Below are 119,520 nucleotides of genomic sequence, written 5' to 3'. Positions count from 1 at the left end.
TACTGCTACTACTACTACTACTGCTACTACTACTATCACTACTTCTACTACTACCATCACCACCACCGCTACTACTACAACTACCACTACTACAACCACCATCATTACAAATACCCGTGTAGATCCGGGGTAGAATAGGTATTCAGCAACCCATGCCGTAAAAGGCGACAAACGGGATCGTTTGGTCAGGCTCGCTGCTCATGATGTCAATCACTGGATTGTCTGGTCCAGACTCGATTATTTACAGACCGCCGTCATATAGCTGGAATATTGCTGAGTGCGGCGTTAAACGACAAACAGACAAACAAATACCACTACTACCACCATCACTACAACTACCACTACGACTGATGCTACACAACTAACACAAATTATAACACGTGTAACTCGATCACGTACAACCAGCAGAAATACTGCATTCAAAGCGCGCGTAAAATATTCATTACATTGTCCTGCAAGGCTGACACTGGCACCTGAGAGGCGCCATAATTTAGAATAATTTTACACAGTAAATGGCCAACCAAGGGAGGTGGCCCACATCAGTGTTGTATTTTATCGTCATGAAAGATACATGACCTAACATTATGAACAGCCGGGGTAGAATAGGTCTTCAGTAACCCATGCTTGCCGTTAAAGGCGACTATGCCTGTCCAATGTTCACACTAATAATTTGTACGTAACGTAATTATATTGTCCATCAATTTTTCTCTGTAAATGTGACAATACCCATGAGTGCACCTGTACCCTCAAAAAGAAATAGACCCGTGAAGATCCGGGGTACAATAGGTCTTCAGCAACCCACGCTTGCCGTAAATGGCGACTATGCCTGTCGTTAGAGGCGACTAACGGGATCGGGTGGTCAGGCTCGCTGACTTGCTTGATGCATGTCATCGATCCCAATTGCGTGGATCGATGCACATGATGTTAATCACTGATCCAGACTCGATCATTAATTTTACAGACCGCCGTCATAACGCTGAGTGCGGCGTTAAACAGTGTAAATCAACTGTGCACGTTTCTGTTGTTTTCACAAAAAAACAACAGAAAATATTCTCCACTGATACGCCACGGAAACTGTAATCAAATGTGAGTTGAATAACTGAAAATGAGCACAACTGTGACGACATTGACTACATGACTTTGCTGGTGGATTAATCTTCTAACTGTGTAAGAGGTGAGGTGAAATTGGGTTTAACGTCGCGTCCAAGATTATTGCACTTATATAGCGACGTGCATGCACGTGTTTGCGTGGCTGCTTGTACTAGTCCGGACTGATGCCGATTTATAGTGCTAGCTCACTGAGATACCATGCCGCAGTTTAACATGAATACCCCACTCAGACACAGTATACTGACTCCGTGCCGACCAGTCCTTGTTTTAGCCCCTTAATGCCGGGCGCCAGACAGGGTAACAACAAATACCATCTTTTAACGTCTTTTGGTATGTCGCGGCCGGGGATCGAACCCCGGACCTTCCGCTCTCCGGGCGGACGCCCTACCGCTAGACTAGAGGCGGTCCCTACACGTAAGGATTTACGTTACAGCATAACTGCATAATCTGCGACATATATCAGCCACGGGTTCGTTTTTATATCTATACAAATCCACATCTTATATTGCCATTTAAAACTCCGGGCGGACGCTCTACCACAAGACCACGGAGGCGGCCTAACTGTTTAAGAATTGACTTTGGTATGTTTTTGAATTTATGGAGTTATAAACGTTAGCCGATGTGCACACATGTGTAACTCACAAACACAAAACAAACATATCAAAGTCAATTCTTATAAGTAAATTTGTCAACAATTTCAACTACACAGTCGCCTCATGTGATCATTGCACAATTGAACACCTCTCGATCGACGTGTACGTCAACGTCAGAACGCGCCGCAAACACTCCGACAACTGGCCAACGCTTTACAAGGAGAATGGCGCAGAATTCCGCAGGATAGAATTCAGTGCCGAGGAGATGCAGAGCCGTGATTGCTGCCCGGGGCGGTCACACGAGACACTGAGCTCAGCGCTGCCTTGTGGCCTTATGTGACATGACAATGAACAGTTTTCAATGCCTTTGTACAACGGCAACATGTGACTATCGAGCTCCACAAATTTCATATTGGTATCTATGATATAAAATAAAATATATCAACTTTATTAGAAAGAATACATTTACTAAAAGTCTACATGTGCGTTTCTTTTTTTGAAGAGTGTAGGTGTCTCATTCGAGGGCTGTTTGATGATATTGGTGGACATTATATTGATATTCAATATCCTCTTTAACGACAAGGGCTCTCTGTGATAGTGTCAAGGCGACATGTCATCGCTGGGGAACTGAGCCCGCCAGACGTGAGGGTCAAAGTGGCGCGAGACGAACGTGACTGAAATGAATAGTTTGAACATGTGGGTTGGGGGTGGGATGGTAGGGTTTGTGTGGGGTGATGAGGGAGTGTTAGGGATGATGAGGGATGGTAGGGATGATGAGGGGATGGTAGGGGTGATGACGGGGTGTTTGAGGTGACGAGAGGTGACGAGGGATGGTTGGGGTGATGAGGGATGGCAGGGTTGACGTGGGGTGGCAAGGTTGACGAGGAATGGCAGGGGTGACGAGGGGTGGTAGGGGTGACCAGGGGATGGCAGGGTTGACGAGGGGTGTTAGGGGTGACGAGGGGATGGCAGGGGTGACGAGGGGATGGCAGGGGTGACGAGGGGATGTAGGGGTGACGAGGGGATGGCAGGGGTGACGAGGGGATGGCAGGGGTGACGAGGGGATGGTAGGGGTGGTCGGGTTTGTAGGGGTGTGGAGCGTTGGTAGGGGTGAGGAGGTGTGGTGGGGTGTGGAGAAGTGGGGTGAAGACAAGGAGAGGATGCTTGTGTAAGAAGGAGTGGTGTTGTTGAGGTTGAGAAGGGTTTCACCACAACACACACACACACACACACACACACACACACACACACACACACACACACACACACACAAACACAAGGGGTCAACGCCAAAGGGATTAAAAAGTATCCTGGAACAACATATAATGAAATACATAAATAAAACATACCAAGGAATCGAACGAGATACAAGGCTGAGGACGGGGAATACTTCTCAGAGGCACACTAAATGATGCCTTGCCGAGAAACCACCTATTAAAATTCCCATTACAATTATTGCTTTAACAACCTATGTTTTTGGAAAGAAGCCAGACGTAACACTTGGAACGAAAATGTGATGGTTTTTATCTCCTCAGAGGCAGATTGTCTTCAGAGAAACTGTCAATTATGGGTTCAGTAATGTATCTAGGAGTCCGGATTTCTGGAGCACTACAGTCTACATGGTAACAGTGACATATCGGGTATGCTCAGATTTCACTGTCTCGGCTCAATTGGCCTTTGATCCGGGTTCACACAGGACGTTGTATGTCAACTAATTTTTGAACACTGGTTTAGCAGGGTCTCAGCCCGACCCAATCTTTATCGTTATTCTGGTAAGACCAATGTTCTCAACTCGACCTAGTCGTTATTCTGGTAAGACCAATGTTCTCAACTCGACTTTGTCGTTATTCTGTAAGACCAATGTTCTCAACTCGACCTAGTCGTTATTCTGGTAAGACCAATGTTCTCAACTCGACTTTGTCGTTATTCTGTAAGACCAAGGTTCTCAACTCGACCTAGTCGTTGTTCTGGTTAGACCAAGGTTCTCAACTCGACCTAGTCGTTGTTCTGGTTAGACCAATGTTCTCAACTCGACCTAGTCGTTATTCTGTAAGACCAATGTTCTCAACTCGACTTTGTCGTTATTCTGTAAGACCAAGGTTCTCAACTCGACCTAGTCGTTGTTCTGGTTAGACCAAGGTTCTCGACTCGACCTAGTCGTTATTCTGGTTAGACCAAGGTTCTCAACTCGACCTGGTCGTTGTTCTGGTTAGACCAATGTTCTCAACTCGACCTAGTCGTTATTCTGTAAGACCAATGTTCTCAACTCGACTTTGTCGTTATTCTGTAAGACCAAGGTTCTCAACTCGACCTAGTCGTTGTTCTGGTTAGACCAAGGTTCTCAACTCGACCTAGTCGTTGTTCTGGTAAGACCAAGGTTCTCAACTCGACCTAGTCGTTATTCTGTAAGACCAAGGTTCTCAACTCGACCTAGTCGTTGTTCTGGTTAGACCAAGGTTCTCAACTCGACCTAGTCGTTGTTCTGGTTAGACCAAGGCTCTCGACTCGACTCAGTGCTCAATATCATTTGCTATATCCCATATATGATCGCTTTCTCCTAAGTGAACGGGAACTTCAGAGCTTGCCTTCTTGCCTTATATTTACATTGTCGTAATGTGTTTAAAAAAAAAAATTTGCACACAGCTTTAATTAAAAACATATCTGGTTTTGCTGTTTCAGTAGCTAAAAGAAATATCTGGTCTCAACACAAAATCCCAGCCCCACCCCAGTCGACCCCCACCCCAGGCGACCCCACCCAAGCCGACCCCAACCCCAGCCGACCCCACCCCAGCCGACACCCACCCCAGCCGACCCCCACCCCCGCCCCAGCCTAATATACCACTTAAATTCTGACTTGCCATCGCTATCTAAATGGATTTTCCAGCAACGAAAATATACCGATTAGGTTGTTTGGAACAAATATTTTATTTTCTACTCAGATGTAGCTTCTTGGCGTCACATTCCTGGTTGTATGGGTTCGGTGTTATCTTCCTATTATAGACTCCAGTTTAACCAGTGCTGTGCAGGGTTGAAGAGCATTATCACTGTCATCTCGCCAGACAAATACCCCAAGCATCGGTTCAACTAAAGTCTTTGGAGTAGTAGAGTTTGGTACCTGCAGCCATACAGAGGATTGGTTAGATTACGCATTGAGAAATTGAGTTATTGGTTTTGTGCAGGTTTAAAGATACTGTGCTGTTTTGACGACTATGCACAAAATGTGAATAAAACGTAAATTGGTTGATGTCTACCTGTAGAACAAAGAAGCAGGTGATGCTGGTTGATTGGCTGATGCTTCAGCACCTAAGTCTGGTGGTCATGACGGGGTATCCTTGCCTGCCGCTGTATCAAGCATTCATTTGGTACCCATCACAACTTTCCGGTCTCTACAGCTGGCCCGGTTTGGTTGGTTTGTTGATTAACGCCGCATTCGGCAATATTCCAGCTATATGACGGCGGTCTGTAAGACAGACAATCCAGTGATTCACATCATGAGCATCGATATGCAATTGGGATCGATGACATCCATCACCCAAGTCAGCGACCCTGACCACCCGATCCCGTTAGTCGCCTCTTGCGACAAGCAAAGTCGCTTTTACGGCAAGCATGGGTTGCTGAAGAGCTATTCTACCCCGGATCTTCACGGGTCCTACAGCTCAGTAATGTCCAAGTTCAAGTTCAAGTTCTTCTTAACTCAAACCGCCGACCGGTGGTATATGAGCAACATAATAGCATACATTTATACAAAAATACAATGTGATCAAATGGCAACAGTGCTTTACTTTAGTGCAGAAAGTAATATTTTTACAAATTTAGACAGTTTTTTAAGATTGTAAGTTCTCATATTTGACATCAAATGCCAAAAGGAAATTTTAGATATCTATCATCAATTAATGTTTTTCTTTGCTGGTCAAAATATTCACATCTAAGGCTGTAGTGGAACTCGTCGGCTATGGCAGGGGAGGTACAAAGCTTACATGTGCGATATTCGCGTGGGATGCCCTCCCAGCGGCCAGTCTAAATCGGTGAATTATTATTTAGGGTTCTGAATTTTAAAATTGGAGTAAAGATTTCTGGTGATAAGAGAAGATATTGTTCAAGTTTGACATTTGTTTTGTTAATTCTACAGTTGCAAGCTTTGGAGCTTGTAGTTAAATCGATATTCCATTTTTGAATAAATTGATCTTTTAAAATGTTTTCAATTTTTTGGACTAACCAGCCGTGACAGAATCCGGTTGATTAAAATCTACAGAAAGACCACACCTGTTTAATAAGCACTTAATGGACTCAATCCAGTTGATTCTATTGTTATTAATATTATTTATATAATTTATGTATTTCAATATTAGGGTTGAAAAAATTATAACAGGTCGATTATTACTTATATGGTTGTGCCAAAACGAGACCATTCTCTTATATATGAGTATACTTATTGGAAATATTGTCAATGACTAGTTGTGTGGTCTGCATCATTGTTGACCCCAACGGCGTCGCCAGTCGCCGATGCAGTCCTGACGCAATTAGTTACTAGGTAGGCCATCAATATTTCCTTGATGTGTTTTTTTAAATCTCCAACCTCAACCAGCAAGTGATCAGACGGACGAAAGGAAACAAGAAACTTATTTTTTAAAACTTATTTTGTAATCATTTTATGACATTTTAAAGTTAAATACGTTTGGTACCAGGTTTTAAATGAATTCATGACGAAGGTCGAATCGCTTTGCTTCGAAATCATTTTTTAATAAACAAAGAACAAAGATCAAGCTGACCTGTTTTTTGTGTGTGCAATGGTAGTAGTATTTTCTTTATTACATGGGGGTATAATTTTCCACAGCGGCTGGGAAAATTAAGATACGTAAATGTTTAATTATTTAACGTCGGAATGAAAATTCATAAATGTGGAATACAACAATATCCGTTCATTTAGTCATATTCTCAGCCTTTCACTGATTCAGTGTTGCTCATTTCGAGTCCGTTTGACGACAGCATACAAGGATATCTACGACGAACTATCAGCACATCAACAACGTACGGCGCATCCGCGGTCTGACATGGTCGTTAGTACTATCGTTGAGCGTTGTGGCCATGGTCGTTAGTATTATCGTAATGCTATTATTGATAATTGACTGTGCATCGTCAAAGCCGGGAAAATGAGTTGACTGGAATGTCAGCAAGATTGTTATCATAACCATTAATCATTCCCTTATTCTGAATAATTCCAACTGTATTTCAGACCTTGGGTATTTCTCACCAATTTGTACCTCATGACAAACGGGCACCGACTAACGAGAACCAACGAAACAGGTTGTTTACATTGCGACTCTGAAACCAATCTAAAGCACAGCATGGAATTAAAAAGCAACTCATTTTATACCAGATAATATTTGCCAAATGACTACTATTCCCTGATTTGCTATATTCAATACACTTCCCCTGATGACTAGGTTTCTCCTTAATCACGGTCACTTAAAGTGGCATGCCCATTTTGTCGCCAACTCCGGCAACGTCGTTATCATGATTTACGTATTTGGTTGAATGTGATTTGTCAAACTTATACACTGCGATTAATTGATTGTTTAGAGTATCCTACTGATAATCTGATTTGAAACCGGTTCGGTGATTTCAATAATAAGACCCCTGTGTATAAAATAGTTACGAGCAATCAGAAGCGATGTGTATCAAGTAACTATTTCTATGAAATACGTTTTGTTGATGTCATGTAATCCTTAATCGTTAAAAAAGTGTGTAATTTCGATTAAGCAATAACCATAGGCGTATGCAAATTATAGCTCTATGAAGTTCAGCAACTTAACATCCTCTCTCCCATGATTTTCGTTCAAGTGATACACGTTATTATTATTTTTTATGTTGTTGTTTAACGCCGCATTCAATAATATTCCAGCTATATGACGAAGGTCTGTAAATAATCGAGTCTGGACTAGACAATCCAGTGATTGATATCTTGAACATCGATCCCAACAATTGGGATCGATGACATGCATCAGCCAAGTCAGAGAATCTGACCACCCGATCCCGTGAGTCGCCTCTTATGACAAGGATAGTCGCCTTTTACGGCAAACATGGGTTGCTGAATACCTATTCTACCACGGATCCTCTCGGGTCGACATTTTAACATTAACGAGATGGGTACGGTTGGTGGTTGGGCATTTTTTTGCATGTTTAATTTGATCTGATCAGCAACTCATCACTGAATACTTCCTCCTTGTTGCTGTTCGTGACTTTGTAATGTTTTGGTGCTAAAAGACTCATGGTAAAAAATATAAGAGACTCGCCATCGGCATTGCCTTACTTCAGCAGTCACGTGCAGTCTAATTGGTGGCACTGAGTGAGTGTATATGGTTTTACGCCGCTTTTAGCGATACTCCAGCAATATCACGGCGGGGGACACCAGAAATTGGCTTCACACATTGTACCCATGTCGGGAATCGAACCTGGGTTTTGGGCGTGACGAGGGAACGCTTTAACCACAAGGCTACCCGACCGGGGTGGCACTGAGACTTTGGCCTGCCATGAATGATGGATGGGTTCTGGGCAATCCAGATCACAAGGGGGCGCACCAGAAGCTGACTTCACGTGAACGGGGGATTGGAACCTGGATCTGTTAACTTCCGGCTTGTATTGTGTTCCTGTACGTTTCCCTTTGCGTCAACATTAATCAATTCCATTCACATGTATTTAGTGATAGGTTCCAACTTGTATCATATTTGAAAAAATTACCGACAGTAAGTAAACTACAAGTTGTGAGTGAGTGAGTGAGTGAGTGAGTGAGTGAGTGAGTTGTGTTTAACGCCGCTTTTAACAGTACTTCAGTTATATCACGTCGTGTCAGCTTAATGTGGGAGGAAAGCCCGAGGTGATGCAGGTCTTAGACGTTTACCACTTCGGTGAAACCCACGAGAACGGGTATGGTGCTGACAAACCTAGAAACATAATCGGGGCGAACCGGGATTCGAACCCACAATCAATTGTTTCTGGCGTGCCCAAGGGACGCAACTCTGCACAGCGACTGGGCTACCCGTGCCCCCAAAGTAAGGGCTCCTGGCTGTTATATTTCCTGAATGAGCTCAACGACCCTGTTTGCTGCCATGTAATAGTCATGAAGTTTACAGTCTAATAAAATAAGATATATGACAATAGAGGCAATAGTAGAATCAAGCTATAATATGTCTAGATGTCCTCGGTTGTCTGTTAGGCGATGACTCACTCACTCACTCATGCCTGTTTCTGTGTTTGTGTGTGTGTGTGTGTGTGCTCTTGTGCGTGTGTGCGTGTGTGCGTGTATGTGTGTTAGATCAAGTCGAACTTCAGCATTAGAATTGGTAAACTGTGAATTGTGATCTTGTCTTATTTCATCGGAGGTTCTGATAATTGCGTGTGTGTTCAGGGGCTGTTAGCATGTCTGTCAAACGCCATCTACGTGTTGTCAGTATGTCATGCTGTGTACCGAAATCTGTGATCCTGTTTAGATTAACGGTAGGAATTACCTACCGCTATCTGTGACCCTATTGAGATTAACAGGAGGGATTATCTACCGTTGTCTGTGATCATGTCGAGATCAACCGCAGGAATAGTCTTCCCTAATCTGTGATAAGACATTGCTTAACTGTAAGTATTGTATACCGTTATCTGTGGCCCTGTTAAGCACAACAGTGGGAGTTGTGTACCGTTATCTGTGACCCTATTAAGCTCAACAGTAGTTGTCTACCGTTATTTATGACCCTGTTAAGCACAACAGTAGGAGTTGTCTACCGTTATCCGTGACCCTGTTAAGCACAACAGAAGGTATTGTCTACCGTTATCTGTGACCCTATTGAGCTATACAGTATAATCTGTCTACCGCCATCAGTGTTCCTATCGACCTCAACATTAGGAACTCCCTACAGCTGTCTTAAGATTTATCAATAGTTTAACCATTCAGTTTTATATGAACCATTGTCTATATCATCAGAATGGTATCTGTTTTCGTTACCTAGGCCGTTGCATGGCGAAACCGCCCTTGTGAAATGTATCTTGAGACGATCAATCTGTGGACCTTTATAACCGAAGCTAAAGCGAAAGACACAAAAACACATGGAAATTTGTTCACATAAAATATATCCCCGGAGGATAAATCCAACTAACACAGCAATTGTAGCTTAGCTAAAAACACACGTAGAAGATTTACAGGACTCTTGGTTCAATATTTCAAGATTGCAACACTTTTTGTAAAGATGTTTTTAGTTTATGTCGGAATGTTATGAAGAAGTAACGTGATGTTGATATAAACTGATTCAAAGCACGAATTTTATATAAAAAGCACATATTAGGTTCGTGAAGATTATTCCGGGTTAGAATGGCCTTCCACAACCCCTGCTTGGCGTAAGAGGCGACTAACGGGAGCAGGTGGTCAGTCTCGCTGGTCGTGCGTTGATCGATGCTCATGATATCAATCTCTGCATTATCTGTTTCAGACTCGATTGCTTACAGGCGGCCGTCATATAGCTGGAATACTGCTGAATGCGGCGTTAAACAACAGATAAACGTTCGCATTAACCCTTTGGTTTGACATTTGTACAGCTATTTTATTTGACATTGTTATGGCTTGCCTTTATACAAAGTATTTATCGTAACTATCACAGCCTGAGAATATAGTACTTCCGTACTCTTATGAGTTATAGTTGAACAAGAGTGAATGAGTGAAGGAGTTAAACATTGGTAATGTCTCAGTTAAATGAAGATTGATGTGAGTTGCGACTTTTCGGGAGAAAAAGATGCATGATCGCTACTCTTTCATATGTTCCACAGCGGATGAATAAGAATCCCAAATAAAACGACTGTATGACACTATGTGGCCTCCAGCCCTACCCTCGAGTATCTAGTCTCTACCCTCCAGTCTCTACCGTCGAGTATCTAGTCTCTACCCTCGACTATCTAGTTTCTACCCTCTACCCTCCAACTTCTAGTCTCTACCCTTCAATTTCTACCCTCGAGTATCTAGTCTCTACCCTCCAGTTTCTACCGTGGAGTATCTAGTCTCTACCGTGGAGTATCTAGTCTCTACCCTCCAGTCTCTACCGTCGAGTATCAAGTCTCTACCCTCCAGTTTCTACCGTGGAGTATCTAGTCTCTACCGTGGAGTATCTAGTCTCTACCCTCCAGTCTCTACCGTGGAGTATCTAGTCTCTACCTTCGAGTATCTAGTCTCTACCCTCCAGTCTCTACCGTCGAGTATCAAGTCTCTACCCTCCAGTCTCTACCGTCGAGTATCTAGTCTCTACCTTCGAGTTTCTAGTCTCTACCCTCCAGTCTCTACCGTCGAGTATCAAGTCTCTACCCTCAATCTCTACCGTGGAGTATCTAGTCTCTACCTTCGAGTTTCTAGTCTCTACCCTCCAGTCTCTACCGTCGAGTATCAAGTCTCTACACTCCAGTCTCTACCGTGGAGTATCTAGTCTCTACCGTCGAGTATCAAGTCTCTACCCTCCAGTCTCTACCGTGGAGTATCTAGTATCTACCTTCGAGTATCTAGTCTCTACTTTTCAGTCTCTACCGTCGAGTATCAAGTCTCTTCCCCCCAGTCTCTACCTTCCAATATCTAGTCTCTACCCTCCAGTCTCTACCGTCGAGTATCAAGTGTCTACCCTCCAGTCTCTACCGTCGAGTATCTAGTCTCTACCGTCGAGTATCTAGTCTCTACCCTCCAGTTTCTACCGTGGAGTATCTAGTCTCTACCGTGGAGTATCTAGTCTCTACCCTCCAGTCTCTACCGTCGAGTATCTAGTCTCTACCTTCGAGTATCTAGTCTCTACCCTCCAGTCTCTACCGTCGAGTATCAAGTCTCTACCCCCCAGTCTCTACCGTCGAGTATCTGGTCTCTACCCTCCAGTCTCTACCGTCGAGTATCAAGTCTCTACCCTCCAGTCTCCCAAATGGGCTTCACACATTGTACCCATGTCGGGAATCGAACCCGGGCCTTCCGCTTGACGAGCGAACGCTTTAACAACTAGGCTACCCGACCTAACGAGGCTAACTCACTAAGTTACACTGCAATTGTAGCTTAACTGCCGTCGAGTATCTAGTCTCTACCCTCTACCCTCCAACTTCTAGTCTCTACCCTTCAATTTCTACCCTCGAGTATCTAGTCTCTACCCTCGAGTATCTAGTCTCTACCCTCGAATATCTAGTCTCTACCCTCCAGCCTCTATCCTCGAACGTCTAGTCTCTATCCTAAAGCCTCTACCTTCGAATATCTAGCCTCTACCTCGAGCATCTAGCCTCTACCCTCCAGCCTCTATCCTCGAACGTCTAGTCTCTATCCTACAGCCTCTACCTTCGAATATCTAGCCTCTACCTCGAGCATCTAGCCTCTACCCTCCAGCCTCTATCCTCGAACGTCTAGTCTCTATCCTACAGCCTCTACCTTCGAATATCTAGCCTCTACCTCGAGCATCTAGTCTCTATCCTACAGCCTCTACCTTCGAATATCTAGCCTCTACCTCGAGCATCTAGTCTCTATCCTACAGCCTCTACCTTCGAATATCTAGCCTCTATCCTCGAGCATCTAGTCTCTATCCTACAGCCTCTACCTTCGAATATCTAGCCTCTACCTCGAGCATCTAGTCTCTATCCTACAGCCTCTACCTTCGAATATCTAGCCTCTACCTCGAGCATCTAGTCTCTATCCTACAGCCTCTACCTTCGAATATCTAGCCTCTACCTCGAGTATCTAGTCTCTACCCTCCAGCCTCTATCCTCGAACGTCTAGTCTCTATCCTAAAGCCTCTACCTTCGAATATCTAGCCTCTACCTCGAGCATCTAGTCTCTATCCTACAGCCTCTACCTTCGAATATCTAGCCTCTACCTCGAGCATCTAGTCTCTACCCTCCAGCCTCTATCCTCGAACGTCTAGTCTCTATCCTACAGCCTCTACCTTCGAATATCTAGCCTCTACCTCGAGCATCTAGTCTCTACCCTCCAGCCTCTATCCTCGAACGTCTAGTCTCTATCCTACAGCCTCTACCTTCGAATATCTAGCCTCTACCTCGAGCATCTAGTCTCTATCCTACAGCCTCTACCTTCGAATATCTAGCCTCTACCTCGAGCATCTAGTCTCTACCCTCAAGCCTCTCCCAGCCTGTGCCGACCAGCCTCTATTCAACCTTCACCTTCCAACCTTTACTTCAGTCCCCAAGCTTTAATTCACCCCTGTCTTCTAAACTCTATCCTCTAGCCTCCAGTCTTCAGAGTTTAGACTCCAAATTCTACACACCACCCTGTGAAGACTTCTCACAACAAAACCAAAGACCCACGTGAGCCGTGCAATCCATCATAACCAGAGTAAGAGCTAGCAACCATCCAACTGTGTCACTTTGAGACCTCCTCTCACATTTGCCCAACAGGCCGTGAGATAAGCGAAATCCCGTAACACCATGATCAATCACCCACACTATTGAAAACAACAATGCTATACAGAGGCGATGTACATCAATTGCTTCCAACTATTATCTAAATTTCAGATGGAGGTCAAATCCTGCTCGTAATGAATCCTCCAGGATAAAAGCAACAGAAGTGTATCATCTCCGGGAGTGCACAGGCGTCAAGGGTCTCCTGTATAATGCATCTTATCACTTCAGTTATTCACGCCACAACAAGTAGTATGATTTGGCCTTCAGAACATACGCATTCCCAGCCCCCCGGAGCTAAGGACTGATTCAAATTTCCCACAGGTGCTGACAGACGGAATGCATAATTTACCGAGTCTTGCAAGTTGGGTACAGAAATTCTTGAACCCGATTGTCAGTTGATATTATGTGACGTCACATGTATGCAAATACGATAGTGGGTAAGGTAATGAATGACCTGCACGGACTTTGGAATTTCTGGTTTTATGCCACTTTTGGGTTAACCTGTCAACGCCATTATCCGGGGAAAATATTCCAATGAACTAATGAACTATTTCTCAGATGAGACTGGTAGTAATGGTCAGCACCATACTGTGCAAGATATGTGGGGGCACGGGTGGCCCAGTCGGCCAAGGCGCCGCGATTCGCTGTGCAGAGTTGCGTCCCCTGGGCGCGCCAGAATCCTATGATTGTGGGTTCGAATCCCGGTTCGCCCCGATGAAGTTTTTAGGTTTGTCAGCACCATACCCGTGCTCGTGGGTTTCACCGAAGTTGTGAACGTCTGAGACCTGCATCACTTTGAGCTTTCCTCCCACATTAAGCTGACACACCGTGATATAACTGGAATACTGCTAAAAGCGGCGTTAAACCAAACTCACTCACTCACTCACAAGTTACGTATATTTATTGATACTGAGCATTTATTTATGATAATGATGTAATTTGACGATGTGGTTTTACGGATTGATGATTTCTTCTTGTTGATCCTCCAACTTATATGCGTCTAGATGTCGTCAACAACCACTGTGTCCAACTGTGCCCAGCGCAGCTTTCTCTACAAGGATGTTCTAAACATCCTACAGCATCCAAAGATGCAGGACGTGATGTGGTATATGTGTCAAGGCTACGATCAGTGTCGGTTCAAGGTTGCAGCGAGCGACCACAGGCGCTTGTAAGGCAAAAGGACCGCCTCCGTGGTCTAGTGGTAGAGCGTTCGCCCGGAGAGCGGAAGGTCCGGGGTTCGATCCCCGGCCGCGTCATACCAAAAGCCGTTAAAAGATGGTACTTGTTGTTACCCTGTCTGGCGCTCGGCATTAAGCGTCTAAAACAAGGACTGGTCGGCTCGGAGTCAGTATACTGTGTCTGAGTGGGGTATTCATGTTAAACTGCAGCATGGTATCTCAGTGGGCGTGCACTATAAATCGGCATCAGTCCGATCTAGTACAAGCAGCCACACACACACACGTGCATGCACGTCGCTATAAAAGTGCAATAATCTTGGACGCGACGTTAAACCCCATTTCACCTGATACCCTGTAAGGCAAAAGATAGTAGCTACAAGATATATGGTTACACACAGTGTCAGTATAAAAGGAAAGAGATGTGACGAGGCTAACTCACTAAGTTCGTCCGAGCACGAATTCCACAATGTCTATTGTAAATACCCCAATAAAACTTACACTCATGTAAAGCCAATACGTTTAGCTACACCATGAGACAAAAATGAAAGAAATCAAAGCCGTACTTTTCGAGCTAGCATCTTCAAAAGCTCAAAATATCGTGATCTTTCGATTCAGAGGCAAAATACTCAGAATTTGTTTAGCTACACCATGAGACAAAAATGAAAGAAATCAAAGCCGTACTTTTCGAGCTAGCATCTTCAGATGCTCAAAATATCGTGATCTTTCGATTCCGAGGCAAAATACTCAGAATTTGTACCACTAACTTACTGATTGTTTTGTTTATTGGATTGTGTACACAAATACCACGAACAAAAACATGTTGCATGGATGTTGCCCGCCAATCGCCATTCTTTCCGCGTCTCAATAAGTCCTTTGCCGTGTCCCGTCCGTCATAGCTGACCTTGTTCTTGACATACCCCGCAATGAAAAACGTCGCGCCATTCATTTAGCAGACGATGTGGAGGAAATCTTGTTTTATTCACTGCCAATCAGATCGCTGGCGTTTTTCAGTGCGGGGTTTTTCTACGTCAATGCTCAGTGGGAAGTGAAGTCACGTGTCACAATTGCGAAACGTAATAGCGCGGTTCTTTCCACCTTCTTGTTTTGTGAGTGAACGCCGCTTTGAACTGTGTGAGTCTTGTCCTTAACTAAATAACCGTATGCCGTCTCATCAAAGCGCACGGCGAGACAGCGTTGGGATTCCGGTTTAGAACTGGGTACCCTTGTACAAAGCTATCTTAGAGCTAGGGTGATCGTACTTTAACACACACTTACGACAGTCGTAGCGCTTAGGTTGTTTTGTACAACGGCGACCAGGTCTCTCGCAAGCCATGCTTGTCTTAAGAAGCGACCAGACAGATCGGAGGGTCAGGCTCGAGGGCTTGGTTGATTACTTGACATCGTACACAGATCGCGCGGATCGTTGTCCACAGTATCCAATCTCTGAATTGTCTGGTCCAGAGTATTTACGGGCCGCAAGTAATACAGCTAGAATATTGCTAGAGTGCGGCGTTAAAACTTAATGGAGAGAACGGTGCTGTCACGTCAAGGATCACCATAGCGACGGTGTTGTGGCATAGCACGAAGGACCGTTATTCGGGAAGCAGGCAGATTCTTGGACCCCAGTGCCTGTTCACAAAATACAATAACTTGCCACATATGTGCAACGCATCCGACCTGATTGTCTATCTAACACACCAGATTGCATCACTTTTGGTGCTAATGTCTCCCCAAGGATCTACTTAAGCTATCTGGAACGACCTGTCGTGACCCATTAAAGCCATTCAGTGTTCACTGAACCCGTGAATGACTTGAACCTAGGCCCTGGGCGCCGTTCCACTAAGCGATCATTGCATATGTCTATGGTACGGACGGACGTTACGATCACCTTAGCGCTACGATCGCTTTGTGGAACGGGGCCCTGATCTCTCCTTGCGTAAATTGAGCTCTAGTTTCTAGGCTGTTATAGCTGTCAGTGTGATGTTTTGTACGGTGGCCCATAAGGGACATGGAGTCTGTTACTTTTATCGTTACCTTTTGCAAATTAACACAATTTGTCATACAAATATGTGATAAATCATGTATAAAAACAACCGAAACATGGAAAATGTACTTTCAAGTAGCTATTGAGTCGCCGAAATGTGAAGCGAAAATGTCAAAAACTAAAATGGAAATCTCAAAAACCAAAACGAAAATGTCAAAAAATAAAATGAAACCGCGGTGGAAACATTATCACCGCGGTGGAAATAGTTTCCTGTATTTTCATTTTAGTTTTTGACATTTTCGCTTTTGTTTTTGACATTTTCATTTTAGTTTTTGACATTTTCGTTTTTGTTTTTGATATTTTCATTTAAGTTTTGGACATTTTCGTTTCACTTTTCAGCGATTCAATATCTTCTTTACACATGATTTATCACATATTTGCAAGACAAATCGTGTTAATTTGCAAAAGGTTACGATAAAAGTAAGTGAAATATCAAAATATGGAAAAACAGACTCCATGTCCCTTATGGGCCACACTGAAAGAACAAAAAAAAAACCCCAATAAAAGCGGAGTAAGTACATCTTGATACCGGTATTTTATTTCCAACGTCCATCTTTTTTACATATAACAACTATAGACACAACTATTGTATTGCCATTAGTCACATGACACATGTGAACAAGGAAGATATATCGGCTGAGGGATTTATTTTCCCCTTAAACATACCTGTCATTCTGCCAGTACAAGGGGTCTTTAACACATGTTAAGAAATATGCGTGAAGTTTTGAAATAACAACTTCAGGTATGTTTTGAGGAAAAAACGCTCCACAAATTTATCTCATGTATCTCTGATACGACTTATTATAGGTTTCTTGTTACAATCAACACTAATACCAATTGTATTATTAAAAAGACATTGAATATTGCTTCGTATTTAAATGGCGACTTAATAAAATGACATGTCAATTTCTTGGATGAATGATACGAAGAAATTTATGACAGTCCTGACGAATTTTATGACAGAAATGCGATTTAGTTTATCATTTCAAATATCGTCACCTTGATTCAAATAAGAACGCTATTCGCCTCACTCAAAGACGTCATCCAGAAATGTTTCAGAATGTTATAGTTTGGTTTGATGATAATTTGGATATTTTACGAGCGCTTCCACTACAGCCGATTTCGCACTCTTGAATTTCTGTTCCTTAGCGTGTGGAAGAACTGAGATGTTCAATCTCATACAGGAACATTAGTATCCTGATACACATAGATATATCTGTGGAATCTCGGTATATCAGCCCTGATATATCTTCCATGATGACACGAATGACGTATGACATATATGTACTGTAATAACAATGATCACATTCCAACTAATGACTATTTTTTTGTAAAACATTGTGACTTTCAATAGTGAACAATATATACAAATAGGACGATATGAGTACATAACATGAAACGTATACCCTAGCTATACATGACTTACATGTATACATGTATGTGACATAGTTGACATAATACAGTATTAGTTGTGTATATGCATTATTCACATGGTATGTGGGAGTATTGATGTATATATGCAGTATCATATGGTATGTGGGAGTATTGATGTGTATATGCAGTATCATATGGTATGTGGGAGTATTGATGTGTATATGCAGTATCATATGGTATGTGGGAGTATTGATGTGTATATGCAGTATCATATGATATGTGGGAGTATTGGTTGTGAAATGCAGTATCATATGGTATGTGTGAGTATTGGTTGTGTATATGCAGTATCATATGGCATGTGTGAGTATTGATGTGTATATGCAGTATCATATGGCATGTGGGAGTATTGGTTGTGTGTATGCAGTATCATATGGTATGTGGGAGTATTGGTTGTGTATATGCAGTATCATATGGCATGTGTGAGTATTGGTTGTGTATATGCAGTATCATATGGCATGTGGGAGTATTGATGTGTATATGCAGTATCATATGGCATGTGGGAGTATTGGTTGTGTATATGCAGTATCATATGGCATGTGGGAGTATTGGTTGTGTGTATGCAGTATCATATGGTATGTGGGAGTATTGGTTGTGTATATGCAGTATCATATGGTATGTGGGAGTATTGGTTGTGTATATGCAGTATCATATGGCATGTAGGAGTATTGGTTGTGTATATGCAGTACACACATAGCATGTTGGAGGACATTCAACTCTTCGTCTACATGTAGGTCAGCACATCCGTTGATGGAGAAAAATGGGTTTTCCCAACGTTTATTTTTAACGAATGTGAAGAAGCGATTCTCAAGCCACAAATAGGAACACACTGTGTAGGACATACCACTGGACCACTAGCCTCAGCTTGGCGATCTACTGTTTGAAATAGGTACTACACTTTGGTTAGTACGGTACACGTGCAATATCGACCCTTCCTCTGCAAAAAAGAATAATTTCCTTCATTAAAACACGAGACGTGCATTCCTTTCGGTATTTTTCGGCAACGGCAGCTTGTGGGTCATTAAGTACAACGTCGACGGGCATGAAGTTCACTTGCACCGACTCACTGAAACTGTCACCAACTCCTGACAGGGTTATGTGATCATTGCGGCAGCGATGCCTCCCGGGAGATGTTGAGATAATTATTGGAGGGCGTGAGCGAAATGTTCCCGGAAAGCGGGGATTACATAAAGTAGGATGCCTATGGAGCAAGAAATTATAATAGGATATATCATATGAAGATGTAACGATGCGACAAAATGTCCGAATTTAATTTAATAATGTTCCCCTTGGTATCATTAGTTTTAAATGGTAATATAAGATGTGGAATTGTATAAATATAAAAGCGAACCCGTGGTTGATATATGTCGCAGATTATGCAGTTATGTTGTAACGTAAATCCTTACGTGTAGGGACCGCCTCTAGTCTAGTGGTAGAGCGTCCTCCCGGAGAGCGGAAGTTCCGGGGTTTGATCCCCGGCCGCGTCATACCAAAAGACGTTAAAAGATGATACTTGTTGTTACCCTGTCTGGCGCTCGGCATTAAGGGGCTAAAACAAGGACTGGTCGGCTCGGAGTCAGTGTACTGTGTCTGAGTGGGGATTTCATGTACAACTGCGGCATGGTATCTCAGTGAGCTTGCACTATAAATCGGCATCAGTCCGATCTAGTACAAGCAGCCACACACACGTGCATGCACGTCGCTAAATAAGTGCAATAATCTTGGACGCGACGTTAAACCCCATTTCACCTCACCGATAGTTAAAAAACATCATTGATAACCAAGTGCACTGAAACTAGTGGGGTATCTTTAAAGAGGAATATAATTTATCAGATATGATTTTACAATATTCAGCCCATCGTTGATACATATAGATTCGAAATTAATTGAGGGGCAAAGGAAACTATACCTCTCGGTTGATTTTATCAGATGTTTATTTTCAATTATCTTAAGTAGGTGATATTATATCTCAAAACTTAACTGCGCTGGCTCTCAATAAGCACTCAAAAATTCTTTTATATGGTTGTTATTTATATTAGCTTTTAAATTTTTAAAATTAATTTTCTACTGATGGGTGTCTTAGACATCTTACTTTGAAAATCAATAAATTTGCTTTTTTCGGCACAATTTACACCATTTTAAACAAGACAGGAATAATGTAAGAAATTTATGTATGATTATAGAAAGTTTATTGTCGCTATTTACCCCACTCTGCATTGAACCAATTTATTTTTGCAAAATATTATCTAGCCACAGATTAGTGTTTACAAACCGTTGCAGGAGTGAGCGATGGTTAAACAGACATAATCAAGTTTAACAATAATTCTTTTAGTTTTCAATTACGTAAAACAACACCTAAAATTCTGTCTTCAGTTAATACTATTCAGACATTTATATCTGAAATTAATATGGATAGGATCGATAAATACTACTCAAAAGAAGTTAAGGAACACCCGATTGTTTCATATGGCTAGAGTTAATCTGTCATGTCAAGTTAAAACATGTTCTTTAACTTCTTTTAAATAGTACATTGACTAGTGTTTTTTCGCGGTTGAAGACATGGCATTGTAATTAGACTAGAAATGTCATGTAACTAGAGGCGAATGTGTTTCTACACAGGATTTCTCAGGATGACCAGTGCAGAACCATGCGACCAGTTTATCACTTCGGTGAAACCCACGAGCACGGGTATGGTGCTGACAAACCTAGAAACATAATCGGGGCGAACCGGGATTCGAACCCACAATCATAGGTTTCTGGCGTGCCCAAGGGACGCAACTCTGCACAACGAATTGTGGTGCCTTAATCGACTGGGCTACCCGTGCCCTCTGGAATGTTTGAGCTCGCAATGGAATATACAAGGGAAGATGGCCCTTCGCGTAGCATTTTGTCATGTATGATATTTAATTTAATACCTTCCAACAGTATATATGAATATATTTACATGAATATATTAATGAATTCAAACAGGCAATTTCGAAGCAGTGAATTCGACATCAATTTGTGAATAAATGTATTTAAGTGATATGATCCATCATGTGGGTGAAATATAATTGTGGAACTGTATGATGCAAATCGCATTTGTGTATTTGTAGCATATGCGTATGTCTTCCATATCTTGTGTGTGAACAGATCACGTGAGTACATATGACATATATATGCGTATGTTCATTTGTAACTATACATAACGCATGCGTTTACACATCCCGTCTAAATCTCACTCATGTGCGTCACACGACTCTAACACACCACGTGTGACAGATGACACCCATACACTCACGTGTGACAGATGGCACCCTACACCACGTGTGTGACAGATGGCATCAGACACCACGTGAGTGACAGATGACACCAGACACCACGTGTGTGACAGATGACACCAGACACCATATGTGTGACAGATGACACCAGACACCACGTGTGACAGGTGACACCAGACACCACGTGTGACAGATGACACCCATACACCACGTGTGTGTCAGATGACACCAGACACCACGTGTGACAGATGACACCCATACACCACGTATGTGACAGATGGCACCCATACACCACGTGTGTGACAGATGACACCCATACACCATGCGTGTGACAGATGGCACCATACACCACGTGTATGACAGATGGCACCATACACCACGTGTGTGACAGATGGCACCAGACACCACGTGTGTGACAGATGACACCAGACACTCCGTGTATGACAGATGACACCAGACACCACATGTGTGACAGATGACACCAGACACTCCGTGTATGACAGATGCCACCAGACACCACGTGTCTGATAGATGCCACCCATACACCACGTGTAAACAGACGTTAATTGCACACAAGGGGTGTGAGATTATGCAGAACCGGCTTTTCACCCTGGCATAGAATACTGACATTTAAAATAGACTGACAAGAGAACGAAACGCTATGTACCAGCCCCGGGTACTAAAGGGTATATAATAGATTGAAAAAGGGGAAACAACAGATGCTAGTGATGCGTGCGTGCGTGCGTGCGTGCGTGCGTGCGTGCGTGCATATGTGTGTGTGTTTTGCTGGAATACTGAAACAAAGCACACATGCAATTACTAAATAGTCATAATAACGATGTTTACATCTCGATAACTCACACAATGTATCTTTGGTTGCTATGTATATTACCAACAACACACGTATATCTATCACAGTGTTATCAACTATATATACAACACAATACGACCCATGGTCGTGTTACTGGTGATATTTACACTGGACTAGCGCCGCATCTGATGTAGGCACATGCACTGCAACACCTGTCGGAACCCCGTGGACAACAGTCTTCGTGCACACGGTGTCGTTATTGATTAAGAGGTCCTGAGGTATCCGGCGGAGCCTTCATACGAACGTTGCCTCCGAGGTTTCCTTGTTCGGCCAAGCCACTTTGCTCTTCTCTCGAATAAACTGAAGCCAGTGGTGTATCATTTCCATGAGGCAACGCCTGAACTGGGTACTCATGGTACAATACATGACGAAGTTCACGGCACTGTTAATCAGCGCGACAGAGTCTATCAGGTCACTGAGGGGTCCGTATACCTTGATAAAGAATCCATCCACGCAAGCGCTCAGAATAACGAGAATAGCCTGTGGCACCTCCGACAAAATATACATCACGATGACCGCTAGAAGCATCATCGTTGTACGTCTATGGGCCTTGTGTTGCGAACCGTAGTTGCCCCCCTTGAGTCGTCGGCCTCTCTTGTCCGTCTCCCGAAGCGTGTGGAGTAAAAGACCTCCAAATATGGATATCAAGACTATTGGAATCATCTTACCCGCAACAGGGTAAAGCCAGAAATTCACCAGTGCCATAACATCCGTGTCATTCTTCCCAATAGCTGGGGGATTGAGTCTGTACAGAGAGGCGTTGAACGTAGGGTCGTAGATCTCCTTAATCCCTGTCGTGATGCAGTTGGGAATAATTAGAACCGCAGACCCTATATAGGAGAAAATGATGACAAGGAACGTGGAATGGTTGTCGAGCGTTTTCGACCCTCGGGATGTCGGTCGGACGAAGATGTACCTCAGAATCGCCATGATGACGGCGAGCCAGATGGACACCGTGTGGGTGGTGAGGGTCAGGTTCATGTGGACGGCCATGAAGACAATCCAGCCGTAGGAGTAGCGCTGAGGCGTGACGGTCAGGTCGTTCATCAGGTAGAAGTGGATGGCGAAGGGGATGTAGGACAGCATGGTGATCAGATCCGACACCGCTATGCCTGTTAGGATGAGGTTGATCGAGTTCAACATGGACTTCTTGGTCAGGACCATGATGTTGATGATGTTGGTGATGACTCCGTAGATGCAGATGATGAGGCTGAACCAGCCGTGGATGTCCCAATAGCAGTAGCCGAAGCTCTCCAGCTGGTTGGACTCGTTCCATTGGCACACCATGATGTCCGGTTTACGCTCGGTCTGCAATAGAAGATATGAATTTAGAGTACAATGTAATTGGTAATCTCTCTCTTTCTCTCTCTCTCTCTTCTCCCTCTCTCTCCTCTCTTTCTCTACCTCTCTCTCTTCTCTCTCTCCATCTTTCTCTCTTCCTCTCCCCCTTTCTCTCCCTCTTCCTCTTCCCCTATTTATCTCTCTCCTCTCTTTCTCTCCCTCTATCTTTCTCTCTTCCACTTTCTCTCCCTCTTCCTCTTTCTCTCTCCCCTCTCCCCCCTCTCTCTTTCACTCACTCACTCGCATCCGAGTCGACAACCCATGTTGCTTGCGGCATATATACTCAATGATCACGGGAATAAAATAGAATGGCCTGAAGCGACTGAATCGGAATGGAAAGAGGAAAAGCGACGTCGTGAACAATTAGAACTACACTGCTCATAGCCAACATCAGATGCAAGGTCAGGAACCCTGGCAGTCTTACTGTAAATGTGCAAGGTATCCAACAAGAACGCTCGAACTGATGCCGTCTGTTCCTTCAGATGTACACAAAGAAGGCATCACTAACGTTCCGTCAATATATCCAACATGAAGGCATCGCTAATGTCGCTTCCTGAATATATCCAACAGTAACGCACTATGGTGGTGTCGCTTCCTTAATGATTGAAGAATATATTATAACTAAATAGGAACATAAGCCTCAATATCATGAATATATGCAGTCCGTCACTGTAACGACATCTTCTCAGTCCAGGCAACTGTCACCAAGTGAAGCAGGAGCTCTTCTGCTCTGTAAAATCGTGTATCGCCCGTCATGGTGTTCGACTTGCCGAAGTTATTCAGTTGGGGAATATTTAAATGATACTCATTCTGCACGAATGAATCAATAACAGGATGGATAAACTCCCCATCTGTTACTTAGTAGCCTTGTTTGTTCTGCGGCAATTATTGTCGCTGTGTGCTATAAAACAAAGTTCCTTCAGTCTATTGTACCGGGACGCCAAAGCACATTCATTGTCACAAAGCACGCTGGGTCTATAGTTGGTAAACTGTCATACAGAATCATGGCGAAAGCTAATGAAAACAAGCTACACAACACTACTTGCAGGTCTATAAATGAGAGCTTACATTAGGGCTGAAATGGTAGAACCATTTTACACCGTGTACAATAAATAACATTGACTGATCGTATGAAAACATTAAACATAGAACAAGGCCATGGTATCGTTTCCCCTTGATTCGGAATAAAGGCGAGATGATCAAAGACTGATTGCGATAACAGCGTTAAACCTGTGCCATTCAGCGCGTGTATGTGACCTGTGTGTGTCAACAACGTTGTTTGACTTGCTAGAAGGTTGTTAATTGTCTTCAGTTATACGAACACCCATTTGGTGAGGTGAGGTGAAATGGGGTTTAACGTCGCGTCCAAGATTATTGCACTTATATAGCGACGTGTGTGTGTGTGTGTGTGTGTGTGTGTGTGTGTGTGTGTGTGTGTGTGTGTGTGTGTGTGGCTGCTTGTACTAGTCCGGACTGATGCCGATGTATAGTGCTAGCACACTGAGATACCATGCCGCAGTTTAACATGAATATCCCACTCAGACACAGTATACTGACTCCGAGCCGACCAGTCCTTGGTTTAGCCCATTAATGCCGAGCGCCAGACAGGGTAACAACAAGTACCATCTTTTAACGTCTTTTGGTATGACGCGGCCGGTGATCGAACCCCGGACCTTCCGCTCTCCGGGCTACCACTAGACCGCGGAGGCGGTCGAACACCCGTTTGGTTTGTCAGGGTAGGGAACATAACTGGATGTAAAAATGAACCTAAAATTGTTTAAGTCGATTTCTATGTTTAAAAGCGTATCACATTTGGAATATATAGTCTACCGAAAGTGAGCGTTGTTTTGCGCCGCAGTCAGAGATAACTCGGGCATATAATGGCGGTCTGTAAATCTAGGCTTTGGAAAACCAGTGGTTGATAACATGACCACAAAAACAGTTTGGATACGACGACACACGAATCGATTCTTATTTAACAGTCGTCTCTGATTCGACATTGAGCACTTCCCGAATCATAATTGGATTGGCTTTACGTTGATTTCAGCGTCGATCTACTTCGATGGCAAACTAGCTTGCGGGATAATGCAACTTGGCAAGCTATACTACATCGTCATAAAAAAATAAAAGCTGACACGCCGTGTCTTCAAAGCGGCGTTATACTAAAGTCTCGTAAGCAAAACAGGTAATGAAATCAAGATGAGAGTGTACCATTGGTTGCAGCTGTCACGTGGTGTCTTGAGAACACCTGGCGTCATCTGCTGACACCACTTCGTTAGTATAGGTTATTGTGCTATTGGTTATGTAGAAGTGATGCGATTAGGAACAACCTGGGGCTCTGGTATCAGTAATGGTTGAAGGAATAAGCGCCAGAACCAGTGGGTGAATAAAGCAACGACTCGATCAAGCTGAACTCCCATTAACCACAAGTAAACTTTTACAAGCACGTGGCATGACACCCCAGCTCTCCGGGGCATGGTGTAACAAGTCCACCTCGTTAAGTACACAAGATAGACGATTTCTCTCAGTCATGTATGAGGCATGCAGTCAACATTCTGAACGATGAAGCCGTCCTCCTCATCTCAAACTATTCAAGTATCTAACGACAATCAGGGAGCTCCCAGACATTTCATAGAGACCCTTAGGTAACTGCTTGTTCGTTTAGCGAGTTCCTTTCCGTACATGGTGTGCACAGCCGAGTCATCCAGGCGTTCGCTCATCACGCTGAAGACTTGCCATCGATTCACCAAAATGGGTACAATTAGCATTAGTTTCAGCAATAATTTTGTCATTGGTTTTAGCCCCAGTTTACACAATCATTTTAGCATGCGTTTTAGCATCACTTTCAGTATCAGTTTTAGCATACGTTATACATGTATCATAAGTTTTAGCCTCAGTTTTAGCATACTTATAGCATAAGTTTTAGCATAAGTTTTAGCCTCAGTTTTAGCATAAGTTTAAGCCTTTTAAGCATATGTTTTAGCCTCGGTTTTAGCATTCGTTTTAGCCTCAGTTTTAGCTTCAGCTTTAGTCTAAGTTTTAGCGTACGTTTTGGCATTGGTTTTAGTCTCAGTTTTAGCCTCAACTTTAGCATTAATTCTAACATTAGTTTTAGCGTAAGTTTTAGCATACGTTTAGGCATAAATGTTAGGAGCAGTTGTGGCAGCAGTTTTAGCATTGGACAAGATTAAGGCATCAATTCCCTATTTTCACTCCTACCATATATTACCGTGTTTATTGTTCAGGTGAGCTATTGAATTGGCGTGCATGTGTTTGTGACGGATAGCACCGGCGGGGCAGGATACGCTCACCTTTTTGCGAACACATAGGATCATCCCTATTCGATAGTGATGTATAAACACATGCTTATTATATATTCAGAATCGTACAAAGGGCTGTGATTTTAGCAGAGATTGCTAATAATTATGGACATGAAATGGTAGTGTAGTATCCTACATAATAGATTATAAGGACTGGGAGAACAGTGTGGTTTGTAGGTTTGTTGTCAACAGAAACAAAATATATACAAGTATTGAAGTGAATCAGTATCACAATACTCAGTAATGTTATTTCAGTTATATCGCGGATGGGGACAAAAAACGAATGGTTGTATACATTAAAATACAAAACACACTCGAAATATGCATGAAAATGTCGTGGTCGGTTACATCCCTCAGCAGTCAACTGGTCCAGCCGGGACGGTGGGGTGGCCTAGTGGTTAAAGTGTTCGCTCGTCACGCCGAAGGCCCTGGTTCTATTCCCCACATGGGAACAATGTGTGAAGCCAATTTCTGGTGTCCCCCGCCGTGATATTGCTGGAATATTGCTAAAAGCGGTGTAAAACCGTACTCACTCACTGCTCTAGCCACGTGGGTGTTTCTACACAATTTCACCATTTCCACACATGCAAGAAATCAATATGGCCTCTTTAACTTTTTGAAAGGACGACATCATGGGGCGATTTCATTCCCCTTGCATATCAATTACTTATCATTCACTTTGAGATGAACATATGGACCTACCATAAGAGACACGTGTTCTATACAAGATAGGAACTACGTGTCGGCAACACCCACTGCCATGAAACCTATATACACGCAGAATCAATTAATGACAAGTTTAAGCCTGCAGTCTGTCCATGACTGGAGTAACTTTGAAAAGATAAAATATTTTTTTACAGATTGAACCTGACATCAAACAGCTCAATTACTAACAACACATCAGGACGTGCCTCAATGGGTGCAATAACTGTTTTTGTCTAAGTTTTGTAGCGTTTCAACCGACAGTTATATTTGATTTCGAGTATTTGAAAACTGCCATAACCAGCACTTGAGAGCGTTAGATGATGCCTAGGGGACAGATAGGATTCGAATATGCAACATTTAACGACATTCTCCACACATGTAACTGACATAAACAACGTGGAAGATGCACAAAACATATCCTCGAACAAACAGGCAAAAATGGTTTTGGAAATCGGTAAAGCTTTAGAGAAACATAACAGCTATGAACAATGTTTATTTCAGTATTTCTGATGGAACATCTCACGGCTCGCGACCATATATTGACTGAAACAGAAGCAGCTTTTCGCAAAATATTAATACCATGTTCATGGTAGGGACATGTAAACACTTGTGCTGTCACCCTGGGCAAGTGACTTAGTTCAAATGTGCCTTTGTTCACCTAGCAGGGAATGGGTACCCGATATGTGAGGTGGATGTAAAAACCTTCTAGCATCTCTGGGCAGCTTGGGTTGTATACTCCCCAATGAGTTGAGAATGATAACTGGAATGCAAACGGATCCACTGGTCGGGGAACAAATAAAACTTCATTTAAAATAGCCAAATTAGTGTGCAGCATGCAAGATGTATTTAATGCATTGCAAACTGGCATATATTCCAATGTTTTCACTTGTAATGCTAGTCTGCGTCAAGGTTATGTTTCTAGTTCTTTCCTCTTTCGCATTTTAAAAAAAATAGGCTAGGTGTGCAGATCAAAAGTACTTGACAGTGGAATATAACAGCACCCTGAACCTATAACTATATTTATGCTATTATTCAGATGATGTCATTATGTTTTCGTGTACCATAAAAAGTAATCCTGCACATGACTGGGATATATACTCTTCAAAAAGAAAAGAAACGCAAAGCCAGATTTGTGTGAGGATATATAGGAACCGTACAAGGTATTGAGCCAAAATGTTGTAGAGGGAGCACTTGGTGATTGGTACACAGGAAAAGCCCAAAGTGAAGGTAAGCTACCATCAATAACGCGTATGGCCCCCGTTGGAATCGATAGCGGCCTGACATATCTTGCCCATGGAAGAGACGAGTATGCGAATCACATCCTGGGGAATGGTAGCCCACTCGGCCTGCAACGCAAAAGCCAATTGCTGCTGTATCTCGGGTTGTTGTTGACGTCGGCGTAGCCGTGTTTCCAATTAATCCCACAGGTGCTCTATCGGGTTCAATTCCGGGGATCTGGAGGGCCAGGGGAGAACATCAACGTTGTTGTTGTGTAGACAGGCTCTTGTGATCCGTGCCGTATGCGGTCGAGCATTGTCCTGCTGGAATACACCGGTCGCCTCGACCTTGGCCGATCGCGTGTTGACCCATGCTGTTGAAACCTATCACATAGCCGTGTGTTGGTGCTAAGAGCTCCATTGAAAACCCTGACTACAGATGACCAGGATTCCCCTGCCTGCAAAACCCGTGAAGATTCCGGGGTAGAATAGGTTTTTAGCAACCCATGCTTGCCGTAAAAGGTGACTATGCTTGTCGTAAAAGGCGACTAACGGGATCGGGTGGTCAGGTTCGCTGACTTGGTTGATGCATGTCATCGATCCAAATGGCGTGGATCGATGCTCATGATATTAATCACTGGATTGTCTGGTCCAGATTCGATTATTTACAGACCGCCGTCATATAGCTGGAATATTGCTGAGAGCGACGTTAAACAACAAACCAACCAACCAACCAACCCTGCCTGCAAGCGGCCTATGACGTTGTTTCTTTATACTTTGGTTAATCTTGGCATGCTGTTGAACTGTCACTGTTTGATTGACGCAGATGCCAGGCAATCAAAAACCCTGCACTTTAATACCGTTCATAATGCTGCTGCACGTGAAGTGCGTACAGCTCCATTTTTGTCAATGCACTGGGTGCGTTTTTCCGAATCGTACGTGTTTCCCGACTGATGGTTTGAACGTCCTTGTTGTGATAATTTTCATCCAGGAAATTTGTCACTGACACCATAACACATTAAAACTCTTAATTTTGGACCTCTTGGTCCGCTAATTTTGCTCTGATGGCCAAAAATATCCGTATTGCGTTTCTTTTTGTGAAGAGTATATTTATTTATGAAAACAAAACCAATCTAGATATATGAAATCAAGGTTTTAGTTTTAGAGCAGAGAATGTATTGCGTTATGAAAGATTTCATAGACAACATGTTAGTCTACATAAAAGGTTTCAAAGTTACAGATAAAACAGTTGATTTACGACAACGACGGCATCAGACGGCCCCAGGCACCTAGTCGGTGTAAATATGCGCAAATATAAGGAATGTAAAGACTAGATCGTTAGATACTTCCACGCCTATTTTTGCCTCACTTTACCACGAGGGGCAACCATGAGTAGAAAGGGAAGTTCGATATATCGATAAGACGTATGTTCAACTGTCATCTGCTAGCTGTGTGCAGTTACCTCGTCCTTCATGAGTTTCATTAACCCACATCGACCTGCCCGTGTATAAACATCTGCGCAAACAGGGTATCGACAATCAATGACGTATCTGTGATGGAATGGCGAGTAATACCAACAGAAGATAAAGACATCCTGGAAGCGCCGGAGCTTTTCTTGAAACACTCTCTCGCATCCCGCATTCGGCTTTCTGGGATAAAGAGAGCAGCGGTGTTTGTTGGAAGAAATGAGCCGCTTCAAGTCCCAACACATTCTTGTCTTTGTTTATTTGTATTTGATAACCGTGTCATGGCCCTGTACAGATCATAGCTACAGGATATAGTGAGTGAGTGAGTTGTATAATGAGTGAGTGAGTGAGTGAGTGAGTTGGGTTTAACGCCGCTTTTAACAGTATTCCAGTTATATCACTCCGTGACAGCTTAATATGGGAGGAAAGCCCGAAGTGATGCATGTCTCAGACGTTACCACTTCGGTAAAGCCAACAAGCACGGATATGGTGCTGACAAACCTAGAAACATAATTGGGGTGAACCGAGATTCGAACCCACAATCATAGGTTTCTGGCGTGCCCAGGGACGCAACTCTGCACAGCGAATCGCGACGACTGGGCCACCCGTGTCCCCTAACTGGTGTAGTTACATGTGTGTGAGTTCACTGTTAACGCCGGTATTCCAGTCAAGTCCCGGCGTGTAAGCTTGGTGTGGGACTGTGGAAGCAAACCCGAAGTGGTGCAGTATTTTCATTCATTTTATACCACGGTATCACCCGTACCCCCGCTAAAGGATATGAACTGTTGATTTTATCATATGTTTGATTTTCAATTGAAAATATCTTAAGTTAGCGGTATTTATATCCAACTTATAACAGTGTTGGCGGTTAGTCAGCACTCGATATTTCTACATGGTTCTATTTTCTTTAAAAGGATTTTGATTTAAAACTTTCAAAAATTAAAAAAAATCAATTCAAATTAATACACAACTACTGATGGGTTCTTAGACATATTGTGTTTTTAAAATCAATAAACTTACAAGTTTCAAACTTGGTAGGAGTTATGTGTTTGCAAAATCATTTCTTACCCTGTCTTGATGGAACCAATATATTTTAGACAAAATTGTCCGGCCACAGATTACTTGTGTTGCTTTTGTCTCGCAGAAACCTGTGTTAGATTCCCACGTAAAGTATAAAACCATCCTCGAACTTCGCGTGAACGGGTTTGAGTATTGTTCAACAGGCATGACATGTAGTCATGTCCATTGTCAGTTTAGTGTTATTTAGTCGTCATCTTAGTCTTATACAACAGTAGGGGGCACGGATGGCCCAGTCTTCTAAGGCGCCGCGATTCGCCGTGCAGAGTTGCGTCCCTTGGGCACGCCAGAAACCTATGATTTTGGGTTCGAATCCCGGTTCGCCCCGATTATGTTTCTAGGTTTGTCAGCACCATACCGGTGTTCGTGGGTTTCACGTCTGAGACCTGCATCACTTCAGGCTTCCTCCCACATTAAGCTGACACGCCGTGATGTAACTGGAATACTGTTAAAAGCGGCGTTAAACCCAACTCACTCACTCACTCATCATACAACAGTAGGGAGAGTTACCTTAACTAAAACCGCACTCATCCTATAAGTGTACTACTCATTTGAGACCAATCTACTCTTACGTTAATGTAACGGCCAAGTTGAAATATTGCAGACAGTTTTCATCGTTGATCTGATTACTAGCATGCAACATATATGTGTGTCATATCTGAGTGAGTTTGAGGTTTGATGTCGCTTCGTATTCTGTGATAATTTCAATCAAGACTGATCAGCTTGATGTGGGGGCAAATCCCGAAATGATGCAAGTCCTAGACGTTTATCACCTTGCTATGAAGCTGAAAAACATAGAATCACGAAACGGATTTGAACGGATCAAAAGTTCCTGGCACGCCTAGGGGGCGCAACTCTGCAGTGCGCATGCGACAGTTTAAACGATTTGGGCCTCAAGGACCCCGTATCATGTTTGAAAGTTGATATGGATTTTGTGTTTATACACTATGAACACTGGGGAAAAGTCGTCATCAGGTTCGTCAAGTGCACGAACCACTTCCATCCCAGACGCACGTGTTGCTGGTTATTGACTGGACGAGATCTTGAATTATCGACGAGACCCATTCCTGGATCTTTACAGATGTTTAATCCATGGAGTGTTGGAGCTTGATAGTCATGTTTTATTAGTTACAAATAGGATCAGGTTCCGCTCGATCACGTTCTTCTATCGACCGGCAATTACGTTGACACGGAACGGTTAGATGTGGAGGTATCTATAAGAGCCATAGCGACAATTTAAAGGTATGTTCTACCAGCTAAATGACTATCTCACAAAGACCGCGTTGTATTCAAGTGGAGTTAACAACAATTGATATGGGTAATGATATAAATGTGCAAGAGCCAATGCCAAAACATGTACACTTCAAGACGAGCCGCTCCCTCAACTTCCTGTATCCCCTGAACGCCTCCGTGGCTAGTGGTAGAGCGTCCGCCCGGAGAGCAGAAGGTCCGGGGTTCGATCCCCGCCCGCGTCTTACCAAAAGACGTTAAAAGATGGTACTTGTTGTTACCCTGTCTGGCGCTCGGCATTAAGGGGCTGGTCGGCTCGGAGTCAGTATACTGTGTCTGAGTGGGGTATTCATGTTAAACTGCGGTATGGTATCTCAGTGAGCTAGCACTATAAATTGGCATCAGTCCGGACTAGTACAAGCAGCCACACAAACACACACACGTACATGTGCGTCGCTAAATAAGTGCAATAATCTTGGACGCGACGTTAAACCCAATTTCACCTCACCTCCTGTATCCCCTGATCTGATGAAATGTAGGGGGAGTGGGGGGTTACATAGTTAACGCTAGTTCCTCCCTACAACGCCGATAAAAGTCAGGTCCAATTCTGGTATTTAAAGAAAAGTAGTGAAGTACATGTACACGCAAAGTTAGTGTGTAGATTGTCACGATTACATGGTCCCCATAAGTTGATAAGGAAGAAAATTTATGGATGTCAACTTCTTTATCATGGGGAACAAAACGTTTCGAAGTATATACCTGATGAAGGAGTAAGTATATACTCCGAAACGTCGTGTTCCTCTTATTTAAGAAGTTGACATCCATAAATTCTCTTCCTTATGTGTATGACTTCTAAATGCCTTTCAAAGACTTGCAAATACGTAGCACTGTCATAGACGACGACACACTTTTTCCTACGTATTACTGGTGTAGTGAGTGAGTTGGGTTTAACGCCGCTTTTAACAGTATTCCAGTTACATCACGGCGTGTCGGCTTAATGTGGGAGGAAAGGCCGAAGTGATGCAGGTCTCAGACGTTTACTTCGGTGAAACCCACGAGCACGGGTATGGTGCTGAGAAACCCAGAAACATAATCGGGGGGAACCGGGATTCGAACCCATAATCATAGGTTTCTGGCGTGCGACTGGGCCACCCGTGTCTCCTAACTGGTGTAGTTACAAGTAAGTGAGTTCACTGTTAACGCCGGTATTCCAGACAAGTCCCGACGTTTAAGCTTGGTGTGGGACTGTGGGAGCAAAGCCCGAAGTAATGCAGGATCTCAGTTATATAACGGTATGTCAACCTGATGTAACTGGAAAGCCCATTCTGATGCCGATCTTAGAGGTTTTCATTTTGTGTGGAACTCACGAGCACGGGTATGGTGCTGACAAACTGAGAAACATAATAACGGCGAATATGGGAATCGAACCCACGATCACAGGTTCCTGGCTCGTCTAAGGGACATAATTCTGAAACTCGAACTGCAGCGTTTAGGATAACTAGGCCACTCATGAGCCACGCGGTCTATGCTGAATGCGTGTCCTAATTCAAAATGTTCCGTTTTGTACTAAATGATGTTTTTTACGGTTTAATAAAACCCGTCCCGTTTCGTGCCAGATGATTTTTCAATAAAGACATTCTCATTATTACTATCTTTTCCTGATATTATAACCAAAAATGTCGTTGAAGTTACAAAATCAAAATGTTAAGTGGAGGCAAGGAGTTGAACGGAAAATCGATATTTTTTTAGATTTTAGTTCTTTGAACTTCGTTAGAATTATATTCTTCGAAAGAACTCAGTTTTTTTCAGTTTTAATCGATGTTGTAAATGACACTGAACATTTGAAAATTGCAACGTGTGATGAGCAAATTATTATCCCGGGCTTACCATTTGGTATGGAATTGACACTCGAGATACGGCCTGTCAATCAATTAGAATGGGGGAATATAGAAATGTGATTGGGAATTTTAAAGAAACGAATTTAATTTCAAGAAATGAAAGTAAAATATCTGTTTATAAAAGAGCTGGTGACAATTATTCTTGCAGCATTAACTTACGGAAGACTCGACTAGTGACGAATGTTATAGCATTGATTACGGAAAGATACGAATGGACGCGAATGATCGTTGTGGCTGCTGGTTACGGAGAGACACGATTGGTTACGGAATGACACGATTGGTGATGATTGCAGCTACTGGTTTTCCACGATTTTTGCCTTTACACCACGGCAGTTACGGTACCGTTTTTGAAGGTTTTAAGGTGCCGTTGACCTTCTGGGTAACTACCCAAATATGTACATGGTGAGGTTATTCTGTACTAAAACCCTGGGGATGTTTTTACCTATAACAAAGAACGGGTAAATGCAGTCGTGCTTCAAATGCTATCTGGGCGGGTCCAAGTGTTAAAGGGGTGTCATGACGTAGGTTTGTCGTCGGTTAACGCCTTGAGTTTTGACTCCCTTAGCACACCCACAGTGGGTAGCTTAACTGTAATAATTCTATATTGCAGTGTATTTTATTGTTGAACATTGATTGTAACTGTGTTACATTGGTTCTGTTGAGATTAGGTAGACGCTCACTGCATTGTGTTTGGACAGTGATCAGTCGTGAGGGTGTTAGTATATTTAGATGACAGTGTGGTGTGTAAACTTTCGGTCCAGTATACCATGGACGCTGATAGTATGTTATAGAAACATGGAAAATGTTCTATGTTATGAGGGCACTATGTGGAACTTTCCAGTAGCTGGTTAGACTATATAAGGGGACAAGAGCGTGTTTACGTATCTCGAACACATTTAATTATATCAAGACCGGCTTTCTTGTGAGGATCACTCATCACCCCTGATTCCCAGCCTAGGCCCGTCTCGGAAGCTTGACCACTGTCGCCGATGGGTGAATATATGATATTATCACTGACTTTTGCTTTTATCACTGTATTTTTTGTATTTGATACTGACCACTGCCATTATATCATATATTGTCATTGAGCTCCTTGAATACTACCACTCTATGGTTGTAATTGCTGTGCAGTATTTTGTATTAATTTGCAAACCGTGAATTTGGAAATATACATTAGTTGCTTGTATGCATCTTGTTGGTTGTTGGTTTCACACTAGGTTCTTTTACGTACAGATTTCAGGAAATCGACATCTTTTAACGTCTTTTGGTATTACGCGACCGGGGATCGAACCCCGGACCTTCCGCTCTCCGGGCGGACGCTCTTCCATTAGACCACGGAGGCGTTCCGGGAATGATCGGTCAAACAGGACAAATATACTGATGTGGCAACACAAGAGGTGATCGTGATATACGACGTAGATAATCAGCCTTCTAGGAATCAAACCTAAGGCTATATTATCGCCCTGTCATCGCTACTCCGCTAACGGGGGGCACGGGTGGCCCAGTCGTCTAAGGCGCCGCGACTAGCTTAGACATGCCAGAAACCTATGATTTTGGGTTCGAATCCCGGTTCGCCCTGATTATGTTTCTAAGTTTGTCAGCACCATACCCGTGCTCGTGGGTTTCACCGAAGTGGTAAACGTCTGAGACCTGCATCACTTTGGGCTTTCCTCCCTCATCACGCCGTGATATGACTGGAATACTGTCAAAAGCGGCGTTAAACCCAACTCACACACTCACTCTCTACTCCGCTAACGTCGTGGAAGTCTGCTGTTGCTGACATTAATTGGATCGGCTGTACATTACATAACCACCGTGGCTGTAAAACAGAGCAACGGGAGTCTGCACAAACGTTGTGCATTTGATAGCAGGTTCTGGATAATGCAATTAATGTTTATTTGAGTGATGCAGGAACAGAAATAACTTACAGTTAGAGATGATTTACGATCGAAAATAGGACGTGGTGAGTGCAGATTTGTCCAGGTTGGATGTTGATTTTAAAATGTGAGATGTTGCTATCTCGACATCGTGGACAAGTAGGAAAGGAACGAATTAGTGAAATACGTTTAACGAAGCTTTGAAAAGTGGTATGGCGTGTCAGCTGAATGTGGGCACCCGAAGTGTTACAGATCTTAGACGTTTACGACTTTGGTGCACCGACGAGTTAGACAGTTTGATTTAAAGTCGCTTTTAACAGTATTCCAGTTATATCACGACCTGTCAGCTTTTTGGGGGACGAAAGCCCGAAGTGATACAGCTTTCATACGTTTACCGTTTTGGTGAAACCCTCGAGTACAGTTAGAGTGCTGACAAACCTAGAAACATTATCGAGGCTAACCGGGAGCTCACTATCATAAGTGTCTGGCACTCCTGTGGAAGGCGAATCTGCACATTGTCAGATTCATTTGTTTGCATAGGGGCGGTCGGGTAGCCCAGTGGTTAAGCGTTCGCTCGTCACTCCGAAAACCCGGGTTCGATTCCCGACATGGGTACAATGCGTGAAGCCCATTTCTGGTGTCCCCCGTCGTGATATTACTGGAATATTGCTAAAAGCGGCATAAAATTAAACTCACTCACTCTAGTTTTCATTTATATCCAAATGGCTTTAAGGGCAGCAGCAGACTGCGGTGAACATCACGTAACGAGGGTGATACTGTAGTTGGATGGAGGGAGAACCAAGAGGGATGGACCGATAAACCCAAGGCACAACGTCCACGCGTTTTATCCGGAAACCTCTTCAAGTTTCGATCCAGTGACTGTTGAAACCTTGAATGTACCAATGTTTACGTACATCTGTCAGCCTCGACATTATTCCCAGGGAAAATCTGTTTCTCCGGTCTCACATCCTTATATTGACTTGAGGGAACCCGCGACAGCCCCAATCTTGTTACCCGGGTGTGACATAATCGAAAGGGTACATCTAACATTCTTAAAACTAGCTGCAGATACAAGCCGGTCCACGCCAAACGTCATGGTATATGGCGATCTTGGGTGAGAACCATTCAAATTGCAAAAAGAATGGGAAGTTATTGGTGTAAGCTGGGCCTTCACAATGAAAATATAAAAAAATAATATCGCATCTTTTATGTTAAAATTTATGATAAATCACAATGAAATAAAGGTTACTCCCCTTCTCTGTCACAATCATATCAAAAGTATGTTTGATAATTGTGGTCTTACCGATATGTTGATATTTAAAAAAAGCGTACATTTTATTTCAATTTGAGAAAACCCTACTTAAACATTTTACGTTTGGCCAATCATCTTTAAGTCAGCTACACTAATGAACACTAAACGCATATCTGTTATGAAAACATTATCGAAGTCCATCGTATTCCTGAAATACTCATTTAAGTTAAAGAAAGTTCCATTATGTTGATTGTACTTCGGCAATTTTTGGGGTATACATGCCCGCAAAAACAAATATACATTGGTCTTAATTATTATTATTATTTTTTAAATTATGACCTGCAAGGATATTTACCGTTATTGCACATCTTCTGAAACAATGTAACACTATTTGTATCTTCTGAACAGTTCAATGTTTCTCCAAAAAATATTCTCCACAACGTTGCAGTTTATTTAAAAAGAATTAACTCAATCATTGTGTTTATGGACTTGTCATCTTGCTGTGTCGTGTTATAAATATATATCATCTTAATAAATTGTATTGCTCATGTACCACCATTTGTGATCCCCTTGCTGTGTCGTGTTATAAATATATATCATCTTAATAAATTGTATTGCTCATGTACCACCATTTGTGATCCCCTGAAGGGAACAAATATTGTTGCTTGGCGTATTCCAGGACATCTGTCAGTCTCCATACTTTCCCCATAGTTACTCCGGACCCCGTTACTTTGGAAACCTCGTAAGACAGGACTTTGTTAGAAATGGTCGCATGTCTCCTAAAGCATCTGGCCCGTGAAGATAGGTCTAGAATAGAATAGGTCTTCAGCAACCCATACTTGCCGTAAAAGGCGACTATGCTGGTTGTAAAAGGCGTCTAAAGGGATCGGGTGGTCAGGCTCGCTGACTTGGTTGATATATGTCATTGATCCCAATTGCGTGTATCGATGCTCATGATGTCAGTCACTGGATTGTCGGGTCTCGACTCGATTATTTTACAGACCGCCGTCATAAAGCTGGAATATTAACGTTGCGGCGTTAAACAACAAACAAACAAACAAACAAATCCTAAAGCATCTGCACTCTCTAAACGATATCCCTAAGTATCCCGTCGCTATGATGTCATAATTGATTGAGAACACCTCAAATAACCGTCCATGTTAACGGGGTTATACTGTAGACGATGCCTGTTATTGGAGAAATATGTGAGTCTCTCCAACGGAAAGTGGAAGAAAGTATCGGACTCGTCTCCTAGTAACAATTCCAATATCCTCCTTTTCAAGAGGAAAGCATGCTCAAGTTACTGCAATGTTTGGCGGTATTTCCCTGGATAATTCGGAAAAACAATCCAATATCACAGGCATGGACGCCATGTCTATTTACTCGCAGAGGCCGAATTACCCCAGGACGAATAACGTGTCTGATATCCCGTTGGAGTTAATAGCAAATATGCAAAAACAACAACAAAAAACAAGGACAGAGACGAAAAAATACCGTATTTCGAAAGAAATGCGAAATTAATAGCGAATAATTTGATTTTTTGCAAATGTTCAAACATTCAAAAGAGCGTTATTCGATCACAGTTTTTATGATATCAGAAAATATCTCTTCTCTTGACCTTTTGGATCAATTGATTAGGTTTGATTAAAATGTGAATACATTGTTGTTTTATATGAGGTAACATTTCGGTTAACGATATGCGTATGTTTTATCAAATGTCTGTTCACAATGCCACACTTATTATTGAACAATAATTTACGTTTAAATGTAATGCCACCGTGAAACATTGTACGACTCTGATGCCAAGTTGTACCATTGTGAAACATTGTATGACTCAAATGCAAAATTGTACCATTCTGAAATATTGTATGACTATGATGCTAGGTTGTATCATTGTGAAACATTGTATGACTCTGATGCTAAATTGTACCATTGTGAAACATTGTATGCCCATGGTGCTTGTTTATCACATTGTAAAACACGAAAGACTCTAATGCTCGGTTGTACCATTGCAAAACATTGTATGTATAATGCTAAATTGTACCATTGTGAAACATTGTATGACTAATGCTAAGTTGTACCATTGTGAAACATTGTATGTCTAATGCTAAGTTGTACCATTGTGAAACATTGTATGTCTAATGCTAAGTTGTACCATTGTGAAACATTGTATGTCTAATGCTAAGTTGTACCATTGTGAAACATTGTATGTCTAATGCTAAGTTGTACCATCGTGAAACATTGTATGTCTAATGCTAAGTTGTACCATTGTGAAACATTATATGTCTAATGTTAAGTTGTACCATTGTGAAACATTGTATGCCCATGATGCTTTTTTATCACATTGTAAAACACTGAAAGACTCTAATGCTCGGTTGAACCATTGCAAAACATTGCATGGTTCTGATCCCTTAAGGGCGCCATATCGTAAATCTACATGTTGTGACGTGAATGAGACGTGAATGAGACGTGAATGAGACGTGATTGATGTGTACAGGGAAGGTGCAGCATGTGGGTAAACTATTCTGGGTATGACTGCTATAGCAGATTAGCGGGGAACGGTTTCAACATGAAGCAAATGAAGGACTTCCGCAATATCAAATATACCACCGATCAACGTTAATACACTTCCTAGAGTCGAGTTCCGGGCCATCATAATTTGAAGTGTTATGTTTCCTACCCTGTCTCGCTATCAGTTTGGAGAGCTTCAACCTGATGGCACGTCACTGCAGCTATTAAATGGTCGTTCTGTCATATGTTAGATAGGAAAGATGAAGACACCATTTCCAAAATCAGGTAAGTAGCTGGAGATGTGAATAGGAACTACTTCCATATCATTTCTTTAAATGGGGGGCGGTCGGGTAGCCTAGTGGTTAAAAGCGTTGGCTCGTCACGCCGAAGACCCGGATTCGGTTCCAGACATGGGTACAATGTGTGAAGCCCATTTCTGGTGTCCCCCGCCGTGATGTTGCTGGAATATTGCTAAAAGCGGCGTTAAACCATACTCACTCACTCTTTAAATGGTGTGTCCAGGAACGGCCTCGCCGACAAGTTGCACGCACGCCCCTACAACGATGTCATAGGGTACTTTTGTTCTTTTGGCCTATAGCTACCTCCGCGGAGCATCCTTAGTGGCACATCCTCATCACGTCACTCAAGTAGGACACTGGACCAGGGGTTAAAACACACTATAAAAGGTGGTGTTAAGGCCATCACTGATAAAGTGTTGCAGAAATGGACCTAAGTACGTCGCTCCGGACAAGTGATTAACTGTCAGGGCCATTTAACGGCGACCCATCATATAAACATTTAAATGGGAGTCTGAGCCTGTTCTGAAGGCGTCGAAGAACCATCGAGAACAGAAGTATACATAACATTTTTCATTCGTCTTGTTTTGGGGTATGCTTTAAGAGGCTTGTGGCCATCAAAGGCTTGTGTTCAATGTACAGTGTTTCGATTTTACGAAACAGCCAAGCCTCTTTTTAGCACATCCCTTTGATAAGAGTAGCTATCACCAGGCGACGCACGATAGCGTGACACATATCTCTCTCTACACAATCGACAGGGCACTCGCAGTGGAACCGGGAGTGTAAGCGCAAGTGTCGATGAAAGGGTGATAGTTTTGCAAGAACTAAATACATTATTTGCAGGGTTTCTGGAGTACATTGTCAAATGTTTGCATTCCTGAGACGGGTTATACATTTGGATCAGTCAGTTGAGTTGAATTTAAGAACACACAATTTGCTGGAATGAGTATGTTTACTGTTCCCGACCAGCTGATGTTGCTGCTGACATTTGATATTGTCTGAATTCCCTTATTCTATTTTATGATCATATGTCAAAGTGTACATACTTCTTATGTCATAAACAGTATATACTCACATAGGAACATATGGAGTGAGTGAGTGAGTATGGTTTTACGCCGCTTTTAGCAATATTCCAGCAATATCACGGAGGGGGATACCACAAATGGGCTTCACACATTGTACCCATGTCGGGAATCGAACCCGGGTTTTCGGCGTGACGAGCGAACGCTTTAACCACTGGGCTACCCGACCGCCGCTAGAAACATATGGAGAAGTATGTACGTTGAGAAGAGATGTTTCCAATGTGTACCAATTAATGAAAACACTAACAATCAGTCGCATGTTACCACAGAGTGTCTTTATTCTTATCATGATAAACTGCATGTGATTTCCAAACTTTGCACGCTAATCCTGCACGGGACAAATGGTGCATCTTGAGTCATGGATCTATGACGTCACGTGTGATGCGTTCATCCAATGGTCCATACACCATACAGTAGGGGGCACGGGTGGCCCAGTCGTCTGAGGCGATTGTGATTGTGGGTTCGAATCCCGGTTCGCCCCGATTATGTTTCTAGGTTTGTCAGCACCATACCCGTGCTCGTGGGTTTCACCGAAGTGGTAAACGTCTGAGACCTGAATCACTTCGGGCTTTCCTCCCACATTAAGCTGACACGCCGTGATATAACTGGAATACTGTTAAAAGCGGCGTAAAACCCAACTCACTCACTCACTCACCATACAGTATGTTCATTTGTGCATCGAACCAATCTTATATCTCTTGAATATGAGTAATACTTCATTTATTAACCAACATGTATGGTATTTGCGTTATTTGGTCGGCGAGTAATACATGTCGGGTATTCGAGAGAGTTGTATCCTTTTTCACAAATTGGTACAATGAAAGTCTATTAGTAATATAATACCTCAATTGCCGTACACATTCCCAATACCTTTGAATTCTGTCACTACATACGAACCTATATTTGTAGCAACCATCCTCCAAGAAGGATTGGATTTCGCGAGAAATGTTGGAAAAGTTTACAATGTTAAAAGGTTTTACGTTGCAGATTATAAGCATAACTCTGCTATTTTCGCGAGTAGCCCTACAACAGGACACAAAAACAGAGCAGTCCAATCAATCATATCGAGTTGCAATGTTCCTTCGGGATTTAAGATGATCTGAGACAGGCCTCATCGATTTGCAAACAACCCATTACTGTCCCAGCACACGTTGATTCTCTATTGTAATCCATGGCTCACAGCAAATGGAAATTTTGACAGAGATTGATTCCCAAATATCTCCCGATTTCCCTGTAATTAGGTTACGATAGTACGTCTATATCTCCTACATCATCTGGCCTGTACTCTTACAATAGGCACTGCATTTCATTGGATCAAGGTTTGTACAATTGTCTGTGGTCGACAACATTGTAACCTGGATCAGGGTGACTAGCTGGATCATGTATAGTACAATGTGGCTGGAACATGCTCGATACAATGTGGCTAGGCCATGCCTGATACAACTGAGCTAGAATATGCTTGATACCATGTGATAGAATATGCTTGATACCATGTGGCTAGAAGCTGCTTGATACAATGTGCCTAGAATATGCTTGATACCATGTGGCTACAATATACTTGATACCATGTGGCTAGAATATGCTCATTAAATGTGGCTACAATATACTTGATACCATGTGGCTAGAATATGCTTCATACAATGTGGCTAGAATATGCTTGATACAATTGCACTACAACTTGCTTGATACAATGTGCCTAGAATTTGCTTGATACAATGTGGCTTGAATATGCTTGATACAATTGGGCTACAACTTGCTTGATACAATGTGGCTAGAACATACCTGATACAATGTGGCTAGAACATACCTGATACAATGTGGCTAGAACATACCTGATACAATGTGGCTAGAACATACCTGATACAATGTGGCTAGAAAATACCTGATACAATGTGGCTAGAACATGCTTCATACAATGTGGCTAGAACATACCTGATACAATGTGGCTAGAACATACCTGATACAATGTGGCTAGAACATACTTGATACAATGTGGCTAGAACATGCTTCATACAATGTGGCTAGAACATGCAGGGTACAATTTGACTTGAACTTGTTTGATACAACTGGACTAGAACACGTTTGGTACAATGAAACACATTGCTGAAGGAAGCAATACCTTGATATTTTCTATGTAGGAATTCCCAAGTCATTGGGTATCATTGCCATCTTCAATAATTGTGCAGTCTACTTCAGTGAATTGTCGATTTGACTTCATCGTTAAACCTGCCTTAAACGGGTTGACCTTGAGTGAGTGAGGACGATTTTTCGCAGCGTTGTCAAGTATTTAGCTACATAATGGCGTGATGTGGGAGGAACGTCCGAAGTGATGAAGGTCTTAGACGTTTTCCAATTTGAGCACGGGTATATGCCGAAAACCCTAGAAACATAATGAGAGCAAACCTGGATTCGAACCCAGGCAAGCCCAATGGACAATCTGAAGAACAAAGTGCGGCGCCTTACACGACTGGTCAACTCCAGGTTATCCTTGACTGGAGTTACTTCTCTGGTATTTACCAGCTAACGTAGATGTATATTTTGAATGTATTACTGATGTATCAATACCATTGGTCTTCGAGAAGACGGGTGGGCCATTTGTCTGTCGCCACTACGGTTTCATACAATAAAGATGTACTTAGTCTCTGACACCGTTATTATCCTTTTTATTCTTTCAGCGTGGAACGCAGGAAATTGAATGGCTGTGCCATCCATTACCAACAAAGAAAGACGCGTGCGTTCAATTTATACAATTTAACATCAAAGGCTTCAACAGGTCGATGGTAAGCATTCTCACATTTCCCGTGCCGCGACACCTTAAGGCGATTTCTGTGAGAGAATTAGTTTCAGCATTCAGCAGATCTTGTGTGCTCAACAAGGAGGTATGTTTATGGGACGCGTTCAAGCACATTCAAGTTTAGTTTATATTTAACAGGAATCACGGGTCGTTCTGTAGTAACACTGATTATTATCATGGCACACAGGGGCAAGCTGTTTGAAATCATGGTAGGCCTGTGATGTTTGTTTGAGACAAAACATATTTTCGAAATTCTTCAAAACATACACATTTCCCAAGAAATAAACAAGTTTTTCACCCATAACACATTCATTTTCCGATGATCCATTTTGTCATGTCAGTTGTGTTTGGTTGTCACGCCACTCCTAGTCGCCTCTTGTTTTCAAGGGGGCACGGGTGGCCCAGTCGTCTAAGGCGCCGCGATTCGCTATGCAGAATTGCGTCCCTTGGGCACGCCAGAAACCTATGATTATGTTTCTAGGTTTGTCAGCACCATACCCGTGCTCGTGGGTTACACCGAAGTGGTAAACGTCTGAGACCTGCATCACCTCGGGCTTTCCTCCCACATTAAGCTGACACGCGGTGATATAACTGTAATACTGTTAAAAGCGGCGTTAAACCAAACTCACTCACTCACTCTTGTTTTCAACCAAAGAGGGGTGGGGGAGTAGCCTTATGGTTAAAGCGTTCGTTCGGCACTCCAAAGACCCGGGTTCGATTCCCCACATGGGTACAATTTCGGAAGCCCATATTTGGGATCCTTTCCGTGATATTGCTTGAATAGTACTGAAAGTGACGTAAAACCACTTTCACTTCCTCAGTCAACCAGAAAGACATCCATGAGCTGTGTTCCTCCCACCGACCCGCATCATGTAACAGTGAAACTCACACCAAGACCAGTCTGAACTCATACGTCATTCAGTCACCTTTGCCTTCTATTTCCAGACCATAGTGATTACGTATTCTACAGATGATGTTCCGCGAGCAGCGTCAAAATAGAAATCATATAATTAAACAAAAGCGACAAAAACTCTTTCCCCAGTTACACAAATGTCCCCTATAACCAGAGACGATTGTACGGTTCCATCTATGTCATAAGCATGCGTTAATGAATCACTACCAAGTGTATGCGAAAAGGTAAGCGCATCCTGCTCCAAAAACGCGGGACAATCTCCATCAGTAAAGGCATCACGCTCAGACCACGAAGGACTGCTAAATACACGTACATAAACCATGGCTTCTTTGTCTTTGACAGTGGTCTAAGTAACTGAATTGTTAGTTAAACACCTGTTGGCAATTACGGAACTTCCCCTATCATTTGTCTTGATGATAGAACAATTTCATGAAAAACGTTTGTCGCCAGCGGGATTCTAACCCACGTAGTCCGCACGGAAGGCTAACGAATGTAGCCTTCTGCCACGGCGACATGGGAGAAAGGGTGTGAAATTAAGAACTAAATATTTACTTACATCAGTACCAATTGCTTATCCCTTTATCAACTGCGAAATGTGTTTTATGCAATTTTTATACAGTATGTTACACTATGTATTCTAGTATTTGTACAGTAATTGTGATTTTGAAGCTTTTCGTTCAACGAAACGAACAGACAGAAAAGAAATTACTATTATCTTGATCAGGGCTTTGTTTGCTCATAATAGGCCCATCAACATGGGCTGCGCCCTTAGGGATCTAACTGTCTAATTTTGAAAGTTAGATACCTGCTTGGAGGGATCTAAATTATTCATAAACTTGTCCAGGAGTATATAGTAACCACCACACAAGTGCCTTAATTGATTTTAAACCTGCTTATCATTTCTCAACAGTTGATATAGTTTGTTTGTCAACTTGTTACCTAGTGATCGCAATATGCTGTAAAGAGTTGCGTCCCTTTGACGTGCCAGTATCCGACAATCATCGGAACGAAATATATCCCAGATTTTCGTCTGGATTATGAACCTTGTTGTTAGCACAGACCTTCCCGTCACTTCGGGCTTTCCTACCATATTAAGCTGACACGCAGTGATATAACTGGAACACTGTAAAAAGCAGCGCTAAACTAACTCACTGACTAATTCTGAAACCACGTCCTGATGGTGAACAGAAATAGATGTAAGAACGGCATGAATCTAACTCATTCACAGGAAAACCTTCAAGATTTTGCAATAATTTGAAAACCACACAAGTGAAAGTGCTGTCTTGTCCTTCGTGAGTTTAAATCTAAATCATTCATTGCTCCAATTCTGATTTCTCCTCCGAACTGAAATCAATTATTTTTTTTAAATTGAGGGGACATATTTAGACGAGACGTACATATTTAAAACTCGTGTGTCGATAGGGATGAGGATGGAGATGGGAAACCAGAAGGTGATGGATCTTTCACTAATTCTTTGAAATTGCTTCCTTTTGTTTCTTCTAGACTATTCATATAATTTAAGGGGCTCACCTTTTCGGATTTATCTTAAAGTTATATGCCTTTTTGCACGAAGTTTGAGACGTGAGTTCACATGTCGTGTATTGGACTGAGTCTCTTGAAATTCCCTGGAAGGTGGATCTAACACGTGCGTGTTATTTTGTCACTCTTGGTATCCTAACCGTCTGTGGTCGATGTCAGTGGCCGCCTGTTGTAATTATGTCCGAAAACAGAAAGTGGTTGAAATATGTCACCTTCAATAAACACAAAGAAGACATCATTACAGACACGGGGTCACAGCTGACACTGGTAACCCGTATCATTCATCCTCACCACACTCAACGCCTTTTGGATTTGAAGATGAATTATATATAAATATTAAACATCAACGCCTGAGAATAACCCTGTTCTGTTATCCACAGAAGCATATTCTACTGGGGGTAATGCGCAAAATTGTTTGTTTGTTTTTTGTTTAACGCTGCATTCAGCAATATTCGAGCTATATGACGGCGGTCTGTAAATAATCGAGTCTGAACCAGACAATCCAGTGATTGACATCTAAAACATCGATCCACGCAATTGGGATACGATGACATGCATCAACCAAGTCAGCGAGCCTGACCACCCGATCCCGTTAATCGCCTCTTACGACAAGATCTATTCTCCCCCGGATTTTCACAGGTCGATAAAGTGCAAAATAGCTTTGGAAATAATATGAATGTTTCCCAGAAATCAGTGATGACACCAGGTGTTCACGAAAAGGATGAGCACTACACTCACACAATTTGTACAATAAAGTCAGCGTTTGTTGCCGCGGTCTCAACCACCCATAATATTTTGCATAATGTACTGAAATGCAAGTATTAACAAACTCCCTGGGAGAGAAAGAATACATAATGTTTTATGGTGGCAAAAATGAAACTAACAAGGAATGGTATTCGATGGTCATGGATTTCACACAGGATGTCAATGAGCAACAGGTCACGTACATATGACGCCTCGGAGAACGTGGAGCCGCAATTTCAATGTACTCGGTAATCATCGGCGTGAAGCGTAAACTTTCAAGTGTATACTTTGTTCACACTACTTCACCACGCCACGGTCAGCGAGTATGGGTGTGGCGTCACTTGAACATAAGTTCAGTGTGTCTGTCTGACGGGAAAGAAAACATCAAACTGACGCCACTTTTTTTAGCCTGACTAGAGAGAAAACATCAAAGCGACATCGGTCGTAGATGTTTCCAACTTTGGTGAGACCCACGAACACAGGGCGGAATATGGGATTCGATCACACCTCGGAACCTGACAGACATAGCTCCGTAAAGCGAATCGTGGAGCCCTCAACCATAGGGGCGCTCCTGTGCCCGCATCACCCGCATTGCCCGCAAGGTTTCAGATCTGTCCATTATGTCCTTAAGTTTGCTATGACTTGACCCAAGCGTGAAACACCATGGTGCATTGGTATGTATATGTTGAGGAATAATAGGTACAACATAACTGAATTTCTGTACATATGACGATATGATTATGCAGATGACGTTATGGCTGTACAGATGACGTCATGGCTGTACAGATGACGTTATGGCTGTACAGATGGCGTTATGGCTGTACATGTGATGTTATGGCTGTACAGATGACGTTTGGCTGTACATATGACATTATGGCTGTACAGATGACGTTATGGCTGTACATATGACGTTATGGCTGTACAGATGACGTTATGGCTGTACATATGACGTTATGACTGTACATATGACGTTATAGTTGTACAGATAACGTTATGACTGTACATATGACGTTATGACTGTACAGATAGCGTTATGACTACATATGACGTTATGACTGTACATGTGACGTTATAGTCGACATGTACAGATGACGTTATGACTGTACATATGCCGATATGATTGTGCAGATGACGTTATGGCTGTACAGATGACGTTATGGCTGTACAGATGACGTTATGACTGTACAGATGACGTTATGACTGTACATATGACGTAATGATTGTGCAGATGACGTTATGGCTGTACAGATGACGTTATGGCTGTACAGATGACGTTATGACTGTACATATGACATTATGATTTAGAGGCGACTAACGGGCTCGGGTGGTCAGGCTTGCTGACTTGGTCCAGACACGATTATTTACAGAACGCCGTCATATAGCTTGAATATGGCTGAGTGCGGCGTTAAACAACAAACAAACAAACAGTGACATGGATAACACGTGTGAAATAACCTACGATTCAGTTTCCGCCACAGCAGTTTTGCGACAACGTGTCGACAATAACAGACATTCTCCGTGCGTCCAGGGCTCCAGAGACTAACACGTTGCCCACTGACTGATCACCAATCACGTTGGTAGTAATTGCCAGTGTTAAGTGTCTGTCAATTCCATTTATAGAACATTATATGTCTGCAAGAGTCATGGGGGTGCTTCAGGGGTTCTCCCTGGTTCGAAACATTAGCAGAATTCTTTGTGAATAAGAGCTGAAGTCACTGTGGAAGTCAATCAGAGGTGCTAGATGACCAAGACCACCATCTTGTCATTACAGTCGTCTGTCATTACTGAGTTCTGACCCCCACACCACACCCCCACACCCACACACCCACACCCACACCCCCACAGCGTACAACAACAGTCTTGACACATTACGAAATGACGAGGTGCATGTGAGTCGGTTAGATCTTTATTGTCTCGGTCACTCTAGGCAAACCCGTGAAGATCCGGGTTAGAATAGATCTTCAGCAATCCTTGCTGAGGCGACTATCCTTGTCAAGAGAGGCGACTAACGGGATCGGGTTGTCAGGACAGCTGACTTGGTTGATGCATGTCATCGTAGTCAACCCAATCACGGTCTCTTAAAATGATACGAAGCCTACCCAGAATTTCATATGCGAGGTCTGTATATTTGTTATATAGACTCGTGAAGATCCGGGATAGAATTGGTCTTCAGTCACCATGCTTGTCGTAAGAGGCGACTTTCGGGATCGGGTGGTCAGGCTCGCTGACTCGGTTGATACATGTCATCGTATCCCAATTGCGTGGATCGATGTTCATGATGTCAATCACTAAGTTGTCTAGTCCAGACTCGATTATTTACAAACCGCCGTCACATAGCTCGAATATTGCTGAGCGCAAACACACAAACAAATAAACAAATAAACAAACAAACACTGTGTGCACTCTGCAGCTTCAGAATGACGGCCTGACACTCTCATAGAACGAGAAATAATGCCATGGGTCACTCAGACCATTGTCGTTATAACCAAGATGTTATTATTTGACTGTTTACATCTTAAAAGGAATCCAAACGGTCATTATATGACTTCGATCAATTTTAAAACAAAAACACAGGATTCGTCTGCATTATGAAGAGCATTCAAACAACCATTAAAGATATTGTCTGCATCTTAAAAAAGCCCAAATGTTCATTATTGGACTTTATTCGTATTATAAAAAGCGCCCAAGATGTCATTGTTAGACTTATCTGCATCTTTAAAAGTGCCCTAGAGGCCAGTAGTAGACACATTAGATCAATATCTGCACCGATAAGAGTCCAATATTTGTCTGGGTCAAATATCCGTCATTCCGTTGGGTTGTGTGATAACATCCTTGCATGTAACTGACATATTATAGCGGGTTTGGGCATCTGAAAGTCATTACTGCAGCTCATATTAACCTCTGTCATCCTGTTATTGCTGAAGTTCATATAAGTTTGGTTTTCTGTCATCACTGAAGCTAATATTAGCCGTCCTGTCATTACTGAAGCTCATATTAACCTTGTCTTCCTGTTATGACTGAAACACATAACAAGCGTAATTTTCCTGTCATTAACGAAGCTCATATATATATTGTACCTAAGCCGTCCTGTCATTAATAGAGCGTATCAGACGTTTCGAGGCCACCCTCCCCGATGGAGGGCTAGACAGCGAAGACACATGCTTATTTGGCCATGTCATCTTCATCCTTGCTCTTTAGTGGAGTAGGTTCAGAGTGAGTGAGTGAGTGAGTGAGTGAGTGAGTATGGTTTTACGCCGCTTTAAGTAATATTCCAGCAATATCACGGCGGGGGACACCAGAAATGGGCTTCACACATTGTACCCATGTCGGGAATCGAACCCGGGTCTTCGGCGTGACGAGCGAACGCTTTAACCACTAGGCTACCCGACCGCCCCGAGTAGATTCAGAACGTGAATGTCGCAGTGAATGACCCTTCGAACTATTAGAAAGATTTTGCTGATACAATTACTAGATTTAAAGTTAAAACCGCCTAACACAAATGATAAAGAACTGACTCACACGTTTCAGGGTAACAAGACATATCATATATTCAGCTAACCTTCATTGGACTTAATGGCACTGTTGTTTTCTTTACATATACTTTTGAAATACAATGATTATGGCTTCTCGTTAAAAGGGGCACGGGTGGCCCAGTCGTCTGAGGCGCCGCGATTCGCTGTGCAGAGTTGCGTCCCTTGGACACGCCAGAAATCTATGATTGTGGCTTCGAATCCCGGTTCGCACCGATTATGTTTTGTCAGCACCATACCCGTGCTCGTGGGTTTCACCGAAGTGGTAAACGTCTGAGACCTGCATCACTTCGGGCTTTCCTCCCACATTAAGCTGACACGCCGTGATATAACTGGAACACTGTTATAAGCGGCGTTAAACCCAACTCACTCACTCTCGTTAAAATGCCGACTTCAGAGCTCTCAAATGTCATTGGGATAGGAGGAAGTAACATGGTTGCATAGCTACATGGGTTACCATGGTGATATGACTGATAACTGCACCCGAATATGTATATTATGTTGATTTTTATTATATCGATTTCAGGTTCAGATAATTTTTTAAGTCACAGCTGGAACATTTCATGCTTCGGGAAAAATGTCCAAATAACATTACATCTGACACCTTAGGCTTCTATTCCCGAACACGATAGTGAAGTTTATTACGACGAAAAAATGGACCAAACCAGCTTAGTCGGGAGACGGTCAGTCAATGGCGAAGGACAATATTTGTTGCGAGCAGGGAAATGGACGTGTTGTATAGTGGAGTACCGAGAACGGTCTGGATTGTCATCTCATTGTTCTCTTCATCAGTGAAGCAGTTGCGGCAGCGAAACACAAACTATATACCAGTCTATTTGAGTGTACCTTTTCATTCGACCTTTTACGACCCTGTATTTTTCTGAGATGAGCGTTTTACGACTCTGTATTTTACTGAGATGAGCATTTTACGACCAAGTGTTTTACTGACATGAGCGTTTTACGACCAAGTGTTTTGCTGACATGAGCGTTTTACGACCAAGTGTTTTGCTGAGATGAGCGTTTTACGACCAAGTGTTTTATTGAGATAAGCGTTTTACGACCAAGTGTTTTACTGACATGAGCGTTTTACGACCAAGTGTTTTCTACTAACATTCCCGTTTGACGGCTACGTGTGTTACATAGCATGTCTTTTTTGACGACCACGTGTGTGACCTCGTCATAGTTTTAGTCTTGAGGTCAATGATTCATATTGGTTGGTGGGGTCAAGGGTTAAATTTTCGTTCAACGTTCAGCATCATTGGTTCGATATCCCAATATGGATACAATGGTAGCCGTCAAACGGGCTTGTTTGTAAGAAACATTTGGTCGTGAATTGACCATCGTAGTAGAACACATGGTCGTCAAAAAGGCATGTTTGAAAACACACGTGGCTGTCAAACGGGCTTGTTAGTAGAACAGACATTGTCGTAAAAAAGACATGTTAGTGGAACAGACGTGGTCGTAGAACAGACTTGGCCGTAAAACAGACATACTTTTAGAACAGACACGGTCGTAGAACAGAAATGGTCGTAGAACAGACATGGTGGTAAAACAGACATGGTGGTAAAACAGCATGTTAGTAGAACAGACATGGTCGTAAAAGAGACATGTTAGTAGAACAGACATGGTCGAACAACTGACATGTTAGTAGAACAGACATGGTCGTAAAACAGACATGTTAGTAGAACAGACATGATCGTAAAACAGACATGTTAGTACAACAGACATGATCGTAAAACAGACATGTTAGTAGAACAAACATGGCCGTAAAACAGACATGATCGTAAAATAGACATGTTAGTAGAACAGACATGGTCGTACAACAGACATGGTCGTAAAACAGACATGTTAGCAGAACAAACATGGTCGTAAAACAGACATGTTAGTAGAACAGACATGATCGTAAAACAGACATGTTAGTACAACAGACATGATCGTAAAACAGACATGTTAGTAGAACAAACATGGTCGTACAACAGACATGGTCGTAAAAGAGACATGTTAGCAGAACAAACATGGTCGTAAAACAGACATGTTTGTAGAACAGACATGGTCGTACAACAGACATGATCGTAAAACAGACATGTTAGTAGAACAGACATGGTGTACAACAGACATGATCGTAAAACAGACATGTTAGTAGAACAGACATGGTCGTAAAACAGACATGATCGTAAAACAGACATGTTAGTAGAACAGACATGGTCGTACAACAGACATGGTCGTAAAACAGACATGTTAGTAGAACAGACATGGTCGTACAACAGACATGGTCGTAAAACAGACATGTTAGTAGAACAGACATGGTCGTAAAACAGACATGTTGGTAGAACAGACATGGTCGTAAAACAGTCATAGTTGGAACACCACATGGTCGTACAACAGACATGGCCGTTAAAACAGTCATAGTTGGAACACCACATGGTCGTACAACAGACATGGCCGTTAAAACAGTCATAGTTGGAACACCACATGGTCGCAAACCATGTTAGGAGTACACAACTGGTTATTTATCAAACATGTTACGGGAACAATCACAGTCGTAAAACCGACATGTTAGTAGACTGCACGTGCGCCTACACAAGAGGACGCTGATCTCATCAACTGCAATCTAATCTTCATAGCAATTTGCCCACGTATCATTAATGCTGCGTCCATCATCCATATCAATTACTGGGCACAGCGTAAGCTCAAACGAAGGACTTCATCGCCCATGCCTTTGCTGAAGATCACACAGCGTACAGTCCAGTAGGTTTGTCTTGATGTTATGTAAAAAGCTTGAAATTACATTGATATACTGAGATCGTTTACGTTTCCTAACAAATGTATTTAAGACATTAAAATCAAGCCATCAACGATCAGTTTAACGATGTAACTTTCAACAAAGAAGGTATATGCATGGCATCAAAGGATGCTATTTGATTATTGAAAGCTTCGCTGTCTGTCGTAGTCTGTTAAATAATGATGTGGATACTCTACTGCTTAAGATGAAAGATAGATTGATGAATGTGTTCCATAACTGTAGACAGGTAGATTAAACATGTTTGAAGTCGCATGGCAATTTCAGGAGAATAATGTGAGCAAACGGTTCTTCCCATCGACTCTGCACGTGATATTTTAATAAGAAAGGATCTATGCAGAAGGAAAAATGTCACACGATGTCATTTCAGGATGTTATTTCGGGAATACCGTAAATAAAAATTTCAAATAAATGTATTGCACTCAAAACTTTGGACAGTTATAAGCACCAAGTCAATGTGTTTGTTGATAAAACGTGCAGTCACCAATGACGCACCTCTGTCAGTACAACCAGATGTAGTGTTTATGTGTTTGCTGCCTAATGCGTAGTGTTCATGTGTTTGTTGCCTTGCGCGTAGTGTTTATGTGTTTGTTGCCTAATGCGTAGTGTTCATGTGTTTGTTGCCTAATGCGTAGTGTTCATGTGTTTGTAGCCTAACGCGTAGTGTTTATGTGTTTGTTGCCTAATGCGTAGTGTTCATGTGTTTGTTGCCTAATGCGTAGTGTTCATGTGTTTGTTGCCTAACGCGTAGTGTTCATGTGTTTGTAGCCTAACGCGTGGTGTTTATGTGTTTGTAGCCTAACGCGTAGTGTTCATGTGTTTGTAGCCTAACGCGTAGTGTTTATGTGTTTGTTGCCTAATGCGTAGTGTTCATGTGTTTGTTGCCTAACGCGTAGTGTTCATGTGTTTGTTGCCTAACGCGTAGTGTTCATGTGTTTGTAGCCTAACGCGTAGTGTCCATGTGTTTGTAGCCTAACGCGTAGTGTCCATGTGTTTGTTGCCTAATGCGAAGTGTTCATGTGTTTGTTGCCTAACGCGTAGTGTTCATGTGTTTGTTGCCTAACGCGTAGTGTTCATGTGTTTGTAGCCTAACGCGTAGTGTCCATGTGTTTGTAGCCTAACGCGTAGTGTCCATGTGTTTGTTGCCTAATGCGTAGTGTTCATGTGTTTGTTGCCTAATGCGAAGTGTTCATGTGTTTGTTGCCTAACGCGTAGTGTTCATGTGTTTGTTGCCTAACGCGTAGTGTTCATGTGTTTGTAGCCTAACGCGTAGTGTTCATGTGTTTGTTGCCTAACGCGTAGTGTCCATGTGTTTGTAGCCCAACGCGTAGTATTTATGTGTTTGTTGCCTAACGCGTAGTGTTCATGTGTTTGTTGCCTAACGCGTAGTGTTCATGTGTTTGTAGCCTAACGCGTAGTGTTCATGTGTTTGTAGCCTAACGCGTAGTATTTATGTGTTTGTTGCCTAACGCGTAGTGTTTATGTGTTTGTAGCCCAACGTGTAGTTGCCTAACGCGTAGTATTTATGTGTTTGTTGCCTAACGCGTAGTGTTTATGTGTTTGTAGCCCAACGCGTAGTGTTCATGTGTTTGTTGCCTAACGCGTAGTGATCATGGTGTTAAACAATACCCGAAATAATGCAGTGCTTACCATTTTAGGGCATCAACCAGCACGGGCATTTTGCTGACAAACCGGAAAATATTATCATGGCAAATATAGGATTTAAACCCAGAAATATGGTGAGGTCAGGAGGACAAGCTTCTCGTACCCAATAAAGTTTATCTTGTAACGTGACCTGTGTTTCATCCTTCCAACTATTGGACGACGTGGTGTAGGAGGATCCACGCTTTCAACGTGTAATCCTGCTTCCAAATTGAAATAACATTTGGTAATGCAAAGGTGAGCGAATTATCGGTCCAAATATGAAATAACGGACATGTCAAATGTTGCTGTAAAATGGAGCAGGATTTTCAATTTATTTCCTCTTAGTGTTAACAACGTGATTGAGTTAACAAAAGTCGTGTTAAACCAGTGATGACTATGATGGATGAGTTTGTGATCAATTTTCCAAAGTAAAGGTTTACTCGGCAGGATTTCGACATTCCTTGTATTTAAGAATACAAAAAATAATTACAGATTGTCATTACATTCGACAAATAAAAACATATTCCATTGTATGATGAATCGATCTCCATCCGTTTTAGTTTTATTTATTTCACTGTCAAGATCTTAATTTCACGGAAGGATCACAGGATATTAATCATGCTTTTCAAGAAATAATTTCAGGGTTATGGGACAGCGACTGTGTGGTGTTTGATTGTGGTTCCTCGCGATGACAATAGCTTCAAGCTCACAAAGGTTTGGAAACAAATGGCGGGATTGCATTTAGCTCAGTCAATGTCCAGCTATTCATCAATCTCCTCTCTACTCTGTGGCGACGACTACAGCGCAGGGGATTTCACACCAGTAAAATATCGGAAAATAATGTGTTTTACCATTATTTCTACCTCTTGTGCTAACAAAACCAAACACGCAGTACATCAAACTAGACATTAAGTACTGGAGAATCATTCGGAACAAAAACATTTACTGAAGGGCAAAGAAAGTATGCCGAGTTTGTTTTTTTCGGAAATTGATACTTGAAAGAACTTTTGTTAAATTTGATTATGTCTATTTAACCATCGTTCATTCCTGCATCAGTTTGTAAAGCGTAATCCTTGGCTTGGTATTTTTTTGGTAAAAATATATCGGGTCAATTAAGACTGGGTAAGGAAGAAATTTGCAAACACATGACTCCTACCATGTTTGAATACCCGTGAAGTTCCGGGATAGAATAGGTCTTCAGCAACCCATGCTTGCCGTAAAAGGCGACTATGCTTGTCGTAAGGGGCGACTAACGGGATCGGGTGGTCAGGCTCGCTGACTTGGTTGATGCATGTCATCGTATCCCAATTGCGTGGATCGAAGCTCATGATATTAATCACTGGATTGTCTTGTCTAGGGCTTCGGTCCTGCCCCACACTGAAGCACATGTACCACATGTGGTGTCTCCTTAGGCAAGTGACTTTGTTCGAATGTACCTCTGTTCACACAGCAGTGAGTGGGTACCCGGTAGAATGAGATGTTAATGTGGGTGTTAACCTTCTAGCGCCTCACTGGCAGCTTGGGTTGTATACTCCCCAGGGAGCTGAGAATGAAAATCGAGTGCTCACTGATCCATTGACCGGGGTAATAATAGTGTAGCGCTATGAGCATCCACTTAGTGAATGGAATCTGGCGCAAGACATCGTTCCCAATTGCGTGGATCGATGCTCATGATGTCACTCACTGGATTGTCTGGTCCAGACTCGATTATTTACAGACCGCCGTCATATAGCTGGAATATTGCTGAGCGCGACGTTAAACAACAAACAAGCAAACAAACAAACAGTGACAAAGGTCGACTGATTCCAAGATCGAGTGTTACAAAACCATGTTTGAATTGTTATAAAATAATGCCGACAAAGGCGAAAATATTGATTTTCAAAGATGTCTAAGATACACATCAGCATTTGTATATCATTTGATTCTTGATTCTTTTAATTTTCTAAAAGTTTGAAGTAAAATTACATTCTAGTGAGTGAGTGAGTTGGGTTTTAACGCCGCTTTTAACAGTATTCCAGTTATATCACGGCGTGTCAGCTTAATGTGGGAGGAAAGTCCGAAGTGATGTAGGTCTTTACCACTTTGGTGAAACCAACGAGCACAGGTATGGTGCTGACAAACCTAGAAACATAATCGGGGCGAACCGGGATTCGAACCCACAATCATAGATTTCTGGCGTGCCCAAGGGACGCAACTCTGCACAGCGAATCGCGGCGCCTTAGACGACTGGGACACCCGTTCCCCCAAATCTTTACATTCTAAAAGGTACTACCGTGGTAAAGTATTCTTTGAACGCTGACTACATGTAGGAGCCAATACAGTAATTTAAAAAAAAAAAAAATGTTATCCCCAACTTACAATGTTATCAACTGAAAATCAAAGATGACAAAATCAACTATAAGGTATAGCTTCTTTGTACACTCTGTTTAAGTTATGTGAAAATGCAGCTGGAAAATCTTTGACACGTTCCCTATGGTATTTGGGAGAATCACTCATCCTTGTTAAATGTTTATCGACTAAACCAGAGTGGTCAAGGAATTCGGACAATCCCTTGATCGCAGGGAGAAGACATTAGAGTGATTAGTGTCCTCTGCGTGGTCAAGGTGAGCTAGTCCCTGGGCTAGTCCCTGGGCTAGTCCCTGGGCTAGTCCCTGTCGTGTGTGGCTGTTTCACCAACGAGGGCTACCATTAAGCTCACCGGATCGGCAAGAAATAGATGTATGGAAACAATTTGATTAACTGTAAAGCATTAACTATAGGATCTGCATTTGGGGAATATTAGAGGCGTTAATCTAGGGAGGTTTCTGTAACATGTTGAAGTAAGATGATTGGTTGGTTGGTTTGTTGTTTAACGCCGCACTCAGCAATATCCCAGCTATATGACGGCGGTCTGTAAAATATTCGAGACTGGACCAGACAATCCAGTGATTGATATCATCACCGATGACATGTATAAAGCAAGTCAGCGAGCCTGACCATCCGATCCCGTTAGTCGCCTTTTACGACAAGCATAGTCGCCTTTTGACGGTAGGCATGGGTTGCTGAAGACCTAATCTACCCCGGATTTTCACAGGTAAGATGAACCATCAATTCTTATCAATCCCACAAGATGGGTGCGTGTGGACGGTGAAGCTACTGGAGTAGTTGCGGATGTGGGTTTGCTTGTGGTCGTTGATGCGGATGCGTGTGGGAGGAAGTTTGGTTAAGCCCTCATGGTACCTGGCCGTCAACTGACTTTGCATACCGTTCAGTGATGCACTGTGATGACGTCGCAGTATTAAAAAACACGTATGCATTGTATCAAAAGGGTTACAACGTTCTTATTTCTTCACACAGTATAACAAAATTGTATAACATTTAACTCGAGCTGATTGTCGTTCCTACAGTATCTAAACTCAGATAATCCAAAAGATCTATGTACTGACTAGCCATCAGTAAAAGTGCTGCATTGTAAGATGCCTACTTTTCTAAATTAATCGTAATATGGAAGCACCCGACTGTGGCAAGTTAAGTCAAGTAAGCGCCCTTAATTGAAATCTAAATGTTCATTATTATTAATGTTTTGAACATTAGTTATATGACGGTGTGTCAACCTAATAGTTTAGGGAAGTGATGTAGGTTTTAGACATTTACCACTTACATGGGGGCGGTCTGGTAGCCTAGTGGTTAAAGCGTTCGCACGTAACGCCGAAGACCCTGGTTAGATTCCTGACATGGGTACCATCTGTGAAGCCCATTTCTGGTATTCCCCGCCGTGATATTGCTAAAAGTGGCGTAAAACCATACTCACTCACTCACTCACTACCACCTATATGAAACCCCTAAGCACGGATATGGTGCCGACAAACCAAGAAACATAATCAGGGCGAATCTTGGATTTGAGTGAGTGAGTGAGTGAGTGAGTTGGGTTTAACGCCGCTTTTATCAGTATTCCAGTTAAATCATGGCGTGTCAGCTTAATGTGGGAGGAAAGCCCGAAGTGATGCATGTCTCAGACGTTTACCACTTCGGTGAAACCCTCGAGCACGGGTTATGATGCTGACAAACCTAGAAACATAATCGGAGCGAACCGGGATTCGAACCCACAATCATAGGTTTCTGGCGTGCCCAAGGGACGCAACTCTGCACAGCGAATCTCGGCGCCTTAGACGACTGGGCCACCCGTGCCCCCATCTGGGATTTGAACCGGCGGGAGGTGTCCGGACACGCAATTCATTGCATTATGTTATCACTTATAAAGACTTTATGCAGATATCACTGGAAATCCTGACCCTTAATCCCGAGGGGATCTATCAAACAGTTATTTCTACCATTTCCGTTTTTCCATTCCACATGTCATTTCAAATATTTGTTCAGAAATAACGCTGGCGAAATTACTATCTCTACACTGAAATAATATAGCAAGTTTGTGTTGTACCGCGACTAGAACAGTCATGCGAAATAACATAGCCTAATTCAGCTGTTTCAACCAGGGGGATGTTATTGCTATTTGAAACCTCGAAATAAACATGGTTTCCAGATGATGGTAGAACGATGCCTAAATCGACATTACAATTAATTACTTTGTAATAACATTTGGTTATATAGCTTTAACATTCTCTTGGTTTACTCACGCATAGTCGTCAAGACATTCTAAAGTAAGGAGACGTATAAATGAACCCATCCACACAATGCGGTTGAAAGGTGGTCGTAAAACCTGCCTCTAATGTGCTGGTTCTGTCAGAATGGCAAGACAGCCGGGGAATGACTACAATAAAAGTACTCTTGGTTTCACCAAGTAGCACTACCAATGATTCATCTCCAGTGATGTGTGGGCGTAAGATAGGGGGAAATGGGTTCAGGAACGTGATTGACGCGAGCATACCCTTCTAATTGTAAACTTCAGAATCGGGGTCATTTAACAAAGCGATCTTAGTGCTCCAACTGCAGCCCATGTTCAAGTACCCAAGTAACACTAGTCGCTATGCTAAGATCCCTTTGTGAAACTGTGTCTTGTTGAAATAGACAGCATGTGGACTTAGGATTACGGAAGGTTTAATTAAGTCAATTATGACTGGAAATACGTTTGTATGTTTGTTTGTTTTTGACAATCATGGGTTGCTGAAGACCATCTCTCCAAACCGGATCTGACTCGTGAAGATCCGGGGTAGAATAGGTCTTCAGCAACCCATGCTTAACGTAAAAGGTGACTATGCTTGTCGTAAAAGGCGACTAGCGGGATCGGGTGGTCAGGCTCGCTGACTTGGTTGATGCATGTCATCGATCCCAATTGCGTGGATCGATGCTCATGATATAAATCACTGGAATGCCTAGTCCAGACTCGATTATTTACAGACCGCCGTCATATAGCTGGAATATTGCTGTGTGCGGCGTTAAACAACAAACCAACCAACCAACTAACCCGGATTTCACGTGCGATTGGAATTCTGAATTTTGACTGAAACAGTTTGTGAAGTTTACGTACTTCCATTCAGACACTAACATGTTAGTAGACTTTACTAATCAGTTAGTATTTTGTTTCCTTTGTGTTCTATCGTCACTAACTAACATGGCTACGTAGTTATCCTACATTCTTCATTGTCAGGGGCGGTCGGGTAGCCTAGTGGTTAAAGCGTTCGCTCGTCACGCCGAAGACCCTGGTTCGATTCCCGACATGGGTAAAATGTGTGAAGCCCATTTCTGGTGTCCCCCGCCGTAATATTGCTGCAATATTGCTAAAAGCGGCGTAAAACCATACTCACTCACTCATTGTCACCTTCCAGTATGGAAATAATACAAGACCACCACTATGATGAACACAAAGAATTATAAACCTCGGTGGGATTCGAACCCGCAACCAATTGATTTGTAGTCCTTCACGTTACTATGTGCTACGGAGACTGCTGTCGTCACAGGTGTAAATTTTCCTGGTCAACATTAACTTGATTTATTTGTACATTTATATGTTAATACTGTACCAAGTTCGTTGAAAGACCTGGTGGTATATGTGTAATGCAAGAGCCCGTGAATCTGATTTGTACATCCAGTGTCAATATATACTATTATCTCCTCTATATTTGACTTATGGCCTGATGAAATGTTATTAAAGGTGTTTAAATTCTAAACATGTTTGAAGGTGTTCAAATTCTAAACATGTTTGAAGGTGTTCAAATTTTAAACCCCTTTGAAGGTGGTTAAATTCTGAACATGTTTTAGAGGTGTTTAAATTCTAAACATGTTTGAAGGTTTTTAAATTCTGGGGATTATGGGGATGTTCCATTGTTCCATTGTGTTTAGGCTATGAGGCGATAGCTCATTTCATGGGTTGGTACCCTAAATGTCTTCAGAAAGAAGACAATCATCAAATGAGCATACCGCTAAGGGATGACACTAATTCCTGAACAGGCCTTGTATATGTTTACATTCTTAACATATTTTTTACAGTGTGGTTTAAGTTGTAAATTATACTGATATTAATAAGTGATATTAACTAATCTTCAGCATCTTCGCGCAGTCTACCAACAGTAAATCGTTGTTTAACATTCTTCTGGCCAATGTTACTAATAAACTTAGAATACTCCATTATACATGATACATGGCCTCGTTGAAGAGGCCATGTCCAGCAATATTGCTGAAGGTGTAATATTATTTTTTAAGCAATATTCTTGTAATTAGTTTCTGATTATGTCAACGTAGAATTCGATTGGTTTCATCTTAAAAAAGAGTGAATTATTTATCAAAGGCTTTTTGTCCAATATATGTTTACGACTTTAAAAAACAATTTGTTGACTCGGATTCTTGATAGTCGCTCACAAACACACATGACATTTAAAGCACTTTAAAGCCTTTGAAAATTATCTCCTTCTGTTATCAGAAAACATCAAAGCCTTTATCCATTCATTTTTAAATATCTAATTCAATTCAAGCTCCACCAGATGAAGTGATTTCACTCCCTTGGCTACAACGTATACTGGAACTTATCAGACATATGAGAAACACAAATTCGAGGGGTGTCTATTGAACGGCAACCTCCTGAGGATTCGATTCTTTGTAAATCGGTGAAACGAATAATAAGTTTTAAAATCCGATGTAATAGATTCCATTGGACGTAAAATGCACTCTAGAGGTGACATATATATGAATGGATCCCTGAAAATCAGTGATGAACTATGTTTGCCTTTCCATAATAAAAAAACCCAACCCGTTTTGTTGGTTGAATTTCTCCTACAGCTACTCATAGACCAGCGATAGACTGTGCCATAAGGAGCCTACGAAAATTGTCTTTGTGTAAGAACCCTCAGACGTTATTGAATAACGCAGTTCCGAGAGATAACGTCCTCTTTGGCTGGAACTGCGAGACGATAGTGAAAACTGTGTTACTTAGTAACTTTCTTGCGGCAAATGAAGTAACGGGCTAATACAGAAATCAATAATTGGTTACAAAGGTGACCGGTAATTGACAATATAAGCCGTCGATGGCGTGCGTTGTGAGCTGGCTGGCGTTGTGGACAGCGTTGTGAAGGCTGGCGTTATAAGCATCGTTTTTGAACGCATGATATACTGATGCTGCTGAGGTAGGTTGAAGGAAGGCTGGCCGTGGTTTGCCAAGCATCATCCGGTGCAAATGAAGGATCGGATGAAATCTGCGTCTCGTTGTAAATGAAACTTGACTGGGTAATTGCTGATTTAGCTGACAGGCGATATACGTCTGTATTTAAAGGATGTGCTGAATCACACGGCGCTGTCCCATTGAGGCAATTAAAGTGATGTGAAGGACCCGTTCCATTTGCTGCAGACATCTCAGTTGATACGCGCATTAGGACGTCGATGTGCGGCTTAAAGGGAAGTAAAACATCATGGGGGTTTATATGTCTCTGATCGGTTGGGGTGCGCAGGATTTCGTTGAGGGAAAGAGAGACATCACGTTGAAACGTTGTCCTGAAATGGTGACAGCGTGGAGTAGTCGGATGCGGGACTCAGGACGAAGTGATCGAGTAGGGTTTTACGCCGTTTTAAGCAGCAATAACATGGCGGAGGCACCAGAAATGGGATTAGAACGTTGTACCGTGGCTTCGGCGTGACGAGCGAACACTTTAACCACAAGGCTACCTTATGACCCTATCGACCCCTTGACCCCTTAAATCCTTGACCCGTGAGAATTCTATGAATTTTGGTTCTGCCCTTACTGAAATTTAAAAGGAAATTAAAACCCTCGAATATTTGCCTAAACAGACTACATGGGGCATGGCAGAAGAAATAGTGATAAAAATTACTTGAATTGAACACTGAAACTGAGTGATGAAACCAGGTGTTCTACCAAATGGGGAGACACGGGTGGCCCAGTCGTCTAAGGCGCCGCGATTCGCTGTGCAGAGTTGCATCCCTTGGGCACGCCAGAAACCTATGATTGTGGGTTCGAATCCCGGTTCGCCCCGATTATGTTTCCAGGTTTGTCAGCACCATACCTGTGCTCGTGGATTTCACCGAAGTGGTTAATGTCTGAGACCAGCATCACTTCGGGCTTTCCTCCCACATTAAGCTGACACGCCGTGATATAACTGGAATACTGATAAAAGCGGCGTTAAACCCAACTCACTCACTCACTCACTCTACCACATGGTGTGCATGTTCGGCTCTACCGCCAACACCGCCACTCAATCAATGTAAGTGTGAGGGGCTGATAAAACACGGGTTCAAAACTGAACTCCTGTCTTATCTCCACAGGACAACAGACTACCCAACTGCAATGACTGGGTACCCGGGAGGACGAGAAGGGAATGTGGACAGAAAAACTTGAAATGCATAAACTCTAGGGAGCCGAGACCGCTCTTTGGAATAGTGCGTTGCAGTGCGGTGCAGTGCGGTGCGGTGCGGTGCGGTGCGGTGCGGTGCGGTGCGGTGCGGTGCGGCATAAACTAGTTGTAAACTATCACGAACTCTCCAGCGAAATGATATCACATCTCAAATAAAAAAATAACATCACATCTCATTTAAGACCAAGCCTCTGGCCTCTGGCGTTGCAGTGCGGTGCGGTGCGGTGCGGTGCGGTGCGGTGCGGTGCGGTGCGGCGCGGCATAAACTAGTTGTAAACTATCACGAACTCTCCAGCGAAATGATATCACATCTCAAATAAAAAAAATAACATCACATCTCATTTAAGACCAAGCCTCTAGCCTCTGGCGTTGCAGTGCAGTGCGGTGCGGTGCGGCATAAACTAGTTGTAAACTATCACGAACTCTCCAGCGAAATGATATCACATCTCAGATAAAAAAAATAACATCACATCTCACTTAACACCAAGCCTCTGGCCTTGACCACCTGTGTGATTTCCGCAAATCACAGACCAAGAAAGCATCGGCTTGTGTAAATCCCTCTGTTCATCCTCCCGTTCATAGAATATTTGCCTGCGGGGTGTAGTAAGCCTCTGAAACAGGCAACTCTAAGGGCTCCTCCCCAATCCGTGTTGTTAACACTAACCCCGGTAATGTGAATGAGAGATCAGCCCTCCGGGGCATTTAATCAAGTTTCATTTCCATATTAGGAATAAAGTTAGAAAGTCCTTCCATGTAGATGGTGATGACATTAACCTGGTTCGAGGACTCGTGATAGCATTGCCTTGAGAAAATACACCACTAATACAATCAAGTGTATAAGATGGGCGATGATGCAAATTTAGAGTCGCTTCCTTGCGTTCCTCGTATAACACAGCTGTGCCAACATCGTAGTTCAACTGGAATAAATCTGCATAGATAGCCTGAAATGATGCAGGATTCAGTTGTATCCCCGCGTTTCATCTTGATGTGGGAGGAAAGCCTGAAATGATGTAGGTCTTGGTACGTGAATGGTGCCGACAATCATAGAGGCATAAATAGGGCGACGCGGGCGTAGAACCAATGATCACCAATGACCATGTATAAGGGGCACAAATTGCGGCTTTTTAAACGGCGAGGCCACCCATGACCCTTGTATATTGACTCATACATTACATCGTTCTTGGTTGCTATTTTCTCACATCTATGTTCATAACAATAACGTAATACCTTAATGAGAACGATATGTCTTTTTATAAAACAGCGCTAATACATTCAGTAACATGTTGCAAGCGACTGTCTGTTAAAAGACGATGTTGAAAAGACGTGGCGATCAGTATGTGCACGCCTGCTGCTGGGGTACAAATTGTGAATCCATTGGTGTCCTTAATTTCAAATTTACATCTTACATTTGTTTCCTCAGCAGAAAAGGACCGTTTCTGAGATGATAGGAAAAGTGGTGGTAAAGCTGCGATTGAAAGAGAGTACATGATACTCTATGTACATAATACAAACGAATGACGGTTGTATCCTCTGCTAGTTAAACAGACGGTGTCATTCTGCTCTTCCTCTGGGGCGGTCGGGTAGCCGAGTGGTTAAAGCGTTCGCTCGTCACGCCGAAGACCCGGGTTCGATTCCCGACATGGGTACAATGTGTGAAGCCCATGTCTGGTGTCCGCCGCCATGATATTGCTGGAATATTGCTGAAAGCGGCGAAAAACCATACTCACTCACTCACTCCTCCGATGAGGCGGACCTAATAAGCAATAGATTTCAGTCCAAGTGATTCACTAACGCTTCTGGTAAAACGACGTCACGACGTTAGTTGTTCGAGCCTGTTTATAGGAGCCGGCTGCTCAATGCACGCCGTGAATACTTCGCATCAAGCCAGTAAGCGTTTATCGAAGTTGATGTGATAAAATATGTGTAAACTAATGATTATTTGCGTCAGGACTCTTTGTCAAATGAAATCAAATGTCACCTGAGGTTTCCTGAGTAAACCGGGGGCACGGGTTGCCCAGTCGTCTAAGGCGCCGCGATTCGCTGTGCAGAGTTGCGTCCCTTGGGCACGCCAGAAACCTATGATTGTGGGTTGGAATCCCGATTCGACAAGATTATGTTTCTAGGTTTGTCAGCACCATACCCGTGCTCGTGGGTTTCATCGAAGTGGTAAACGTATGAGACCTGCATCACTTCGGGCTTTCCTCCCACATTAAGCTGACACGCCGTGATATAACTGGAATACTGTTAAAAGCGGCGTTAAACACAACTCACTACTGAGAAAACAATATCTGGATCATGTCCTGTGGTATTGGATCATGTCCCGTGGTATTGAAACAAACACGATATGCAGTTAAATAGTAGCCATCTTATCCCATTAGGACAAGCATGTTCTGCCCACACAGTTTGGCGAATACAAAAACTAACATCAGAATGGTGGGAAGTAATTATGAAACGCACCATCATACAATACCGAATGGCTGTCTTCAGCTTCAAGTTGCTGGAGAGGGTGTGTAATGAAATAATGAAAAGCGAGTTGTTCCGGTAACGTAACAATGATATTTTCCAGAAGACGTCTGATGAATACAAATGTGCAGTTTGCTCTTCAATGACTTTCCTTGAGATGTTATTTCATCTGGCGCCATATCATAATGACATTTGTCGCGTCAGACTTCGACATTCAAAGATGATAACACCATCTTTTAAAAGGATGGAATTAATTCAGAGGCGTTTCAAAAAAGGGTTCCAGAAATATCAATCAAAACGGTATGGTGTATTCTTACGATTATTGATGCAGTTTCACATTGAGCATTCATAGTTGGCCTGTTTTGAGTCGTTTCTTCAAAATTCCTAGTTTAATATCTCACTCATCACATAGCATCCACTCACCAATATTCGAGCTATATGGCGGCGGTCTGTAAAATAATCGAGTCTTGACCAGACAATCCAGTGATTGACATCATGAGATCGATCCATGTAGTTGAGATCGATGACATGCATCAACCAAGTCAGCGAGCCTGACCACCCGATCCCGTTAGTCGCCTCCTACGACAAGCATAGTCGCCTCTTACAGCAATCATGGGTTGCTAAAGATCTATTCTACCCCGGATCTTCACAGTTGTAGGTGCAGAGCGATACATATGGCTTCCTTAGATGACAACGTCTATGCTACTGTCTTACTTCACTGGTATTTGTCAATGAATTCTCCACGTAACACAGGTTTTCATCCCATCGTTTCGTCTCTATTGAAGAATGATGTGGGGGCGGTCGGGTAACCCAGTGGTTAAAGCGTTCGCTCGTCACGCCGAAGACCCTCGTTCGATTCCCGACATGGGTACAATGTGTGAAGCCCATTTCTGGTGTCCCCCGCCGTGATATTGCTGGAATATTGCTAAAAACGGCGTAAAACCATACTCACTCACTCACTAAGAATGATGTCAAACAGTTCTAAGACAAAGTCGCCCCGTGAGTTTCTTAAACTTGCAAAATATTTACCAAGTTTCCATAGGAATATTTTCTTTGATATGAATTTTGTTTCCTGTTTACATAATCGTCCGGCAAACAACAAATTACATTTATCAATGTATGCCTGCATTGACCACAGACCAAGTGTCCAAGTTGTGGTTGAATAAGGAGATCTCATGGGTAAAACTTGAACACGTCTAGCAAATTAAAGCTCTTTGGACTTGTTCCAGATTTTAGGGTAGTCCGAATTCGAGAGGTTGGGAATGGTTTACATCCATAAAGATCACTTGGGACTATCACACGTTCCATAGTTTAGTGCTTGCAATATGTGAAGTCCAGAAGTATACAGAGAGTCCATGAATATTGAAGCTTCGTCCCAGGCTCAATTTGATATGAACAAAACTCCTGCATATTTTGTTTCTTGTCCATATTTTACAATAGTTTGTCCACGTTTGAATATTGGTTTTAAGCGTCTGGTTTGTTTCTTATTAAATGTTATGGATCAGCTTTCTTTTTGGTTTCACACGAACCGCCATTTGTGTCATAGAGTCAAGTACAGATTGCATACCATTAGTGGTAGAGCTGACTAGAAGAAGTCCAGGTACAGTAAACCACGGTTATAACGAACACGCTTATAACGAACTGACGGATATAACGAACTTACTTTTTTGGTCCCAACTATTTGCTGTTGTTATACTGTATATATGCTTATAACGAACTACGGTTATGACGAACTAAAATTAGCAGCCCCTTTGAGTTCGTTATAACCGTAGTTTACTGTATGATCATATCAGTCATGTTTATGCCAGATGTAGAAAATCTCAATTCTTTCAGGAGGTGATCATGGGTTGTAACAATGTAACAATGTAACATTGTCTGTTACCTTGAGCTCTCGAGCCCAATTCGGTTAAAACGTCGTGACGTGCTTAAAAACACCGCTCAAAGGGGCGTTATACTAACTCACTCACTCACTCACCCAACTAGGATCGGCCACTCTTGCTGATATATCATCATTGATGACCATAACACTGAACAGGTAACATCCAAGTGAAGCTTCAGCATAACTGATACTTGGAACATAAGGGCCAATGGGGCTGACATATGTTTCATGTTTCATGTTTCATGTTTCATCCCCATCACGGCCTCGTCTAATCTACCAAAGTAGGTCACCTCCTCCTTGGATGAAGACGTAAGTAACTCCTAATCTCATTGCAAGACATCCCGCAGTACCAGAAGATGCTTAGTGGTCTGTGCCATTCACATGGCACCGTGAATGACCTCAGGCATGTCACTGCCGGCAATGGCGTGAACTAGAAAGAACGGTGACGCAGCGAAAACTAGGGAGGAAATATATTTGGTAATACCCCCATTACACCGGACGGCGACCTTTCTGCGACCGTTCTGCGTTCTTAAGTTTTGCCAGGTCGGCGTTGAAGGCAGAGGGGTCGCAGAACGGTCGCGTAGAGCGCACAAGGGAGGCAGAGGGAACGCTCAGCCATCGCCAAGAGCGCCACTGTCGCTGAAAAGTTTTGAACCTGCTTAAAATAGTCGCAATGAGATCGCCGTCGTTGTAAGTCGCTCAAGGGAGGCAGAACGGAGGCAGAAGGAGCGCAGAGCGATCGCCGTTTGGTGTAATGGCCCCTTTACTGGACATGTATTGCTTAAGATAATTGTAGTATTTTCTTCAGCGATGTAGCCATAAACATGTGTCGATATAATCCTTGACTCTTGCCAATGGTTTTATTTCTGGGAAAAGAAAATCACACCTTAATATTTATTCCCTACTCCAGTACATAATCAAATAGAGTAGAAATTAAAAAAGAACTCAATCAAATCTCAAGCATTGTTCGGAAATATTTCCATACGGCTTGCAAGTTTCCATTTGTTTTGTTCCAAAATGTTTGAATATTACATATCTTGACGCTAAAGCAACCAAACAACGAATCTGCAAAGAAACACTAATACATGTTTCGTTAAAATGTCACATGTTAAAAAACACGTGTGACATTTATTCTTCACGGCTTGAATGTAATACCGTCACGTGATACCAACGTTTTATGTTTATCTCATCTGAATGCCATATCCAGCGATTCGCTGTGCAGAGTTGCGTCCCTTGGGCACGCCAGAAACCTATGATTGTGGGTTCGAATCCCGGTTCGCCCCGATTATGTTTCTAGATTTGTCAGCACCATACCCGTGCTCGTGGGTTTCACCGAAGTGGTAAACGTCCGAGACCTGCATCACTTCCGGCTTTACCCCCCATTAAACTGACACGCCGTGATATAACTGGAATACTGTTAAAAGCGTCATTAAACCACTCACTCACTCACCTTATTGCGATCATTGATTAGGTCTCAGATGTACAATGCCATGATGTAAATTGTATATTATTATAAGTACCTCTAACCTATTTATTTGTAAATTTTGCTAATTTCATTCACTTTTACGTTTTATATGGTATTCTCTTACATTGCAAGTTACATTTGAAAACTAAGAATGAGATTTTAACTGTTAGATGTTAAGTTTGAATAGTAATATAGAAGTTTGACGTTAAAGAAGATCTTGGTTGTTATGACCTTAAATGTCATTTCGTGATTTGATTTTATCCAAGGCAACAAAGAACGCATTGTAGCGGTCGGAGAAAGGAGCGTAACGAGATATTCTTAGTGGTATGCACAAGTGTTTATAGAATTATCTCCCTTAGTAGAAAAAAAATTGTTGTTGATTTGTTGTGATGAATGCACATGGTGGCAAATTGGAAAACTGCCATGTTTCTGTTTCGATGGAAATGAAGAGGGACCATGGTGTTCACGGAGTCCACGATGTGTCCTTGAGTAATTATGTTTGTTATGTGATGTGCAAGGGCTCTTGTATTTGACATTCATCAGAATAAACCTTTGAATTTTGTTGCACGCGCCCATGCATCCCTAGCGGGATACCGCTATACACATCATTCACGAAGTTCCCACATTCCGTTGTATTACAAATCGCTTTGAAAGAACTGGTGAACTATCATCCTTTAATGACGACAATTTTGTCTGTGAAGAAGACAAATGACATTTTCAAATACCAAATGAATATGCCATCTCACTGAAGAGGTGAGTATAAGCGATTTTATACTGCTAGCCCACTGAGATACCCCACTCAGACACAGTATACTGACTCCGAGCCGACCAGTCCTTGTTTTAGCCCCTTAATGACGAGCGCCAGACAGGGTAACAACAAGTACCATATTTTAACGTCTTTTGGTATGACGCGGCCGCGGATCGAACCCCGGACCTTCCGCTCTCCGGGCAGACGCTCTACCAATAGACCAGGGAGGCGGTCTCTTACTTAAGAAACCAATAAGGGAGAGTAATGATATTAACATATACTATATCACTATGAACAATTCTGAAAACACCAGAGGGGCGGTCGGGTAGCCCAATGGTTAAAGCGTTCGCTCGTCACGCCGAAGACCCGGGTTCGATTCCCGACTTGGGTACAATGTGTGAAGCCCATTTCTGGTGTCCCCCGCCGTGATATTGCTGGAATATTGCTAAAAGCGGTGTAAAACAATACTCACTCTGAAAATACCCTATATAGTGAAACCTCGTTAATTTGGACGCTTCCCTTGAAATCAATGGTTTTCGCAGAGATTTCGCGAGCACCTGGTTTCATCACTATTTGATAGTGATTCATAAACAGGTACGTATGATGTAGTCGGAATCTTTCGCTGGACTTTGCTTTTAGTAGAGATTATGGAAAGGATTTTATCGCTTATATTTATTATTATGATTGTGGAGAGATTTGTTCACTTTTGCTTGCTCCAACTACTATTGAAAATTAATTCTTGTAAAGACGGTTATTTGAAGCGTACTTATCAAAGACCAACACTGTTTTAATATTCGGCCGTTTTTAATAAGACCCGTGTTATTAAATACCGTAAAGGTTGTAGCCACACTCCTAAAAAACGTGTTTCCTGTCGATGAAAGACAAGTTTTTAAGACAAGTACAGCTCGTGAGTGAGTGAGTGAGTGAGTTGGGTTTAACGCCGCTTTTATCATTATTCCCGTTATATCACGGCGTGTCAGCTTAATGTAGGAGGAAAGCCCGAAGTGATGCAGGTCTCAGACGTTTACCACTTCGGTGAAACCCACGAGCACGGGTATGGTGCTGACAAACCTAGAAACATAATTGGGGCGAACCGGGATTCGAACCCACAATCATAGGTTTCTGGCGTGCCCAAGGGACGCAACTCTTCATAGCGAATCGCGGCGCTTTAGACGACTGTGCCACCCGTGCCCCCTACAGCCCGTGAGAAAACAGTGACACCTACATTGTGTTTATACCCTACTGTCTCGCGAATTAATGGATTTCCGACACAAGATTTTGTCTCCAAACATTGGTTCCCATCCCATTCTCTTTAAACCAATACCATGTCTGTCTGAAACCGAGAAAATAGATACCACGTGCGCAAACTGTCTTCAGTGGTGTACTCTTCAATTAGTACCCTATCTGTGAGCAAGCAACATCGTGAAAGAGCACTGAATCAATAAAAGTTCGTTTAACAGGCAGCTAAGGGAAATACTGTCATTATTGGAAATATTATCCTGTTGTTTCGAGTACACTAAGGTTGCATATGACGTTGTTTTAGAAAGTGTTAGGCACGGATCAATTTGGCAAAACGCATTAGGGCCAGGTCGCAAAGGTGCTCTGAGACTAGTGGTTTCAGAAGTAGCAGAACTTTGGCGGACAAAACCTATTATTCACACAGGTTTTGTGATCAGGACAAGCTGTGCTCCCTGACAGATGGATGACGGATGCTTGGTGATGCACGGCAAGATCTTACACAGATGGATGACGGATGCTTGGTGATGCACGGCACGATGTTAGGCAGATGGATGACGGATGCTTGGTGATGCACGGCAAGATGTTCGACAGATGGATGAGGGATGCTTGGTGATACACGGCACGATGTTAGACAGATGGATGACGGATGCTTGGTGATGCACGGCAAGATGTCAGACAGATGGATGACAGATGCTTGGTGATGCACGGCAAGATGTTAGACAGATGGATGACGGATGCTTGGTGATGCACGGCAAGATGTCAGACAGATGGATGACGGATGCTTGGTGTTGCACGGCAAGATGTCAGACAGATGGATGACGGATGCTTGGTGATGCACGGCAAGATGTCAGACAGATGGATGACGGATGCTTGGTGATGCACCTCAAGATGTTAGACAGATGGATGACGGATGCTTGGTGATGCACGGCAAGAGGTCAGACAGATGGATGACGGATGCTTGGTGATGCACGGCAAGATGTTAGACAGATGGATGACGGATGCTTGGTGATGCACGGCAAGATGTTAGACAGTTGGATGACGGATGCTTGGTGATGCACGGCACGATGTCAGACAGATGGATGACGGATGCTTGGTGATGCACGGCAAGATGTCAGACAGATGGATGACGGATGCTTGGTGATGCACGGCAAGATGTCAGACAGATGGATGACAGATGCTTGGTGATGCACGGCAAGATGTCAGACAGATGGATGACGGATGCTTGGTGATGCACGGCACGATGTCAGACAGATGGATGACAGATGCTTGGTGATGCACGGCAAGATGTTAGACAGATGGATGACGGATGCTTGGTGATGCACGGCAAGAGGTCAGACAGATGGATGACGGATGCTTGGTGATGCACGGCAAGATGTTAGACAGATGGATGACGGATGCTTGGTGATGCACGGCAAGATGTTAGACAGTTGGATGACGGATGCTTGGTGATGCACGGCACGATGTCAGACAGTTGGATGACGGATGCTTGGTGATGCACGGCACGATGTCAGACAGGTGGATGACGGATGCTTGGTGATGCACGGCAAGATGTCAGACAGATGGATGACGGATGCTTGGTGATGCACGGCAAGATGTTAGACAGATGGATGACGGATGCTTGGTGATGCACGGCAAGACGTTAGACAGATGGATGACAGATGCTTGGTGATGCACGGCAAGATGTTAAACAGATGCATGACAGATGCTTGGTGATGCACGGCACGATGTCAGACAGAAGGATGACGGATGCTTGGTGATGCACGGCAAGATGTCAGACAGATGGATGACGGATGCTTGGTGATGCACCTCAAGATGTTCGACAGATGGATGACGGATGCTTGGTGATGCACGGCAAGATGTTAGACAGATGGATGACGGATGCTTGGTGATACACGGCAAGATGTTAGACAGTTGGATGACGGATGCTTGGTGATGCACGGCAAGATGTTAGACAGATGGATGACGGATGCTTGGTGATGCACGGCAAGATGTTAGACAGATGGATGACGGATGCTTGGTGATGCACGGCAAGATGTTAGACAGATGGATGACAGATGCTTGGTGATGCACGGCAAGATGTCAGACAGATGGATGACGGATGCTTGGTGATGCACGGCAAGATGTCAGACAGATGGATGACAGATGCTTGGTGATGCACGGCAAGATGTCAGACAGATGAATGACGGATGCTTGGTGATGCACGGCAAGATGTCAGACAGATGGATGGCTTTCTCTATATCATTTGTTACAGCAGTGTGTCATGCGGGCACTGGTGGCTCGTGTTGAGATTCATGTCAGTATTATTGCCCCTAAAGCGCTCACATTTAGCCCGTCTGTAAATGTACCTGATCCAATACCTTCTACAGGGCATAGTAGACCTTCAACTTAATTACTTGGAAAGTAGAACCTGACCTCTTAAATCGTGCAAATAAAGCTGTGCACGGACACTGCATCGCTTAACCCAATATCAAGAGGCTAACTTTACACACATACAATGAATAGTGACATTATCTCGTCCAGTTTAAACGATTTAGAAGAAAACAATTCGGTTGGGTTTCATCAAGTCCTTAATTTGACATGATCTAACTCATTTTGGTGTGACATATGGCACACTGTACGGAATATCGAGGTGTTATCAGTATAAAGGGATCACTGTTTCGCCGCCGTAGGTAGTGATGGGTTCACTATGGTCACCCTGCCATATATGGTGTGGAGATGCTGAAATAATCGCGTCTACAGCAAACCCCTATAGTCACTTTAATAGCCTGTTGACATTCAACATTTGGAATATCATTCACCTGATGTAATAACAACGGTCTGAGGGGGCGACAGACGCACGGGTAATTACACCACCCACACGAGTGATTACACCAGCCACATGGGTAATTACACAACCCACACGGGTAATTACACCAGCCATATGGGTAATTACACCAGCCACATGGGAAATTACACAACCCACACGGGTAATTACACCAGCCAAACGGGTAATTACACCAGCCACACAGGTAATTACTCCAGCCACACGGGTAATTACACCAGCCACATGGGTCATTACACCAGCCACATTGGTAACTGCACCAGCCACACGGGTAATTACACCAGCCACGTGGGTAATTACACCAGCCACGTGGGTAATTACACCAGCCACATGGGTCATTACACCAGCCACGTGGGTAATTACACCAGCCACACGGGTAATTACACCAGCCACACAGGTAATTACACCAGCCACGTGGGTAATTACACCAGCCACATGGGTAATTACACCAGCCACACGGGTAATTACACCAGCCACATGGGTAATTACACCAGCCACACGGGTAATTACACCAGCCACATGGGTAATTACACCAGCCACACGGGTAATTACACCAGCCACATGGGTCATTACACCAGCCACGTGGGTAATTACACCAGCCACATGGGTCATCACACCAGCCACACGGGTAATTACACCAGCCACATTGGTAATTACACCAGCCACACGGGTAATTACACCAGCCACATGGGTAATTACACCAGCCACACGGGTAATTACACCAGCCACATGGGTAATTACACCAGCCACACGGGTAATTACACCAGCCACATGGGTAATTACACCAGCCACATGGGTAATTACACCAGCCACACGGGTAATTACACCAGCCACATGGGTAATTACACCAGCCACGTGGGTAATTACACCAGCCACATGGGTCATTACACCAGCCACACGGGTAATTACACCAGCCACACGGGTAATTACACCAGCCACATGGGTAATTACACCAGCCACACGGGTAATTACACCAGCCACATGGGTAATTACACCAGCCACGTGGGTAATTACACCAGCCACATGGGTCATTACACCAGCCACACGGGTAATTACACCAGCCACACGGGTAATTACACCAGCCACACGGGTAATTACACCAGCCACGTGGGTAATTACACCAGCCACATGGGTCATTACACCAGCCACACGGGTAATTACACCAGCTACATGGGTAATTACACCAGCCACATGGGTAACTGCACCAGCCACACGGGTAATTACACCAGCCACGTGGGTAATTACACCAGCCACACGGGTAATTACACCAGCCACGTGGGTAATTACACCAGCCACATGGGTAACTGCACCAGCCACACGGGTAATTACACCAGCCACGTGGGCAATTACACCAGCCACACGGGTAATTACACCAGCCACGTGGGTAATTACACCAGCCGCACGGGAAATTACACCAGCCACATGGGTAATTACACCAGCCACGTGGGTAATTACACCAGCCACATGGGTAATTACACCAGCCACACGGGTAATTACACCACCAACGCGGGTAATTACACCAGCCGCACGGGTAATTACAACACCAACACGGGTAATTACACTACCAACATGGGTAACTGCACCAGCCACATGGGTAATTACACCAGCCACAGCGGTAATTGTACCAGCCACACGGGTAATTACACCAGCCACACGGGTAATTCCACATAACGCTTTGCTTCAAAATAATACACGGTGTTGACATGACAAGACCACGCGAGTTGAGGAATATCGAACAATATGAATATGGTTCCAAATGGACAGCCTGGACGTACAATTCAATGATTTGAAATGGAGAACCTTGCGTTGCCTTCATTCCTACAAACTAATATGTGAATTGCAAGTTCGTCAATAATATGTGTGGCTTCACACAGAACATGAGTTTCACAATGGGGCCACATATTGGTGTTGGGCCCGGGTATGCGGATCGGCGACTACCTGGCTACCATCAGCGTGTTTTTTTTTATAAAAGCGATAATATAAGTATGCATCAAATCGTCCTAAAATAGTTCACCCTGTCTCTTGTGTCAAGTAAGCCTTTTCAATCATTAACTTATAACTGGACCCGTGAAGATTCCGGGGTAGAACAGGTATTCAGCTACCCATGCTTGATGTAAAAGGTGACTATGCTTGTCGTAAAAGGCGACTAACGGGATCGGGTGGTCAGGCTTGGTTGATGCATGTCATCGATACCAATTGCGTGGATCGATGCTCATGATATTAATCACTAGATTGTCTGGTCCAGACTCGATTATGTACAGACCGCCGTCATATAGCTGGAATATTGCTGAGTGCGGTGTTAAACAACAAACAAACAAACTTATATCTGACAGCCTCACAACGTACTAAAGTGCAAGTCAAGGCTGACGGTACGAGCATGGTTTTACGCCCCCTTTAGCAATATTCCAGCATCAATGGGGGACACCAGAAATGGTCATCTCTCCTTTCACCCTTCCCATCTGAGGCTACAAATTAACGAGAAGATGAAGAAAACAAAGATAATCACAGACCATCTTATCGTGTTTCCAAGCAAAAGCCATATCGGGAGATCATAATCCAAAGCTTGACCTCTATCATGAGCGGTGCTAAATTCACATTCGCAGGCTGAATCCTGTCAATACCACGATTAGATTGTGAACAGAAAACCTAATTATCTGCTACAAAGCCTTGATAAGCTAATGAGAATTCTGTCACAAACAATAACGGCGGTCAGGCCGCTAGCAGATGGGGCACTCCATATGGCTGCTGAGGATGGCTAATGGCGTGATCATCACCCACCATCACAGCCTGCATCTCCATCTAGACCTACACAACCTTGGGGGGGGGGGGGATTACCGCCACAAATTACACTCATTGTTTCCTTTTAGTGGTGGCTATATAAATATATCACTGTTCGTTCCTTCTTAAGTGATGTTCGGAAGTGTGGCGGAGCTTAAATTGTAATAAGAAGAGGAAGGCTTTTGAGACCTCGGCCCTTTAACGTGCAACCATTGGCTCTTCGACGGAAACAACGCATTACAAGTCAACTAAAGTTAACTTCTTTATTTTATAACAACTTTAAGCTTTAATTTATCTTTTGAAAGGTATGAAATATGTCAATCTTAATGAGTAAATGTACATACGTTTTATGCATGTTATGATTCTCAAGCTATATTCTCACGTTATATTCGATGTCGTGTAGAAGGCTCACCAATAACAGAGGGCGTGAAACTCTATTGCCAGGAACCCGTTACTCCTGGCAACACTTGCACGTGTGTCGCCGCTGATCTGATTCGTGGCTTATTATCAAGAATTCCGGCGTTTGGAAACCAATAACATTAAACAGGATGCATTTCCGTACATTTTATATTCTGTTTACGTGCATCTGTTCAGCCGCTGTCGACTTTAAGCGCAGGTTTTATGTAAAACGACCATGGTAGCTGATATTTATAGTTCATTGTGAACTCAAATTTAAACAGTCTCTCCATATATTTTGTTGTTTGTTGTTTAAAGCCGCAATATTCTAGCTGTTTTACGTTGGCTCTATATGTGAGTTGGCTGTGATAACGATTTTGATAAATATTTTCGATTTGAAATTGTGTTCTTGTATTAAAATGAAACGTCAAAGACCAGCATTTTTCAGACACGTTGTTGTTTAACATAAATGTAAATTAATCTCACAGCTTGAGAATTACTTTCACTGACGTATAGGATGGCATGTTTTCAAGAGACGACAGAAATGCCATTGGTGACTGTATTATTAAGGATGTCTACAGACCTATACAATCTACATGTTTCTCCACTGGTTCATACATGCATATCATTTTCGCGAAACTTTAAGATACATATTTGGACATAATTGTAACTAAGCTTCAATACTTTATCAGGGTACCCACTCGCTGTGTGAGTGAGTGAGTGAGTGAGTGAGTGAATGAGTGAGTGAGATGGATTGTTAACGTGGTGTTGGGAGCACATGGTTTGCAAATTCCATACATCTTAATTTTGAGTGAGTGAGTGTGAATGTGAGTGAATGGGTGAGTGAGTGAGTGAGTGAGTGAGTGTGAGAGTGAGTGAGTGAGTGAGTGAGAGATGAACTGTTACCTTGGCGTCGGGAGAACATGGTTTGCAAATACCCTGCATCATAATTTTTTGTTTGAGTGAGTGAATGCGTTTGACATAACACCGCTTTGAACAGTATCCCTGGTATAATAAGGCGTGTCAGATTAATATGGGAGGAAAGTCCGTGTATGTAAATGAGAGGAAAATCAGCAAAACCCTTTCTATATTCATCAGAGTCGATGTGCGATTCCGACTGTATCAGGAACATTTGTCAGTAAATGACAATGAGTGGCTCCGGGATTGAATGCCACACGCTTCTGATTCATTAAATCTTAAAATAATTATTTCATAAAATAGAAATATCTTTAACGAATATTCCATATCGGCAATGATCAGATGAAATACATTTAGTATTATGGATAATGGTCTCATCTATTTCTCACCGACCTCAGATATTCTTGGTTTGGGTTATCAGGTTTATGAAAATATGATACAGTAAACTACGGTTATAACGAACATGCTTATAACGAACTGACCGATATAACGAACTTATTTTTTAGGCCCGGCCTTTTGTTGTATATATGCTGTATATCTGCTTATAGCGAACTACGGTTATAACGAACTAAAATTAGTGGTACCTTGGAGTTCGTTATAACCGTAGTTTACTATACTGTCAAAAGCTTGAACTTTATCAGAGAATAGTTTCCTAATTCCAAGTGTGACATACTAGATGAACTTCAGTTAGTGTTTTGGTGATGCATCTAAGACAACACGAGCACTCTCGCTCCCAGCGTGGTGTAGCGGGAAGCTGGTTCAGTAATACGCTAGATCAATAGCGTAATGGGCTGCTAAGATAGTTATGGGGTCATTGACAAGGTGCAGATATTGTTTTCTCATCCGTACTCAATTCGCACACAACTAGGTGTAGTTTGCCCAGACACAGAAGGTGAATATGACACGTAGTCACGAAAGTATCAGAAACGATCAACTCAGTTGCTGTTAAAGTAAGTAATGTGTCTTTTTACGACATAAAGTTCGTAAACTAATCCATATGTTCTTCCTAGTTGAAAAAAAATGAATTACGAGGAAAATAATCACTGTATTGTTTTACATCTTTCATGTTGAAAGATGAAACGAGATTTCTTTAAGACTATCCCTTGTGATAAATAAATAATCGCTCGACTTCGAAGTAGATGATTAGCCAGCATCGACGGCAAACGCAGTATGAACCTTTCACCCGAATGTTATATTCATTACATCCCTTCCAAGTAGCCATAAAATTCGATTTTATGTAGAGGAATGAACTGTTTGACAAGGATGACATACGCGCTTCCTAACAACTTGTGTCATCCAACGTTGGACGTCGTCCCTGATGTATCTATCGTACATTATTCACACTGACGTTAACGTGACGCTGCGGCAAGGTTGGTTGATGAGACGTCGAAGAGTGAAGAGCAACCCATCCCCTAATGTACCGTTATGTTGGACTTATTCAACATTGCGTCCGGTTTGTGTGTGAGTCAACGCTATAATTTCAAATACCAAGTGACAGAACCAGATTTCTCGCCAGTCTGGAATCTTTTACATAAGATGAGATTAGGGTTACAATCTGCGTAATTCCTACGAAATCGCTAATAAAGAAGTCTACTCTAATCTACACGCATAAGCATAATATCAAGTCATAAAATCCGTTGAATGTTTAAACTGAATTAATGTCCTATGTTTTTACTTCAAAATTTAATATTGAATTGGGGAACTTTATATTTGTATGAACTTAACAATTATCACAATTATTTTTCGATCTTACACAATTAAATCTGCAACAATGATTATCCTTCGGAAAGGCTCATGCGCCGTGTCCTATTCAGACACATAGACTGAACACAATTACCTTAAGGAATCTTACCTTAGTTGTTCCCAAAGAGAATGGTCGATTCCAAACGCTTCCTTGTTATAAAACACTACACAACGATAGCATCTGAGACAACCACTAGCGTGCGCTATAATTCATTGTCACTTCTACAAGTCCGTTTTTTCAAAAACCCTGCAGTTAGAGCAGGTGTTACATGTCTCCCCTGAAGAACTTTAACAGTTCAGGTGTCCTCGCAAGAGGCACTCAGAGAGGACAGGTGTTTCTTGAATTTGAAGTTTGTACAAGATACACTGTTCCCAACGAAAAGTTGTAACACAGTTCACATAGATCACAAGGTGGAGATTGTGGTGTCGTGACGGAGTCTACCCGGAGGCTACTCTCCTGTTGTCCATCACTGGTCAACCATTCTACACATCAGGCCTCACTAAGTTGTATTGCTTGACCAGTCCAGCTGTTCATTGTCTAGTGCATGGTTGTGTATTGGAATATTGTATATTTTCATCCGGATTCGCCACTAGGGTAGAAAACATAAAACTGTTTACCATTAAGGCACAATGCAACACTGTCCAATTCGTAAGCTCAACTCAGGATATCTCCTGCCGTAACTGCCACGTTTTCAGTATCATTGAACTCCAAGTCACCGCCACGAGCGGGGTGGTTTCCCAAGATGACGTATTAATCTCGGCAATAAGCTAATTACTTGATAGACTTGGTGATCACCAACACCTCGCCAGTCCTCCCTCTTATGTCGTTGGGAGAGTCACGCCTTCACATCCTCGCTTCTCTAACGCAGCATCCCCATTGATCAGGATGTTCCTGGAAGAAAAGGGCGCACTTTGATTGACACTCGGGAAGATCTCACAAGGCGGGCCATTATAAGCGGACCAACCACGAAGCACGATTCGGCAGTTTAGTCCAAAAAGATGGAATGATTTTGCATCGATCCTTATAACGAGAAGCATTCATGGACAGATGTATCTATTAGATTGACTGCATGAACCAGGCTGTCCATCGCACCATGGTGCGGGGATGGGTCGTGCCGTCACTTCTCGAAAAGATGTTTCCTGTTTCCGCAACTCTACACGTCGACAACAGGTACTTGCTCTGTAGCAAACCTAATATTGACGCAAAAACGTTCCTCGGAATATGTTTACGTAAACAGTATGTTGTTTGGTGGCCGCGTTCGATCTATTGACGAAACTCAACAAGGAATGCTGATGATGCAGGATAATTTTTCCAACCGACCTGAACATGTAAGATTCGGTTTTCGCAATGTGGCATCAGTTTTCTCTGGTTTGTCGCTGTTTTAAAACTTTAGTAAGCTTTGAACAATAGGCATTTTACAAAATAATATTAAAAGTACGATCACCATCTGTATTCAGACCCTCCATTCTAAAGAGGACTTCTGAATGCATGTGTACGTCTATGTCCGAGTGTCCAAGACGTCACAGGGCAGTCGGGTAGCCGAGTGGTTAAAGCGTTCTCTCGTCACGCCAAAGACCCGGGTTCGATTCCCGACATGGGTACAATGTTTGAAGCCGTGATATGGCTGTAATATTGCTAAAAGCGGCGCAAAACCACACTCACTCAAAACCACACTTGTTTAACGGCACACAATATTCCAGCTGTATGACGAGTCAGTGAATAATCGAATCTGGATCAGATAATCCAGTGATTGACATCATGAGCATCGATCCACGGAATTTAGATACGATGACATCCATCAACCAAGTGCACTGACCACCTGATCCCGTTAGTCACCGTTACGACAAGAACAGGAAGCTGGAGAATTATATTCGTACCTTCTATGACCAGGTAAGTGTGATGGAGTGAGTGAGTGCGTGAGTTGGGTTTAACGCCGCTTTTAACAGTATTCCAGTTATATCACGGCGTGTCAGCTTAGTGTTGGAGGAAAGCCCGAAGTGATGTAGGTTTTAAACGTTTGCCACTTCGGTGAAACCCACGAGCACGGGTATGGTGCTGACAAACCTAGAAACATAATCGGGGCAAAGCGGGAATCGAATCCACAATCATAGTTTGCTGGCGTGCCCAAGTTGCGTCCCCTGGGCACGCCAGCAACCTATGATTGTATGAACATAATCGGGTCAAACGGGTCAAACCGGGATTCGAATCCACAATCATAGGTTGCTGGCGTGCCCAGGGGACGCAACTTGGGCACGCCAGCAACCTATGATTGTGGATTCGAATCCCGGTTTGACCTGATTATGTTTCTAGGTTTAGGAATATTGTTAAAAGCGACGTTAAACCCAACTCACTCACTCACTCCTCGCAGCTGACCCACAATCGACACAACATCCAGCAAAAGGAAAACACAATGCAATATATCACAAATACAAACTACTTAATTATTTAACCCAATGTGTCCATACCACAAACTATGATAGTGTCCGCACACTTGCGGTAATTGGAACACTTGATTGCCATGTTTGTCTTGAAATGAGTACCAAAGACATGTAAGCCAGAATCATTACACCTTATAAAGATACAAACGTATGTGATATGAAATTTATATGATGTAGGATTTTCTTATAAAACGAGTGAGTGAGTGAGTGAGTGAGTGAGTATGGTTTAACGCCACTTTTAGCAATATTCAAGCAATATCACGGCGGGGGACACCAGAAATGGGCTTCACACATTGTACCCATGTCGGGACTCGAACCCGGGTATTCGGCGTGACGAGCGAACGCTTAAACCACTAGGCTACCCGACCGCCCCCTGAAACGACAGAAGTAACAATCTATAAGGCAATGTCAATGAATTTTAGTTTCGTGGAGTAGACGATGTCACGTGTAACAAATTAAAATTGATCATAGACTCAGCGATATTCCAGCTATATGACGGCGGTCTGTAAATAATCGAGTCTAGACGAGACAATCCAGTGATTGACCAAACGAGCACATACACCCCCATTGTGAGTGCACCGGGTGTCCGTTTCTAATGTTTGGTGCATGATAAGTTGTAGCAGGACCGCTCGGGGTACATGCTCCCCTTGTTAGGTTTTCCACCACTAGCCAAGGGTATGACATTGTAAAAAAATTCAAATAAATCAAAATTGATAAAAAACAGCTGAGGTTAACTTGCTACTTCCATCGGGTTGGTTGGTTGGTTTGTTGTTTTACGCCGCACTCGGTAATATTCCAGTTATATGACGGCGGTCTGGAAAAAATCGAGTATGGACCAGACAATCCAGTGATTGATATAATGCGCATCGATCCACGCAATTGGGATCGATGACATGCATCAACCAAGTCAGCGAGCCTGACCACCCGATCCCGTTAGTCGCCTTTTACGACAAGCATAGTCGCCTTTTACGACAAGCATAGTCGCCTGATTTCCATCGGGAGAAAGCGTACGGCCTCTTGCGTTAAAGCGGGGAAAAATGGATTTATTCTGCCTCTCAGAACTCCACGTTCAGCCTGGGATGTATTCGCCTGCTGATAAAATGTTGTGCCCTCCAAGGAGGGATACATCGTCTTTTATCAAGATCACGTGGACCAAACTCATCATTCTGACATGGATGTATAATAAATCGGATTGTAACACTCGATCATGGAATCAGTCGACCTTGAGCTGTTTAACGCCACACTCAGCAATATTCCAGTTATATGACGGCGGTCTGTAAATAATCGAGTCTGGACCAGATAGTCCAGTGATTGACATCATGACCATCGATCCACGCAATCGGGATCGATGATATGCATCAACCAAGTCAGCGAGTCTGACCACCCGATCCCGTTAGTCGCCTCTTACGACAAGCATAGTCGCCTTTTACGACAAGCTTGAGTTCCTGAAGACCTATTTTACCCCGGATCTTCACGGGTCCGACCTTTGTGAGTCACACAGCTGTTTAAAGTACACTGTGTATCATCTTATCTTCGTTTGGTGTTCAATTAACAAGGCGACGTCTGCAACATGAGAAACGTCTCCTGACTATCACTATTCTTCAGATTGGTACAAGTCAACGTATCGGAGCCAATACACTTAACGTGTCAAGTCTTTGACACAATTCCGCCAAACACAGTTCCCGTCGACCCGACCAGTGCACTTTAGATCCATATCACCTGTCCAGTAACCATTTGCACAAAGCTATCTTAGCGCTAAGACTATTGTAAGCCTGTGTTAAAGTATGGGAGTTACGATCATCAGCGCTAAGGTCGCTTTATGCAAGTGGGCCCAGGATCGTCTCATCACGCTTCAGGGGCGGTCGGGTAGTCTAGTGGTTAAAGCGTTCGCTCGTCACGCCGAAGACCCGGGTTCGAGTCCCGACATGGGTACAATGTGTGAAGCCCATTTCTGGTGTCCCCCGCCGTGATATTGCTGGAATATTGCTAAAAGCGGCGTAAAACCATACTTACTCACTCACTTATCACGCTTCATGGAACAAGGACAAACAGTTTGTGAATTCACCAACCTCCAACACAGGGTGGCTGTTTACGGGCATTTAAAATAAGGTTTCATGTACATCGTGGCTCATCTGCGTCTTGGCCGCCACGTGTAATGCTACTTTGACTGATCAGTACATTGCAAGATGATGAATGACATCGGTGTCGACTACGTGGGCGATGAGGAGCAGACGATGTCACGTGTACTAAGACAAATTGAAATTCATCATAGACTCAGCAGTATTCCAGCTATATGACGGCGGTCTGTAAACATTCGAGTCTGGACTAGACAATCCAGTGATTGATATCATGAGCATTGATCCATGCAATTGGGATACGATGACATGCATCAACCATGTCAGCGAGCCTGAACACCCGATCCTGTTAGTCGCCTCTTACGGCAAACATAGTCACATTTTATGGCACACATGGGTTGCTGAAGACCTATTCTTAGGTTGTGTATCCTTTGAAAACATTATAAAATAGCAGATCGAAACCCTGAAGAATGACATATGTATTCATATATTTTATCTTCAATTTCAAACAAAGGACATTAACGTGAAGTCATTGCGGATCCCACTGTGGACTTCATAGCAGACATACAATGTATAACGTCGGTCAGTAAATATAGAATCTGGACCAGACAAACCGGTGATTGATGTCGTGAGCATCGATCCACGCCGTCGGGGTACGATGAAACGCAACCAACCAATTTACCGGTCACGACCACCCGATGAACTGAGGCACCTCTTACTACAAGCATATGTTGCTGGGGACTAGATCTACCAGAAGCCAATGGGGTGTAAAGTGTGAGTTTGTGAGTCAATATGGTTTTACGCCGCTTTCAGCAATATTCCAGCAATATCACGGCGGGGGACACCAGAAATGGCCATCACACATTGTACCCATGTAGGGAATTTAACCCCGGCCTTCGGCGTGACGAGCGAACGCTTGGCTACCCGACCGCCCCAAATCTCAGTTTGAAGATGGGAGCTTTGCTAGTAGACGCGCCAAGACCCCTTTGTTGAGTGAGTGAGTGAGTGAGTGAGTGAGTTGGGTTTAACGCCGCTTTTAAGATTATGGTGCCGACAAACCTAGAAACATAATCGGGGCGAACCGGGATTGGAACCCACAATCATAGGATTCTGGCGTGCCCAAGGGACGCAGCTCTGCACAGCGCGGCGCCTTAGACGACTGTGCCACCCGTGCCCCCCACTTTGTTGAACGTGTTTCGAATATATATCACTGGACAAAAAGCTTACCTAAACTTGTCTAAATCATGAAGTTCCAAAGATTTATTCTAAAATAATTCAATTTCGTTAAATGATATTTTTGTAATCTTTCGATTATGCAAGATTTGCCCAAAGCCTCACTTTTAAATTGTTTTCAATTGAATGTTTTAGTCACCAGACAGATCTATCTTCGCCTATGGATATTGTAAACCTTTTCAAATTGAGGTAACGTTACAGCCGAAACCGCCCAAAGGATACACTGCAGTGCAATTAGGACTAGTTATCACCGCATTACTTTGTTAATATAACTTCCGGGCAATAACATTTATGAAGACTTCGATGACACGTCAGATAGCTAAGTTGGTCATTGATAATGAGTGAGTGAGTTGGGTTTAACGCCGCTTTTAAACGTATTCCAGTTATATCGCGGCGTGTCAGCTTAATGTGGGAGGAAAGCCCGAAGTGATGCATGTCTCAGACGTTTACAACATCTGTGAAACCAACTAGCACGGGTTTGTTGCTTACAAACCTAGAAACATAATCGGGGCGAACCGGGATTCGAACCCACAGTCATAGGTTTCTGGCGTGTCCAAGGGACGCAAATCTGCACAGCGAATCGCGGCGCCTTAGACGACTGGGCCACCCGTGCCCCCCATTGATAATGAAAAACTCTTAATCCGCGCACCTGTTCTTCTGAACAATTATGAAAGTAATCCACCTCGAGTAAAGTGTTCCATTGCAACGTACAAACATGTGATTGACAAGATCATCAATAGTTGGCCTAAAATGGTCGTCCTATCTCACATTGCATGTAAACTGAAACATAATCGGTTAAAATTAGATATTTATATTATTTAATTAACTACCTCTTAGATTTCAAAAGAATTCGATATCAATATGTGAACGCGGGCTTATGTTCCGAAAAGTATTGATCAACGGGAGCTTCATTTAGTTTTTCAGGGTAATTGAGATGTTGGTTTTCTTATTATCTTTCCGTGGTTGTATTACGAATAATCACGCTACTTTGACGTTCGTCACTGAGCACCGCCTCCGTGTATAGCTCACAGAACTTCAAAAACCGCAGCAGGGAGGGCCGTGTGCTCAAAGAACACATTTGTTGCGACAGTGTGCTCCCCTCCTTGCTGATCTGCTTCTTTGTGCACATGAGTCAGAAAAAAAGGGGATTTTGCCAAGAAGTTAAAATTAAGCTTCGAGTATATCGATGATATGATATCGTTCATGAATGGTCAAATATTCCTAAATCACTGTAGGTAGCCATCTACGACGTGCATCATACAGTGAGATTTGTTCAAAGCGATGTTTCCTCACTAACGGTCAAATAGCTATTTCCCTTCAGCAGATCCACCCACCTGATATTTGTTTGTTTGTTTGTTTGTTTTTTAACGTCGCGCTCAACAATGTTCCAGCTATATGATGGCGGTCTGTAAATAATCGAGTCCTTGACCAGACAATCTAGTGATTGACACCATGGCTATCGATCTACGCAATTGGGATATACATCAGCGATCCTGACCACCCGATCCCGTTAGTCGCCTTTTACGACCTATTCTACCCCGGATCTTCTTGGGTCAGTTTCGATGGTAAACGGGTAAAGGGGGTGTGTCATGAGCTTTGATCTATGCAATTGGGATCGATGACTTGCATCAACCAAGTCAGCGAGCCTGACAACCCGATCCCGTTAGTCGCCTTTTACGACAAGCATAGTCGCCTTTAACGGCAAGTATGGGTCGCTGAAGACCTATTCTACCCCGGATCTTCACGAGTGCTGTTGAAATGATGACTACAATGCACAATTTGTTACACTGCTGTCAAACACAAAAAGAAGAATCTTACAAAATGTTACCATGTACATATATTATGCCTCTTTATACCGACAGAACCTTATGAAAGAATAATCGTATTAGGAAACTATTGTGTATATACATTAAGTACATATTTATAGATATTTGCCATCTGAATAAACTACAAACAAAAGAGTTAGAAATGGTATTAAACTACTAGGCTGTCATATGATATTGTGGGACGTGATATTACAAATGGTTTAGTATAGTTATATGTATATGAAATGATATGATGTGACATGACATGATGTGATATGATATGATAAGTGTTGTGGTGTGATATGATACATGAGGGGATATGATGCAATATGTTATGTGTATTATAGAATTTGTGTAAATACTGTTTTTTAGTGTACATATTATATGGCTTGCGGTCTTCCAGTGTTGAATAAATATTGATTGATATGATATGAATTGGCATGGAATGACATGGCATTATATGGTATGATATGATACGATATGATGGGACAAACTATGAAATTGCTAATGTGTTGTGTGATATGACATGTTGAAATGTGATATAATATAGGTGTGATATATGGTACGATGGTATGTATGGTATGTTATGATATGATAATGGTATATGAAATAATACTATATAGTATGATCTTATAATAATGATACAATATGATATGATGTTATAGAATATGTTGTATGATATAACAAGTTGTGATATGGTAAAATAGAAATTATGAAATTACAGGGTATGGTATTGTACTGTATGTGTGAAATTATGTGACTGCGTTGAGATGCGATGTGGAATGACGTGAGGTGAATTTGGTGAGATATGTACATAAATTGTATAAAATTGTATATCCTTCAAATTGTACTATAGGCCTGTTGCCTCTTCAGTACGTGAAATAAAGATAAAGACTACAATGCACAGGTACCGATCTGAAGAATGGCTATAGTTCCGAGACGTTCGTACTGTTGCACACGTAGAATTGTTAACTGGGAACCAAACGCTGATCAGATACCACAGTGTGTATTCTCGCAATGTTAAAGTTAGTAGCAACAAGAACTTGCAATTTCCGAGAGTGGCCGTTACACCGTCTAGGTCGTTTTCAAAACTCACTAGAAGCAGCATTGATAAGCTACAGACGAAGGTAAAGTATAGCAATGAACTCATTACAGCCTAAATTGCAACATTCAATACACGACATCGCTGACATATCTCAACCATTAACCTTAGATATTAGAAGACGCGGAACGTCGTAGAGATAGTATTAGCCGAGACTGAATACAATTACTGGCCATTCACCAATATTAAAACTAAAACATAAAAGTACATACAATGCACCTTAAGGTGGAATAATTATTTAACGTGCTGAACAAAATTGTCGCTATAACACTGCAAACACGAAAACGTCGTTTTTTTCCGTATATGATCATTGTACGGAAAAACGACGTTATTTGGACGTTTTCAAATCGTCGTTTTTCCGTCCCAAAAATAATGCACAATCTTTGTTGGCAAATACATAAAGTGCCGGGCAGTGCAGAAAAAGTACTAGTACATGTATATACCTGAATATTGGATTTAACTAAACAAATACAAACGCTATTATAAAACAGTTACCAAAACACTGCAAAATTAAGGTCCAAAACACAACAATGATACCCGTATGAAATACATCACCATCGAATAACCATTCCTTATTTGTTTCATTTTCAGCCACCACCAAACTTGGGTGTATACCTCCTTTCACCCCACAGTTTACATCACTGTTGACGTCGAAGCAGTTGCTGACGTCACAGTCTGACAATGTTGGTGGCAGCCAGACACCTCTACCGTTTCTGATCTGTTTGAGTGAGTTGGGTTCAACGTTGTTCTGAACAGTATTTCTGTTATATCACGGCGTATCAGCTTGATGGTCTTACAAAATCAGGGCGTCGAAGCACAATCCGGGCTTTCTGTGACGCCAAAGGGGCACACGCCTGAAGAGCGAATTGCGGTGCCTTAGACGACCGGACACGGAAGCATCTTCCCAGAACTGCTTCACTCAGCTTCAGAGCAACTCATCCTTCAGGGTGGATACGGAGGATGGTCCAGCCGCAAATCATCATAATTCTTCTAGGAAACTCACCATGAATGTACATCCCTTAACTCAAAATTAGTACACGCATTCCGTTCAACCCGATGATGTTGAAAGTTTGTTCTCTGTATCTATAAGGTACTCAAATTCTAATCGAATTGCGCCCGGTTACTTCGCTCTCAGCGATCTATTTCGTGTTTTCCTGTCCTAATAGGAAACGGTGCCGTGCACATAAAAAAAACAGGAGGCATCAGCACGGAACGCACCTTAATGATTCAAAGAGGACCTGTCAATCCCAAATAAAGCCACTTTATTCCAATAAAATGTAAAGCAACATCTCTATCGCTGGTTTAGTTCCTCTCTTCCTCGGAACTGTCAATCACCGCATTACCTCGTTGTGGGGTCACCTCCGCGCGTGGTTCTGTGTGTCTACTTTGACACATGCAATGCGTGTCGATTTCCCTGTCAATCACACAGTCAGGTAGACATGTCTATAGCATCTGATGCACACGGAGCATACAGCAAGTCAAAGTTTGGAATCTATATTGCCTGTTTATTACCGGAGGGTATTGCAAGCGAGTCTTGATGCGTTACGAGATATAATAGTATGTTTAAAAGATTTACAGACCGCCTCCGTGGTCTAGTGGTAGAGCGTCCGCCCGGAGTGCGGAAGGTCTGGGGTTCGATCCCCGACCGCGTCATACCAAAAGACGTTAAAAGATGGTACTTGTTGTTACCCTGTCTGGCGCTCGGCATTAAGGGGCTTAAACAAGGAGTTGTCGGCTCGGAGTCAGTATACTGTGTCTGAGTGGGGTATTCATGTTAAACTGCGGCATGGTATCTCAGTGAGCTATCACTATAAATCGGCATCAGTCCGGACTAGTACAAGCAGCCACACAAACACACACACACATACATGCACGTCGCTATATAAGTTCAATAATCTTGGACGCGACGTTAAATCCCTTTTCACCTCACCTTAAGCTTTACAGATCAATACATCTACAGACCTAGCCGAACTTGGCATAGCCCCAATATGTATTTTGGCCAAGTCTACATATGAATATTTCACACTGTTCAATAGATTTTCAATACCTATCATGAAAGACACAACGAAATGATATTGACTCTATTGAAAGATGTGCCTTAACGTGTGCAAAGGCCAAGATGCGTATTGACATAGGTCAGACAATGTCCTGATAAGGGTTGTCATATTAAATATACAAAATAATACGTGATATTTTCCGTTTGGTAACCCCAGATAGGTATTGGAACAGGTATTCATCTCAGCGAACCCGTTAAGATCCTGTGTGGAATAGGTCTTCAGCAACCCATGCTTGTCGTAAGAGGCGTATGCTTGTCGTAAGAGACGACTTACGGTCGATGAATTGGTTGATGCATGTTATCGATCACACTACCATTTCTTATAGTGCACGTGTGTTCATGTAGCCATCGCGTACACATGAAAGTCTTTCGTCTCACCATGCGGTCAAAGTAACCAGGTGTTTGTTTCAGCAACTAAAATCAAATTGTTAAAAAATCTAATTGTGACCCCCTCTTAAAAAGACCCCTGATGGCTCTCTGAGAAGAATCATATTAAAAAGATAATAAGCTTTTCAAACGCTGAGCTTAGATTTACTTGCTTGTCGTGACGTTTGAAATAAATGGTATTTGTGCATTTCTTTCTTGGTAGTGTATCCCTTCATCTAATAACTGAAAAGTTTCGCACAATGTGTCTAAAACAAGGCGAGCAGGTCTTAATTAGTGACTCCGTTACAGCTAATTCCTCACTTTGAAGTTGATAAACCATCGTACTCACAGCATTAAACTAGATTTCACTCTAGATCCTCTGGTCTAATGGACATCCCCGGAAGACGCAATCACTCTTAATGGCCGTTTTTTGTAACGACTTTGATCAAGCGAATATTCCCTGTAATCCGATGTTATTTTAATTTAGAATTCCTATTTTAGCGGCTTACCGCGGTATGAATCTCTAGTTTCAATGACGGTTTTAATTATATTTACGCTTTCAAGAATTACCTCGAACAGATGAGAAACACGGTGGCATTTACGCCAGCATATACAATTTCATTTTTGTACATTCAATTCTATTATTATTCAGTATGTACACAATTTCATAGACACATTACGGATAGGCTATCCGTGTGGTGGTCACTGCCATTTGCAACTCAGAGAATGTTGAACGAGATATTTTCTCGTGTTCTTCTCATTTACTGGATTGGTTAAAAAAAATTAATAATAATTTTGCAACCGATTATATATATAGTATCGTATTATTTAGTTCTTGCTTTTTGAAGATGAAATCATATAAATGTGTTCAACTGCAACATGTACGTATTTCCTTTTTTGTAAAACCAATTTTATACTGTTATTGTATATTAACCATGTTAACGAATAACGTTTCATTTTATCTCTTAATTAAAACTGAACGAGTGTGTGTATGTGTGTGTGTGTGTGTCTGTCTGTGTGTGTGTGTGTAAATTGGCTGTTTTCTTTTATGTAATAACGATAGCTCTAACAACACGATTTTTCTGACAACACATAGCACTCTCTGTTTTTTAAACCTCATATTTCCAATCAATTTTACACCACAGATACATCATCCCTAGGCAAGAGAGCCCATTAGCCTACATCAAGCCTACTTTCCTTCCCTCGATCGTAGAACACGAATTGTGTCCCTTGTGATGAAAGTGCCATATCCATTCAGAGTGCTGTTCTTATTTCGAATAGCTTCACTAAGATGACTACCATAGCAGAAGACATGACGAAATCGTTTGAGATTTCATCCCTGACAGAAATGGAAGATCACCACCGATACTTATTACTGCCGCATTTCGCTCTTACAACAACAGGGGAATACAGGCTAAAGGCCTATGCATCACAAGTAACACTGCAGATCACGGTAACATGAAACGCCCAGCAGTGTTCGTCTAAAAATAGCAATGCATCTCAGTCACTGCGTGGGAGTTCATTCATCAAGTTAAATAGAAGCAATGAGTGAGTGAGTGAGTATGGTTTTACGCCGCTTTTAGCAATATTCCAGCAATATCACGGAGGGGGACACCAGAAATGGGCTTCACACATTGTACCCATTCGAACCCGGGTTTTCGGCGTGACGAGCGAACGCTTTAACCACTAGGCTACCCGACCGCCCCTAGAAGCAATGACGTTCACACTCACATATATAAAAGTGCTTGGGCGAGTTGATCGAACCACGTCGAAAATATTTGTTTCTATCTTCTGGAATAATTTCAGAACAAATTTGACAGGCCATGTCTGTGATCACGTTCTCGGAACGTTCTCGATAAGCGCGATATTCCGCTCATATTGTAGCACAGAAAGTAAGGTTTGAAATGGCAAGGATGGTATCTAGGATTTGATATCGGCAGGTGGACACTCTTGACACGGGAACATTCCTCAATTCCATTCTTTACGTTTTTGCGTAATTTTATTGTCAGAGGTAGAACCAACTTTGCCAGAGTGGAATGTCGAGCAAAAAGTTCATTTTTCAGAACGTATAAACATGTGCCTCAGAAAAAGTGGATAAACACAGGAAGTCATAATTTTCTGGGTTGACATAATGGATCATGTCTTTTATCGTCGCTCTGCAGAGATATATTTCTTGAATTGCTCAGAAAAGACTAACATTTGTGTGAGTGAGTGAGTTGGGTTTAACGCCGATTTTAACAGTATTCCAGTTATATCACGGCGTGTCGGCTTAATGTGGGAGGAAAACACGAAGTGATGCAGGTCTAAGACGTTTACCACTTCGGTGAAACCCACGAGCACGGGTATGGTGCTGACCAGCCTAGAAACATAATTGTGGCGAACCGGGATTCGAGCCCACAATCATAGGTTTCTGGCGTGTCCAGGGGACGCAACTCTGCACAGCGAATCGCGGCGCCTTAGACGACTGGGCCACCCGTGAACCCCGATTTGGATACGGAGATTTCAAGTCACAATTACAATCAAGTCTCCGATTACAACAGCTGATTTAAACGCGTTGGAATGGGAGGTTGGTATCCGAGTGGGTTTCCGTAACGTTAATGCCACATTTAAGGAAATACGAGTGTATTTTGAAAGCCTCGGGGAATCAGCAATACCGTATTCAACGTAATAAGCGCCCAGGGCGCTCTCAAAATTAGAAATAGTGGGCTCTTATTAGAATAGAATTTTGGTGAGAAATAAATACAGAATTGAAAGATCGTAAATTTCGTGATTTATGGTGACAGCCTGAAAAGAAACAAATGAAAAGTCTGTGCGTATTATATACGACAGATATATTTTCCAGGATTTAATTGCCCATAATTAAGGGTGCATATAACACACGAGTGCATATTATACACGAATAAATAAGTCTGTGTTCATTGATCAATCGAAAGGGGGGCTAATTGGGATTGTTCACTAGCCAATATATTAGCAAATATTGCCGCTGGGGCTTATTAGAGCGGGGCGCTTATAACGTCGAATACGGTACTCCGACTGCAGCCAGTGCGTCTGACCGAGGCAGACAGGTGACTGATAGCATGAGCACCCACCCCAACAGGTCAAAATGTCACCACCCTCATTAGATGATGCTGGCTCTAACTACAAGAACTGTTGTAAAGAAACCTGCATGAGAATCCCTGACGTTATCAAGTCGCTTCTTGAATTGCTCAATTCCGTGTTTTTCTTAAACTTTGGTGCGAATTCGAGTTTAAATCCAATCACGCCTATCATCTGTGCTTCCCATTAAAATGTTTATGTCCTAATAGAAGTCTGTCTAGACGGAATAAATGCCTTTAGAATAGATATAAAATGTTAAAAATATAAATTAAATGAAAACAATTGAATTAAATCTGTCATTTATGTTTCAATTAGTCTTTGTTGTTGGAATATGCCATGCTTTGAAGACAGAAAGAAACAATATAATTAGTCTCAGGAAGCGAGGAGCAGAGTTCCTGTATACGAGCAACTCCAGAGTCCTGGATACATACCTATTGTTATGTCCGTCTATTATATCATGTTATACATTTAAATGCCGCACTTATCCAGAGGGGGCACAGATGGCCCAGTCGTCTTAGGCGCCGAAATTCACTGTGCAGAGTTGTGTCCCTTGTGCACGCCAGAAATCTATGATTGTGGGTTCTAATTCCGGTTCGCCCCGATTATGTTTCTAGGTTTGTCAGCACCATACCCGTGCTCGTAGGTTTCACCAAAGTGGTAAGCGTCTGAGACCTGCATCACTTCGGGCTTTCCTCCCACATTAAGCTGACACACGCCGTGATATAACTGTAATACTGTTAAAAGCGGCGTTAAACCCAAATCACTTAGTCCTCAGTAACCTATGCTGGTCGTACGACAGGACTTAGTGGATCGGGTGTCAGCCTCCGTGACACTGTTCCCCGACTGCTTGGATCGATGCTCATGATGCCGATCATTGGATTGTCTGGTCCAGACTCGATACATACAGCAGTTATACTGGTGAGTGCGGCGTTTAACGACACCCCTCAACAAACACTAATTAAAAATATGAATGTGATGTGTTGTAAAATAACACGGATACGGCTCAAACACATGTGTTTTTATGCTTCATATTGTTCAGAACAAACGAGTGAATTCCTTTGTTTGCCAGTCTCATTAAAATCATATCTACGTTGTCGCTATCACTAAACAAAGATCCGAGGACACCCCATTAGGTGTTACGCAGAACGATCTTTCGTGAACTTTGACCGACTGATGAAATGACTTACAAGAAATCGACCATAGCCAATCAGAAAGCAACTTTCTCGATCTTTACGGTCCTAGTTCCAAACAGGCGACTTTTATTCCATTCTAATCTTAGAAAAAAATATTTCAAATATGACAAAGTTCAAAATTTCAAAGCTGAACAAAAGAACATTTTGGAATGTCTAATATAAGGCCAAGATTGTAAAGCAGTCTTTTCTGTTCAGATGTTTATCCCATTGAAGCGAGACGTATACCATACTTTTTTTACTTTGATTCAGTCCAATCGTGACTGACTCGTGTTATTCCGGAGCAATCTTCTTGTAGGTTTACGGAAAGGGGCGAGTGGTAACGAATGGATTCGGTCGTACAGCCCGAACTGTTATTCGGAATACCCTGTGTCAACCTTTTCGAGGTTGCATGATTAGCAAACACATTCCGACTGTCACTTTCCTGATCTGGTAAGCGACGCTTTGATTGGTCGGATGGAAGGTCGTGCTGACGTGACCCGTAATGGAACGTTCTCAGATCGTTGTTCAGCAGTAGCGCGAACTAAGAATCAGATTGTTTGTAAGCTGATATATTGTAACAAGGCACGCAAGACTTCACGATGTATTGTATGTGCACACGTATTTCCCTACATATCGTGCACGGGAGGGCACGGGTGGCCCAGCCGTCTAAGGCGCCGCGATTCGCTTTGCAGAGTTGCGTCCCTTGGGCATGCCAGAAACCTATGATTGTGGGTTCGAATCCCGGTTCGCCCCGATTATGTTTCTAGGTTTGTCATCACCATACCCGTGCTCGTGGGTTTCACCGAAGTGGCAAACATCTGAGACTTGCATCACTTTGATATTTCCTCCCACATTAAGCTGACACGCCGTGAAATAACTGGAATACTGTTAAAAGTGGCGTTAATCCCAACTCACTCACTCATACTCACCGTTATCAACTGCAAATACAGACTGGTTGGCGATAGTGTTACGCGCTGCAATGCAGCTCTTCTGATATAGACTAGTTCCCTGCTGTCTTTGCGCTGCAGCGTTGGATTTTCGCGATCATTCTGATGAGTTTGATCTTTAACCGATACCCCCGTGATGGGAGTTTAAATTCTGTCCTCTCAAAGATCTCAATGCTATGCTGGGATTTGTTTTCAAATAGAACTCAGATAAAACATGATCGTGAATCTTTAATACGTTATTTGTTTGTTGTTTAACGCCGCACCCAGCAATAGTCCAACTATATGACGGCGGTGTGTAAATAATCGAGTCTGAACCAGGCAATCCAGTGGTTAACATCATAGATCCACGCAATTAGGGTACGGTGACATGCATCAACCAAGTCAGCGAGTCTGACCACCCAATCCCGTTAGTCGTCGCTTACGACAAGCATAGTCGCCTTTTATGGGTACCTGTCAGACAGTTACACATTAAACAACATGTAGATGCGCGTACTAGTTCGTCCTGTAGCAGAACATGTCTGACTTACCTTAGCGAACCTGACCACCCGATCCCAATAGTCGCCTATTGCGACAAGTAAAGTCGCGTTTTACAGCAAGCATGGGTTCCTGAAGACCTATTCCAACCGGATCTTCACGGTTGCTTTTATGCGCTAAGCAGGAAACATCCTTGATGCCCTATTTGTTGCTGACGTAGACTGTAGCTAGTTTTATCGCAGAAGCGAGAACACCAGGCTTCAGATTACTGTTAACTAGATTCTTAAACAGGAAACGCCTCGTCAGAGAAGCGGTACTGTTTTGCTTTATTGAAACTCAACTGACAGACGGTATACACAAATTGGAGGTTGACGTCGTCCAACACAGACTATGGTATTGATCTGGAAACCTTAGAAGGTATATTTGTATGTGTATGACTTCGTTGATGTCAAATAGTGAATGGCGTGATCATTCTCCTTGTCGACGTGTAATAAAGTTCTATGTATGTATGCTGATGTTTGGGACCGCCTCCGTGGTCTAATGGTAGAGCGTCCGCCCGGAGAGCGGAAGGTCCGGGGTTCGATCCCCAGCCGCGTCATACCAAAAGACGTTAAAAGATGGTACTTGTTGTTACCCTGTCTGGCGCTCGGCATTAAGGGGCTAAAACAAGGACTGGTCGGCTCGGAGTCAGTATACTGTGTCTGAGTGGAGTATTCATGTTAAAATGCGGCATGGTATCTCAGTGGGCTATCACTATAAATCGGCATCAGTCCGGACTAGTACAAGCAGGCACACAAACACACACACGTCCATGTACGTCGCTATATAAGTGCAGTAATCTTGGACGCGACGTTAAACCCCATTTCACCTCACCTCACCTGATGTTTGGTCTTTTCGACTTTTCGTTTCTTTTTGTTAAACGGAAAGTTTCATTAACGTTCTACGATCTAACATTCTAGATTGTATGCTTTGCTGGTTTGTTTGCTGTGTAACGCCGCACTCTTGGCTCTTGAGAGTTTCTAGGGCTTTGGTCCTACCTCGCAATGAAGCACATGTAGCACATGTGGTGTTCCCTTGGCCAAGTGACTTTGTTCTAATGTACCTCTGTTGACCCAGCAGTGAATAGGTACCCGGTAGGATGAGATGGCAATGTGGTTGTTAAACGTCTGGCGTCTGACCGGTAGCTTGGGTTGCATACTCTAGATCTCCACGGGGATGAGAATGATTGTTAATGCACATTAATCGAGTTTCCAAGGTAATAATAGCGTGTTGTGCATGCCCCTGTGTGGTTGAAAATGTGCGCAATATAAATAGCCTATTATTATTATTATTATTATTATTATTATTATTATTTAGAGATTAAGATAAAACATGCAGCAAAGAGGGCTTGGGTGATCCTGGCACAGTCAGGCTGGTTAGGCTCATCATCAGCTCAGGGTCCTTGTTCCCACTGCACGCAGCCCAGACAGCGAATGGGACTTCTCCCAGGAAGCGCTGCCTAGTCAAGTCCACCCATTAGTTTTCGGAGAATGTGAAGACACCTTAACACTGCATATTTGCCATGTTTTTCCTCAATCCTGTCAATCACATTAGTGTCAAAAGGGACAGAAAAATCAATCATATAAATGTATTCATTGGAATTTTCAAAAGATCAGGTTTGTTGGCCTGGATACGTCTGAGGCTGTATACGGGCCTATTCCTAAGGATTTTGTATTTATCATTTTCAATGACGCCCTCTACATATTCCGGGTCGTACCATGGATGGACGTCTGTGTCAAAACTACAAGCATGGCGAAGAAGCTAATAAAGTGATCGAGCCACGTCATCATGTCGCTAAGATACTGTGTTTGTGCCAAAGCTGGGCATCCACTGACAATGTGTTGGACAGTCTCATTACACAATCTACATTTCATATTTACATTTTGATGCAAAATCACACACTGAAGGTTTCGAGTGGGGAGTGACTGGTCCTGAGCAGCGAAAGGAAGCCTTCTGATTCACTTTTCAGGCCAGCCGACTTCATCCAAGCGAAGGACCTTTTCAACACACTGCACATGCAGTGGTCGTTCAGATAGCCTGGGCCAGCAGTACAGAACCATCAACAAAATCAACATTGAGATTATGTCCCACACCCTTGGCTCGTTAAAGTAAGCTGTGGAATGCCTTGTTTTCATCATAAGTCTTGACATGCTTCACAAGAGGATCATCAGACAAATAAATGCGTGCAAAAGTGCACAAGACAATTCTATCATGAAGAGCCCCAACGTTAATCAAACCACGTCCTCCCATAATGATCGGTAAATATAAGCGATTGAGGGAAGAGCGATGGTGGTGGGATCTCTATTGTCTGACACGATTCTTCGTGTGAAGGTGTCAATACCATGAATTTCTTGTTTCGTCCAATCAACCACACCAAAAGAATATGAAAGATGGGTAAAGCGTAAGTATTTGTGGCTTTAACTGTATTGCGAGCGTTCAGCTCTGAACTTCAGATTTCCTTAAGTCTATATTTGTACGTTTTTCTTGATATGGGCATTCTGGAGTTTGTCCCTAATCTGCATCCCTAAGTACGTATAGGCCTGACCTTCCACGAGATGGTCAATAATTCCTCCTTCATGTAAACTGACTGATCCTCACTCTTCTACCTCGCCACGTTTCAGATGATAAATGCTGCATTATTGTTATTATTGGCAGATTGTATTTTCACTAATAAGAATAAAGGATGCTCTTCCGTTTAACCAAGAAACATCTTGTACCGTTAAACAGTTACCGACAACCCAGTCAACTCGGATACTCCGGGGGGTGGGGGAAGTGACATGAATGAAACAGTCGACAGTCGGACGCGAAACCGATGATTGTGGGTTCGAATCCCAGTTCGCCCTGATAATGTTTCTGGGTTTGTCAGCACCATACCCGTGCTCGTTGGTTTCACAAAAGAGGTAAATGTCTGAGACCTGCATCCCTCAGGGCTTTCCTCCCACATTAAGCTGACACCGTGATACAACTGAAATGCTGTTCAAATCGGTGTTAACTCACTTACACAGTTTGTGTAAATATTAGATAAGGGAACAATTGCCATCCTCGATTATCACAGAGTATTATAACTCGTCACCACATCTTAGTGTGACACGAGGCTTAAAATAGGTGGGGCGGTCGGGTAGCCTAGTGGTTAAAGCGTTCGCTCGTCACGCCGAAGACCCGGGTTCGATTCCCGACATGGGTACAATGTGTGAAGCCCATTTCTGGTGTCCCCCTCCGTGATATTGCTGGAATATTGCTAAAAGCGGCGTAAAACCGTACCCACTCACTCACTCACTCACTTAAAATAGGTGTCCTAAAATAGCTTTTTTAGTGGACGACTCTTCCTACAGAGAGATATGGGGGTGAATGGCTCGAGGATATATGTCATAATTAAAAAAAACCCCATCTATGACATTCCTCCGATTTTCAAACAAACACCTCATTTTTCACGAATGGACAAGTTGGTGGTCACTTATCCATGCATAATGGAAATATCATGTCTTGGAGTATCGGAAATGGAAATCTAAAAAGTCCAAGTGGACATATCCAGAGAAGCTCATAGCGAGCTTTTATTCTCAGTCGATCTGTCCGCCAGTACATTAGACGATGAGAACAGACTCGTGTTTGCGCGTAAATATGACATAATAACTTTAACATGTTATGTTACACTTAGGAATATTTGTCAATGTGCAACCCATAACTTAGCTGTGTACACACGATCACAAGCTGGGACTTCACAGACGCCGACGTGAAATGTCATCGTGGTTTTGCCTGGAGCTATTCTTAGTTTTCATACTTAATTAAACTCGGTATGTATTATCATATTATACAAGTTTCCATTTCTTTTGCTTTCTTCGTGTGTCTAGACTTGGATAAATTGCGTTGATAACGCGCCCTTGTTTTATCCACGGGGAATTCTATGGTCATGACAATCCTCCATTAGAACTGGATATATGGTTGACAGGATGAGTAACGACTATGGTAATTGTTGTAATTAGACGCAGGTGTGTAAGTAGCATGTATACGGGAACCAGGTGTGCGAAGATACCGTTTAGAGAAAGAAGCATTCGGTCGGAAGAATTATTTTAAATGTTTAGGGAGTACGGTCTTCTGAAATAGAGTGTCTTGTTATACATCATGGATGAATAGGAGGCGCGCATCCACTGAGCATCTTCAGCAAGAAAGTAATCGGGGTCATATGTGTTCTACCTCGTTGGGTATCTAATGATCTGACACTCAGTCTCACTTATGTATTCATAGAGGAGGAAATGATGCTTCTGTTAACGTACAGAAACACCGTGAAGACCTAAAGCTATTGTATTCTACAAACGTTTCAATAATATATCATACGGCGCATGAGATTGTTCAAAGAGTCGGCTGTGACGCGAGAGATAGATTATGTGGCATTGTACATTGACGACATGGTTCGATGATCAACCACTGCTTGTTACCGAACCGCTCACTATGATGTTCCAGAAGCGTTCATTATGATGCTTCCGAACCGTTCACAATGATGAGTCAGAACAGTTCACTGTGATGTTCTAGAACCGTTAACTATGGAGTTCCAGAACTGTTCACTATGGTGTTCCAGAACCATTCACTATGGTGTTCCAGAACCATTCACTATAGTGTTCCAGAACCGTTCACTATAGTGTTCGAGAACCGTTCACTTTAGTGTTCATGAACCATTCACTATAGTGTTCCAGAACCTTTCACTATAGTGTTGCAGAACCATTCACTATAGTGTTCTAGAACTATTCACTATGGTGTTCCAGAACCGTTCACTATAGTGTTCCAGAACCATTCACTATAGTGTTCCAGAACCGTTCACAATAGTGTTTCAGAACCGTTCACAATAGTGTTTCAGAACCGTTCACTATAGTGTTCCAGAACCGTTCACTATAGTGTTCCAGGACCATTCACTGTTATTCGATAGTAATGCTGTCCATGAATCCGAAATCTTCGCCATCACGGCACATGAATGATAGTGGTCATTAACTTATCAATGAGTGTTTGGAACTTATAAGAGTAATATATATTTGACTGCTAGTTATCAGCAGATCCGATAGTTGCGCAGATGTTGGTGGCTCGGGGGTAGCCCAGTGGTTAAAATGTCCGCTCGTCATGGCTCGAATCAGGGTTTGAATTCCCACGTTGGGACAATGTGTGAAGACCATTTCCGACCTCCCCTGTAGTGATATTACTGTGTAAATCATTACGTGCCCCCCCTCCCCCCCGGTCGGTCAAAGAACCAGAAGACGTGGCGTTACCGGTGTTGCACCACTTCTACACTGGAACGTTTGTGACTGATACTGAAATACACTCAGTGGAAGCACTCTTGCTGCTAAGTTGCGTGACAAGTGTCGATCTTCTTCCGTTTCTACAAGCGAGCAATGCCAGGTAGTGCAAACATTTATAGCAACCTGTTACGGTGGTTAAGGCAATATTCACATAAGAGATTGACTAACCCGCACACTTCACTTCAACTAGATTTATCAATCAGGATATGTCAATGGTCAAGGGCAACCGTGGACATTGATTTGATAGCAACCCTGAACATTGATTCAGTGGCAACCGTGGACATTGACTCGATAGCAACCGGGGACTTGATTCGATAGCAACCCTGGACATTGACTCGATAGTAACCATGGACATTGATTCAAGGGCAACCCTGAACACTGATTCATCGGCAGCCGTGGATATTGATTCAATGGCAACCGTTGACATTGATTCGATAGCAGCCCTGAACATTGATTCAGTGGCAACCGTGGACATTGATTCGATGGCAACCGTGGACATTGATCTAACGGCAACCGTGGACATTGATTCGATGGAAACCGTGGACATTGATCCAATGGCAACAATGAACATTGATTCAACGGCAACCGTGAACATTGATTCCAGGGCAACCGTGGACATTGATTCCAGGGCAACCGTGGACATTGATTCAGTTAGCGCCTGCTTCCAGCCAACAGAAGCTGAATTTATCGTAATACAAAGTATACGTAGTAAATCCTTTTACAACACCGATGGCAAATATGTGTAATTGTTTCCGTATCATTTTAGTTGCAAGATTTCATTACCAAGTCAACTATTCTGCATCCTTCTTGACAGGTCATAAAGTTTACGGTCCTAAAGGTCTTTGGTCTTCCGACAGAAGGTGTGCAGTCTAGGTAAAAACCGCTAACAGTTAAGTCGATCAATTTAAGACCAATTTATTCGAGATCATCAACGCCATGTTCTATCATTGTAAAGATAGCCCATGTGTGAAGAGAACGATCGATGGGTTTGTTTTCTTTTCGTCCCCCATTTCCTATAATGACACGTGTGTAACTTGTTTAGAGTATGTTGAGGCACGATCTTCCTGAAAATAAAACACGGAATTAAACCAGAGCGTTGTAGTGGTCGCTGTTGCAAAAAATGGGGGTAATTTCACTTACAGCGGTTGTGTGTTAAGATGATTCCAAGTGTGATGGATGGGTTATCGATGTATAAATGAGAAAGTATTCATGTGAAACCAACACATTTCATCTCTCTACTTAATATCGGTCTCGTTAAAAGGTTGTTATTGATATTGGACGAGTACGATTTTCTTTGAGTGAGAAGCATGGTGTTGGTACAGTATTGATAACTGTCCATTCTGACTACATGTGTCAATAGCGTGTCTTGAGGTGGTATTATTGAAATATATACTTCCAAAATAGTATTCGCTCCGATTATGTTTCTAGGTTGTCAGCACCTCACCCGTGCTCGTGGGTTTCACCGAAGCTGTAAACGTCTGAGACCTGCGTCACTTCGAGCTTTCCTCCCACATGTCGTGATATAACTGGAATACTGTCAAAAGCGACGTTAAACCTAACTCATTCACTCACTCACTCACTCTAAAATAGTAGGGGATCACGGAATATACATGGTATGCTCGGTCGTCAGAGGAAATATCCGTTTTAGAAAAATGACTGCCAAATATAAACCTGGTTTCGGAACTAATGTTTCGGAACCAAATCCCAATCACACAGTAACATTGCACAACATCAAATTCCTCTATGCACGTGGGTAGGGGTTATTTTGAATTTATTTTCTTTCTGAATGTTCCGAGATAGTTGACCTTCCTACCCATGTGTTATAATGCGTTCCAAGAGAGCATCGTTTTGAAAGCGCCCTTGCCGTCATGGTAGAAAAGAGATAAACCTACTGTTCTTATCTCCTAATTCGTGATCAGATTGGTAATACGTCGTCTACTACGTAAAGAACGCCCGAGGGCTATTGGCATGCTTCAAACTGGTAAAGCTCAGCGAGACTGTGTCTTAGTCCCTGACTATTGAAAAGGTGTCTGCAGACACAAAATTAATCAGAAACCAGAGACAAATCGAGCCCAAACAGCCAATCAAATCGTGTCCATTTTCGCCAGGCTACCGTAGTTCAAGTTACTGACTGTATCTAATCGGGGCGTTTTGTACCACCGTTCAAAAACAGATACATTTTAGTCAGACGCCAAAGGTGTCTAGACGGCAGAAAGTGGGGGAATCGCAGCTAGCTTCATGTAATACTTTCCGATGAGTCGACGTTCTCTCTGGACTTTCTCGACAGGCGTTGAACGTGTCTGGAGGCGTCCTGACTAACGTCATGAGAACGCCAATGTAAGGCTACGTGACAGATTTAGGGTAGCGTCTGTACTGAAATGGCGCGGGTTCACGATGACTGCCAGAACGCCACTGCATATTGTTCATAGCCATTTCTACCGAAACAACATACTGGCGTCAATAACTGTGCCGTTTGCGCGCAATGCTGGTCCAAGTTTGGTCTTTCAAGAATGATGATAAAATCCGTACCAAACGTGTTATAACTGACTACCTTCACCAGCAAACCACCACCTGAGTTTCTGACCTTTTCCCCTTCCAGCACGTCTGGAAAACGATAGGGACATGAGTAGGCCAACGGGAAAGGTCATCACTACGTTAGCCGAACGCCAGGTGCTCCGAGAGGATAGGACATGACTCCCTCAAATGGTCATTTGGAGACTGATTCAGACAATGCCACGCCGCATGAATGTTTGACCAATCGTTGGGGCATGACAGATTATGGATCGAGTCACCGCAAACGTTCAGGTTTTGACGTAACACCCCTGTCGACTGTCTTGGTTGTTTGCACCCTAACCATGCGGCGCCAACATGTTCTGTTGATTGTCATGTTAAGCCTTGACCTTTTTGATCGTATCCATTAAGACCATCACTTGCAAACCTCTTTGTAGATCTGTAATCATTTCATACTATGACCTACTCGTTTTGAGAGTATATCATAAATAGAAGGTAGACTCGTCCAAATGTGAAGATCCGGGTTAGAATAGGTCTTCATCAACCCATGCTTGCCGTAAAAGGCGACTATGCTTGTCGTAATAGGCGACTAACGGGATCGGGTGATCAGACTCTCTGACTTGGTTGATGCATGTCATCGTATCCCATTGCGTGGAACGATGCTTATGATGTCAATGACTGGATTGTCTGATCCAGACTCGATTATTTACAGACCGCCGTCATATAGCTGGAATATTACTGAGTGCGGCGTAAAACAACCAACCAACCAACCGACCAGTATTACTAATAGAGTTGTTGGACCAGCCCTTATACCACATATTGGTTTTGACAATGAATTTGTTTATGCTAAAACATCAGACGAATGACAAAATATCATGTTGTTATTGTCAATAATATTTACACCGCTTTACGTGAAGCACAGTTTGTTGTTTCCGTTAGTATAGAAACACATGACGCTCAGGTGCAAGATGTATAATAATGGGATACAAAGCCCCGACAATGTTAATTACACTTGTATTATCATACTCGGTCACTCACTCGAGAGGAGTATGTACATTGTGACCTCATAATAATCCTTTCAGTCCTTCCAAACAGAGATATCACAGTATGTTCATCGATGCCACAGGGTAGCCTTGAGGTTACGTCGCGTCGACCCAGGTTCGATTCTCAAAATAGCTAAAATATGTACGGAGGCCTATTTTTGGTGTCCCCGCCGTCACGTGACTAGACTACTGCTAAAGGTGTTTATTTTGTATATAAATATTTACTCTTGGCGAGGTTATTAAGGGAAAGCAAGGATTGCGGCCTCAGATGGGTCAGACCACCTCCAAGGGTCCTAGGGTCCAAGGGTCCTCGTTTGCGCCTGCTCTGACCAGAAGCAATCAATTGTTTTGTTATACTAAACTAAGTCAATATTGATCACGTGACAGGTGAATAGTGGTAATTTTAATCAATTTTCGGGGTCGGGTGATTTGATCAAACCTATTCGTGTCTGCTTTCTTCAGAGTGAAATATATTGTTTCGTCATGTGATATGGATTAACCAAAGAAATTCTTAATAGAGCTACTTTGTAAGTCAGGTCCATTGTGTTCAAATAACCTCTCTCACATATTCCTCTATATATAGGATCCCCATTACTGAGGCGCGGTGGGGTAGCCAAGTGGTTAAAGCGTTCGATCGTCAAGCCGAAGCCCCGGGTTCGATTCCCGAGTTGGGTACGATGTGTGAAGACCATTTTTGGTGTCCCCCGTCGTGATATTGCTAAAATTTTGGTAAAAGCGGCGTAAAACAATACTCACCCCACCCTTTAATGAGCTGTAGCGGACTTTCGGTAGATTCCGGCAGTTCCGGAGGTAGCCGACCAAATAACTGTGTGGGGCATATTAAGGCTCATTAAGAAGTATATTCACGCTGTAATAGACTCTCGGTAGATTCCGGCAGTTCCAGAGGTAGCCGACCAAATAACTGTGTGGAACATATTAAGGCTCATTAAGAAGTATATTCACGCTGGAATGGACCTTCGGTAGACTCCGGAAGTTCCGGAGGTAGCCGACCAATCCACTGTGACATATTAAGGCTCATTAAGAAGTGTATTCACGCGATGGGACTTATAAAGTAACGGTAAACCTATATGAATAATACAAGCTTCCTGCATATCAAACTTTATAATGACTGCGGTCTTACCGTTAGTCATAGCTCCAGGGAATGATCCAAGAAACCGTTTCACTCTCAAGAAACCCCTGATTGCGGTTGCTTTTCACTGTATGTGACAAGCAATGCAAATTGTTTAACTGATGTTCCCGTTCGCGTGTGGTCTTTTTCTGCAAGCGCGTCAGGTTAAAAACCTTTGGTTGAACTTCCAAAAGGACAAATTGTGTGAAGATCTTGCTTGATGTACCCGACCTTCCCTCGAGTTCAGCTCCTGTCATGTAACAAATTGCCATGGGGCACCACGAGGAGATAGTGTTAAGTTCCTTCCTATAGACAGTGTGAAGTTCATCCCTATATGTCCCTGTCTGGAGTGTCTCTGCGTGGTCGAAAGAAACGAACAAATTGCGATGTTGTCAGCGAGGGGAGTTTGCGCTTAATGTGAATATAAAGAAAAATAGACCTCGAGGAAATTGGACTTCATGGAGTTCAAGAATGTCTATGTTTTCTTGTCAATGCTTTTGTACTAGGAGGTATTACTCGTGTGTGCTAACTATGTTCTAAGTAAGGGTGGGATTTATGGATGAAAAACAACGCTATTACAATTAAGGTGAGGTGAGGTAAGGTGAGGTGAAATGGGGTTTAACGTCACGTCCAAGATTATTGCACTTATATAGCGACGTGCATGTACGTGTGTGTGTGGCTGCTTGTGCTAGTCCGAACTGATGCCGATTTATAGTGCTAGCCCACTGAGATACCATGCCGCAGTTTAACATGAATACCCCACTCAGACACAGAATACTGACTCCGAGCCGACCAGTCCTTGTTTTAGCCCCTTAATGCCGAGCGCCAGACAGGGTAACAACAAGTACCATCTTTTAACGTCTTTTTGGACGTTCTACCACTAGACCACGGAGGCGGTTTACTATTAAGTGCGGCGTTTCATCACTTGCTTGATAATGGTGTTAGAACGTACATCGAAACGTATGGTTGACTAGTATATAGACAGGTAGGAAGCAAAGTAGAGTAGATATCAGATGTAAAGTGGAGAACCCTGTTACATACACAAAAGAGTAGTAAAGACAATTATCGGCGAAGTCAGTAACATAAACAAAACAAAAGAGTGAAGACAGTAATATAAACATCACGATTATGGCTGACTGGGGTCTTTCATGAGTTGATGGTGCGCCGGGGGTATGTAATAGCCTTGGTCACAGTTGATCGACTGTTGGAGTCATTTGATGTTGATGGTTTCTTGAAGTTTTCTGATTTTGAAGTGTTGAGGTTGGTGGTGAGGGCTTTGACTTTATCCCACTGAATGACCGATCACGTTCTCTGTCGCTGTTCCACGTGCACCAAGCGCCGTCGCGAGCTGTTATTTACAATGAATGGTACACGGCTCTACATAATTTCGTGAGGTCCAAAACTAGCATTGTATAAATACATACTGACGGGGATTATGTAGAGATATGTTTTATTCCTCGTGAAAAGGTTATCTGATTCCTTCAAATATGAACATTTTTATAGGTTACCTGTTATAACACAACAATATATATACATGTATATATATATATATTTAAGGATTATACAAATATATTTTAATTAAATTATTTTGATTTAAATTTTAATTTCTCACCATACCGCCATGTGAGGTCTACAATTAGACATCCTAATATAAAAATATGTAGGTTCGAACCCCAAAATATTAAAAAATAGTTCCGTCTATGCCAAGTGTAAATTATTTGAAATGTTGGTTCAAGAGAGTGTAATATTGACAAACAACTGTCTATTCTTTAAAAATAATGGAGCGCTTAAACAATACAATGATGTCAGAGACGTGTTTTAACAAGATATTTACAATGGGCGGAGAACGTATCCACAATATTTAAATCAGGCGTACCAAAAGACGTCATTTCAAAGTTAAACTCTACACCAAATCCCTACCTTCGGTACACGAAACTTTCAACGCAAGGTTATCCAGGAAATAAACAGTGAGTGAGTGAGTATGGTTTTACGCCGCTTTTATTCAATATTCCAGCAATATCACGGCGGGGGACACCAGAAAAGGGCTTCACACATTGTACCCATCTCGGGAATCGAACCCGGGTCTTCGGCGTGACGAGCGAACGCTTTAACCACTAGGATACCCGACCGCCCAAGCCTCTGCTAAAGGATGCGTCAATAAACAGTATTCTATACCGCACGGAGAGACCTTTTAAAGGCTGACGTCTTAATGTCCTCTCTGTAATTCAAAGTCTATTGTCGGAAATGGCCAAGACGAAGGAAACATAAGAAAGGACAGGTCCGGAGATCAGGAAGATTTCACTCCACTGACAGGAGAGTTAACAATGCTAGGCTGTTTGTTGAAATAATACCGAAGAGGGTCTGGTCTCGATGGAGATTGTTGCAGACAATGTGATTGATCCGGCTCTGGTTAACGACGCAGTAAAATACACACAGTGGACGTGAGGATTGCAGTTGTATGTACATCTGAAATAGGTATGGCTTGAAATGGAATTAACTTCAATTCTGTAATAGTTAATGGATTTGCTGCCCTTTGCATTGCGGGCCCAGGGTGTTGTCAACGGTTATTTAACAAGCTATGTTTTGATAGGTAAACACAAATTGGTCTCACAACTGACGAAATGAGGGTTCATGCCACAGTTCAGTGTGTAATATGTGAGTAGAGAACTGTCTCACAAAATGAGGGTTCATTCACCAACTGAGCATATCAAGGTAAGGTTAGGTGAGGTGAAATGGGGTTTAACGTCGCGTCCAGGATTATTGCACTTATATAGCGACGTGCATGCACGTGTGTGTGTGTGTGTGTGTGTGTGTGTGGCTGCTTGTACTAGTCCGGACTGATGCCGATTTATAGTGATAGCTCACTGAGATACCATGCCGCAGTTTGACATGAATACCCCACTCAGACACAGTATACTGACTCCGAGCCGACCAGTCCTTGTTTTAGCCCCTTAATGCCGAGCGTCAGACAGGGTAGCAACAAGTACCACCTTTTAACGTCTTTTGGTATGACGCACCGGGGATAGCAGGACATGTCTCACTTACCTTAGCGCACCAGCAGTATTTATATTGCATTACTCTATATTTTTGATTCTTAACTTGTGAGTGAATTGTTTGTTCTGATTAAATCCCTCCAAGCTGAATTTATTATTAACTATTTAATACAGATCAATGTCAAAGAGCTGGTAACTATTGTACGTTGTAAGAACTGGCACTGATTGGCTGAATATATTATTTACAATTTACATATATACATATAAAAGCGTCGGTAATCATTGTACATTACCACAACTAGCACTGATTGATATCGATTTTTTTTATCGGATTGGATCGTCCAGAAATAACTGCTGAGACAAAATATGAAAGAAAACATTAATTTTGACCAAAACTAAATTATGTTTTGTTGTTGGTAAATGTTTTGGATTTGGAGCTTAAAATCATTAATTGACTGTTTTTTCCTCATTTCAACATTGAGTACAGACACCGACCAGGACATAAGAGGCTTTTCCGATGAAAAATCGACAAATTCCACTGGGCATTCAAACTGATGAAACAACGGGTTTACCGGCAAGATTTCCACCATATCTGATCCCTGTTAAGCAGATAATTGATGTTTGCACGGATGCCTGTTATACTACAAGTATATCACTCAAGCTCTTTTCACACAGATCCCAGGATTGCGGGACATCACAAGCGAAACATTGTGATTAGAAAATCCAAAATGTGTCCTATTGTAAATAACGATCCATTTGAGTCACGACGGATTGAGACGGGAAACACCGGCCACGAACATAAGTGTCCATGACATGTTTAGTATTGAACACGACCATGAACTAAAAGCAGAGACATTGATGAATGATTCCCCCGTTCTGTTGTGAACCCTCTTTGTTGTAGTTACATATTATGCAATGACTTAAAGTGATATGAACACATAATTTAGCTGGACAGAACAGCCCGAGGTTAATGCTACAAGAACACGAAGACCTCCTGGAAACACTTATCAGATCACTTATCCAACGACTCGGAGACGAGAATGGATGGCACCAGTGGCGCTGTGTACATAGACGGTAGGGTGTCGTGTTGTCAGCAGCGGAGAGGTTGCTCACAGAGAGACATCAATCTGGATTCAGATGCTGAGGAGGTAGCCAGTTCGTCCTTAGGAACGATAAAGACATCCTGTGGACGTCATGGAGGATGTTCCCTCGAGGGGAAGGAAACAATTGAGGAGCCTGTGTTTGCCTACCAATTGTAAGGTGGTCAGAAGGCAGCAGATTACACAACTCTCTCCCAGGAACATGATATAGACGACGAGCTCAAAGTAAATTTGGACAACTGACTCAATCCCCGCTCAATGCGAAACAGCCGTGTTGTAGGGGTGCTCTGTTTGATAGTTGTAGACAACAATCTTCGATCACCGGATGACAGGGTTATTCTCAGTGTTGAGTTGTAAGCTACGGTTGTGCAGTGATTTTTAAGGAAAAATATCCTCTGAAAATTGAAAGTTTTTTTTGTAGGGGTTTACTCTATGGAAATCTTGAGCAATCCAATCACAGTTATGGTTGGCCTCAACGGCAGTTAGATAATCACACCCGTGCACGTAATCGCTGTTCATTCCTTTTTTGGAAATATTGAAATATTTCTTTATTTCCCATACATATAATGTTTTGGTATAAGGCAGAGAAGTGTTTTCTTGTAATGAGCTCCCTGGCATTTAGAACATTCCACTTTTCTATAAATATTCCGAAATGAATATTGTATGGTTCCTTTTCAGCTGACTACCAATACGTTATTGCGGCTTTACTTCTGTTAACCTCATTACTGTCCGAGATATCCTGACACACATGAAAGTATTATTTGACACATCTCCGAACACGCTACAATCAATTCACTGGAAGCCGCAGCCAGGATGACAGGATCCTTGGCTATGGGTTGGCATTACTTGTTTAGCTAGAGTCTAAACTGTGCAGTCCCTGTGTGACAAGGATGTCCTCTAACACCGACCTGACACGTCTTGATCATGAGTGAGTGAGTTTGGTTTAACGCCGCTTTTATCAGTATTCCTGTTATATCACGGCGTGTCAGCTTAATGTGGGAGGAAAGCCCGAAGTGATGTAGGTCTCAGATGTTTACAACTTCGGTGAAACCCACTAGGTATGATGCTGACATAATTGGGGCGAACCGGGATTCGAACCCACAATCAATATGTTTCTGGCGTGCTCAAGGGTATGCAACTCCGCACAGCGGATTGCGGCGTCTTAGACGACTGGGCCACCCGTGGCCCCTCTTGACTATGATTATGATTATTGTTGTTATTCTGAATTGTATCTACAATGATAATTCAAGGTTTATCTTTCGTCTCGCTTGAACGAGTGAGTGAGTGAGTGAGTGAGTTGGGTTTAACGCAGCTTTTAACAGTATACCAGTTATATCACGGCGTGTCAGCTTAATGTGGGAGGAAAGCCCGAAGTGATGCAGGTCTCAGACGTTTACCACTTCGGTGAAACCCACGAGCACTGTTGAGGTGCTGACAAACCTAGAAACGTAATTGGGGCGAACCGGGATTCGAACCCACAATCATAGGTTTCTGGCGTGCCCAAGGGACGCAACTCTGCAAAGCGAATCGCGGCGCCTTAGACGACTGGGCCACTTATATGCCACTTATACCGAGTTCTTGAGCAAACAATTACTGTAGTTATGCTTACATATAATGGTTATGTTATTGGAGTCCTTATCAGATCCGTGAAGATCCGGTGTAGAAGAGGTCTTCAGCAACCCATGCTTGCCGTAAAAGGCGACTATGCTTGTCGTAAAAGGCGACTAACGGGATCGGGTGGTCTGTCTCGCTGACTTGGTTGATGCATGTCATCGATCCCAATTGCGTGGATCGATGCTCATGATATCAATCACTGGATTGTCTGGTCCAGACTCGATTATTTACCGACCGCCGTCATATAGCTTGAATATTGCTGAGTGCGGCGTTAAACAACAAACCAAACCAAAAAGCCTTGTCAGTGGGAACAGCTACAAACCGTTCATGTACCGCCAGATTTTGGATGGCAGCTAGACGTGTTTCCTAGTTTTCATTTTGTGCAAATGATGGTGGAATTTGGAATATGTCCTAATAGTTTGTGATATTAAACTCTGAGCACAGGCGTATCCAGACGAGGGGGAGGGGTCTCCTTTTGGAAAAAAACAAATGTAGACCCCCCCCCCAAAAAAAAACACAAAAAAAAACACAGGCACGCACGAAGAGAGGAGGATTTTGCTGTGTGACCCATCCCTGCTGAATCCTCCCTCGCTGAGTTACCATCGATCAGTCACAGCCACTACTGTCTGCTGTTATCCTGAATCACCTCTGCTTCTGCAGGTGACCTTTCTTTCATTAAATTTCATCACTTGACATTACAGTCATTTACCATCAGGAAGAGTCGGGGACCTTCTGGTTCTGATTTCAGGTTTCTTCACTCATTTGCTCGTTACGAGTGCCAAACGTTGTACATAAATAACTGATTTCTTGGAAGGTGGTGGAGGGGGCTCGGTGCTTGATGGTGCGATGGGGATGACCCACGTTTGGAAGGTGTGTAAAGCCTATTTCTGTCGGGACAGATGCCGATTTATAGTGCTAGCCCACTGAAATACCATGCCGCAGTTTAACATGAATACCCCACTCAGACACACTCCGAGCCGACCAGTCCCTGTTTAAGCCTCTTAATGCTGAGCGCTAGACAGGGTAACAACAAGTACCAACTTTTAACGTATTTTGGTATGACGCGGCTGGGGATCGAACCCCGGACCTTCCGCTCTCCGGGCGGACGCTCTACCACTAGACCACAGAGGCGGTCCTTAGAGGTTGATAACGTATTGACAATATATCATGATAGCTGCTTGTACCAATGTCGGGAAATATCGTATCTCATACATTGACGATTTGTATCGATACTCGTTTAACCCCGAGTATTATACAGGCGTTGGTATCGAGATGTGTCCCAGTTAAGATACATCGATGTATCACAACAACTGTTATTGTCAGAGTGGAGAAGATACAGGCGGTGAGATACATGTACCGTGTCGACGTCTGTATGACCTTGGATACCGTGACATTGCTGAGGTCACCCATGAAAAAATAATCCTGATATTCTTTTCATGTTTCATTCATGAAAAAAATCATGCAAGATTTACACGTTATAAACCGAATAAACACTGGCACAACATTTGTGAAAAAATCGTAAGTATTACAAATTATTTATTTATATTATACTAAAATAAACACAGTAGCGACATTATATAATCAAGCTATATCCATTACCTCGTCTCCGTGTCACATCTTATTGTAATATAAGCACTTAAATTCCTGGCACGATATCCAGACTTACTTTGCTTACCGATGTGGTGCCATCAGTGTCACCCTCATGGAAAGTAGTTTGTTGTTTGTTGTTTGTTATCTGGTCCCCGAGTTTCAGCATAAGCTCAGTAGCTTCTATCTATGCTGAGGTGAGGTGAAATTGGGTTTAACGTCGCGTCCAAGATTATTGCACTTATATAGCGACGTGCATGCACGTGTATGTGTGTGTGTGGCTGCTTGTACTAGTCCGGACTGATGCCGATTTATAGTGCTAGCTCACTGAGATACCATGCCGCAGTTTAACATGAATACCCCACTCAGACACAGTATACTGACTCCGAGCCGACCAGTCCTTGTTTTAGCCCCTTAATGCCGAGCGCCAGACAGGGTAACAACAAGTACAATCTTTTAACGTCTTTTTGTATGACGCGGCCCGGGATCGAACCCTGGACCTTCTGCTCTCCGGGCGGACGCTCTACCACAAGACCTATCTATGCTGAGTCAACCACAATAGAAATGTTTTGGCCGAGACTATAAAACGAAAATATTTCTTAACATTTTTCTTTACTTATAAGCAGCAAAATATCTCCATTGTACACAGCAAGTGTAGTTCAATATAAACATACAACAAACTACGGTTATAACGAACACGCTTATATCGAACTGACGGATATAACGAACTTTTTTTTTGGTCCCGATCATTCGCTGTGGTTATGCTGTATATATGCTTATAACGAACTACGGTTATAACGAACTAAAATTAGTAATCCCTTTGAGTTCGTTATAACCGTAGTTTACTGTACCGGTCAGAACAGGACGCATATAATCGTCGTTAGAATCTGGAGGATCAGGTGGTCTGCCTGTGTTCTCGGTGGTGCGAGTCGTTGCTCGTGTTGCGAAACTGTTATATTTCTGGACCTTTTGTCGTTATTTAAAAACAGCAAAATATCTGCACTTGTACACAGCAGGCGTAATAACAAATAAACATAGCGTTTTATTAATTTCAACAAAATCAGTAATGGAAGTCTCGTGTCAGTGGACTTTTTGGTTCATCGATCACTTGATTGTCTGGTTTGTTTACAGGCTGACGTCGCCTGTGGGTGTACTGCTGTGCTGTGTCAGGCTATAAATAAGTATTTCTTTATGCACATTGTACAAACGGTGGGTGCTACTGGTAGGTCTGGGAGTGCCTCCCCTTTTCGCGAACACCTGGTGTCATCACTGATTTTCACTGATTTGACAATTCATATTTGAACACTTCAGGAACAGATCACTTGAATTGAACATTTCGGATATAATCTAGTGATACTTATGAATTTAGTGTACTTAAGATTTTCTGGCATACAGCATCAGAAACGAGAACAAAAGCTTTCCGTTATTGTTTCTAGAGTAAACTTCCGTGAACAGCTGATATATGGGCCGTCTGGCAAGTTTGGTCTCAATTACCGATGGCCTTCCTCACAATCAATACCCGGGGGAAGTAATGAACCACTAATCCTATGACAATGTGGCGGTTAGAAAACCTTCATGTATAATGTATTGCCAGATTTGTAATGACATGAGAGTTCCGCCACCGGTGAAGATTCCGGGGTAGAATAGGTCTTCAGCAACCCATGATTGCCGTAAAAGTTGACTATGCTTGTCGTAAAAGGCGACTAACGGGATCGGGTGGTCAGATTCGCTGACTTGGTTGATGCATGTCATCGATCCCAATTGCGTTGATCGATGATCATGATATTAATCACTGGATTGTCTGGTCCAGACTCGATTATTTACAGACCGTCATCGTATAACTGGAATATTGCTGAGTGCGGCGTTAAACAACAAACCGAACCAAACCAAAACGCTACTCAGGGCTGTCATGCACTCGTGGCTCATCAATGGAATTTGAGTGAGTGAGTATGGTTTTACGCCGCTGTAAGCAGTATTCCAGCAATATAACGGCGGGGACACCGGAAATGGGATTCACACATTGACCATGTCGGGAATCGAAGCCAGGTCTTCGCCGTGACGAGCGAACGCCCCGTGCCCCCTTTAAACCACAGAACAATGTAGATTAATACGTTAGGTATCAGTTGTCTTTGCGAAGCCCTTACGAGTCTTCTGTCCAGTGCTAAAATCCCATACTTGCCTTCAAGTGGCAAGGTTACACCGTGCCCAATACGTGAACATTATGAAAATATCTCATTACATCCTGGACTTCAGTTCCAACGTACCTCTGCCGTATTCCCTGATGTGAGAATGACGTCATGACTAGACAGGGTCCAGGCATCTGTATGCATCAGTCTGTGTGATAGTGACAGGTCATACAAACACTACGCACATGATAATGAGGCTCACAATGCACAATATACCATACACGCGGGGGTTTGACGTGACACTGACGTGATAAGACAGCGTCTGTAAACGTAACGCAGTCGGTCTGGCGCACGTGTCACTTCAAATAACTATCTCACATGTGCTGGATGGTTCTAAAAGAAAACAAGGACATTTTTATACTATCATATTATGCGCATTATATTAGCGCATACGGGGACTCATGTAAAAGGGGGCGCTTCTTTATCTCGGTTCGAGGCGCGGAGGGATTTACATGATATCTGGAGTAATCTGTTGATTGCGTGTGGCGGAATAATACTAACAGTTGCGACTTATTGCCGACGGTCACGCGAGGGAGGACGTAGCCTCTTGGCTGACCCTGCTGACCAACACTGCCACGGACGATTCAATAAACCTGGCCAATCGTTCAGGGAGTCCAGTTTGTAGGGCGGTTAAGTGCGTTCTTTGTGATATTCCAACACGATCACAAGGGGGGATACCAGAAATGGCAGTTTGTAAGATATTTTTTAAAGTTGGTACATATTCACCAATGTCATGGTATCTGAGGTATGCGGCTTGAGGATCTCACAAGGGCGATTATATTATTAGCACAACACAAAATAAGAAGAACGAAATCTCACTCCTTGATGATTATCGAAAATTTAATCATTTAACTTCGACAGCTTCTGTTGGTCTTGCTACACTGTCGGACAAAAGAAAGTATACACCCATGTTTGATGGTGGCTTAAACTGAAACAAACAGGAATTGGTTTGTTTGTTTGTTTGTTTGTTTGTTGTTTATCACCGCACTCAGCAATATTCCAGCTATATGACGGCGATTTGTAAATAATCGAGTCTGGACCAGACAATCCAGTGATTGACAACATGAGCATCAATCAACGAAATTGGGGTACGATGACATGCATCTACCAAGTGAGGGAGCCTGACCACCCGATCCCGTTAGACGCCTCTTACGTCAAGCATAGTCTCCTTTCAGGGCAAGCATGGGTTGCTGAAGACCTATTCTACCCTGGATCTTCACGGGTCTCTTGCAAATAAACAACACCATTATAACAATAAAATAAACTGATGGCATAACAATGTTATTCTTTAGATATTTAAGATGCATCTGTCGTTGAGTCGAAGCAGAAATTTTAGTTTGATCCTGAATAATTTTGAAAGGCCTTTTCAGCTATTGTGAGTACTCAAATGATATTCTGTATTTTATACAGGCGATACCAATGACAATATGAACAATGTTCGAACTGTGATAAATAAAATATTACATACATTCTTGTATTCTCCACGACAATGAAATAAGGATTCGTCAAATCATCGGCAAATAATATCTATTACATTAATAATCTCGAGATATTTAAGACAGTGACACAAAAGTCAAAAGTAATATCTTAATTCAAAACGTTCGTCATCCCCCTCATATATTCCTGAAAATTCTTTACAAAACTCCTCGACAATCTATGAACATGTATGTGTATTCTCAGCTAATGGGGGGCCCGGGTGGCCCAGTCGACTAAGGCGCCGCGATTCGCTGCGCTGTTGCGTCCCTTGAGCACGTCAGAAACCTATAATTGTGGGTTCGAATCCCGATTCGCCCCGATTATGTTTCCAGGTTTGTCAGCACCATACCCGTGCTCGTGGGTTTCACCGAAGTGGTAGACGTCTGAGACCAGCATCACTACGTATACGGGCTTTCCTCCCACATTAAGCTGACACACCGTGATATAACTGGAATAATGTTAAAAGCGGCATTACACCCAACTCACTCACTCAGCTGATAAATTACCTGAAGGGATTGAAGCATCTGGCCCTTAACGATCCGAGTAAACACGGAGCAAACCATTTATTTCTTTACGATATCGCATTATGCTTTACGCTCATTATATGAGGAAAGCTCACTCAACGTACTTGACATCAAGGTAATAATATCCCTTCTTTTGTTACCTACAAGGTACACACGGAAAGCAAATTTCGTCTTAATGATATTCCTTTTACAAGTCAATTTACCACGAGGTACCTTGACTAGGTTGATGGCCTCGTCAAAGTGTAATGCGTATTTGATTGGAACATCCGATCTCCCTGTTGACCATACCGGTTATTTTGTGCGACGCCCGTTGACGGGATTGTAGATTAAATCGGGACGATCTAATCGAGCATGGCGCGGCGATATCAACGTCTCCTGAGATACTGGACATTAGGGGAAGCGATCTGACCTCACTGTGCGCCGGTCATTACACTGTAAATGCTCCACACGTAGATGTTGGGTCGTCGTGTGGTCAGCAACAATTCGCGAGGACAATGAGATCATGTTCTTAGGTTCCCAATGCGAAGAATAAATCTTCAAGAACTCGAAGCGGTACGTGTGGATTTATCTGATTGATTATCTGGGCCTGTCTGATGTAAAGCATTCGCGTTATCTCGAAGTTGAAATCGAATAAATACAACGGTTTCTAGAAAAAAGTAAAGAATGTGACTACTTGTGTTCTGTGCTTATATGTCCGTCGTCTCATCGTTGGTTCATTCATTGTCCGTCTATATGTGCCGATTTGCATGTAAAAAAGCGACAAAACCCTTTCCATATTCAATAGAAATATCTGCCGAAACCAGAGTCGATTGTAAGATTCTGACTTTATAATGGACATGTGTTTATGAATCACTATCAAATAGTGATGACACCTGGTGTTCGCGAAAAGGTGAGCTTTTC

General features: G+C 42.7%; 1 protein-coding gene across 1 annotated transcript; it reads right to left on the bottom strand.

The window, feature by feature from the left end:
• Nucleotides 1-21,609: 21,609 nt before the first annotated feature.
• LOC139473252 (G-protein coupled receptor dmsr-1-like) lies at nt 21,610-80,537 on the bottom strand. Its single transcript, XM_071255789.1, has 2 exons — nt 80,481-80,537; nt 21,610-23,201 (listed from the first exon to the last, which is right to left on the bottom strand). Exon 2 carries the CDS (start codon nt 23,178-23,180, stop codon nt 22,128-22,130), a length of 1,053 nt encoding a protein of 350 aa, XP_071111890.1. The 5' UTR covers nt 23,181-23,201; nt 80,481-80,537; the 3' UTR covers nt 21,610-22,127.
• Between the last annotated feature and the right edge of the window lie 38,983 nt (nt 80,538-119,520).

Source organism: Haliotis cracherodii, unplaced genomic scaffold (genome assembly GCF_022045235.1).
Source record: "Haliotis cracherodii isolate W230 unplaced genomic scaffold, xgHalCrac1.p SCAF_27, whole genome shotgun sequence".
Taxonomy (NCBI): Eukaryota; Metazoa; Mollusca; class Gastropoda; order Lepetellida; family Haliotidae; genus Haliotis; species Haliotis cracherodii.
The sequence above is the reverse complement of the archived record's forward strand: the minus strand, read 5'-3'. Positions and strand labels throughout refer to the sequence as shown.

Excerpts from the sequence above, each read along its gene's own strand:
- LOC139473252 (XM_071255789.1), bottom strand. The coding sequence starts at position 23,180 with ATGGTGTGCCAATGGAACGAGTCCAACCAGCTGGAGAGCTTCGGCTAC.